The sequence below is a fragment of the Ascaphus truei genome, chromosome 1 (genome assembly GCF_040206685.1).
Source record: "Ascaphus truei isolate aAscTru1 chromosome 1, aAscTru1.hap1, whole genome shotgun sequence".
Lineage (NCBI taxonomy): Eukaryota > Metazoa > Chordata > Amphibia > Anura > Ascaphidae > Ascaphus > Ascaphus truei.
Window position 1 is genome coordinate 383270968 of NC_134483.1, and position 138341 is coordinate 383409308.

The following is a 138341-nucleotide window of genomic DNA, read 5'->3' on the forward strand; positions in this document are numbered from 1 at the left end:
GTATTTACCTTCATTATAGACTTTGCCAAACAGGTGGTGATGAGCCACTGTCACTCCTGTAGTCTTCATTATACACGTAGTTGACAGGTGACAGCGGGCCTGCTACACCTGTAGGTGACAGCTGATGAAGCTGGAAATCTTTTTGGTACATGCAAGCTTGCTGGTATCTGTACGTAAAATCAGGCTCAGGCTGGAAGTTTTGCAGGTATCCTGGCGGGGACAGATAGCAAGGGTTGCTGGTCACCAGGGTTTCACTGACGGTCGGACCGTTATTGTAAGCCGGTGCTGGCGCCGGTGCAGACACTGTTACATTGCTGGCCTGGGATTGGGATTGACGAATTTTATTTGGATTAAACCTGACCTTTCTCCTTTTGAAGTCTCCATGATCAAATATACTGGAAAAATATGGCATCATACACCAATACCATCCTCTAACTCCGTGTGCAGGGGCAATACAGAAAAAAAACACAGATCGCTACTTAACTTTTTTCCTTTTTGCACGCTTCCACCCACAAGCATCAGGTGAAAATTTGTAAAAGTCATACTTTGCGATGAAATATTCATAGATTTCAGCAACTGTGGACATTTTATCATCTGCTGCATTAATTGCAGAACATAATGTATTAAAAATGCATAAGTACAGTCAGGTCTTTTGCACACGTACTGCTGTGTACTCATTGCGTCGGTCGGCAATTGTGCAAAAAAGACATAGAGCATTGAGTTTTTATTATGAAACGCCTAAATTGATACAGTAACTTCTTAAGTACCAAGGTCAATTCCCAATGGATCACTGTGGTAGACTTGTTTTTTTTTAAACACCTGCAAGTCGACACATTATTGAAGCACAAGTAGTGTACACATTAGAATTCAATATAATTCATGAATATCTGCCACCTGGCGGATACGCGAAGAATTTCCCCCAATTAAATCCGAAACCATTATAATTAAACAGATCAACCGCGGATCAACCGTGGGTGCTGGGCGGCGCGAATGCGGCATGAACACGGGGATGCAAAATTTATAGTGCGTGGAATACAGGAGATGCAACAACAATGGCTCAGAGAAGTTTTAGAGTAAAGGCTGGTGCAGCAGTAAGCCCTCATCCCTCTTTTCCAGAGCTCTTATATCCAGTCAGAGGATAACGCATCTAGTTCTATCATAGCAGCACTGTGGTGATATTCAATCCCGGGTTGTCTATTTGAGCCAGCCATGGTAGCCAGACTTTCAGAACTTTATTGCCAGTGTCATTAACCAGACTTGTCAATTTTTTCATCTGCACACAAACCAAATTCTGTTCCTAATTTTGACCAATGGAGAAATCTCCTTTTGTTTCCATAATGGTGCGATCTCGCACCTCGTTGCCGTTACGAAGTGGGCAACTAGTTTGTTTTCCACTCTGGCTAATCCCTGTTTTGGCCTATTTAACAGAAATAGCCAGAGAGCCAAAGGAATATCGAGGCCCAAAATCCTCTGTAGCCAATCTTTAATTTGTTCCCATAGAAGGTAACACCCGAGGGCAGTACCACAGCATATGCAACAAGTCCGCTGGCTCTCCGCACTGTTTGGAGCACAATGGGGAGTAACCTGGAACAAATTTTGCTAACTTTAGTGGAGTGAGATACCACCTTATAAGGACATTATATGCGTTCTCCTTTAATGTCGTGCAAATTGAGCTCTTTGCCGCTGCCATGAAGATCCCTTCCCACTCCTCCTCTTCTAGCACCTCTCCTAGATCTGCTTCCCATTGAGCCATATATTGCATTTTATGAGAGTAGTCTATGCCAGAACATTGTCACTTCCTGGTACATTTGAGAGGTTAGTCCTCTGGTGTCTGTTTCTAAAATACAGAGCTTTTCAAAATTAGTCAATGGGGTACGGGGTATGAATTTATTAAAAAATGCTCGTGTTTGGAGGTATCTAGAAAATTCAGAGTTGGGGATGTCTTTGTCTGACTTAATCTGTTCAAAGGTTTTAATATTATTCCTACCCTCGAGATCCTTAAGTCTACAGAACCCTTTCTGGTTCCAAACTACAAAATCCTTGTTATTCAGGCCCGGAGCAAAGTCAGGATTAGCAAATAGTGGGGTCATGTCACGGTAGTGCTGCCCACAGACCAGACCCGTCCCTGTACTGAGGTGGGACGTTAGTAACACGCACCTGCAGCAGAGGAAGCGTGTCTGGAGTGTGGTATGCGTGGACCGGCCAGGAGACTTAGTATGGTATAGTGGTACCTGTCGTATCCGGAGTGAGAGTATTCGTAGTGGGTGCCAATGCCGAGGGTCGAGGAGAGGTCCGGATAGTATAAGGCCAAGCCGAGGTCGAGGGCGGAGAGAAACAGCACAGTGATGAGGATGCCGGGGTCGAGAGCCAGGAGAGGAGTCGTAAGCCAAGCCGGGTCAAAACCTAAGAATCAAAAACACAAGCCAGAGAGAGAATCAACACCAGGTAATCTGAGGCTATGCAGAGCAATGACTCCAGGAAAGGACTGGGGTAATAAAGGTGGGAGAGCCAATCAGAGAGGTAGGTGGAGCAAAGGTGTGCCATGGAGCATGAGCTGATAGGTGCACGCTGAGATGTTGAAGCGGCATCAGCTGGGAAGCAGGGGGGCATACAGGGGCGGCCGAGCTGAGTCTTCAGCGGCCGCCACCGCAATGCGCGGTCACGCGAGCCAGGGTGCGTGTGCGCGTGGCGCGCGTGCCCAGGGTTCCCCGAAGGTGGTGGTGGGGTAAGGGGGGATGTGGGAAGCAGAGGGGGACCCGGAGAAGCAGGGCAGAGCAGAGGCAGAGGTCGCGAGGGGAGGGGAACGAGGGGAAGGATGCGGGGAAGATGCGGCTGGCGCGCGGCCAAGTTGGGCGCCAGCCCGAAAACAGCCGTGGGACAAGACGGGTAAGTGTGAGACTGAAGCTGGCCGTAGCAGTAAGTATGGCTGGAGCGAGTGCCGGGGGCATGGCTGAACTGCCTGTGCAGTGAATAAATTATGGCCGGGAGCACGCGCAGTGTAAGACCATCCCGTGCGCGTCCCGACCAAGATTGCGGCCGCGTGTGAGAACTTTGGCTGACACGGAGCCCGGCAGCGGAGAGGGTAACGCTGAGAGGAGGAAGGGGGAGCAGGAGCAGTCCCCGACACAGGTAAGGAGTGGGTGAGAGAACCCTGCTTCCTTACAGGTCATTAATGAGTGTTAAGTGGTCAAAGAGAATCTAAATTTAGAAGCCTCCCATACTGCTAGCGAGTCTGTCATTGAGGAGAGCAGTTCACGAATGGACTTAAGAACCCTTTTAGGAACCCACATTAAAGTGTGTAGTTTTCAAAGGCTCACAGATCCCTCCCTCCAACTCTACCCACCTCTTATAACTAGGGTCCATGTGCCACTGCAAAATTTGATATATTTGGGCTGCCTTGTAAGATGGCAACAACAAGGTACCGCCAAGCCCCCCCCCCCTCTAGTGTTGGTCTTCTCATGAACCTACTCTTGACTCTCAGCCTTTAATATTTCCATATACATTTTGAAATCAGAGACTGAAGAGAGCAAAATGTCCTTAATCACTGGTAGAGTTTGAAAAATATACAGAATTCGAAGGAGCAAGTTCATTTTAATACAGTATATCTTGCCAAGCCAAGAAATGCCATAGGAAGCCATTTTCTAATATCTCCTCTCAGGGCTTGCAATAGTTTAGGATAATTTACAGTGTCATATAGTCATTCATAATCTGTACTCCTAGATATTTGATGGCCGAGGGTTGTCAATTAAAATTAAAGTTGATAGCTATCAATTTTTCCATTTCCTTGGGTAGATTGATGTTTAAAGCCTCAGATTTTGTTTGATTGATCTTAAATCCTGAGATTTTATTAAAATTCACTAAGAGACTGAATAAATTGGGCTGAGAGGTGAGAGGTCCCGACAGCATCAACATGACGTCATCTGCATAAAGAGCCACTTTGTGTGCTTGATTGTTAATTTGGATTCCTGAAATATTCGGATTATTCCATATCTGCGCTGCTAGTTGCTCCATGCATAAGGCAAATCAGTATGGTGAAAGCAGACAACCCTGTTGTGTGCCACTCTTAATTTGGAAAAGATCTGAGGGGAAGCCCTGATGTGTTACTCTCGTCGCCGAATTTGAATACAGTGCTGTGATTGCTTGTAAAATTCTACCCCCCAAACCAAACGCTCCAAGCGTAGCTCTTAAAAAAGGCAAAGCTATTCAATCAAATGCTTTCTCGGTGTCCAAACTTAACGCCATTACTTGAATCTGTTTTATGTTGGCCACTTCTATTAAATCCACGATTCCTCTGGTATTGTCCGCAATCTGCCTATCCTTAATAAATCCCACTTGATCCGGATAAATTAATCTAGGCCGGATATGACTCAATCTGTTAGCTAACATTTTAGAATACATTTTGATATCTGAGTTTATTAAAGATATTAGTTTATACCTTTTGCAATTTTACAGATCTTTTCCTGGTTTGTAAATCAGGGAAATAGATACCTGGAGCATATGCTGAGGGGATTGTGCTCCTGCCAGCACTGCATTGAACATGCAGAGAAGATGGGGGCTAACAGTTTGGCAATTTTTTTATAGTAAAGATTGGAGAATTGATCAGGGCCTGGTGCTTTAGAGGTAGGGTGACCATTCGTACCGGTTTTACCGGTACAGTCCCGTTTTTTTGAGGCCTGTACCGGTTTAAGTCTGTCCCGGTTTTTGTACCGGTTTTTGTCCCTGGTCCCGGTATTGTCCCTGGTCCCGGCAGCGGCGGTGAGGAGAATGCGGCGGCCGGTAAGTTTTTTGTGTATGTGTGTGTGTGAATGCTGCCGGGGGGACTGAGTGATGGAGAATGCCGGGGGCAGGACTTAGAATGCCGGCCGGCCCGCAAGGGATTGGTCACACCGTCGCAGGCATGTCAGAGGAAGCCGGGGGCGGGGCTTCCGCTTTGTGAAGCGCACACGTGACTGACTGCCTTCCCGCTCCCGGCTTCACTGTGTGCCGTGAGTGTCCCCCTTCTGTCCCGGGTCCCGGGTCCCAGCCAGGGGGGGTGCGCAATAGGAGGTGGTAGCGGGGGTGCGCCTGCCCTTGCCCCCCGGCGCGCGCGCCTGCCTTTGCCCCTCGGCGCGCGCGCCTGCCTTTGCCCCCCGGCGCGCGCGCCTGCCTTTTCCCCCCGGCGCGCGCGCCTGCCTTTGCCCCCCGGCGCTCACTTCCCCCCGTCCACTTGGTGTGGGAGATAGGCTCGGGGGCGGGCAGTGGTGGCTGCGCATTGTGCGGGCGGTGTAGGGGCTGGCGGGTTGTGTGTGTGGGTATCAGTGTGTGTGTGAGTATCAGTGTGTGTGTGTGTGTGTGTGTGTGTGTGTGTGTGTATATCAGTGGGTGTGTGTGTATCAGTGGGTGTATGTGTATCAGTGGGTGTGTGTGTATCAGTGGGTGTGTGTGTATCAGTGGGTGTATGTGTATCAGTGGGTGTGTGTGTATCAGTGGGTGTGTGTGTATCAGTGGGTGTGTGTGTGTGGGTGTATCAGTGTGTGTGTATATCAGTGCGTGTGTGTGTATCAGTGCGTGTGTGTGTGTGTATCGGTGGGTGTGTGGGTGTGTATCGGTGGGTGTGGGTATCGGTGGGTGTGGGTATCGGTGGGTGTGGGTATCGGTGGGTGTGGGTATCGGTGGGTGTGGGTATCGGTGGGTGTGTGCGGGGGGTGCGCAATAGGAGGTGGTAGCGGGAATGCGCCTGCCCTTGCCCCCCGGCGCGCGTGCCTGCCCTTGCCCCCCGGTGCGCTCCCACCTTTGCCCCCCGGCGCGCTCTCACCTTTGCCCCCCGGCGCTCACTTCCCCCCCGTCCACTTGGTGTTGGAGATAGGCTCGGGGGCGGGCAGTGGTGGCTGCGCGTTGTGCGGGCGGTGCAGGGGCTGGCGGGGTGTATGTGGGTGTGTGTGTATCAGTGGGTGTGTGTGTATCAGTGGGTGTGTGTGTATCAGTGGGTGTGTGTCAGTGTGTGTGTCAGTGTGTGTGTGTGTGTGTGTGTGTGTGTGTGTGTTTATCAGTGGGTGTGTGTGTATCAGTGGGTGTGTGTGTATCAGTGGGTGGGTGTGAGTATGAGTGGGTGGGTGTGGGTATCAGTGGTTGGGGGTGTGTGTGTGTATCAGTGGGTTGGGTGGGTGTGTCAGTGTGTGTGTGTGTGTGTGTGTGTGTGTGTGTGTGTGTGTGTGTGTGTGTGTGTGTGTGTGTGTGTGTGTGTGTGTGTGTGTGTGTGTGTGTGTGTGTGTGTGTATCAGTGGGTGGGTGTCTCCCTCACCCTCTGTCTCTCCCCCTCCCTTTCTCTCCCCTCCCTTTCTCTCCCCTCCCTTTCTCTCCCCTCCCTTTCTCTCCCCTCCCTTTCTCTCACCCTCCCTGTCACTCCCTCCCTGTCTCACCCTCCCTCCCTGTCACTCCCTGTCACTCCCTGTCTCTCCCTCCCTCTCCCTCCCTCCCTCCCTGTCTCTCCCTCCCTCCCTCTCCCTCCCTCCCTGTCTCTCCCTCCCTCCCTGTCTCTCCCTCCCTCCCTGTCTCTCCCTCCCTCCCTCCCTGTCTCTCTCTCCCTCCCTCCCTGTCTCTCCCTCCCTCCCTCCCTGTCTCTCCCTCTCTCCCTCCCTCCCTGTCTCTCCCTCCCTCCCTGTCTCTCCCTCTCTCCCTCCCTCCCTCCCTCCCTGTCTCTCCCTCTCTCCCTCCCTCCCTGTCTCTCACTCTCTCCCTCCCTCCCTGTCTCTCCCTCTCTCCCTCCCTCCCTGTCTCTCCCTCTCTCCCTCCCTCCCTGTCTCTCCCTCTCTCCCTCCCTCCCTGTCTCTCCCTCCCTCCCTGTCTCTCCCTCTCTCCCTTGCTCCCTGTCTCTCCCTCCCTCCCTCCCTGTCTCTCCCTCCCTCCCTCCCTCCCTGTCTCTCCCTCCCTCCCTGTCTCTCCCTCCCTCCCTCCCTCCCTGTCTCTCCCTCTCCCTCCCTGTCTCTCCCTCTCCCTCCCGCCCTGTCTCTCCCTCTCCCTCCCGCCCTGTCTCTCCCTCTCCCTCCCGCCCTGTCTCTCCCTCTCCCTCCCGCCCTGTCTCTCCCTCTCCCTCCCTCTCCCTCCCTGTCTCTCCCTCTCTCCCTCCCTGTCTCTCCCCCACTGTCTCTCCCCCCCTGTCTCTCCCTCTCCCCCTGTCTCTCCCCCCCTGTCTCTCCCTCTCCCCCTGTCTCCCCGTCTCTCTCTCCCCCTGTCTCCCTCTCTCTCTCTCTCTCTGTCTCTCTGTCTCCCTCTCTCTCTCTCCCCCTGTCTCCCTCTCTCTCTCTCTCCCTGTCTCCCTCTCTCCCCCTCTCCCCTTGTCTCCCCCTCTCTCTCCCCCTCCCCCTGTCTCCCTCTCTCCCCCTCCCCTTGTCTCCCTCTCTCCCCCTGTCTCCCTGTCTCCCCCTGTCTCCCTCTCTCCCCCTGTCTCCCTCTCTCCCCCTGTCTCCCTCTCTCCCCCTGTCTCCCTCTCTCCCTCCCTGTCTCTCTCTCTCCCTCCCTGTCTCTCTCTCTCTCTCCCTCCCTGCCTCTCTCTCTCTCCCTCCCTGTCTCTCTCTCTCTCCCTCCCTGTCTCTCTCTCTTTCCCTCCCTGTCTCTCTCTCTCTCTCCCTCCCTCTCTCTCTCTCTCTCTCTCTCTCTCTCTCCCTCTCTCCCTCTCTCCCTCTCTCTCTCCCTCCCTGTCTCTCCCTCTCTCTCTCTCTCTCTCTCTCTCTCTCCCTCTCTCTCTCTCTCTCTCTCTCTCTCCCCCTGTCTCTCTCCGTCTCTCCCTCTCTCTCTCTCCCCCTGTCTCTCCCCCTGACTCTCCCTCTCTCTCTCTCCCTCTCTCTCTCCCTCTCTCTCTCTCCCCGTCTCTCCCTTTCTCTCTCTCCCCCTGTCTCTCTCCCTGTCTCTCCCTCTCTCTCTCCCCCTGTCTCTCCCCCTGTCTCTCCCCCTGACTCTCCCTCTCTCTCCCTCTCTCTCTCTCCCTCTCTCTCTCTCTCCCTCTCTCTCCCTCCCTCTCTCTCCCCCTGTCTCTCCCCCTCTCTCCCCCTGTCTCTCCCTCTCTCTCTCCCCCTGTCTCTCCCTCTCTCTCTCCCCCTGTCTCTCCCTCTCTCTCCCTCTCTCTCTCCCCCTGTCTCTCCCTCTCTCTCTCCTCTCTCTCCCCCTGTCTCTCCCCCTGTCTCCCTCTCTCTCTCCCTCTCTCTCTCCCCGTCTCTCCCCCTCTCTCTCTCCCCCTGTCTCTCTCCCTGTCTCTCCCTCTCTCTCTCTCCCCCTGTCTCTCCCCATGACTCTCCCTCTCTCTCTCCCTGACTCTCCCTCTCTCTCTCTCCCTCTCTCTCTCCCTCTCTCTCTCTCTCTCCCTCTCTCTCTCCCTCCCTGTCTCTGTCTCATCTTAACTGCCGTATACCTACACCGAAGTAACTTACCCTGCTTTCTTCCAGATCTGACTCAAGTTTCACGTGGGAGACATCGGAAGACAGGTAGGGAACACCTCCCCTCCAGTATAGTACCTTGAGGGACTGCGGATCAGGTAAGATCCCAGGCGGGATTGCTGCTTTAGAAATTGTGAAGAGGGGGCGTCCTGACAATGGTTAAGGGGTACAGAAGTCATTCACATCTGGCTTTTTTTTTGTTCGATTAGTGAGGCCATCCGAGACACACACACACACACACACACCACACACACACCACACACACGTAACTAGGACTAATGGTAGTAAAGTATAAGTGTAATACAATATATAAACTGTTAATGTAAAAAAAAAAATTGTGTCCCGGTTTTTCATTTTCAAAATCTGGTCACCCTATTTAGAGGGTTTCAACTGTTCAATAACTTGTAGTAATTCTTCAATAGTAAAGTCCTTCTGTAGCTCCTCTCTCTCTCCCCTGCTCAATCTGGGAAGGTCTGACTCTACGAGAAAGTCCTTCAGTGCCTGACTCGTGTTTATGTTATGTGTGACCTTTTCTCCGTTATAAAGATTTTCATAATACTTCTTAAATTCTTCTACAATCATTTTAGGATTGGAGGTCACCGTCCCTGTCTTCAAACGTATTGCTTGTATATTATAATTAGCCTGTCTATTCATAATCTTGTTTGCAAGCATGGTATCTGGCTTGTTTGCTTTTTCAAAAAAACTTCTTCCTTGACCAACTCAGTGACATCTCAGCCTGGGAGGTAAGAAGCAGATTCAATTCCATTCTGACATCTTTTAGCTCTTTTTATGTGTCAGGACTCCCATTGCATTCGTGCAGGGCAGAAAGCTTGTTCAATTTAGCATGTAGTTTTATTATTTTTGCCTCCCTCTCCTTCTTTCGCCCTGCCGCAATATTGATAAGAGAACCTCTGATTGTCGCCTTATGGGTTTCCCATAGTTATATGGGACTTCACACTACCTGTGTTTATTCTGAAGAATTGATCAATCTCTGTGTTAACAGTCTGCAGCACCTCCAGGATTTTTATAATTGACTCATTTAATTTCCAGTTTGCTCCTGGTCTGTCTAGATTAATTTGAGATCACCGTAATTCTATTGGTGCATGATCAGACCATGAAATATCATGGATCCTGGCAACGGAGATCTTTGGGACCAGTTTGTTTGAAAGAAAGAAGTAATCTATCCTGCTATAGCTAGAATGTGGATGAGAAAAGAAAGTGAACCCTTTATCTCTGGGATGGAGCTCCCTCCAAATATCTGTCACCTGGTTATCCCTCAGCCCTCCTAAGAGCATATCAGAACTCTTCTTCTTGGTCCTTTTAGTTTGGCCAGACTTGTCCAGTATAGGATCTAGCAGTGTGTTAAAGTCACCCCCTACGATTACACAGCCTTTAGATATTTTATTCAGGGTGGTAAAAAACGGTGAGAAAAATTGCGGATCATACTCTCAAGGGGCATAGACATTGGCTATAGTTAGATCCTGACCTTGAATTTTGCCCACTATCATTAGGAATCTGCCCTTTATATCTTTTTTTATGTGGTCGACTGCAAAAGGGAACCTATTGTGTGGTAGTATGGCCACTCCTCTCTTCTTGGAGGTGGCCAAGGAGAGATAGCACTGCCTAAAATGCTTGTCAAAAAATGTCGGAAAACTTTTTTTTTGCTGAAATGAGTTTCTTGTAACAGAATAACTTCAGCTTTTTTTCTCTTATAATCTTAGCTAGAATATTGAGGCCTTTGACATTATGTGAGATAATATTTACCGACACTTAACATGTGAAGGGTGTTTGCTTACCAATGCTGACATACCACGTAGACCGCACAGGAGTCTCCGCAACCGACAAAGATGTCTAGACCACTTACGGAGCCTTCTGACCTTCAGGACAAACATTTAGGGAAGACCAAACGGATGGGTAAGACAAATTAAAAAAAAAAAAAGATTCTGGACGAGTCATTTATGGTCCTATTCAACCCTGACTCTTCTGCCCTTGGGTAATCAAATTCCACTGAACCCTGAAAAAAAAGGGGGGCCCAGTGCTCCGAGCACAGAAAATGCTCAGAGTCCCAAGGGACTTGACTGGTGTTCTGGGAAAATCCCATTTCAGCTAGGAACTGGGAAGTGGGTGCAGCCTGGGTAGTGAAGCACCCCCACCAACCCCTTCATTACGGCAAAAATACAATACATAATCAAACAAGTGATCAAACTAACAAAACTCTAATAACAGGCAAGAAAATAATTTAACCATCCTGTAGCCCTCTGCAGAGACCAACATAAGTACTATTGCAGCAGATATAACTCATTCATACACACCTTAATGACGAATATGCTTTACCCCTATTGTTCAAATATTGTATGGTTTTATACCTGCATATTAGTTTTCTATTCCTGCAGAGATGGCCCGACCCTCAAAAATTGACTTTAAACTTAACCCTCAACAGCAATAATATTCAGTGAATGTCACAGGGTACCACAGGGTGATGTACGACCTTCCTGGAACTCTCTTTCTCCTCTTGCTACACTATCCCAGGCTATAGCCCCTTACATCCCCACCTAACTTAACCTCAAACTTGCCTCCTAAATTACTATTATCCCCTTTTCTCCTTCACCCCCCACCATTAGGCCGCGGGGGACCGCCTGAATGTCTAATGTTTAAACTAGTGAGGTCAGTGTAGTGTGGCTTTAAGGGACAACTGGGTATGTCAGGTTATGCAATGTTGTTTCTTTACTGCCTCAACTGCTCCTATTTGGCCATCCTGTCCTTTCTCCCTTGTGTTGCTTTCATCTTTTCTCTCCAAGACAGCTCCGGTATGGCCGTATCCTCCTCTCCGTAAGTAAAATCTGATTTTATCCCAATTTTTTTTTTTAGGAAATCTTCACCTTCCACGAGGGATCGCATGGAAAAGGCCTTTCCATTTTTGATAACTAGAAGTCCAAATGGAAGCACCCACCTGTACCTGACGCCATTTTCTCTTAGGAGTCCGGAAACAGGTTGCAGCTTGAGACGCCTGTGTAGTGTAGTAGGGGATAAGTCCTGGAAGACTTGTATGTTAATCCCTTCTAAGGTATTTGTTGTCGCTGCATTTCTTGTAATCTGACAAAGGGCTTCTTTAATTTTATAATGCTTTAGTATTTAATTCTTTATTCCGCAGGGTATTGGCGGGGGCTTCTAGTCTAAGCTTCCATACTGGAAGCCGCCACGCATGCGCCCAGTTTGAACATTTTTAATTAAATAAAGTCCACATCTTAGATTCTGGTCCTTTATTTTGCTGATTTTTCATCTTCCTCTATTTATACTTGGCATCGGTACCGGTTATTTTCTTTTTAACTGCGCTGAGGCTTGTGGGGCTTTTGAATTTTCCATAGGATTTCAATGAGGCTTCCCCCCCCCCTTTCTTCAGTGTGTCTGTAACATCCGCCGCAACTCCTGCCGGAAACCGCCCGGCTGACGCATCACACGGCAGACCCACGCGACCCGCGCACTGCCAAGCCGGTACGCGCACGCTCTGAAGGGAGCTGTCAGCGCCTCCCACAGGGAGGAATCTCGGCCGCACGTCCACGTGATGTCAGCGCTCCGCGCCGCGCATCGCGCATGTGCGCGGGTTGCCCGGCAACCAAAGTAATCACCAGGGAAGCCTGACCTGCAGGCTGTTTCAGATTAGTACCTTCCTGACACCATTGGAGGACCGGATTACACCCCTGCAAGGTAATTGGATCCTTCCTACTTCTATACCTGCTCTGGTCTGTCAGTCCTTGTTGAGCATAAACCCCTGTTTATGCATTGTGCTCACTGCTGCTGTTTCGTTGTGTCTTGATCCCTGCTTGGCCTTACCTGTCTGTTCTCTCCTGTCCTGATCCTGGCTGTTCTTCTGATTCCTACACTCTCCTGCGCTTTGACCCCGGCTTCATCCCTTGACCATTCTACCTTCTAATACCCTGGACCTTGGCTACGGAAATCTACCATCCTCCACTCTCCAACCCTGAATTATGGCAAGTATCCTGACAACCCTGACCTCCCCAACCCTACGACGCTGTACGACTTGGACTACGCATTCCGGACAGGACTGTGTGGTTGTGGGTCGGTGTCTTTCCATCCCCACCTCAGCCCCGCGGTCTTCAGTCCTGTTTGTGGTTAGTGCAGCGTGACAGTATCTGAGTTCTAAGTGTAGCTGTAAGGTTCACACTCCTCCCTCCTCTTTTTTTCCCAGCAGGTTTCCCCCACTGCATATAAGGGATTCCCCAGTGTTAAGTTTTCTGCCCCTTGGGTATTACTATGGAGCCAAAAGCTTTGCACAGCTTTTAATGGGGACATTTGTGGCAGATCTATTAAGAAGATTTTATTGTCTTTGGCTTTTTTTGGGAAAGCATTGCACTGGTTGGTGCAGTCCTGCATGCGGTGACGGCGGCCTCCCAGAGCTGACTACGGGCCGCTCCTGCCCCCAGTGAGTGTGGCCCTCTCCTCTCCCACCAGCCTGGCTGATCCCCTGTCGGTCTCTGCTTCCACCCTGAAGGTATCCGTGAGCCCCGCTCCACCATGACCCCCCTGCGGCCTCACCTGCTCGCACTTCCTGCTCCCTCACCTGCCGCTCTGTGTGTTCTTGTGCCCCCCCCCTGGAAGGATCTCCCTCTGTGGCCACTGTAGATGTCCCAGAGGGGGGTTCTCTGCAAGTGCCTCTCAGGCGCGCTGGGACACTCTCAGTTTTGAGGGCAGACTCTGCCTTGCTCATCTGCCCTACAGGCCCACGGCAGCCATTTTGTGCTGCTAATGCCAGTGGAAGCCCCAGGTTCCACTCAGACTATGTTCTCTCTTCCACCACCACCACCCTTGTCCAGGAAGCCAGTCCGCGAGGGGCTGGAGGGGGGAGAGGCAGGCCCGCCTCGTGACCAGGGGGAAACCGTTGCTGCGCCTCTCCTCTGGTCTTCTCCCTGCTGCTTCACAGATCCCAAGATCATTTACAGCTCTATTATGATATTCCCATGTAAAATTACATATTTGAGAGGAACTAACAGGACTTTGTGCTAAATGGCTTTTTTGGCACAGGGAAATCTTATTTTAAATTGCTCTTGTGTACACCTATGGACTAAACTGAAATTCCCCACTCTACACCAGCAGCATCAACAATTATTATTTTTTTGCACACAGAAATGGACTACGCAAGGCATATAGATGTTAGTGGTATAGTAGGTATTAAAAGATGTTTCTGTGAGTCAAAGAAAGTGCATAAATACAACACACATTTTATGTGGATTGTGTTACATTTTAGCACTGACATTTTGCACAGAAAACATTTCATATATATTCTTAGTAAATAGGCCTCTAAATACTTGGCAAGATAATATACAGGTCTAATCTTTTCTCTATTTGCCAAGAATTAGTATATTTATCTTGGCCTCTTGACAAGGGTTTTCATTAATTTACTTGGGCCAAGACTCAATTGCCTTTGAATCCTTTCAGTGCCGGAGACCCTCTGGTACTAGCGATCATGTGACCGCTCCCTTGTTGCTTATTTGAATAGTGCTGCACTATAAAATAAGGAATTCAAAAAATGTATATATTTTATCCTTATGTAGCTGCCAAAAGAAATTAAAACCAGCATTTTGGTGCAGAAATTCCAAGATATTAAAGACTTCCCCATGGTCACAAAGAGTTGACATTATGATTGGAACCGGGTTACCACAGTAATTTTAAGCAGACTATTCCTTCTTCTCTTGACTGTCGAATGGCTTCATTACCTTGCTAAAAGGCCGTCCCATCTAAAAGTAAATAAAACTGACATCAATTTTGGATGAAAACGCCATAGCATTTACTAACATATAAAACACACATTCCTTGCCAGCCAATAAACATATTTAACATATATCAACCTTATGCCAGCCACTCAAATTAGAACAAGACTTACCAAGAGACAAAAGTTGGCAAAATAAATTTTACTCACACACAATTAATTCACAGTCTTATTTATAACAACATATACAAAATCAAGATATAACAACAGAAACTGAAAATAACATTCAGCGCATCTTCTTGGCAGGTGCACTGCCACACTCACAAGGTCCCCTAGAACAAGGTCTGCCATGCCTCAATGTCTGCATGCACAGTGTTGATGGCGTGGGCAACTCATACGATTTGGGTGGAGGTGGCGTTTCCACCATTAATGACACACCAGATGTGGGCAGGGTCTCTCTGGAAGCACCAGGTGTTGTGAGCATGCTGAGGTGAGGGTGCTAGGATGCTCTCTAGGTCCTGAAAAGGGCTATCTGGGCCATGCTATGAATCATAGAACTGCTGCTGAGATCCATGGTGTGGATGGTGATGCAGTGGTAGCAGTGGGCTGCTTGCTCCCTGCGGTGGGAGCTCACCTCAATGAACCATGCTGTGGCCTCAATATGGCCAAACTGGGCCATGAGATTCCGGACTCCACTGCGCTATATTTCCATCAGGTCCACCTAATGGGTCAAAGGGCTAGCCCCAGACAAGGCTGGTGTAAAGGTGTGGTACTTCGGTGCAGCAGGAGTATCTTCATGGCCAGGTAGTGGTGCTGCTAGAGCAGCAGAAGCAGTGTTGTGTGCAGCTGGAGGTGCAGCTGGGGAGTGCAGCTAAGGGTTGCAGATTGGAAAGCTGGGGGCAGCTAGATAAACGCCTGAGGCTTCCTCTTTAGTAACCTCTGTAAGGAAGACGGTCTCGGTCCCATATTCCTCCTTCAAGGGCCCAGCAGCCTCGTCCACAGGCTGTGCAGCCTCACACACTGGCTGTTTACGTTATGGTCCTGATAAAGAAATACCATATCAAGTCATCAAATAAATTCATACAGAACGTGGGTACATGTAAGCACATTTTAATATATCTGCTAAGCGAAACCATGCATTTTTTAATGTCTCTTTATTTATAGAACACTATAGTTTGTCACCCATTTGTAGAACAATGACATACATTATAAACTGACCTCTCATTTTCAAGAATGTCCTAGGCACGTTAAGTTCTTTAATTGAAAAGTGACTGTCACGGGAGACCAGGACATTAAACACCTTTTAACCGGGAACATTCAATAAGCAAATCAAAGTAGTGGAATAAAATTAGGTTTATTCGGGTAAACCCGTGCACACACAGTGAAATACAAAATACAGACAGAATACACACTTACTGGGGGTCTGGGAGTGAAAACTAGCCTCAGGTGCAGGGCGCCTGCTTCGGAAGGCTTACCCTGACCGGAAAATCTTCCCCGGCTTCTAGGTTCTCTTTTCGGCTAAAAACCTTAGACGCGACCACTACGTTCTATTTTCAGAACTTGGACTTTGTGTCTGACTTCTCTTTCCTAGCTTCAGAAATGAAGCCGGCTGCTCTGCAATTCGTAACAGAGCAACTTTGAAAAGTCCACCCTTGCTTCACCGATTCAAGTCACAGGATGGTCTGGTTCTCTGCCTCGGCCGTCTCCTTACATACCCTTCGCTATTCTATCTTCAACATGGAAGTAGGAGGAGCGACCAATCATAGCATGGGAATTCCCTCCCACTAGAAAATAGAAACAGGGGTTCATCTCTGGGCTGACATTCGAGGAGGAGGCGTGCCAAGTCGGCTCGAAAAGCTGGGTGAGCAGGAAATATGAATTAGCCAATGGGAAATATGCCTACAAGCGGCATCTTCCCCCAGCTAACCCATTGCCACCCGCTGGGCAGGTCCACCAGGAGTGGCAGTCCAAAAGGTGTATCCACAGGGTGCCCTTTGTTCTCTGGACCTGGAAAATTGCACTTCGCTCTCACCAAATGGTTTTGTTACCTCTGGACATCCTCCCTCCTTTGAACTCTGATGTCTATGCAGACATCCCGGCACTTATATAGATTTCCGGGCTTACTGTATAGACATTAAAACAGTATGCCCAAAAGATCATAAAACATGTTTTAATAAAGTATATGTCTTGGGGAACCTTATACCTGTGAGGTAAATGGGTCTGGGATACTTCGACTCAAAAAACATGATTCAGGGGGCCAATGTGTAGCCCCGGTGTAATTCACCTTGTGCACCCTCAAATCATGCCTGCACGTTGTGGAGAACTACGGGACTACCGGTAAATTTGTCCCCCGAACGTCTGCAAACAAGTTAAATGCATTTCGTCCCGAATATCCCACCTAAAACTTACATTCCCGAAGTTTTATGTTTCTGTGGCAAGGGGAACTCGTAAAGCCCAAAACAGGTCAGGTGTTTTCTATACTTTAAATGGGATTTCCATACACATACCCCATCTTCATCTGCATACGCGATTTGCGGGTAAAATACCAGTACTACCGGTAACACCAGTCAGTAACATTTTACACAGATTTTAAGTCAAGTTTCCCCCCAATATCAACCCTTAAAGTCCCGTTCCCAAAATCCATGTTCTGCAGCGCTCTCCTACTAGGTTACATAACCACATATGGCATGTCTAGTGTATGAGCGTACAGGGGACAGTAAAATGGGAGCATATTTATAGGGAAACATATCAAGGTGCATAACTAGAACCAAGAGCTTACACTTTCAGCCCTTGGCACACGGATTTTAGGGGCAGCCAACCTTTATTATGAAGGCCAGCTACCCCCTACCGTCTAACATGTTTGCCATGCCTAACATGTGAAGTCTGGAATGCATTTAAACAGGAAGATGATTTGAGGGACACAGGTAAATAGCTAAAGCAGTGGAGTAATTGTTAAGAGAAGGAAGAGCAACAAGATTATTCAGTGAACGTTAAGACCAGAAGCGGATTGCTGATGTTGAATCTTAGGAGATAAGTGCTGGGTACAATGGGTACATAGTTACATAATTACATAGTAGATGAGGTTGAAAAAAAGACATACGTCCATCTAGTTCAACCTATGCTAAATATAGATGACAGATAATTTGTCCTATATTTGTACTTACAGTATATTGATACAGAGGAAGGCAAACAAAAAAATCCAGTGAAATATCATCTAATGATATCTCATAAGGGGAAAAATGTATTTCTTCGTGACTCCAAATAATGGCAATCAGATTACTCCATGGATCAACATCCTTCCCATGTTTACTTATTTGGTATATTCCTGTATTCCTTTCCTTTCTAAAAAGATGTCAAACTTTAATTTTTTTTGAAGATATCTACACTATTGTATCTGCCATCAGTCTCCATAAGACAATTAATCAGGTTTTACATGAACATTTTGAGACACTGAAACTCTCAAGTGTTGATTGAACTAGTGTTTTCTTGAGATTAGTGAGCAGTTATATGGTAAATAGGCAAATAATTACTACACAGATTGATCCTTTACTGCAATGTTTAAAGCATTGCCTAGTGTTTTCTAATATTATGGGTCACACATGTAAGCATACCACATGTTATTTAGTACTCCTCACCTATATGTGTGAGTACACTGCAAATTAGACAGTAATCTTAGTTCTGATGTTCAAGGTTGTGTATAAACTGACATGTATACATGAGATTAATATCTAGTGTATTATATATGTACTGTTTTTCACTTACCAGATCTCACAACATCCTCCATGTCCACAGGGCCTGGAAGTCCCACTACCTGTGAGGTAGCAATCACTGAGCTCATCCGCTCCTCTATAGGGGTCAGATGCTAGGGAGCAGATGGTCCCCCTCCTGTCTTCCTCTCTTGGTCAGCATGGTCAGCCAGCTTACACTGCGCTTTCTCATAATGGCTGTCCAGCGCTTCTTCAGCATATCAATGCTGCAGACAGCGTTCCCAAGGGTATTTATGTGTGCAGTATGCCCCCTGAAATTCGCTCTCTCAGCGGTGCTGGTCCCGGAGAATAGATACCTCAACAACTTGGAGTGGTTGTCAACTTCTCCATTTATTAGAATCTTTAGCTATTCGTCTGTGAACTTGAGGCTGAGTCCTCACAGCCTCAGAAACAGGAGCAGTCCTAGCAGAAGAGGTGGATGCCTGCTCAGCCATTTCAACTGTTTAGCGGGTATGGCAGAGTTATTCAATTTATGTGTATTTATTTGAAATTTCTACATACTCATGGGCGTTTGGTTAGGTAACGCACATGCATAACGCGTCACTAACTGAAGTGCGCAAATAACACTTTTTTCCAATGCACACATGCAGTGTATTGTTTAATACGTCTCAGCGCTACGATAATTCCCGTTCATACAGGTAACGTTACGATACTAGTTTTACTAATGGAGGATTTTTTTGCATCTCATTAGCTTTGAGGATACCCGTTAAAATGAAGAAAAATAATGTCCCTTCCCGATTTCAGGAACGATCATTATTAGTGCAAAAGTGACGGCCTTCTATTGATCTACCCCAGTGTGTAAAAAAAAGGGGGAGAAGTGTGAACAGCGCTATTGCTAGAATTGAAAAAAGTAATAATATTATTATTACAGTGATTACTAAGGAAACTTCACTTGGAATGTGAGGCTGCCTAGGCAAAATAGTGATCAACACAAATCAACAAAAACCAAACAGTAAAAACAGAAAGCCGGGCCACCTCCAATAATATTAAGTTAGTGAATTCTGACCAAATAGAGTCCAATCGGGGATAGCAAGCAATCCTGAGAGAATCTTCAATGAAGTCTCACGAGCATGACAAACACACATAAACAACAAAAAAGACAAAGGAAAAAATCATAGTGTAACTCTAAAAAACCAAACACATGAGAAGAATAACAAAAAGATTATTACAATTTTAATAAAAATGCAATTACTAAATGTAAAACAACAAACAAATGTCCGTTGGGCTAAAGACACAGATGAGGCAGTACCTTCCAGTAGGAGTAAAATTGAAGTCCTACTTACAGCAAGGCTGAGAAAATTAGACCCATAGAGTAGCTGTCCTTTCTCCCCAGACCAGGAAACCTCTGCACAGGATGAAGTAGCGTGTCCTCCGCAGCTCCACGCTAACAGAACCACCACCGCTGCCGCACTCACAAGCCCGCACGGTCTCCGGGGGGTGCCACACAGATGATCCGGAGCTCCACGCTGCTAAATATACCTTATATACCTAAATATACCTTATGATTCAATAGCTTGTAGAACCACCTTTAGCAGCAATAACTTGAAGTAATCATGACACAGTGTAATATGTAATGTATTGTGGTTCATCTGAGGTTGTATTTACCTAATCTTTAGACCTGCTAAGGAACAGATGATTGTTATGTCCTGATATGTAAAACCATAGAATTCAAAGAGGGTGTACTTTCTTTTTCACACCAGTGTGTGTGTGTATATGCTGCTGCGGCCCCTCCTATCCTCCGACTTACACGGACAAATGCGGGGATGTTTTAAAATGTTTTATAATTCTTGTGCAGCTAGTCTTGGCTGTTTTGGAGGGTGGCAACCTCCTATCCAATTGAAGCTCACTCCCTCCCACATTTAAATGGTTAAAAGCTCACTCCATGGCATCTCCCACTATCAGGGGAACTTGCCTGCATGCAGTGTGATTGTGACAAATCTATTACAGAGTGCTTTTCCTGGTAATGTACAGGTTAATAAAAGCTTCAATCAGACTTAGAACTTTTGCAACTTATATTGACAGATTTATTATAAATCATTCTTCCTGGCAATGCACAGGTTATTAAGAATTTATATTAGTGTAGGGACCCTTGAAACGTGGTCTGCCGTGAAGTTTGGCTCAAGGGCTTACAACAATTTGGCCAAAATGTTAAACTAAAAGACCATTTTATTTATTAGTTATTTATACATGTATATTTAGGCACTGTACCCTATATAAGTTTTTCTGGATGTGCACTGAGCTTTGTCTGTGTTTTATGTTATGTCTCTGGTTTTAAATACATATTGCCATGCTCAGTAGCACTCCTCTGTGAAACTTATATGCTTATATATATGTTGTGGGTATTTTGGGGGTTCCATTTGAGCTTGTAGGTGTTCTGTATGAGATATATATATATATATATATATATATATATATATATATATATATATATATATATATATATATATATATATAATCACTTACTAAAACAAAGTTGTCAACAGCAATCCCAGGTTATAAAACTACAAAATACTTTTGACCATTTTAATACAAAAGGTTAATAAATTGGCAATGTTTCAGGACAAAATTGGTCCTTTATCAAGTCCCTAATGCAGTTTCACATAACACTGCTTTATATAGTGAAGTACAGGACCTAATGACCCACATTGTTTGGTGCCAAAACCCACTGCCCTGTTAAAAATATAGACACAGAGCAACAAAATTCATTAGATGGCACTAACAATTATACAAAGAAAGTGGCCATAAGTCGAAGACTATACCGGAAAGTAACACTGAATGGGAACCTTTTGAATTAAATTAATAAGAGAATGAAGATGGTATGGAGCACATTTGGAAGAAACAAGAATCTTTCAAGGTAACCTTCCACTGTACCTCAAGAGGAAAGTGCTTAACCAGTGAATTCAGCTGTGCTCACATATGGATGTGAAACGTGAACCTTACATGCAAAGATAATTCAGCAGCTCAAATAAGTTTGGAGAGATGCTGGATATTACACAAAGAGGCAGGAAAAAGAAATAATTTATTTTTTAACGTAAAAACACATTTAATGTGGGAGTTTACAAATCATTGCTTCTCATCCTCTGCATTTCCAAGCATTACCGTAGAGCAGCACAGTGACACTCACTGGCATGCTACTTAATAAGTGGTGAGTGGCTATACAGATGTGTAATTTAACGAAGAATAAAATGATGTGCAGAGATAAAGGCTTCTATTTAATACACTGTGAAATCATCCCCAGCATAGGGAAAACAACTTTACACCATACTGGATAAGAGCCATGGGGTCGTCAGAAACCTCAGAATTTAGTATTACAAATTGCTGCTATGTTGATTCCTCAGCTGGATTACTTATACTACATTTCGTTGCAGTCTCCCTTTGACAGCACCGTCTCAATGAAGGGTGTTTCAGTCCAATTTCCATCAAGTACTGGAGGCCAGACTTTGACAAGTGGAAATGTAGGAAAGAGGCCCCTATAAGTGAAACTGCTGCTCTCAAGTTTTTATGGATTCCTTTTTTTTAATTTTTACTGTGGGATTAGTATAAAAGAGACAAAGGGTTAGAGGCATAGTTCGACAAATTCTTTCTAGATGTATGCACTAAATACATAACGGCACATTTTAGCGCATTTATAACCAATTTAAGATTATATTAGAATTAATATGCATATGTTTTAACTTGCTTCTTGTTATAAAATGGTAGACTTGTTTTTGTCTCAGTTTGGAATGCACGGTACCTATTTGAAATGTTAACCAAATCATTGAAACATATGGACAAGATGAGAACATAACAGATTCACAGTATATTTCATTATTTCTTAAACAAAACCAAGGTTTGAAATGTGTTAAAGCTGCATAGAAGTCTCACTTTTTTTCATTACCTATTCCTCAACAGCACAGATGGCGAGATGTGATAGTACAGATTGAATTGAAGATGTTTTTATTTCCAGTAGCATGCAAATTATGATCTAAAAATGTAACTATTACATAACACAAGATAACAAATGGAAATAATGTTTCGAATTGCGTATTTTTTAAATTTAATAAATCAGTTCTGTACTATGAGAAAATAATTGTAGCATTTAAAAAAAAAATGTTTTAAAGACATTTTTAATGTTTCTAATATAACGAAGCATTTCCAAAGTGACAGCCACTTCCCCTTCTGATAGGCTCTGGCTCTTGAGCCCCGCCCTCTCTCTAGCAGTGCACCAATTGTATCTAGTAACTGCCCAGTCACATAATATTGCTGGACTAAATTGCCCACAATGCTGTGCAAGAACTGAATTAAATGACCCGAGCAAGAGATCGATTACAGGAAAACAGATCGATCTGCAACTTAGCTATTCACTTGTCAGTCTGCAGATTGTATTGATGCACATATTAAATGCGGAAAAAAAACATTATAATATATATATATATATATATATATATATATATACATTTATTTTTTTAAACGCCAGCCTGAACTGCAGCTTTAAGCAGCAATTTGGGGTTCACAAAGTGCACACCCACATTTTCGAATTGTTTAATAAAATATATTTATTTGTAACACAAAAATATCAAATGGTAACATTTGCTCTAACAATCAAAACATCATTACTTTGTATTTCCAAAATGTATTTTCGCTCTTGTGGATTACAAAGACAATGTCAAACTATGATGAACTGTTTGAAAATTTCAGAAGATTTGAGGTTTCTTCCATCCTAAAAAGAAAAAACAAAAAAAACAATATTAGTGCAAAAAATAAATACACTGAAAACTTCAGAAATTGTTGAAATGCAGTGGATGTGGATAGTCATGGAAAATGTATACATTACCACTTAACAGCTTCATAAAGGGTCATCCCTACTACCTATACATAGGTTTTGATTATTTTTCCAACAAGCATTTTTGTGCTTTATTGAGTCACGTCACACATTAATGAAATAGTAAATAAAGATATTTTCTTTATCTTTGAGTCTAACTGATGTCCTATACCCATGAACTCTGTTTAAATTCTAAAACCTTTTTATTTATTTTTTAATTCAGATCAATACTTAAGAGTCTGCCTGCTAAATACATTTTGCAAGAGGAAAACAAAATATATTTATGGTACAGCTATGCATTTTAATATGATCATATTGTTGACCCTTTCATCTGCTGACCGTATTCTTGCTAGTTTATGTTGTCTCAAAATAAGTTTGCATAACCATATATTTAATTTAAAAAAAAATGCTTTTTCATACAAGATTTTTATTGAGTGACTTTTTGTGATATGTCATCTATATAACTAGCGAGAGATAGATAGAGATTGCTATATAGATAGAGATTGATATATAGAGATTGATATATATATATATATATATATATATATATATATATATATATATATATATATATATATATATATATACTATGTATTCTCTCTCTCTCTCTCTCTCTCTCTCTCTCTCTCTATATATATATATAAATCTCTATCTATATATCTCTATATCTATCTCTATCTCTCTCTGTCCATCTATTAATCTCTATCTATATATCAATCTATACACACAATCAATATATACACACACACACACACACACACACACAGAGAGACAGAGAAATATAGATATATAGAGATTGATATATAGATAGAGATTGATATATAGATAGAGATTGATATATAGATAGAGATTGATATGTAGATAGATTGATATGTAGATAGGTAGAGATATTGATATATAGAGATTGATATCCATCTATATAGCAAATGAAATATTACTGTATGCTCATTTGCATGTCTTAGACAGGTCTGCAACCCCGCCTTTCACCATTATCACCCAGCACACAGCACTTCCACTGCAGCAAGGGATTCTGGGAAATGACATGCAACTATGCATCTTAACCCTGGCTGTGCTCAAAGCTGTGACCATGCAGCAAGCTTACGCCTATAGGGAACCATTTAAAAATGGTTTTGAAGCAAAAGGTGGCACTGTGTGCTCATTTGCATGTCATTTCCCAGAATCCCTTGCTGCGGTGGAAGTGCTGTATGATAATGGTGAAAGGCAGGGTTGCAAACATGTCTAAGACATGCAAATGAGCATACAGTAATATTTCCATTTGCTATATGCTTTGCTGTGGAGGGTTTTTGTCACTTTTTTTACCCACCATTTTATCTCTCTCTCTCTTTATCTCTCTCTCTCTCTCTCTCTCTCTCTCTCTCTTTATCTCTCTCTCTCTCTCTCTCTCTCTCTCTCTCTCTTTATCTCCCTCTCTCTCTCTTTATCTCCCTCTCTCTCTCTTTATCTATCTCTCTCTCTCTCTCTTTATCTCTCTCTCTTTATCTCTCTCTCTCTCTCTTTATCTCTCTCTCTCTCTCTTTATCTCTCTCTCTTTATCTCTCTTTATCTCTCTCTCTCTTTATCTCTCTCTCTCTTTATCTCTCTCTCTCTCTCTCTTTATCTCTCTCTCTCTCTCTCTCTTTATCTCTCTCTCTCTTTATGTATAGATAGATAGGAGTGAAACCTGGGTTTCAAGTGCAATTTGTATGGGAGCTATATGGTTCCATGCTCGAAGGTGATCTTTATACTGTACATCTTGATTTGTATGCATATATATGTATATTTGCTTATAAGACTATTGGAGTTCTTTCATGGATTTGTCACCTTCTGACATTTTAGCAGGAATTTAAACCAGAGATTTGATACTGAAATACAATTGTGAGTTTCATATGGTACTATGTGATATTGGAATTGGTGGCTGATAGAGGTGACTGATTTTAAGTAATAATTTGCAATTGTTATTATTGTGTGATTTTCTTTGTGTGTTATAATACATTTGTTTATATTGGTACAACTTTGGATTCCCTTAACTATCATAATTCCAAACCCATATAAAATGTACTTCAAGATTGAGGTGGTAATTGGAGCAACAGTACATATTTTAGTTATGAATTTACATACAAGATACAACAGTAACGTTTAAAAAAAGGACTATTTAAAATTCATTAGGTAATGCTATGGTCATGTCTTAGTAAGTTACTTGATAGAATGTAAACAATGACTCCAAAAACAAAAACGACAACTAAGTGGATTTATTACTTAGCAGGGTCATAAGGAAACTCAACACACCTGTCAGGAAGACGTTTGAGATTTGGGACCTACAGGCACTCCACGAGAACCTCATGCTATCTTAAATCCCTAAGGAAAAATTAAGTCCTGATTAGATCACTTACATTTTAGTTATTCTTTCCATTCTTTGCCTTGTTGTCTCCTGCAATCAGATATGTACAGTAAATGTTAGTTCTTCAAAGCACACCTTTTAATATATTGTAGTTACATTTTCAGATAGACTAAGCTAGCAGACTACTTGCAAACCAGCAAAGCTTACCAAACTTATTTAATACGAATGCTTACTTGTTCTTTTGACCTCAGAATGGAATTCACTAAATCATTTTCTAGTTTTACTTACCTTTGAATCTTCTGTCAAGGCACTATAATTAATGTTAATAGCTATGGGAGATATGTCTGCAGATAGCAGAGAACTGTATCCAGACGACTGATGATGACTCTCTGGAATATCTGCCTTTGTCTTCAAATCTGTGAAGAAATGTAAATTTGTAGGTAACCTTTGCCTTTTTACAGGTTCAACTGTCAAACAACATTATTTACTATGCATAGCATGAGCATACATTTACAAACAAAAAACTACTATTCCTGGTCCAATTGGAGTATTTTTTAGTTCGGTACGGACAGAGTGCAATATAAAGTGACCCAGACTAAAAGAAATCCCAACCACAAATCAGAAGAATGTTGTGTTGATCAAAGATAAACAAAACACTTATACAATTAATAGTTTGAATGATATTTGATTCAAGCTATGACATACCCTTCTTATAGTAGTTTTAAACATGTCAATGAGACATTCGGTTAAAACAAATGTGCGAAAAAAAATATGAATTAGTTTCTAAGCAATCTCCATATGTATTTTTATTCAATTTCGACTACTACTTGTGTATAGCTTCAAACCACCAGATGGCAGTGGAACCATATGTTGGAGTGCCATGGGATGGTGAATGGTGTGACGATAGAAAGTTCATGAAGAGAAACCACAAACAGAAATTACAGTGTATTATTGTTGATATTTTATTTGTATGGCACCAGCATATTCCGCAGCGCAGTACAATGTGGGAGGGAGGACAACAACATTGTATAACAAATACATATAAGCCAAGACAGACAATAGGAAAGAGGTCCCTGTTCCAAGAAGTTTACCAACTAAAAGGAACATGTGATTCTAGGATGAAAAGCAAATGGACAGAAAGGAGATTGTTGGAGATGCCGCCTTAAAAAAAGTTTGTTGCTAAGGAACTATTAAATCAATGTATGCTAGGGCAGAATCTGATTGTACATAAATTACCATTAGAGAAACGATTAAAAAAAAAACTACAAATCAAAACGCTTTATTAAAAAGGTAGCATCAACAAAAACAAATATTTAAAAAAAAAAAAAAAGACAAGTGTTTCTTTAAAGTGGCAATCAAGAATGCATGATTGAAAAAGCATTGGCCCTTGTGACATACTAGGTATGTCATGCCTAGGTTGCTCATCTTTTAGGGTGGGGCATGTGCAGCGCTCTTGAACGTGATGGAAGTGGAAGGCACTCCACATTGACTTCCAGCATCAAAAAGGTTTAAGGATAAAATCTATTAGCACAATGTAGAAACTCACCTGGAGAAACCGCATTTGTTATTCTACTGGAGATACCGTCTGCGCTCATAGACGTGAACTCTGGTAGCAAATCTCTCTGTGAGTAGAACAAAGATTGCTTTTTAAAAACAATGACATTTGTAACAAATAAAAAATGCAAATTCACCAACACAAGTACTGGGAATTTCGGTATAATTATTTTTCGTATGGACAATTCTAAATATTTAAGATCAAATCAGGTTAGAGTGTTCATGTTATGCGGTCTGTGTGTGAATTAAAACTGTTGGCATTGCATGAAGTAGTGGGTTAACAAGGGAATGTATGCGCATGCTTAACAGAAGTGAAAGCATTTGTGTTCTGCTGCAAAGAAGTATTCAAACACTGCAGTTAAGCACCATGAATGTACTGTACTAGCACATCACTCATGAGCAACTCAAGGAGTAAATACTCCGATACTTCACCCAGACACTGCAGAAGAGAAAGTTTGTGTTGCAGTGAGGCACTGCAAAAATGAATGGCTAAAGGAGTCTCAAGAAGGCAAAAAAATTATTTACAAAAAATACCATACTAAGCCTTTTCTTTTACCTTAGGAAGGTTGTAACGAAAGAGTTTGAATATGAATCAAACAAAACATATTGTTCTTTATTAAAACAACCGAAAACGTAACCTTTTTCGATTGCAACAAACGGTCTGTTTCCAGGAGAAGGACACGACTAAGAAGGTTATTCCAGTCTCTTTCATCAATAATTATTTTTCCTCTCATACTGCTTTCTAATGTGTGTAGCTTCTCTTCCATCCAATCTAGTCTTTGTAGTTTTTCTTGGCATTCAGCAAGCTGAATTTTGAGCAACTCAACTTGTGCCAAGTCATATTTTTTAACCTGCAATAAAATGAATGCATCACAATACACAGCAAAAATAAATTGTAGCACAATCTATAAAAGTGAGATGCCATAATATCAAAATTCCACATCACCATATTACCAGGCTGGTCCCCCCCCCCCCCCCCTCTTTGAGCCTCCACATCCTTTTCACTAAATTCTCTTCTCATCAATTGGTTGATGAAATAAGAAGAGCTTACACAACCTCATGTGAACTTGCTTTTGTAATCCTTTCATATAATAAGAAACACTGTTGATAATTATTTCAAATTATAACATATGAACATAATTGTATGGAGCAAGTGGCAAATATTGCATAAAACAATTATATCCATGGAGGAGGGGGGGGGTAAAATTGGGTATGTGAAATCAGAATATACTGTACCAGAACCTTACATTCCGAAACGAAATCTAAAAAGGAAAAAAATCCTTAAGGGTTTTTAGAACCAAAACCAAAAAAATATTAAGAACCAAGACAAGTAGCCCAAGGCCAGGTGCCCATCCCCACAATAGAATTTTCGTTGTTTTTTTTTTTTGTTATATTATTTTAGCATTTCCTCATGCTTTATTCTATTTTAAAGTTATTTCTGTAATTTCTTAAAAATACCAAAAAAATTGTTATCGCAAACCTGGAACATAAATGTTTTAGAACAAAAAGCATGTCCAAAACACAAAAAGCTCATAGAAGCAAAATGCGAGTTAAATCCTTACTAATAGAAGAAAAAAAAATTAAAAAAAATTAACAATGAGCATCTCAACTCAGACTGAAAGTTCAACTTACCACAGGTTCACATCTAACTTCAATGTCCGTGTCTGATGCAGAACCTTCTTCCTCTCTCTCTACATCTAACGGAGAAGCTGTACCACATGAAGACATCAGTTGAAGATTGCTACCTGTGTGACGCTCCACAAGAGGCTTCTTCTGCATTACAAATTAAATCACACGTATTAATAAGAAACAGATTTTCGAGTAGTCTGGATATAACATACAATGAATCCTAAGGGTAAATCATCGGTTTACAGGACTATGTTTTCCAAGGCTCTAGCCATAAGGCACCTTACAGTGTTGGAAGACATTATACAGATAATTCAAGTAAATAGGTAGAAAGGCATCTTCCAGCTCCAGAAGGTGCGTAATGGCAGAAGACTCCTTAATAAATATTGGCCTAAATTTATAACTCTGTATATACCAAAGAAACCAGTGGCAAAAGTACCTAAAAAAATGGAACTTGAACTACATTTTACTGAAACAGGAAGTAGTTCAAAGGCAACCTGAAAAAGAAAAACAATTAAATAAAAAAATTGCCAGGATGGAATTTACCTGGCAGTTCTTAAGCAGCACAACATGATCATAACTAACCCTTTATATGTAATATTTAAGGATTCAATTTCTACAAGTTCATTAGCACAAGACTGAAGTAAAGTAGACTAGTTTTATTTCTAAAGAGGGGAGGGGCTAAATTGCAATTAGGGACTTATAGCTCTATATCAATAGTGGGGATGCTACTTAAATTTACCAAGTGATAATGTATAGGCAAAATAATGCAAGTGAAAAACAAACTTATCAATAGTGGTGCTCAAATTATCAATGTGCAACAAACAATTTAGTGCAATAGTAATCAACAGTGATACAAATACAAACACATTCGATGGATGCAGCTGTGACCCAGTGTGGGATTGCTCTCTCAATCCCGTGTCACATAGATGAAGACTTGCTCGTCGGGAAGCGCAAACATGTGGAAACAGAAAAAATATCCTGATGGTGCAATACTGTTGTAATAAAGTGAATTTTATAAAAGGTAAGTAAAATGCAATGCACATACATGGTACAAGATAATATCAAGCGTTTAGATCTCACAAATAGGATCTCGGCAGCAGGATCAAAAGTCTCTCTGCTTCCCCTGTGGGATGGCGTGCGTCTCACGGATGCGTGTCAGCGAAACCGGAAATGACGTCATCCAACTTCAGAGGTTGTCTTCCGTGGGGTTGGTAGATCAGCGCCACTCTACGCGTTTCACCGTCCTTGGTTTCATCAGGAGTGACTCTGACTCGATCTTGGGAACTTATATACTCTAACCTTACATTTCATAGGTTAAAGACTAATTGGGTAATGGTGAGTATATTTAATACAATGAGGGAGATAATTGGCCTAATGCCGATCAAGATTTAGAATATTCTCTACATCAACACATATGTAGAGCTCAAATATAAGCAATTACATTTTATTAAAACAAAGTATCATATTTAGAATAATAAGACACAATCAATTTAAAAAGATATAATAAAATATCGGTAGGCAAAATTACATGGGAGGTGTATGCCTAATTTAGCACTACATTCTAATACACATAGTAATATATCATGGGCAACATCTAAGAGAAGGACAAGAAAAGATATATGTGAGGTTATGCAATCAACAGGAAGCATTACAGGAACGGCTTAATGTCAAATTCTAAATTTAAGCCGGATGGGGAAATAGTTTGGAGTTCGTACATCCAAAATGATTCTATCTTAATTAGAGCTAAATTCCTATTGCCCCCTCTCCAGTGAGGCATAATCTGTTCAATCGCCTTGAATGTAAGACCTCTGGGATTGGCATTATGAACTAATAAAAAATGATTTGAAACACTGTGTGTGGTAAGTTTTCTTTTAATGTTACCCAGATGTTCCAGTATACGTGTTCTGAGTGCACGTATCGTTTTACCTATGTATTGTAAACCGCAGTCGCATTCTAAAAGATAGATTACAAAATTGGATCTGCAATTCAGATGCTGTTTAACATTATAGGATTTTTTTGTGGTATTGGACTGAAAACTATTACCTATTTTTGAACTATATTGGCATGCTGTGCACATTTTGCAATGAAAGAAACCTTTTGGGGGGTCTAACCAGGTAGAGTGAGTAGTAGAGATATGTGATCTCAAAGCGCTAGGGACCAATTTATTTTTAATATTTGGCGCTTTTTTATATATCATTTTTACTCTATCAGGTAGGTGTTCACCCAAAATGGGATCATTTTTTAGTATATGCCAATGTGCATTTAAAATGTTGTTAATTCTATTCGCATCCTTATTATACTGTGTAATGAAAGGCACTTGTATCATTGAGTTTTGTGGTTTTTTGATGGGAATCAACATTGATTCTCTAGGTGTATCATTAGTTTTTGCTAATGCTTGTTTTGTAACAGTATCATTATATTGTCTCTCCATAAATTTCCTGGATAGAATTACAGATTGTTCTTCAAAAATATGATTGTCGGTGCAATTACGTTTTAATCTACGGTATTGTCCGTAGGGGATGTTTGCAATCCATTTGTTTAGATGACAACTAGTCTGTAAAATAAAATTATTGGCATCTACATCCTTAAAGAAATTTTTAGTTTTAATCAGATTATTTTCTATGTAGATTGTAAAATCCAGGAAATTTAATGTAGAGTCACTAATGGAGGATGTGAATTTGAGATTCAATTCGTTAGCATCTAAATATGTAAGAAATGTATTCAAATCTTCTGATGTGCCTTTCCAAACAAAAATAATATCATCTATATATCTCCGCCATGTGACCAAATTCGCGTCCAGTCCTGGCCAAGACCATATGTACAGATCTTCCCACATGGCCATTAATAAATTGGCGTAACTGGGCGCGAATTTGGTCCCCATGGCGGTTCCACACAGTTGTAAGTAAAATTCGTCATTGAACCAAAAGAAATTTTTACTAAGAATAAATTCTATACATTTAATTAAAAAATCTATTTGTGTCTTTGGGAATTTCCTATCTCTTTCCAAAAAGGACCTAACGGCTCTGCACCCATCCTCATGTTTTATGGATGTATACAGGGCCGTTACATCTGTGGTCACTAGTAGATAGTTCTCCTGCCATTGGATTTCTCTCAATAGCAAAATTACATCACTTGTATCCTTTAAATAGGATTTTTGTTTTTTAACCATTTCTTGCAGATGACTATCAATAAACTCTGATAGATTAGCCGTTAGTGACCCTATTTCGGATATTATAGGCCTTCCGGGAGGATGTGTAATGTTCTTATGTATTTTAGGTTGGAAATAGAAAATAGGGAATATGGGATTTTCTACATTTAGAAATTGGAATTCATGTTCTTCCAAGATTCCCTCTTTTCTTCCATCCTCTAATAGGGTCTGTAGTTCTCCTCTAATTTGGTCTTTATGTAGATGCACATACATTTTTGAGATCCTTGACCCTTAAGAGATTTTTCATTAATAAAGAAGCAGAAACTAGAAATTGGACTAATTCACAAACCAATACTAATAGTATAGATTGTCCAACAACTTCCACAACAGAACCATCAGATTATATTCATTCTAGATTTAAGCCTAAATCCCAATTCTTTCCTAAATTTGCAAAAGGAAATCACTTGGAGGTTTTTTTCCAACTAATCACTAAAGATTTAGAAGCTCTATCTGTTAAAAAGAGCAAATATACTAATCAAGCCAGAGATGAACAAATAGCCTTAGAAGAACTCTCAAAAGATCAAAGTATTGTAATTAAACCAGCAGACAAGGGAGGGGGAGTGGTAATTATGGACCACAGTTATTATATGCTTGAAGCAAATAGAATTCTGGGAGATACTAAGACCTACCAGAAATTAAAATCAAATCCCTCTACCCTATACAAAAGAGAACTACAGACCCTATTAGAGGATGGAAGAAAAGAGGGAATCTTGGAAGAACATGAATTCCAATTTCTAAATGTAGAAAATCCTATATTCCCTATTTTCTATTTCCAACCTAAAATACATAAGAACATTACACATCCTCCCGGAAGGCCTATAATATCCGGAATAGGGTCACTAACGGCTAATCTATCAGAGTTTATCGATAGTCATCTGCAAGAAATGGTTAAAAAACAAAAATCCTATTTAAAGGATACAAGTGATGTAATTTTGCTATTGAGAGAAATCCAATGGCAGGAGAACTATCTACTAGTGACCACAGATGTAACGGCCCTGTATACATCCATAAAACATGAGGATGGGTGCAGAGCCGTTAGGTCCTTTTTGGAAAGAGATAGGAAATTCCCAAAGACACAAATAGATTTTTTAATTAAATGTATAGAATTTATTCTTAGTAAAAATTTATTTTGGTTCAATGACGAATTTTACTTACAACTGTGTGGAACCGCCATGGGGACCAAATTCGCGCCCAGTTACGCCAATTTATTAATGGCCATGTGGGAAGATCTGTACATATGGTCTTGGCCAGGACTGGACGCGAATTTGGTCACATGGCGGAGATATATAGATGATATTATTTTTGTTTGGAAAGGCACATCAGAAGATTTGAATACATTTCTTACCTATTTAGATGCTAACGAATTGAATCTCAAATTCACATCCTCCATTAGTGACTCTACATAAAATTTCCTGGATTTTACAATCTACATAGAAAATAATCTGATTAAAACTAAAAATTTCTTTAAGGACGTAGATGCCAATAATTTTATTTTACAGACTAGTTGTCATCTAAACAAATGGATTGCAAACATCCCCTACGGACAATACCGTAGATTAAAACGTAATTGCACTGACAATCATATTTTTGAAGAACAATCTGTAATTCTATCCAGGAAATTTATGGAGAGACAATATAATGATACTGTTACAAAACAAGCATTAGCAAAAACTAATGATACACCTAGAGAATCAATGTTGATTCCCATCAAAAAACCACAAAACTCAATGATACAAGTGCCTTTCATTACACAGTATAATAAGGATGCGAATAGAATTAACAACATTTTAAATGCACATTGGCATATACTAAAAAATGATCCCATTTTGGGTGAACACCTACCTGATAGAGTAAAAATGATATATAAAAAAGCGCCAAATATTAAAAATAAATTGGTCCCTAGCGCTTTGAGATCACATATCTCTACTACTCACTCTACCTGGTTAGACCCCCCAAAAGGTTTCTTTCATTGCAAAATGTGCACAGCATGCCAATATAGTTCAAAAATAGGTAATAGTTTTCAGTCCAATACCACAAAAAAATCCTATAATGTTAAACAGCATCTGAATTGCAGATCCAATTTTGTAATCTATCTTTTAGAATGCGACTGCGGTTTACAATACATAGGTAAAACGATACGTGCACTCAGAACACGTATACTGGAACATCTGGGTAACATTAAAAGAAAACTTACCACACACAGTGTTTCAAATCATTTTTTATTAGTTCATAATGCCAATCCCAGAGGTCTTACATTCAAGGTGATTGAACAGATTATGCCTCACTGGAGAGGGGGCAATAGGAATTTAGCTCTAATTAAGATAGAATCATTTTGGATGTACGAACTCCAAACTATTTCCCCATCCGGCTTAAATTTAGAATTTGACATTAAGCCGTTCCTGTAATGCTTCCTGTTGATCGCATAACCTCACATATATCTTTTCTTGTCCTTCTCTTAGATGTTGCCCATGATATATTACTATGTGTATTAGAATGTAGTGCTAAATTAGGCATACACCTCCCATGTAATTTTGCCTACCGATATTTTATTATATCTTTTTAAATTGATTGTGTCTTATTATTCTAAATATGATACTTTGTTTTAATAAAATGTAATTGCTTATATTTGAGCTCTACATATGTGTTGATGTAGAGAATATTCTAAATCTTGATCGGCATTAGGCCAATTATCTCCCTCATTGTATTAAATATACTCACCATTACCCAATTAGTCTTTAACCTATGAAATCTAAGGTTAGAGTATATAAGTTCCCAAGATCGAGTCAGAGTCACTCCTGATGAAACCAAGGATGGTGAAACGCGTAGAGTGACGCTGATCTACCAACCCCACGGCAGACCGGAACCTCTGAAGTTGGATGACGTCATTTCCGGTTTCACTGACACGCATCCGTGAGACGCACACCATCCCACAGGGGAAGCAGAGAGACTTCTGATCCTGCTGCCGAGATCCTATTTGTGAGATCTAAACGCTTGATATTATCTTGTACCATGTAAGTGCATTGCATTTTACTTACCTTTTATAAAATTCGCATACAGTCTGCGCTATGTTTGGCTCTTTTGTCTAATACTAAGGTTACCAGAGTGTGCACCCGCACTAAGAATCTATCCAGTTAAACAACAATTGGCGGATCATCATACAAAGATACCATTATGTGTACATATCTCCTCTCACATTTGTGAGTATTCTGCACATCGATTCTAGAACAAACGTATTCACTTTATTACAACAATATTGCACCATCAGGATATTTTTTCTGTTTCCACATGTTTGCGCTTCCGACGAGCAAGTCTTCATAGGCAAAATAATGCATTGCCCAAATACATTTATGTAGGAGCTGCAGCTTACATACTGGTTCTATGGACTACTACTTATTTCCTCCTGCTTTTACAAAATACATGCAAAGATTTAGCTTAATTTAAATATGTATCAGCTCCCTGATTGCATAGACTTAAACCTGGTAAAGCGTACACACAAAAATACTTAAATTTAGTTTGTTTGTCAAGCAGGAGTCTAAATATTTAGTTATTCGTCCTCTGTGCTTGCATGGACTATGAAGCAAGTATGCACAGACTCTCGCAGACTTCTTTCACTACAAATTTATGCTATCCTGTTTCAACTCTGCCCTCTCGCAAGCTAAACAAGCCTACTTTTCTTCACTAATCAACATGCACAAGTCTAACCCACGCCGACTGTTCTGTCTTCGATACTCTACTCAAACCACCCTCAGCGGCCTCTCTTTCCTCCATCTCCGCTCAGGACTTTGCTGACTATTTTAAGGAAAAGGTGGAATCCATACTTCAGAACATCCCCTTTGTTTCTTCCTCCCATCCTACACTACTTCCTAACTCTCCTCCTGCCTTCCTTGACTCTTTTTCCACTGTCTCAGAGGAGGATGTGTCGCTGTTGATCGCCACTTCTCCCTCTACCACTTGCCCTCTTGACCCCATTCCCTCCCATCTCCTAAAACCTCTTGCTCCTACTATAATCCCTACGCTCTCACACATTTTTAACTCCTCCCTCTGCTCTGGAACCTTTCCATCCTCCTTCAAACATGCAACAGTCATACCATTACTCAAAAACAGCAAGCTTGACCCTACCTGTCTTTCTAACTATCGACCTGTCTCCCTCCTGCCTTTTGCCTCTAAACTCCTTGAACGTCTTGTATTCTCTCGCTTGCTCCATTTTCTCAACACCTATTCTCTCCTAGACCCTCTACAATCTGGCTTCCGCACTGCTCACTCCACGGAAACAGCCCTCACTAAAATAACTGACGACCTCCATGCTGCCAAAGACAGAGGTCATTACACTCTGCTCATATTACTCGACCTCTCTGCAGCATTTGACACCGTGGACCACCCTCTTCTCCTTCACATTCTCCATACTCTTGGTATTCGGAACAAAGCTCTATCCTGGATCTCATCCTACCTCTCCCATCGTACTTTCAGTGTCTCTTCTGCTAACACCTCCTCCTCCTCTATTGATCTCTCTGTGGGGGTACCCCAGGGCTCTGTCCTGGGACCTCTTCTCTTTTCTCTGTACACACTCTCTCTAGGTGACCTAATAACATCTTTTGGGTTTAAATATCACCTCTATGCTGACGACACACAAATATACTTTTCAACACCTGACCTTACACCTGCTATACAGACCAAAGTTTCTGAATGTCTCTCTGCTATATCATCCTGGATGGCCCTCCGTCGCCTTAAACTCAACATGGCTAAAACAGAGCTCCTCATACTTCCTCCCAAACCTGGCCCTACTACCTCCTTCCACATTACTGTTGGAACTACGATCATCCACCCAGTAGCCCAAGCACGCTGCCTAGGGGTCACACTCGACTCCTCTCTCACATTCCCCCCTCACATTCAAAACATTTCTAAAACTTGTCGCTTTTTCCTCCGCAATATAACAAAGATACGCCCTTTCCTCTGTTGCTCGACTGCTAAAACTCTGACTCAGGCCCTCATTCTCTCCCGTCTTGATTACTGTAACCTCCTGCTGTCCGGCCTTCCTGCCTCTCACCTGTCTCCCCTACAATCTATCCTAAATGCTGCTGCCAGAATCACTCTACTTTTTCCTAGATCTGTCTCAGCATCTCCCCTCATGAAATCCCTCTCCTGGCTTCCGATCAAATCCCGCATCTCACACTCCATTCTTCTCCTCACATTTAAAGCTTTACACTCTTCTGCCCCTCTTTACACCTCTGCCCTAATTTCTCGTTATGCACCATCCAGACTCTTGCGTTCTTCTCAAGGATGTCTTCTTTCTACCCCCTTTGTATCTAAAGCCCTCTCCCGCCTTAAACCTTTTTCACTGACTGCCCCACACCTCTGGAATGCCCTTCCCCTCAGTACCCGACTAGCACCCTCTCTATCCACCTTTAAGACCCACCTTAAGACACACTTGCTTAAAGAAGCATATGAATAGCACTGTGGCTATTCTGAACACATGATACATAAAGCTTGGCCCCCTGCAGACGCACTTACCAGAACTCCCTCCTACTGTCTCTGTACGTTCTCCCTACCTACCAATTAGACTGTAAGCTCCTCGGAGCAGGGACTCCTCTTCCTTAATGTATAAAGCACTTATTCCCATGATCTGTTATTTATATTATCTGTTATTTATTTGATTACCCCATGTATTACTGCTGTGAAGCGCTATGTACATTAATGGTGCTATATAAATAAAGACATACAATACAATACAATACAGACCTTGCATAAAGTCTGCACAGGTTCCAAAGGAGGAGTGGGAGCAATGTAAAAGACCATATCTCACTTTATCAATTCCTGTTGTTTCTAAGGCTGTGTCCATAGTGCAGGAGACGTCGCGAGCTACGTAGCACGCGCCGAAAACAAACACTAGGACGCCAATACATTTGCGTATAGAGCGCGTACGATGGGGAGACCGGCGCTTCGTGCAACAAACAAGTTTGCATTTCCCGTGATCGGATCGCCCAATAAGGGTGAACCAGCTCCGTGATGTCATGGTCGCGCCCCCAACATGCCTCCCTATTGCCTTTGTCTGCTGGACAGGAAATATCTCCTGCAGCAAGCAAGCGTGCACGGAAGCAGGCGCGTTCCACTATAGCGGAGGCCAAAACGTACGAATGCTGCAAATATGGATACATCTTGTTGGGTGGGATAAATTAGGAATTGTGAGAACAGGGAGGACTATGGATGCTGGAACCAGGACCAAGGCCAGACAATCAGAATGACAGGTTTTAGAAAGTGAGCTAGTCAAGATGTGTATTGGGAATCAGGGGTGAATCAAATTATATTTTTAAACATAACGAAGATAATATGTAGCTTTAGGAATCAAATATAACATGTAATCTGTTTATTAATTCTATTATTTGTATTATAACTGAAGTTAGTTAACAGTCTAATTAAGGTTAACATCATTATTATTACGTGAGAGAAGAGAGGAAAACTACTAAAGTCAATTTCAATACCAGTAGCATTGCTTTTTAGTGGCAGAAAAGCTCACACTCATAGCCAATTATCATGGGCACTATTACACAATCTTTACAAGTGGAAAGTTAAACAAAAGTGAGTTGAGAATCACAATGTAAATGTTTTGGGTATATCACACAAAATTTAAAACCACCATTTAGTGTCTAGAAGAAGAAACACTAACACACCAAAGAACTATTATCTATTAGGGAGAAATGACAATGAGAAGTTGTTGGGACACAGCTGTTAGAATATATTATGAAAATAAAATTGATTACATTGCTATTTGTATTAACACTGTATACGTTTAGCCTTTTTATATATTACGAAAAAATTTCATTACCAAATTCATAATTGCGGAATTAATATGTTGCTGGCAAATTATAAAAGTAGGCGAAAGTTGAACATTCCATTCCGCACTGCGTTACCAGGAACAGGATATGAAAGACAGTATATGGTGATAATTGTATTTGTAGGTCGCCTGACATGCTTTGCATTTGCCTATAAATATACGCCGTTTTGATTATCTGGTGTGGCACTTCTCATGTGAGGCAAATGTCACCCATAGTTTTGATTATCTGGTGTGGCACTTTTCATGTGAGGCAAATGTCACCCATAGCCCTGCAATCAATAAAATCATCTGCTGCTTCAACTTCCGGGTCGGAGTAGTGAGAATTATTTGTCTCCAAACAACCTACTTTAATATTGGTCAGGTTGTCCTTAAGAAGAGTGTCTCATTGCTCAGGATTGAAGCTGCTGCACTTAATCTTGTGCTTTAATTAAAAAAAATTGAATTTAAAAAATGCCTTTGTACAAGGACATTAAAACAGAGGGCATCTCTGCTGATACCATTAAACAATGTAGGGTTGTAAAGGGATAAAGGAACATAATCGTTAATTTCGTTTAACGCCTCCCTGGAAAGTCAACCCTGTTGAATATATTTGTATTGCCTACAAAAAGGCACCCTTTACCTTCCAGACCTTCTGTTATGTCACTAAAAGATAGTTATATCTACAGCTCCACCATGATCTTGAAAAAGAAAAAATTGAAGGGGGTGGGGAGGGAATCTGCTTCGGTTGACAATCTCCCCCCTGTAAATGAATGCTACTTGTAAGTTGCTAGACTTTAGTTATTGAACCATTATTTCTTTAATAAGTGTTTGAGTAAATAAACAGGGAAGGAGAAAGCTCTTTCTACAGTCTTATATAGTATGTTGTTGAATTGGTGCTAGGGGCAGAAAAATCTATAGAGTGGAAAAATACTTGCTAGAGCAAGAAAAGAGCCCCTATAGAACAGTACTCAAAACAAATAGCATGTGAAATAAAGTTTTTGTTAAAATATTACCTTTAATGGAAATAAACATTATATATATATATATATATACACACAGACGTGTTGACAACACAAAACTAGAAACTGAATAAAGCTCATAACCCAGCTTAGAATGAGGTGGAGGCAAACACCTATGTACAATTAAAGATGTATCTATATGGGGTCTATTGGAATAATCCCATTTGTATTCATCTTCGATTAGCCAGAATTACTAGTCACTTAAGAAACACAACCCTTCTATAAAACATGGAGAGTAAGCGTGCAGTCAGTGAACAGGACTGGTTTGCAGAACCATGGTATACCACAGCTTAATAGATACAGCAAAGAAAAATAAAAAAAATATTCAGGGAGCTCAGCCCTTTTGTCAGGTACTGCAATTGCGTGTATCGCTGGGGACATAAAAAAAGGGGAGGGGGGGGGGTGCCCTGCTCAGGTACGGACTGATTTATTTGGCTCCTGATAGCCTATGTTCAGAAGTTAAATTGGTGAACAGGTCTGGTTTACAGACATCAGATGAAGTCTAGTGTTGGTTAGGTATTCTATAAATAAATAAATGGCCCCTGTGATATAACCTTGCCTATATTGGCTAATTGAAGCGACACCCACTCAGCTGTTAAGATTAGCTCATTCTCTGATAGTATATGGCCAAACCTTAAAACAGACAACACTGCCATAAAACCAGTTTACATTAGTCTGATCAAAGGTTTATGTAAGTCAGTGACTTCTTGTAAAAAAAACATTAAAAAAAACCCCTATCTTTTTGCAGCCTATGGCTGCGTCCATACTCTAGCCTCGCGTGCTGAGACGCGCTCACGCTGTGCCTCGCCAGAACCAGCAGAAGCTTTTGTCTGGCCTGGTCAGCAAGGCAGTGAACGCGCTTGCGAGGCGGACTGCGGTACCTTGGCCCATCTACCCACCCCCCCCTCACCCTTCCTCAGGGGGGAGGACCTTCCTCAGGGGGGTGCCTGCCAAGGACTGAAACGTTGGGTTCATAGTGTGCTGTTTTATAACTGCTAATATATGTCTTTTTGCTTTATCTGAGTGTTGCTGCTTTTGTGCCTTCTCTCATGGGAAGACAGGGTTTCTATATTGATTTCTATAGAGCATGCACCTTGACTTTACATTTGTTGCTTGGAGTGCTGGCTGCTGCTTTTTGTTATATATATATAGATAGCGATTGATATATAGATAGAGATTGATATATAGATAGAGATTGATATATAGATAGATATATAGATATATATAGATATTGATATATAGATATTGATATATAGATAGATATAGATATTGATATATAGATATTGATAGTGATAGATTTGTCCTTTCAGCCACGAAAAAAATGACAACCATGACTGTTTTCAAGCGATTCAAAAAGCATGAAGTTAATCTACAATGCAATGTCACTTAATATGCCAATTTTCTAAATTCTCTAAAATAATATAAATGATTAACGTTGAGGCTTTAAATAGGGCACAGACATTTTGCTCACTGTCCACCATTTCGCAAGATTTCAACAAAACATCCCCCAAATCAGTCTAATTTTGTGACAATAGCCATTTGAGCAAAACTTTGATACAAATCTAAATTGAAAAAAAAAAAAAAATTGACATTTTTGAGACAGTGGTCATTTAAAGGAGCAGTCCCCTCCTAGAACTAGTGAACTAATTCCAGTGACCGGTTTAAGGTGTTCCATCTACAGTAGATAATTAGATAATTTATACTTTTTTTTTTTTTTTTTTTTAAATTTCAGAATCGGGCACGTGTAATAATTTTTTATTTTATTTTCTTAAGTTACAATTGGAAGGGGTTTGGTTGCCTTTTGTCACTGTTTCTTTGATAAGAACAGGGTGGGACAAGAAGAAAACCCTTTATTAATAACTACTTCCCCATTCAGAGGCCCCTAAGAAATTCAACTGGCCCACTACAGGTTATGTGGGATTGCACCTTTAAATTGCGGTTAACGTATAGAAATTGGGGTTGCACATTCGGTTTGCAGCAATAAGCTGGTTATATGCAAACTTAATGAGAAAAGTAAATATTTGGTGGAGAAGCAGTTAGGAATGACTGCTTAGAATATATTGCAGGCTTAGAATGAGTGAGGGGAAAAAAGAAAACAGCGCAAAACCTCAGTGTAGTATATAAAAAGTATATTAACTTACAGGATCAGCAGCTGAATATTGCACGTAAATCAATTGAGATAAAAAAAAAAATTTAAAAGAAGAAGAAAAGAGCATGACATGTTAGGGATATGTTACCACATAAGACATCCCGCGCACTACACCGGATCACACAGATGGAGCCTGCTGGGACGTCTAAGGATCCTTATCGTCGGGACACCTGCTCCTGCTGGTACCCTCGGTCCATGTCCGCTCGGCTTACTCCGTCTCGGTGGGCTGCTGGGGGTTTCCCCGTCTGGGTAGAGAATTGGATAGTCCCTCTGGTGTTGCTGGAACGCTGATTACACGCTAACTCCCTGTGGCAGTCTCCACGGAGACTGCTGATGACGTCAGATGTGCTCTGTCGCGTTGAATTGCGACTTTTAAACTCAAAGCGACCTTAAAAGTCTGACGAGCGGGTGTCCCGACGATAAGGATCCTTAGACGTCCCAGCAAGCTCCATCTGTGTGATCTGGGGGATGTCGTTTGTGGTAACATATCCCTTACACGTCATGCTCTTTCTTTTAAATCTCAATTGATGTACGTGCAATACTCACCTGCTGATCCTGTAATTTAATATACTTTTTATATACTACACTATTAGGTTTAGCGCTGTTTTCTTTTTGAAGTGAAACTTCTTTAGTGGCACCTAGTCAATTTTGATGGAACAAAACTCCTTCATGGAGACGAAAATGTGAAACGGAAATGACACCACGTAACGGCCGCCGCTCCCTCCATACGCTCGCTGTCACATGCGGCGGCGGCGATAGCCGCCGGCGCCGCTCCTAACGGCCGCCGCTCCCCCCACACGCCTGCTGACGTGAAACTTCCTTAGTGAAACGGATGTGACGTGCAAGTGACGTCAGTGCTGGCAGATGAGGCCAACACTTACCTCCATGCCCACATTCGGGAGTGGGGTGGGAAGATATAGGAAGAGCGCGTTACCGTGCGCGTGCACACACGCGCTTTACCGTGCCCTGTCGCCTCCTGCTCTGGACCGGTAACGGGGGGGGCACGAGTGTGCTGCGTCCCCCGCAGCACAACCAGAGGGGGGGAGGAAGAGTGCTGAGCGCGCGCACACACACATGTGCGTTACCGTGGCCCCATACCTCCAGGGGGCTGGCTGCAGCAGGACAAACAGCCGTGTCCGCAGCTCTGCCGGGGGGAGAGACTGGGGGCTGCTCTGGCCATGTACCTTCACGGGGGGGGGGGGCTGCTCAGGAGACTCAGACAGAGCTCAGTAATATCACTATCTGGTGCGCGTGTTCTCTTCACTTTTTTTTTTTTATCACTTAGCAGGAGTGCTCCAGTGTCACGTATCAGCAGCAAAGTTTCCCAGGATACTTGCATAAAATGGGGTACAGGCCCTATACAAATCTCTAGTTAAAATCATAGCTCAGACATGGAATGTAGTTTTGGGCAAATTACTATAACAAAACGGTTTTTAAAATATTGTGTGATAACTGGAGAACGTGCAAAAGAGGGGCCACCAAATTGCTAAAGGGGATGAAAAGTCTCAATTATGAGGAAAGACTATCAAAATTAGGATTGCTCCGTTTAGAGAACAGCTGACTAATCTTGGTAGTCACAACATACAAATATACATAGGCTCAAGATATAAATCACGCAAGGGAGTTTAATCACCTCAGGCCTGTACAATTAAAAGGCTCCACCACTAACTCACAGGTTAGATATAAAGGTCATACCAGAAACAAAATTGAAGTATTAATTTTTTTACAGTAGAGATTGAACATTTAGAATGTACGATCCCGGTAAATGGAGGTCAGATACTGTACATATTTAAGAAAATATTGGATATCAGCTTAGACAGAAAAAAATGGCATGTGCCAAAATATAAATCGTAGGAAGAGTACTGATCCAGATAGCATATATAATTGGCATTTACTCTAGTCTGGGAGAAATCTTTCCCCGCTGCTTGAGACAAAATGCAAATGTTGTACAGGATTTGTTAGCCTTCCTCTTAATGGTAATATATAATATACAGAAATTGGAAAATTCACTGACATTTCCCTAACCAGGAAAATATTCTACAACAAAATATTTTAAACATACTACTACACATCCATATTATTGGTATCCATTATGGTCAGATGAATTACATTGAAAGTGACAATCTAGAATGTTCTCTTCCATTTGCCCCATTCAGTCTTTGACTGAGCCACTTGTGCTGAAGCTTGGATATCCTTAAAACCTGGCTTGTTGGGGTGTCATGAGAACTGGAGTTGAGCACCCCCAGTTTAAGACATACACCAGTCCGATAAATATTCTGTCAAATGTTATGCCCTTATTTCATCATATACATGGAAACAACGATGGGAAACAGATTAGGTCATTGGTTAGCCCCATTGTCATCAGTATTACAAAGCAATATACAAAAAAAAAAGTGCATTACTTCTACAGCAGCTCACAGAAATAAAGCCCCCAAAAAGCTGGATAGGAAATTCATCTGTGTATAAAATATATGGATTTTACAGGGCGATAAGAGAGATCATCATCTATTTAGAATGTTCCAACATATTCTGGAGGAGTGGCTTAATGAGTAGACACCGATTGTCAACAATGACACAGCTTGAATGAGGGGAACCTTGTCCAATTCCCAGAGTCAGCTCCTTTTAACCTTAGGCAAATCAGTTTATCTCCCTGTGCCTCGTGCACTAAAATCATAGATTGTAAACTCAGCTGGGCAGGGACTGTGTGTCGGTATAATTCCTATGCGCTGTGTACCGTGCACTATACTATAATTGTGAAGTGCTTTGATTCACATTGGAAGAAAAGCGCTATGAACTAAAGTTGTTGTGGTTATTCTTCAACTCTGTACAGTGCGGGAAAAGTAGTTTAATTAAGAATGACAATAAGGAGAAAGGGACACAAAAAGGTAATGAGGGCCCTGCTCAAATAAACTATAAGGAGTTTATACATCTAGGAGAAAAAAAAGGGGACTCACTTAAAAAAAAAAAAAAGTAGTCTGTATGGAAAGCCACAATGCAAACGGCCATTAAAATAATTTCAGAAGAGGGGAAACAGGAAAGTAAAAGAGGAAGAGAAGACAAAATGGTTACTTTTAGATTGAAACGGGGTATGCATATTTATTTTTTTAATTAAAAAAAGGGGCAGTCCCATCTATACCAAAGTGGACAAATTTCAGTGGCATATACTGTAGGTCTTTTAATACAAAACAAAGTGGTTTTTTTTTGTTTTTTTACACCTTTTACTGTCTCGATCGTAACCAAATTATTTGCTGTATTTACACATTCTTTAACTAGTCTTTGGTGACAACAGTCTAAATAATTATATAGTAAGTATATGCCACCATTTCCCCTTTCATGTTTTGTTTGGGGAAAAATGACAGCATAATTTGTTAAAACAATAATTAGCAGATAACATTCTGAATTAAGCAAACGTGAAGAAAATAGAAACACTAAGTTTAATTTTTTTTTTTCATATTTGGGTCACACAAGTTAAAAAAGTTTGAAAAACAAATTACCAAGGAGAAAAAAAAAAAAGCCTGCCACATTTTAGAAAACAAATTCTAAAGCGACATTTTCAGTTTAAAATTTTCAAACTTTTAGCAATTTTTCAACCTTTCTGGGTAAAAAAATAAAAATACGAACTGAATTTTGGTAAGTATATACATTGCACAAGGACAACTGAAGGCAAAGGTTGCAGAGTGAAGAAAGAAGTGGATCTACAATATATCCATGCGTGACTCACCAACAGTGAATCCTAAGAGTTAAAAGGAAAAGCAATGGAGCAAGAAACACAAAATACATACATATGTTTGTATATAGAGATGATCATCAAGTAACTAGCAGTGTGGATATGGAGAAAAGGTCAAGTAACATGAAAAGGAATGAATGTGAATGATGGTGATCGAAAAGAATAAAAATAAGTAATGCGAGAAGGACAGTCTCAGTGGAGCAAGAAAGACGAAAGCCAGATTTAAATTGGTCAAGAAAGTACAGAGTGTGCAGGAAATGTGTAATCTGTGGGTTAATTAAGGGTTTAATAACTGGACAGGAAAGGAAGAGCAAAATAGAATGGTAGTTGGAGATCAGGGTTAAATTAAGATTTAATTTTTTTTTGCAGGATTTGAAAAACAGTAGTTTTGCCTCATCTTTATTAAATGTGTAAAACACAATTTGTGAATGCAAAATGTAAAAAAAAAATGTTTTAAACAAAAAGGGGAGAATGTGGATAGTGGAAGATGAATAAACATTGTAGAAACCAGTAATAGATAGGGGTGGAAGAAAAATACCGATAAGCAAAAACATCTAATAAATTAAGTTAACAACAAGTACACCAAGTATGTCACCTGCATCTTCCATCCGGGTTGTTGGGCTAACTTGTATTTTCTTTTTTTAATATTTTTGGGGGAATGTAAACCCCCAATGCAATTTCAGGAAAATAAAAATTATTTGCTAAAATGGAATAACGGAAAAACCACTTTCACAGTCAAACAGTCACGAACTAAGCGATCAGTTATTGTAGTGGTTGTACGATAACCGTATACGTCAGAGAATACTGTTACCGTGCAAGATGAGGAAGATTTGAGTCTAGCGAACATATCATGGAAGAGAACTGTAAGTAGGAATTTGCCGATACATTACATTTTAATCATTGGAAACATCCCTCATTTAACAAAGATAATTTGTGGAAACTTAATGGCTTCCATGATTTTATGGATTTACTTTAGTTTCTATGTTTGCCAATGTTTGATGCTCTTTCAACCTCTTTTCTCCGTGTATATCTTGACCAAACTGATTTAATTCTAAATTGTGTGGTTTGTAAGAGCTTTTTTTAACAACTCATGTATTGCTGTTGAACATGTTAAACTTCATTGTTCTTCCCTCCACAAAAAGGAGTGATTGACTGTCAAAGATTCAACAATGAAGTTAGACAGGTATACTTAATCAACCAAACTCCTCCCCAGTGACCCAACAATTAAGAAAATAATCCAACCGATTATGTATGGTGCAAAACACAAGTATGAAAATAAGATTAATTACACAAGAGGTTGCTGTTTTCCAGCTTTTAGGCAGAATCATACAGGTGTCAAAACCCAGGTAATACTATGTTAAAAGTGGAATCTGCTAATTTGATCAGATACGGATTTATACTGATACTGTATGTTTAAAAAAAAAAAAAACCTAGGATTTGGGACAGTTGCTTCACGGATTAAATTAATCGGATGACAACACCACCCAGGGACATTCCTGTTCTTGTTAATGGGGAATAACGCGTATGCTGCATTCCTCCACTCGTTCCTCCGAACGCCTCTGGAGGACATCTCATACTCTCACAGACTTCCTTCACTACAAATTTATGCTATCCTGTTTCAACTCTGCCCTCTCGCAAGCTAAACAAACCTAATTTTCTTCACTAATCAACATGCACAAGTCTAACCCACGCCGACTGTTCTCTGTCTTTGATACTCTACTCAAACCACCCTCAGCTGCCTCTCCTTCCTCCATCTCCGCTCAGGACTTTGCTGACTATTTTAAGGAAAAGGTGGAATCCATACGGCAGAACATCCCCTCTGTTTCTCCCTCCCATCCTACACTACTTCCTAACTCTTCTCCTGTCTTCCTTGACTCTTTTTCCACTGTCTCAGAGGAGGATGTGTCACTGTTGATCTCCTCTTCTCCCTCTACCACTTGCCCTCTTGACCCCAATGCCTCCCATCTCCTAAAACCTCTTGCTCCTACTATAATCCCTACGCTCACACACCTTTTTAACTCCTCCCTCTGCTCTGGAACCTTTCCATCCTCCTTCAAACATGCAACAGTCATACCATTACTCAAAAACAGCAAGCTTGACCCTACCTGTCTTTCTAACTATCGACCGGTCTCCCTCCTGCCTTTTGCCTCTAAACTCCTTGAACGTCTTGTATTCTCTCGCTTGCTCCATTTTCTCAACACCTATTCTCTAATAGACCCTCTACAATCTGGCTTCCGCACTGCTCATTCCACGGAAACAGCCCTCACAAAAATAACTGACGACCTCCATGCTGCCAAAGACAGAGGTCATTACACTCTGCTCATATTACTCGACCTCTCTGCAGCATTTGACACCGTGGACCACCCTCTTCTTCATATTCTCCATACTCTTGGTATTCGGAACAAAGCTCTATCCTGGATCTCATCCTACCTCTCCCATCGTACTTTCAGTGTCTCTTCTGCTAACACCTCCTCCTCCTCAATCGATCTCTCTGTGGGGGTACCCCAGGGCTCTGTCCTGGGACCTCTTCTCTTTTTTCTGTACACACTCTCTCTAGGTGACCTAATAACATATTTTGGGTTTAATTATCACCTCTATGCTGACGACACACAAATATACTTTTCAACACCTGACCTTACACCTGCTGTACAAACCAAAGTTTCTGAATGTCTCTCTGCTATATCATCCTGGATGGCCCTCCGTCGCCTTAAACTCAACAAGGCTAAAACAGAGCTCCTCATACTTCCTCCCAAACCTTGCCCTACTACCTTCTTCCACATTACTGTTGGAACTACCATCATTCACCCAGTAGCCCAAGCACGCTGCCTAGGGGTCACACTCTACTCCTCTCTCACATTCGCCCATCACATTCAAAACATTTCTAAAACCTGTTGCTTTTTCCTCCGCAATATAACGAAGATACACCCTTTCCTCTTTTGCTCGACTGCTAAAACTCTGACTCAGGCCCTCATTCTCTCCCGTCTTGATTACTGTAACCTCCTGCTGTCCGGCCTTCCTGCCTCTCACCTGTCTCCCCTACAATCTATCCTAAACGCTGCTGCCAGAATCACTCTACTCTTTCCGAGATCTGTCTCAGCATCTCCCCTCATGAAATCCCTCTCCTGGCTTCCGATCAAATCCCGCATCTCGCACTCCATTCTTCTCCTCACTTTTAAAGCTTTACACTCTTCTGCCCCTCCTTACATCTCTGCCCTAATCTCGCGTTATGCACCATCCAGACTCTTGCGTTCTTCTCAAGGATGTCTTCTTTTTACCCCCTTTGTATCTAAAGCCCTCTCCCCCTTAAACCTTTTTCACTGACTGCCCCACACCTCTGGAATGCCCTTCCCCTCAGTACCCGACTTGCACCCTCTCTATCCACCTTTAAGACCCACCTTAAGACACACTTGCTTAAAGAAGCATATGAATAGCACTGTGGATATTCTGAACACATGATACATAAGCATGGCCCCCTGGAGACGCACTTACCAGAACGCTCTCCTACTGTCTCTGTACGTTCTCCCTACCTACCAATTACACTGTAAGCTCCTCGGGGCAGGGACTCCTCTTCCTTAATGTTACTTTTATGTCTAAAGCGCTTATTCCCATGATCTGTTATTTATATTATCTGTTATTTGAGTACCCCATGTATTACTACTGTGAAGCGCTATGTACATTAATGGCGCTATATAAATAAAGACATACCATACAATACAATAATGAACAAGCAGAATGGAAACTCCTGTTAGAAATATCATTTAAAAAGACCATCTTTAGTTGCTCAATGAACAATGATCCACATTTTTACATTTTAATTGAGACTCTAAATGGTTAAGAAATTTAATTTATGGTGAAAGGAGGAGCAGTGCTGGATCGGATTTCCTTACTTACTAAAAAAATATTGGGGTCCGAATATAAAATTGGAGGAATTTTTATCGCTTGCATTTCCATTTATAATAGCATAATGTGGTTTTTCACATATTTCAAACCTAAAATGTTATTAGATTTGAATCTAAGCCCCATTAATAGATAAAGGTAACCGGATCAAATGAAACAAAACTATAATACTTCAACATTTACAGTATTTATCCACAAACGATTCAAGATTCAATATCCATGTGTGAAAAAAAAAATGGGAACGTTTAACCGTGTGTACCTAGTGGCACCCACTTGAGAAGCAATGACTTCAACTAAGCCTTTCCTGTAACTGCTGGTTAGTCTCTTTCACCGGTTTTGAGGAAATGTGTCCCATTCCTCCTTACAGAACAATTTCAACTCCGTGACATTTGAGGGCTTTCTTGCATGGATAGCTCTATGGGAATTAGGTCCGGACTTTGACTAGGCCAATCTAAAACATGGAATTTCTTCTTCTGCAACCATTCTTTTGTATGTTTAGAATCATTGTCTTGCTGCATGACCCACTCTCGGTTCTGCTGCAGCTCACAGATGGATGGCCTGACATTCTCCTCTAGAATATGCAGAATTCATAATTATGTCAATGATGGCAAGCCATCCAGGTCTTGAGGTAGCAAACCAGCCCCAAACAATCACACTCCATTCACAATGCTTGATGGTTGGGATAAGGTTCTTCTGTTAGAATGCAGTGTTTGGTTGTAACCAAACATAACGTTTCTCATTGAGGCCAAAAAGTTCTACCTTTGACTCGTCTGTCTAGAGAACATTGTACCAGAAGTGTTGTCAATCATCTATGTGCTGTTTGGTGAACCTCAAATGGGCAGCAATGTTCTTCTTAGAGAGCAGTGATTTCTTCCTGGCTATCCTTCCATGAGCACCATTCTTGAGGTTTTTTCTGATAGTTGAGTCATGAACCTTACAATTTGCCCTGACAAAAGTGGCCTGCGGATCCTTGGATGTTACTCTGGGGTTCTTTGTGACTTCGTGGATGATTTGGCGGTTTGTTCTTGCAGAGATATTGGTAGGCTGACAGTTCCTAGGTAGAGCGACTGTGGTCTTGAACTTTCTCCATTTGTAAACTATCTTACATTGGATTGGTGGACACCCAAATTCTTAGAAATGGTTTTGTAAATCTTTCTAGACTGATGAGCATCAATAACTGCTTTTCTGAGGTCCTCAGATTTCTTTTGGATTGTGGCATGACATGTTTCCATATACTTGTATGGTGAAGACCAAACTCACAATGTTTCTGATCTTTATGTAGGGTGGGGCCTCCCAAACTCATACCTGAAGATTTACCTATGTATTTAAACATCTGATTCTAATTACCCCTTTACATTTAGCTGATAAAACCAGGGTTTCACTTACTTTTGCACATATCCTGACTCTCTTAATTACTCATTGTTTGTCTAATTCATACACCATTTTGTTTCAAAAGACATGGAATTTGTTAATATAAACCCTATAGAATATTTAAGGAAAAAAATACTGTTTTTATTCAAGAAGGTTATCATGGAAAAACTATGGAATTTCCCTAATAATCATTGGTGATAAAAAAAAAAAAAAACCCCTCTCGTCTCTGTATATATTTTACCAAGCAGGATAAGAGGGCATAGTTTTCGTAATCAGGAGGCTAACCAATATATAATTCTGATACATTTGTAATTATGTTTAAAATGTTTCTTCAAATCTCTGTTAGCTAAAAGATCTGCCCCTTATAATAACGGACATGCTGAAATCTATTCTGCATTACAGATTTCACTTTTGCACAAAACATGGCAGGAGTGTTAGCTGGTCACCTACAAATTGTACTAAATATAACAAATATAAGAATTATTTGTGCAGTTTCAGTACTTTTTTTTATATATTTTTGTACCTTTAGTTACACAAACTGAGCAGAGCATGAAGTAAATATACATCCTTAAACATACTTTATTGCTTACCTGGATTAGCTTTTCCGTTTCTATTTTTATTAATGGCTGTATAGAAGTCTCTTCAGGATAAAATGGCTCACATTTATCTTTAACAGAAACCATTTTCTTAATTGGCTGGGACTTAACCTTTTAAAACAAGAGAGTGGAATGTCAAAAGTAATTTAGCTTGCAAAACAAATAAAACACAGCACCTATAGGGCAGACAATAATTATTAACCTTCAATTCAGAAAGAAAATACATTTTGCAAAAGTTACGGTAAGTTATGCATTTTTGAAAGCCAATTCAAATTGTCTTATGACCAATTATCATGGCATTCCAAACACTAAATAACCTGTAAAAGTAAAATTTTCTTCAGTAATGAAACATCTACAGTAAATATGAAATGACATTACAGTATATAGGAATTAAATAGTCAGCCATGCTTAAAATATAGCCCAGATGAAGGATAGGCTTAGTAATCTTCAGAGTTGAATTAACACAGAAGCCATTTTTTTAAATAACATTTTTATTTCCATTTACTTTTTTTCCTTTGATTTTTATTACGCTTGTACCCAAAGGGTTTTTTTTTTTTGTTTGTTTTTTTAAAATAAAAGATTTACACATTTTGTGTTCTGCGATGTGGATCATGTAAAAATCTTAAACATTAAAGCAGCAGTCAATATTTATTTTTTACTCCTCATATTATACCTGGAGTCCCCACAGAGCTGACCCATAGCCTCATGTCCTCCAGGGATTTTAGTGTATTGCATATACACTATAATAGTATATCTACATATACATAAAGTATATCTAGCTCTCAGAGATCCAAAAGAAATGAATGAGGCATCCCTAATAACAGCACGGGCTGTCCATACAGCCTGGCCCAAATATACGATTGGGGAAATTAAAGGTTAGCTAATAATATCAGCGAAATTCGCTTTAAAGTATTTATTTATTTTTTAAACAGGGTGGGTCCCAGAGGTCTCCCTAAGCAACATTCCATTTCTTTTCAGCTCTGGGAACCCTTGGTTCCCGAGATACTTAGCAGTGAAGTTACCTCAGGGGAAACAAAATGACAAATATCAAGCCGCTGGGGGATCCCACAGCTGAAAATAGTGCAGTTCAGTTCTGCAGGACCCCCTGGTTCCAATTCTGTATAACAACTGGAGGTTGGCTGTGGTGGATTGCTCCTTTAATTTGCATTTATTTTTACTTGCTGGAGGAATCCAGCAGGAGTCGGAATCTTTCTCAGGCTTCCCCACTCTTGCCTGAATTTTTGCAGCTTTCTATTTTCACCAACAAATTAAAAAAGGTTTAGCGGAGGAGCCGGCTTCAATTTTCCCTTCTACCTAAAGACTATGAATTTGTTGTCAAATTTAAGACAGCAAATTCAATAATGCTTTAAAGCTAAGGCAGGATCAGCCCAGTGGGCTGATATGGCTTTTAAGGTTTAGTTTAACTGCACTCCTGGGGTCAATCCTCACTAGAGCATCTTTGAATTTGTGGTCCTGTTTCAGGTGGGAAATTCAAATGTTGCTATAGAAAGCTAGCTGTAGATGCAAAACTGCTTTCCAGACTAAATTAAATTAAATAAAATAGGGAGAAACCTGCTATTGGCCCCCACAGCTTGTGGTTTGCAACAACAGCTTTCCCAAGCATTGGCCGGTCAGAGAGATTGTGAGAAGAGTTCTAAATACGTTTTAGGTCAGGGGTGGCCAACTTCAGTCCTTAAGGGCCATCAACAGGTTAGATTTGAAGGATTTCCCTGCTTCAGCACAGGTGGCTCAATCTGTCAGAATGACAGCCACCTGTGCTGAAGCAGGGAAATCCTAAAAATATGACAACCTGTTGGTGGCCCTTAAGGACTGGCATTGGCCACCACTGTTCTAGGCATGTCTAGGCCGTTAACGTCCACAATTTAAACTAATCATAAGCTATTTTTGTGCATCGTTTAAATATACCGCCATACGTATGAGGCTTACATTTTCCTAGTGATTGAACAATATTGGTTACATATTTTACAATTCCAAATCATTTACAGTAAAAGCTTTACTTTAGCAAAACCTAATAAAATTGGTCACAATTGGTCAACCCTAAATAGTTGTTTCAACACCTGTCAAATAAACAGTGATATGCTGCACACCATGGCCATTTACACATACCATTTAAACATTACTGGTGCTGCTGATTCAAAGGGATACCTGTCACAAACATAAAAGCTTGTACAGTGGCGGCCGCCTTTAGCCTCCTTTGGCCGTTTCAGCGCGAATTTTAAAACCGCGGGCAGATGCAGTGTTTGATGCGGCATGTTCCAGCATTTAAAGCCGCGGCCGCGTGCATTGTACAGTATTAGCGCTGTGCTTATATAATTGTAGGTACACAAGCAAGCTATTTACACAAGGTATTTAATTGTAGGTTTAGAGGTACTGCAAGCTACTGTAACATTATGAGCGGCGTGCGTGCAACTTTATGGGCGGCGTGCTGTATACAAACTTTCACTGTACTATTGGCGCTGTCTCGGCATGAATGCGGCATGAACACGGTGACGTGCGTGGCATTCGAAATAAAATACCCAAACAAACCCGAGATGTTGGAGAATAAAAGGGGCCGTGACAGTACTATGAAAAGGAAGGATCCAGCGCTCCACGGTTTTGCAAAAAAGAATCAAATTTATTGCGCCATACACAACGACCGTTTCGACCTTAGTAGGTCTTTTTCAAGTGAAAGAAAAAGACCTACTAAGGTCAAAACGGTCGTTGTTTTTTGCACAATAAATTTGATACTTTTTTGCAAATCCGTGGAGCGCTGGCTGGATCCTTCCTTTTCATGTTTCAACACCTGAACATGAAAATAATCGAATAATGTGTACAACAGTAAAAAGCATGTAAGCAATAAAATATTGCTTTACGAAAAGGTAATGTCTAAATGTATCCATTCTTAGACTTTTTACATTGTGAATAATTAAGTTGTCATTAGAAAAAAGTACTTAATTTTTAAAGGTTTGAGAAAAGTAGACTATATTAGATCTTTCAAGACCTTAATTCATTATAAATTGTAGCATGTTAATAGCATATAACATACACATTTTAAACCTCTCTTTTATCCCTCTACTTCCAAACAGAATTGTGTTGATATTTACTTTACTCTTGTTAGATATTTAAAATAATCTTCATGTGACCACTTTGTTCCAGACAAAAATAATATCTTTGGATGTAATGAGTGGTTCTCAATATGTATCCATGTCTCCTCTTGGGCAATGATACTAGAACATAATGTGCGTTCTTTTATAAACATTTAATTGGGATATCAAGCTATGAGTTATTATATCCCTACTTTAACTAAACAGAACTTTCCATATCCGAGTTCAAAGTAGAGATGTTTTGGACAGTAATAAATGACTGTTACAAAAATATAGTACTCAACAGTGTTAAGATATCATCAGTGCTGACCTAACAAGCTCAGTAAGCGGCAGCAAGTAAAAAGACAAGTTCATTAGTATTACACCTATGCAAACAACTCATTTCTCAAAAGGTCAATGTATTAAAGCAGCATATCATGAAAAAGTTTTTTTTTTTTTTTTAATAATAAATCAGTTGTGCAGTACTGAATTAATAGTGCCTTTCTTTACACTCTATGCCCCCTTTTAATAATATTGAATGTATTAAGCTGCCTTTGGTTGCTATAAAAAACTATTTAGGATGCTGCACTACTTCTTCGTTTGAAATCGGCAGCCATATTAGGCCCTGGAAAGCAGGACCTTCACTGATCGATATCGGGAGAACGGATCTATTGGCAACTTAGATAATTGCATTGTCGTAAAAGGGTAGGAACTGCTGCATTTAAAAAAATAAAACGGCCAGGAGGAAGTGCTCCTTTAAGCTGACCAAGTCTGATATTTCTGATGGTATGTACTGTAAAACTAGCGAAGGGGAAAAGTGAGCCTTCAGCACATACCTCACCATACTGCTTTCTTCTGCGCTCTCCAATTCTCTTTACAAATCATTTATCAGGCAAGGTCAAAAATGTAAACAAATCCAATTCAATATTTCCAGAGAAGTTGGCAAAATAACGAAGGGTAAACCAATCACGATTCCCAATAAAAACAATTCATGTGGGTTTTTCCAGAAAATGTAAATTGTAGAATTGGGTACTAAAGAGATTAGGACAACGTAGAAAATGAGGTTTAGAACCAGACCCAACAATGTTCATTTGGGTGTAAACAGAAAAATTAAATCTCATCACTTTGTGAATATTGCATGCAACATTAATCTCCCAAAATATTAGTTGAAAAATGGAATCCATACATTTCAAAATGTCTTATTTATGTCATTTTTAAAATACTGTATTTTAAATATATTGCAATTTATAATACAACATTCTTTAAAAAAATCAGTTTAAAAAAGGACTAAAAATGTTTTTTTACTTCTAATATTTCCATTGCAATCAAACGCTTTGGAGGATACATATGTTATATGTTGTCTTTTGTATGAAGACTATAGATTTTATAAGTGCCAACTGCCTTTTTTCTTTTCACTCTTGTAAAATAATTATGCCATCATTAACCAAAGATACAAGTATAGAGAAGTGGTTTTCAACCTTTTTTCTGGTTAAGGAACCCTATATTTATATTGTGAAATTCTGCAGAACCCCAACCCTCTCAAATACCATGTCTGAGATCAGATGCATTGTAAATTCATCTGTATTTGGTACAGTTTTCAAATGACCCGAAAATTGCCGGGAATCTGTTGATAAAAACACTTGTATAGGGCATTAAGTATACTGTAAGAACGAATTGCAGAGGCCAGAAAAAGAAATACTAAGTTACCAACACCACAAAATAGATAAATGTTTCACTTCAAGAATGATGGAATCTTTCTAAAGAGGATTATTATATTGATACATTTTTGTGTTCACCTACATAGACCTGCACCTTTAAGAGAAGTGGCGCAGAAATAGTCTGTTCAGGTCTTATATATCTGTTTTGAATTTCTTCCCAGTTATTCAATTCAAATAGTATTGAATCAATTTGTGTGCAAAAGAAAAACTACTTCATAAAAACGTACACAAGCTTCAAAGCAAATTTGGAAGACAAAAAGTTGAGACGTGACACGAAAAACAGATAAGATGTTCTCTGTGTGGATGAAATCTTAACATCATTGTGATTGTATTGCCATAGTTATGGGTCAACTATCTGTTTTATATTAAACCACTATTTCCACAAGTGTGCAACTTTTGACTTCGATGTGGTCTGGTTCTGACTGGGAAGAATGGTAGACTATTGGCATAAAATACTAACTTTTTAATGCACGATTGGCAAAAAAACCCAGAAGAATCAATATTAAACATTGACCGGGTTAGTATGTTGCTCTTTTGTGCCTTTTCTAAAAGCAAACAAACAAACAGAAAAGCTTCCTGACTTACCAATTTTGGAATCTTTATAAAGAATATGAGAGCTTAGGCTAAAAGAGATTAAATTAACGTAGTTGCAAGATCAAATAAGACCCCATATACAGTAAGATATAAGTGCGCTTTAAAACAGAAAAAAATTTGAGAGAATTACTAAAAAAAAGAGGAATTTAACCATTAACAAGAGCATTAAAATGTTCGTCATGTATACCCTTGATACATGTTAGTGTTAGTATTTACTTTGATAGTGAAAGTATTTTTTCCTTACATGTTATAAGCTGGTTAAAGCGTATTTCATATATGTTATTAATTTCTTTTGGTAGGTCATGAAATAATTAAATTAAAGTTCTTAAGGTTAATAAGAAAACAAGTACGCTTCAAAAACTATCAAACAGATGAGGTTCAAAACTCCATGAATGTGAGCCATTTTCTACTGGGATGTAATTATAAATTGTGTTAGCTTTGAAGTTTTAAAACAAAGACGAACTTTTGTACCTTGTTTTGATTGGTGAATTCTTTGTGCTTTTGCACCACACAATCAACAATGTCACAAATGATCTGGATCTTCCTTTCTGAAAATCCACACTGAAGAAACTGCTGCTTTGTCAATATAGGTTTGTAATTAAACAGATCTCGAAGAACCTGGGGGGGGAGAAAAGAAGAAGAAAAAAAACTTGGCTGCTTTTAAAATGTCTAAAGACCAGTTTTCAAATGAACACTTCTCGTATTTTTATTTATTTTTTTTATAAACGTTGATATACATTTATACTAGAAGTGTTATGAGAAGCAGATGCCTCGGGATGCAAATTCACAGATCTTACAGAAATTTATTTTCAGGCGTATCGATAAGCTTGTATGAAATGTCACAAAACTTTAAGATTAGCATTTTTCACTGCAGCATAAAGCAAGTAATTTATTTATTTATAAAATATTTTACCAGGAAGTAATACATTGAGAGTTACCTCTCGTTTTCAAGTATGTCCTGGGCACAGAGTAAAACAAATAATACATGGTTACAAAATACAGTTACATAATGAGCAGGGTATACATTATATACAAGACATTGCGTGCACAGTTAAAGAAAATATATATTATGAGCGTATGAAACAGTTACAGACCAGGTTAAAATGTGAGACAGCCTTAGATTTGAAAGAACTTAAACTGGTGGTGGATGTGAGAGTCTCTGGTAGGTTGTTCCAGTTTTGGGGTGCACGGAAGGAGAAGGAGGAACGTCCGGATACTTTGTTGAGCCTTGGGACCATGAACAGTCTTTTGGAGTCTGATCTCAGGTGATAAGTGCTGCAGGTGGTAGAGGTGAGGAGCTTGTTCAGGTAGCTGGGTAGCTTGCCCATGAAGAATTTAAAGGCAAGACAGGAAAGGTGAACTTTGCGCCTAGACTCGAGTGATGACCAATCTAGTTCTTTGAGCATTTCGCAGTGATGTGTGTTGTAGTTGCATTGGAGAACAAAACGACAAATTGAATTGTAGAGGGTGTCAAGTTTGCTAAGGTGGGTTTGAGGAGCCGAGCCATATACTATGTCTCCATAGTCAATAATTGGCATTAGCATCTGCTGTGCGATACGCTTTCTGACCAGGAGACTTAGGGAGGATTTGTAAAGTACCCCTAGTTTGGCATAGGTCTTGGTTGTCAGGGTATCAATGTGCATCCCGAATGTTAAGTGGGAGTCAAACCATATGCCCAGGTATTTAAAACTAGTGACAGGTGTTAGGGTGGTGTTAGCGTTGGTTCTAATCAGGAGCTCAGTCACTGGAAGCTTTACAAATTTAGTCTTAGTCCCAAATACCATTGTTACAGTATTGTCAGTGTTTAAAAACAGTTTGTTTTGGGAAATCCAGTTTTCGAGTCTCAAAAAGTCAGACTGAAGTATGTGTTGAAGGTCAGAGAGGCTATGGCTGTGTGCATATAGGATTGTGTCATCTGCATACATTTGAAAAAGTCCATAGCCTGGACGAAACATGTTAGAGTGGTTGCCTGATGTTTGCTGCTAGTGATCAATAAAGTTTTTTTAGACATCCATGCGTTGGCTGCTGAAGTTGCTGTGAACCACGGACCATCCTACCCCCTTCTACATGTGTATTGAGGCTTCCTTACAAGCTGTGGGAAGATCATTAATGAACACTGAGAAGAGTAGGGGCCCCAGAACAGAGCCTTGCGGGACACCACAGGTGATATCCAGGGGGTTGGAGTTAGAGCCTGAGATGGACACATGTTGGGATCTTCCTGATAGGTAGGACTGAAACCAGTTTAAAGCATGCTTCCCTATTCCAGAGCTCTGGAGTTTGTTAAGCAGGATAGCATGATTTATTATTCACACTAAAATAAAATATAGCCACAATAATGTTGAATCGTTTAAAGCCACGTGTTGTATATTTAACCAATGTCAAAAGGAAACAGAAAAATGTGCAACAAAGCTCAGTGAATATTACAACCAGAGATATCATCCAAAAATAAAATATAGCCCGATTACAAATATTACAATAATATTAGGAATTGGGTGGAAACAATTAATAATTTATTTCCCAAGAAATAAGTATTATGTACCTACTGTATATTTGCAAACATTTATAAAATGTTACATTTGCTACATATTGCCAAGCACTAGAAATAGTGTGAACACAATGTAAAGATTTAAAATGTCAAATTCTGCATAACTTCTAAATACAGTATCTGTACACACACACACACACACACACACACACACACACGCACACGCACACGCACACGCACACGCACACGCACACGCACACGCACACGCACACGCACTTTGTGCTTTCACAAATTCCATCAGCACTGAATAACTGCCCCAGATGCCACAATATAATTTACTCTCCAACCTGCATGATCAGTCTGTTCATTCCTCAATTTAAGGTAAAAAATAAAAAAAGACTGGGTCATTGTTAAGTATTGCGACATTTTTCAAATCACAGATATTGCTATATCATGATGTTTCAATATCGCAATATTACCATCATGCTGCTATTTTGTCCATCCTTACAGCATGTATTTGTTCAGCTGAAGGAGCACCTCGGTGGTAGTGTCCCTGCCCTTGGAGCAGGTGAACCCATATACAAGCTCTACAAGGCAGGGACTAATTGCAACTACAACATTCTATTTACAGTGATGCATCAAATGTCAGGATTACATCAGAAAAAATTAACATTTTTGTAACCCCTCTTTCCGTTTCCTTTGACTGACTTCTATTCGCTAAGGTTCGCCCCCCCCCCCCCCCCCCCACAAGTCCTACTCCCCGTAGTAACAGGGTGTCTCTCTGCCTCTGCATGCTTTGCTCTACCTCGTATCTAAAGCCCTCTCACACCTTAAACCTTTCTCACTGACTACCCCACACCTCTGGAATGCCCTTCCCCTTAATATCTGACTAGCACCGTCTCTACCCACATTTAAAAAAAAAAACATCTCAAAAACACACCTCCTTAACGAAGCATACGAGTAGTTCCGTGGCTGATACTTTCACGCCATACATCAACCTTGGCTCCTTGCAGACGCACTTACCAGAACACCCTACTGCTGTCTTCCTACTTACCCATTAGATTGTGAGCTCTTCAGGGCAGGGACTCCTTTTCCTAAATGTTACTTTTATGTCTGAAAGCACTTCTTCCCATTATGTGTTATTTGTATTATTTGTTATGTATATGATTGTCACATGTATTACTGCTGTGAAGTGCCATTTACATTAATGACACTATATAAATAAAGATATATATACATACATCCTCCTGTCTCGGAAGTGTCACCCTGCTGCAGCACAGCAAGCTGGGAGTTGTAGTTTCCTATTCTAGCCAATGAGGTGTGGGTGGGTGTTGTCAGTACTTACCCTAGAAGGGGGATACATTTGTATGGTAAACTGGCTGCCATTTCTTCGTAGGGAAATAATTGCTTTGCTACCTTATGACTATGTGTACAAAAATATTTCTAAAAAAACCAAAAAAAACAGGGTACTGAATATGATTCCACGTTTGCTTTTCTGTCTTGCTAAAACCAGAAAAGATATACAGGCATACCCCGGTTTAAGGACACTCACTTTAAGTACACTCGCGAGTAAGGACATATCGCTCAATAGGAAAACGCCGGCTCACGCATGCGCCTGTCAGCATGTCCTGAACAGCAATACCGTCTCCCTACCTGTACCGAAGCTGTGCGCAAGCGGGGAGACTATAGAGCCTGTTACACATGCGTTATTTACATTAGTTATGCATGTATAGGACGATTGCCGTACAGTTCATGCATCGATAAGTAGGAAAAAGGTAGTGCTTCACTTTAAGTACATTTTCGCTTTACATACATACTCCGGTCCCATTGCGTACGTTAATGGGGGTATGCCTGTATGTATATTGTTCTTTCATCTCACCTGAACAGAGAGGGAGAGCTGGAGCAGTACCAATGCCTCTACATCTCTGGAGTTCCATTGATTTGACAGAAATAGAGTGTATGCAAATCACCGCAATCAAATAATGATGGAATCGAGCTACATCAGAAAAGGCCATTTTGATTTTTCTTAGCACTACAAAACCATAAAATACATTACTACTCAACTGACAGGCTCCCTGTTGGCACACATCTGTTATTTTGCACCTATTGACTCCCCCTGATTTAAGTAAGATATGGTGGGGGGAAGAAAATGGAAGAATTACTTTTAACAATATTGGTAGACATTTTACTATTTTAATTGGCCAATCAATTCAAAGATGAAAGTATGATAACAGTCACTTTACCTTGTAGACTGCTTCAATAAATCTCAAGTCACTCTTGGCTGTGAGCTCTATGTCCAAGGATACCAGAATCTCTGCAATGTACGTAGAGTAACAGGTGAAAGTGTAACTGATGATGGGCAAAGATGCAGCAGGATCTCCCTTTACCAACCTTTGGAGAAAACCAAACAGCTCATTAAACAAAGAACTTTAAACCAGCAATTTAGCTGTATAATTTTTCCTGTCATTTATTTACTTTAATGTGATACAATAGGGTTGGAAGAATGGAAAAATGGTTCTCCTGGAGCTGGACCGACAACAGTCTTGCCATAAGGAATCCAGATGACCAGTATATTCATCTTCAACATAAGCATGTTTTACTCCTAAATGTAAACTCTTGCCACTAGGTATCTATATATGTGTGCATAATCTGTAACATTTAACTGTGACATTAATGTCTCTGACTGGACCACAGACAAAAAGATACCCAGCAGATTTATCAGGTCTCCAAATATAATAATAGGTGAATAGTAAGGGGATTGCTGCTTTCAAATTAAAAATGTATGAAATATATAGATATATCTGTATCTCATATTCAGCCCTTGTCGATCCACTGTTGCATGAAGGCCTCCCCAAGGATCTTCCAGGTACTGCGGTTGTAAGCCTCCACTCCACATTGCTCACACAAATGTTCTTTTGATCGTCACCTTGGTCTCTCAATTTACCTTGGAATCAACTTGAAGTACCATCTTTGTCCAATGATGGCCATTTCTTCTTGTGATATGTTCAGCCCACTGTCTTTTTTTAATTTCTTCCCCCTTGTGATGTCACAGACTTGTTTGGTTTCGAACCCATTCATTTGTTTCTCTTTCTCTTCAGGTAAAACCCTGCATACATCCAGTTGCCCAAAGTTTCTGAATTATTTTCAAAATTTACAGTCCAAGTTCCACATTCCTACATGAACAAGGGCAGAACACACTGGTCGAAACATGCCTCAAAGCATAGTGGAAGGTTCCCTTGAAAGATTGTATTTTTTCTTCCAAATGTGCACACATCTCCTGTTGATTTCTCTCAAAAAGGTTCCCATCCATTGTTACTTGCTGGCCAAGGTAGACCATCTTCAACTTCCAGTTCTATTCCATTTATTGTGATCTATTGAGCAGAGTTGACACATTTGTTGATCACTTTGGCCTTGGTGAGACTTATGCAGAAGCCTACTTTCTTACTTGCTTTGGTTGGTTCACGATTAGTAGCTGGAGGTCTTCTGGACTTGTGAAAAAAAATGTCATTTGCAAATCGTAGATGACAAGCATCCACAGTTCATTTTGACTATTTTTTCTTCTACATGCAAGGTCTTAAACAACTAAAGTGTTGCGGTGAAAAGTTTGTGTGACATTGTGTCTCCTTGCAGCACTTCCTTGCTGATCCTTATCTTGCTTGTATCTTCGTGTAATCTAATGGTTGATGTGGCATGCTCGTAATTGTTCTTTGCAATATCAATGTACGCTTCATCAATGCATTTAGAACTGCTGAGGTGGTGACAGAACCAAATGCTTTTTCATAATCTACACTAAGCAGAGTGGTAGATCATAGTCATTATTTCGGGAAATCACTTTGATGTGGGCCATTGTGATGTATCCACATATTCAATTCTGGTTCTTGTTTTGGGATTCCTTCATTTTTTGTTGTCCCATCAAATATTTTCTTATCCAGTTTATTAGCGATTCCACCAGTTTTTTCTGCACTTGCAACTACAATTATCACAAGTTCATTATTATGGTTTGTTCTAGTGGCCTCACGCATTTTGAGCAACCTGAAGGCTTTCATTTCTAGTTGAAATTCTCTGCTGCTGTTCTTGAGGTTATTGTTGTTGATTGGTTTGGTCTTTTTAAATCAGTTTTCTTCTTTCCATCTTCGGATTCAGAAGTAAATTTGCAGCGAATCAATCGGTGATCCCTTCTTGTGTCAAATCGGTTAAGTATTGTGCAGTCTTCAATCACGTTTCTTAGCAAGGATATAGTCCATTTAATTCTTGATCCCATTGGTTCCATTCCATGTCCATTTGGATTCTTCTTAAACAATAAATTCATGATGTAGAATTTTTCACATTCTGCAAATTCCAATCTGTCTACATGTTACCATAACCGTACTCGCCAACTAATGCTTCATCTTTATGCTGGGCACCAATCTTTGCATTGAAGTCTCCCATAACGATCGAGGTGACAATTGCCTGTTAATTTGGTTAATTTCATGGTGGAATTCTTCCACTTCATTGTCTGTGTGACTTAATGATGACTTGATGTTGGGGCATACATTTGCAATATTTGAAGCCAGTATCTCGGTCAACTGACTGGCTGCTCTTTCAGATCAGCTTTCATACACCACTAGGTGATTTCTCCATCTCTTGTTAACAATGAAGCCTACTCCACTGATGCCTCCATTTTTTGTTCCCCCACTATATAACAGATTTACCTGTTATGGCATGTTCACAACAAAACATGCCAAACATATATCAGATACACACTGCTCTAGTTCAGTGGCTCCCAACCTTTTTTACATTGTGCATCACCTGCTACAAAAAACCTGTTCCACGAACCCCTGATTAATAAAACGTATTGCCTACTTAGACTATTGCCAACACAATACTGTCGTTTGAACGATCCCAAGCAGTATAGTGTATCCTGAGCTTGTGAGGGGAACCCAGGCTTAATAAAGAAACAAACTGCACCTCAGTGTGTATTTCCAAAGTCTCGCCCCACAATGCCCTGCCGCTGTGGATGACAAGCATTGTGGTGAGCAACATCAGACACTCCTGCTATAATTGACAGAATGCCCACCTAAGGTGAAATTTGGACCTCGGTAAGTGTGCGGTTCCCACACGGGTACAATAAACACTATAAACTGCTGGGGAGATCCACTATTACATATTTTGGGGGGTGAACCTCATAGATACATCTCACAAATCCCCACTCTAGTTTATTATGTTCAGTATTTCATGCTATTTAGGGAGAAGGAGCGGCTCAGTGAGTAAAGACACTGACTGGCACTGAGTTTGAAGTAGAGGAATCTAGTTCAATTCCGGTGTCACCTCCTTGTGACCTTGGGCAAGTCACTTTATCTCCCTGTGCCCCAGGCTCCAAAAGCAGATTGTAAGCTCTATGAGGCAGGGACTGTGTCTGCAAAATGTCTCTGTAAAGCGCTATGGAAAATTGCAGCACTATACAAGAACTATTATTATTATTATTACTTACAATAAAAGCAAGGTACTATTCAATTGAAACTTGTAATTGTAGACAGGTTACATTGTGACTTAAGGTTTAAATATTAGAAACAAATAGACTAAAATAGACTTTACACTCATTCCATTAATTACACTTTTCATCCACTTTGATTTATAAAGGTGGGCTAATGTACTCATGATTATTCACAAAGACAAAACAACTTATTTTTCAATAAATGTTCTACATCTTCCTCTTGTCTCGGAACAATTTTCATAAACAGATACAAATTAAAAAACTGCATTAGTCGCATGCTATATTTAGACAAAAACACTAACTGAACTTTTCCACTTTTAGCCAAACGAGATGCATCAGTTAGAAACCACTTGAGATATGTGTATTCAGTGCAGAGCAAATGCAGTCTGAAAGATGATATATGTCACCCAGAAAATTATATTTCATAAAGAATGCAAGTAGAGTTCAATATGGGAATATCCCCTATTACTATCCCCTTATTTTCTTATTATTAATACATATAAACACAAAGCTTATGATAATCATGTTGTACCAATACTGCTTTGTTTATATAGAAACTCATTTAACCAGTACAGAATGCCTACACTAATTCTAAACTAGTTTTTTTTATAGTATTTATTTAGTGGTTTAAGACCGCCATACCCACTTTGCTCAAATATTTTTATTACCAAGTGTGCATTGTTTTGCTGTCTTGGCAATTACTGTATGCCCATTTTAGGGAAAAAGAGGTTACCATGGTAATGTTGGATGCCAGCAAAATAAAGACGTGGTGTAAACACAGCAAAAATAAAATTTTATAAAACAAGGAGGGGTCCCAGAGAACGTGTGACCACCTCCAAAAAATTTTTTGTATGTCTCCCTACCCTGCACTTCTGATGCCTGCTACCCCAGTCCCACCCAAACCCCAACTTACTGCAGTGTCACATGAACTTGGAGTGCCAAACCCCCATGACCTCACTCAGCACCAATCAATGTTCAAACAGCAGAGGAATACTGGAAACAGCTGGCACAGAATGCATTTCACAAGGATTGATATAAATTCACATTTCTGTGACCACATAGTGCAGATAAAGGTTTGCTGTACTGTACTTTTTGGCATCCAACAATGAATGAATTCCTGGATAAATAGTTCAGTTTTACTGTTACAAGAGATGGGTATGGAGCAGTTGTTTTTTTGGCTGTTCAAAGTTCTATACAAGGCTGCCAACATGCCCCAAATTCTATCAATGCTCCTTTGTTTACACTGGACCTCATTTGCACAGTATGTCTACATCAATTTTAAAGCAGCAATGCACTAGCTTTCATGTTCTATTTTAGAGGGGGGAAAACAAACATACTGTTACTTGAATGATTGAGGAGAGGAAAGCAAAGCAAGGAGAGATTTATTTTAACTCTTATACTAGATGCACCTCTATTAACAAATGTAATATGCTTTATAGATGGACTTAAAGTAAGAAACAAGTCTATTTTTAAGAAACCTCATCTTCTGCACGAGTGCTGGTGCCGATTAATACAATTGAGTCCCTTTCCTGCACAGACTTAACACTGTAATATTTAGACATTTCAAAGGCCCCCTCATTTACCCACAAAAAGGACTCTGCAAGCTACATGCCTCTGATTGATATCTTGCTCTACAGACTATCTAACCACTTGTCCTCAAATCAGTCATGTCCATAACAATTCCTTCCACCACGCCCAAAAGTAACTTCCAGGTCCATACAAATCTCTTGAACCCCATAATCAAACTCGACCAGTCAAATCTTGATTTCAATTATTTGGAGTCTGTTTCACTGGACTTATCAGTCATCAGCGAGGGCAGCATAATGGGATACTTGTGGGACCATTTACACCCTTATGAACTGAATGAAGAGATCTGAGGGATCTAAACCAAACATTATTATAAAAAAAATCTTAAAAAAAACACTTTTAAAATAATGTTTGGTCCAGATTCCTATGTAAAAATCACAAAAAAAAAAAAAATTAAATCTATACCGCTTAGACTCTCACTAAAATGGCAATACAGCAATTGCAAAGTCTGATTGATTGTCATATCTCAAATCCCTATCTCACTGCCTCAAACTTTCGGAAAGGTACTGTACCAACAAGTGTTGTATAATGTGAAACTTGTGATGGTAGGTTTATCCATACTATGAAAGAATGAACAATATAACCGGCTACGGTGAGAAAGATACTTGCCACCATGCAAATGACGCCGGCATGGCAAGTAAGGCCTCAACTCCCAAATATGAAACACCGAAAAACAATAGCGCTCATTCTCCTGAAGCTGAATTGTTACTGGGCTTGACTGCATTCACGAATACCAAAAGCAAGATAGGAGGATGAAAGCAAAAAACATTTGTTAAAGCAACATGGAGAAGAGAGGCTTGAAACCGCAGTACCTGGATCAGCACATAGATCAAGGCTTTCAACCAGCATTCGCTCGACAAGGACTGAAGATAATATAAAAATATATATTCAATTGGGGAGGGGGGGGGGGGGGAACTTTGTTGAAGTGTAGTTAAGGTTTGTAAGTAAACCGTTTTGCAGATGACATGATCCATCACATCAGAGAATCTGGAATGCAGCCCGCAAAAACAAGGCTTCTCTGGTCCATTTATCCCCCATGCCACTCCTCAAACTTTTCTGGACCCTTCTTCCCCACATCCCCAAGCATCACACACCTTTGATCCCTGTCTCCTTCTCCCCAGAAACATGAAGACAGGAGACCCTGTGTAACTCGTAACATCAACAGAAGAATATTACGTTTTTACACTCCCCAGTTTTGGGTGAACACGTGGATGGTACATTCTGTTGCCATGACTACAGGAGTGTTATATACAGGTCTGTGTGTTATCTTTGTAACTATAATTCTAAAACACCTTATCTTTTTAAAACCCAACTACTCAAAAAGGCACTTCCACCCCCTAAGCCACGAACTCCATGCCAAATACATTCCTCTGAGTTACAGGGGCCTAAATCTTCTCATGTTACATTATAAGCTACAAACTTTTACCACATCCAATTTTGTCGCCCCTGTAACTCAAAAATAACTCAACAGATTGTGCTCCAACTTTCGACAAACATTCACCTTGCCAATCAGATGGATTGGTGAATTTCTGAGAAAATTATGAGCAACTTAAAAAGGGGGGTTATAATGGAAGTCTCGATCAAACCTTGGATGTACGTACTACTTGGCATCCATAATATATATTTGGTTTACGGCAGTTTCGGTTTTTTTTTGTCAGCTGCTTGTCTGTGTTTAGAGCAGAGAATTGATCCTATTGGTCAAAATATCAAACATTTAACTATTTTACTCACTTGAGCAAATAAACCTTACCCTGAATAGTCCACATCTCTAGGATAATTGAGCAGTCGCAGTCTTTGTTCCAACTTTCTGAGACATCCTTTCACATCACCTGTTGCCATGTTTTTTTCTTACGTTTTTCCCTCAAAAGGATCAAGTCTATCTAAAATAAATAAATATTACAAAAAGTTAAAAAAAGAAGGACTTCACACATTTATGAACATAGATAAGTAAATTTCACGTGTGTGTTTATTTTATGTTTCTGGAAACACATATACACTGGCGACACACTTTATTCGAGCTCGGCTAGTCCCACGAATTCGGGTATACCCGGGTGTATTGAGGTTTGTGACTGTTTTCTGCCCGAGTGCATTGGGTTATTTTCCAGACAGGGATTGAAGCATTTTATTCCCGCTGGCTGCAATACTGCACAGTATATATATATATACTGCATTACAATTCATGAATTTATGCCATCTGGTAGACACGCGAAGCATTGCAGCCTATTAAATCCTAATCATTATCATTTAACAGATCAGCCGCCTGTCAGCCAGGCATGAACCCAGGCTGGGAAGGCAAATGCAACGGGGCTTGTCAGAGGTGAGGAGCGGCGCATTCCAGGTATCTGCCAGGTACATACTGGGTATTTGCTCGAATAAAGTGTGTCGGTGCAGTATATATATTTAAAAAAAACAACTAAAATGGCAAAGAACACCTGTTTTACCAAAACAAAAAAAGTGGAATGGCTGGGACTTACAAAACTTAGATAGAACGCTTATTTTCGGACTACCTTTTCTATTTTCTTAGTGAATAGAATAAAGGGCCTATTTACCTTACAGAGACCTGTCACTGTTTCATTTCATTGGCATAGCCATTAAAAACACTATGGAAACCACTGCCAGTCTTTACACGGGAAGTCCTTGCAGCTGTTGAAAAAATTTAGGTATTAGGCCAAACTGTTGCAATTCACCTGCACATTTCAAGTGTCCCATAATTAAAGGCAGATTAAATAAAAAACAGGTAGGCATGTAAAAACGACATATTATTATGTAACCGCTTGTCCATTTGAATAAAACATTGCCGATACAGGTATAAAACAAATTGCATACTTTCAATGTCTACAGGGCTGAAATCTTTGTTATTTACAATTTTATATACAGTACATGCCAATTGGTTTCCTTTAGTCTAAAATGGTTAGGGGCCCGCGATTAGAAAAGCAGCATTAGCTAAAAGAAAATGAAAACATCAGTTTGTGTTCAAGAGAAAAAGAGTTTCACTCTTATTCCTAAATATGAAGAGGATGCACTATATAATGATGAAAAGTAGGACTATACACGTTGAACCCCCCAAAACATCATAGAGAAGAGGGAGCTTAAATGAAATGCAACACAGCTAAACCCTTTGGGTGTCCCAGGATTTCACTACGTCACAGGGACTGCCACTCCGGGGGAACCATGACATAGTGCAGTGTTTCCCAACCAGGGTTCTGTGAGATGATCAAAAAGGGTGCTGCAGGATTTCCTTATCTCACAGAGCAGGGAGAAAGCAGGGTAGTTGCTAGGAGGCAGGGCAGTTTCCTCCACACTGATTGGCTGTATTACACAGCAGCAACCAATCAAGAGGTGGTGTCAGGAGCATGGGGGGTGTGGCCAAGCAGGAGGAGGAGGAAGTAGCAGCAGCATGAGCAGGAGAGAGGTGAGGCTGTGTGTCTGTAGTGTGTGCATTTGTTTTGACCTGTGGTCTGTCTCTGCCCCCTCTCTCCTATGAATGTCCTGTTGTGGGGGTGCCTAAGCAACTGAGCACCATGATTAGGGATGCTCAGAAAAAAAGAAAAAAAAGTTTAAAACCTTTACATATCATCCTGTGTTCCCATTAAACACAGAATGCGATCTGCCCAGTAGTACCCCAAGCTATAAAAAAAAAAAATTCAGCTCTGAGGAACACCTCGTTTCCCATCCTGTAAAAATAAATGGCGGAATGCAATACATTTTTAATGAATGCCAAATTAATTTTGTATGGTGCTTGCACATGCTACATAAAACCCCAAAGCAAAAACCCTCCAAAAGTCAGGTCAGATGATATGATTATTTCATTCTTCAGTTGGAAGTCTCTGATCAAGTCTTATTTATTTTATTATCCTTTTTTATTAAGAAGCCCTACAATTCCCTGGCAAGGCTAAACTCTTCGCTATGTCTGGACAGTAAAGACAGACCACCAGGGGGAATAGCAAACCCAATAATTAAGAATTCACTGGCACTATGGATGGGCTTAAATATAAATACAGATTTACTAATAAAAATTCTAGTGTGACCCTGCTTTTCTATAACCCTCAGTTTGCCCCAGAAATGGTGGAAGGCAGATTTGCATCTTGGATGAGAGGAGGGATAACGCGGATCAGACATATGCTATCCAATAAAGAGATTAAGGATTTTCCTGAGCTTCAAGAGAAGGCTGATCTACGGCCTGGAGAGGTGTTTAGATATCTCCAGTTAAAACATTTTATTATGACAAAGCATACAAGCACATCTCCGGCGGTTACTGGGTATCAGTGTCCGGATACATATGTTCTACTCATGTAAATGTATCACATCAGGTACCTTATACTGTTAACCATTTCTTGTCATCAGATATGAAAGGTGCAAAAGGATTTTCAAGTTTCAAGCATCTCCCTATTGTGGATCACTGCATAGGTCCCTTTAGAGCCTGTCCAGACTTCGTAACCAGTTTATGCCTCACACTCATATTGTAACTAAACACTGACACTGTGTTGTGACATAATATTCTATTTGCGCAACAATGTACCTCTTATATAAATACTCCTTAAGTATTTAGGTTACACTATCCTAAATCAGGGATACTTTGTGACTATGCTGTTTCTATTTACATGTGATCCGGCTAATTGAGAGACTAGCCTCTCGCTATCCACTCCTCCCCCTGGATAGGGTACAACAGTCGCACAGACGTCTATCATATGTAGCTCCTCCCCCTGAAGAAGTGTCTCGCGACACAAAACATACGTCAGGGTGTTGTGACGTCACGGCCGTGGCGTCCGCAAGCGGGACGGTGCAAGGAGTTGTAACGCCTTAGCTCCAGCAGAAGATATGGTTATATACTTTGCACGGCACTCTGTACAGCTGTATGTTATGTGCTGTGCCGTCTAAGCTGCGTGACGACTTTGTTATTCATACACAGGCATACGCTGACTTTGTATGCATGCTTTACTATACTTTGCTTATTAGCCGCACTTTGCTATCTGCTGGTTTGGGTGTGCTGCGTGGTTGCTCCTTCATTAGCACACAGATACACGCCGATACTTTATATATACTATATCCTGATGGATTAAAAGTGTGTTTCCCAGCAGTTTCATTCTAATAGGGTAATACCTGGGTGTTTTGAGTTTGTGGTATCACCTTTAACACTAGGAGCTCTACATCAGACCATCAGGTCATTTGGTAGCCATACTTAGGGATTACACTATGTTTAGCATTTATACCACATTAGTGTTTGCCGTATGGTCACCATTATCCCTACTACCGATTTTCTCTGAAGCACCATCCCCACCTGGGGATTCATTTTTATTCCTATTTTTAAAATCGATTACACATACGGTCACTTGTTGTTTTGGCGTTGTTGATTCATTTATTAAAAATGTATTATTTTCTGTTTTTAGCTGGCAAGACATTTTGTTACTATTGTTCGCCCTTTTTCATCTATGGTTGAGTGGGATACTAGAGACTTCTCTGGGGATATTTACATCCCAACATTACTTACTATTGCACCTCGAGTTCGTGCTAAAAGAGACTTGTGTGACTCCGGTTACTGTCTTGATTAAATTGGAGAGGAGGCAAGGCTGAGTCCATGGTGACTCCAGCCGTGCGGAGGCGCGCTGAGGGAAAGCGGGTGCTTTCCCTGGCCTTAGTTCACGCGCCTTCCGGGGGCGTGTCGGGGGCGGGCCAGTGACGTCACGGAGCTGGTTAGCCCTCATTGGGCGAACTGCTCACGTGACCGGCCCTGCGCTCCCGTGAGCGCTCAAACTAGAAATTTGGTAAGACCTACGCCTCCGCACGCCTGCGCGAGCCCCTGCTAAAGCCGCTCTCATTGCGGCTGCAGGGGCTCCCTGACAAGCGTTAGCGCGCCTCAGCGCCCAAGCGCTGACCCTGGATTCAGCCTAATAAATCCTTCTCTCTATCTCAGAAGGAAACTCTCTGGATTTACAAACTAAAAACCATTGGGATTAAACATTGATTTTGAGTTAAATTCATTTTTAAGTTGTCATTGTTTATTTAATGCTAATGTATCTTATTGTCCTTTTTTAATGCAATTGGGTTCTATAATCTTTTTAATTGTAATTCCATTGTTTTATATATTATATACTGTACCTCCCTATCTTATTCCAAATTGATATTTTTAACCAGAACGTTACTAATTTCTGTAATTTATATGTATTACTATATCTGAGTCCAAATGTTTTCTAAGTGTTTAAGATTATTTGAAGAGAGTTTTTTAAAAGATATTTTTTAAATAGTTTTAATAGTTTAATGTAGAGATAGATAGACAGTGTTCGACAAATCCGGTCGGCCGCACGCCCCTGGCGACTGAATTTGACTCTGTGGCGACCTCTCATGGCCGCCCAAGCAGCGCACGCAATTTTCGCGCTTCTAGGGGCATATTTTCCTCCTTCAACTGCAATGGCCGCGCGGCGTCAGACGCCACGTTGCCATGCCAACATGACGCTCGTGATGTCATGACGTCACGCAGCTTCAAGGAGCTGAGGCAGACTGCTGAGGCACCTATTGGAGCCTGCGCCCGCTCACACCTCCCGCCCCGCTTCAAATCCCGCTGCCCGACCTCCCGCCTTGCGTCACATCCTCCCGCCCAGCTGCTTGACCACCCCGCCCGGCATCACACCCTCCCGCCCGCCCGACACCCCCGCCCGGCGTCACATCCTCCCGCCCGGCTGCCCGACCCCACCGCCCGGCTGCCTGACCGCCCTACTGCCCCGGGGGGGGGGGGGGGTACGACCGCCCAGGGACAGGGGGGGGATACCTCCCTGGGCGCTTCTCATCCTCACCCTGCGGCCCACGTACACTGCGCATCCTCCACCCGCCTGGAGCACCGGGGGGGGGGGGGGGAGGAGGAGCGCAGGGGACCAAGCGCCCAGGGACAGAGGTGGGGAAACCAGCGCCCGGGGAAAGGGGGGGGGACTGCTGTTAGGTGCAGGGGGGGAGAGTGATGTGATGTGAAGGGGGGGAGAGAGTGATGTGAGGTGCAGGGGGGGGAAGTGAGTGAAGTGAGATGCAGGGGGGGAAGTGAGTGATGTGAGGTGCAGGGGGGGAAGAGAGTGATGTGAGGTGCAGGGAGGGGAAGAGTGAGGTGCAGGGGGGGGGGGAGTGAGTGATGTGAGGTGCAGGGGGGGGAAGTGAGTGATGTGAGGTGCAGGGGGGGGAAGAGAGTGATGTGAGGTGCAGGGGGGGGAGAGAGTGATGTGGGGTGCAGGGAGGGGGAGACAGTGATGTGAGGTGCAGGGGGGAAGAGAGTGATGTGAGGTGCAGGGGGGGAGAGAGTGATGTGAGGTGCAGGGGGGGAGTAATGTGGGGTTCAGGGGGAGGGGGAAGAGTGATGTGTGGAGCTGTGAAGGGGGTGGGAGCGGAGCCAGAGGTGGAGCGGGAACATTTAATCCCGGGCAACGCCGGGTATCTCAGCTTGTTATCTATAAGGTCACTACATTTACCGGTTATCCATTAATTTCATTATTATATGTTATTGACCACTGTCTCTTGTTTTAGTATAATCCATTCATTTGGATAAAAGCATCTCAAAGTAAAATGTAAAAAAATAATAATAATTTGAATTTCTGTGTTAAGTTATTTTCTATCTTTTAGTATATTATGAAATAAATTGTGTGCAATTAGTATTAAACTTAATGCTGCTATGATATCCTATCACGTGACCAATCAACTGATATCTTTCATATTTGCGTAATTGGACTGAGACCTTTAAATAGACTGAGGATCACCACATTGAAACCACTGAGAAAGCCATTTTTGAAAAGTCAAAGGCGAAATGAGTATGGATTTTGATCCATTGTGGACACCGTAGGAATCCCCTTGAACCCAGCAGAATAGCGTAGACGTGCGCGAGCACACATGCGGAAGTCTCCGGCGCCAACAACAGAGACAGTCTGCGGCTGACGGAGGTCTTGTACCAAATCGCGAGGAGAGGTCACCGGGCACCCCCAGATTGGAGTGTGCCTAAATACACTTACTGCCCATAGGAACCCGTTGAATATCACTGCTCTAACCATGCTCATAGCCACTTTTTTCGAGATGGAGCTGCATGTAAATTTTTCTGAAGAAGTTGTTATAGGCACCTTCAAATAATAGTTGGATTTGTAGTATACAGTGCCTTCGAAATCTCAGAGGTCTCTTCCTCAGTGCACGTGAATAAGGCCTCAGCCAGGGTGAAGGCTCGCGCTTGATGCATTGCGTCAGCGTGAGACAATGAGAGCAGCTGTAGTGAGCGCGTATGCACGTGAGTTCAGAGGAGCGCTGCTTGAGAAGAAAAATCAATTTGTGTTTGTTGTGTGATGGCAAGGTCATGTGAGGGCTAACCAGCTTTGTGACATCACAGACACGCCCCCGACATCCTCCCCCCCCCCCCACTCCGCCGCACATGCTACAGTCCATTTTCAAATGGCCAGGAATCACTCCAGCTTGCTTAGCGCTCGAGCGAGAAGTTACCCTGAACGAGTCCTAAGGCTGCGTCCCCCATGCCTTGGACCGCGCTCATGTTTGCGAGTGGTGACGTCACCAACTCTCCAAGCATGAGCGCTGGAATGTAATGCAAATTTTCTGGCAAGCGCAAGTGGGGGGGGCGTGGCCTAAACAGTGACTGGCGCTGATAGGCTGGAGGTGGTCATGTGACCCCTCAGTACGCCTAAAAGTCAATGTAATATCTCAGCAAGCGCCCAGCGCCCACGAGTGTACGTGCACGCTCACGGGCGTGCCACATGAGCATGGCCAGACAGATTTAAATTGATTGCGCTTGGCGCTCTGCGCAGTCAGCACAGTCAGCGGCAGCATGGACGCAGCCAAAAGCTGCGGCCAGGGTGGGAGAGCACTCACTAGCGCTCGAGCACCGTGACGTCAGGTGCTGGGCGTTTAATGGCCAGCCAGTTGCACGCTTGAGGGGGCTTGTCAGGGAGGGGCAGTCTTTACATCATTGGGCGAACCGCTCGCTCACGTGACACGTCAGTGAGCAGTCAAATCAAATGTGGTCTCGTCAAGCAGGTAAGCGTCGTGCATGTGCAGGTGCTTGCATCAATGTGTTTCATCGCGGCCAGCGTGAGCGCACCCGCCCGCTCAGCAGCACCCTGGCTGAGGCCTAAGAAACAGCAGGTTTAATAATCTGTCAAGAGCTCTTTCTGGTCTGTATACAGGTGTCGGACTGTACAACAAACTTACACTTCAAGTAAGAATAAATATACCTGAAATTACGGTATATACAGCTTATTCTAGCTTTCCCAAAACATAACATTGTAACTGGGAAATAAACAGATTGCAGTGATTTGTCAGTGAGGATTATCGCCATATATACCACCTCATCACTAGCTGGATTGTGACCAACGTGCACAAACATGAAGAGGTTTAGATCATTTGTACAAAATACAGCACTCTATTCAATTGACATTAGCAGTGAGCGATACTGCTCCTTTCCCTGACAGAAAACCCAGTGTTAATGAATCACTCTGATGGGTCTCTTGTTATTTTCAACCATTCATGGTAAAGGCATTTTGTGTAAATGCTGCCATTGCTCATTAGTGTAACTACACTTGGCCTTACTTTGGTATTTTTGCAGCTTTTAGCCAAATGAAATATTTGTATTACTTTTTGGTTGATGAATGACATATTGAAATGGAGTATATGTATCACTGCTAAAGCAAAGCACAGGAAGGGATCCAACAACATGCTGAACATTTTCCATCAGGCTTATTGTTGGTGCAGGTTTCCATGTCACTTGTTCACTCAGTAGAAATTACACTAATACACCACATCCTATTTAAAATTATGTCTGACTAACAAATAAAAAAAATACAATTTATCTAAATACATACTATATATTAATAAACTGTTATAATATTTTATTCATTTGGACATTTGCGCTCAATTTGTTTACTTTAGTGTTGATTTGGAAAATCTTTTGTTTGATCTGCATATTTCCTTAGTCTCTGCTTTGCATTTACTTCACCTTCATACACTTTGCTCAGTTCAATTCACTATTCTAAATAAAGCGCTGCTTCATATATATATATATATATATATATATATATATATATATATACAGATTTTTTTTAAATATATATATATATAGATAGATAGAGATAGATAGATAGATAGATAGATCACACACACACACAAAACAGAACCCACCAGTAAGTGCTGTTGAATAAATGAACATGTGATATCTCTATCTTCATAAAGCGCAGTATTATTTTCACAAGTAAAACATTCTTACCACCTGAAACCGAGCAGCAGGATACAACTAATCACTACACTCAGCATACAGTACCTCCGGACACCCAGCTCCTTCTGAAACACACCGGCGGCCCTGTCTGTTACATATATTGCCCAGTCCCCTCTACAACACGGAATTAGTTCAGTCTCCCCTCATCTACTCCCCTTTTCATGAACCAGACGCCACTGATCAACAACAAAACAAACATCCCGCCTTCCTGACCTGATAAACCGCGCTGACATGAACTGAGCGCCGGGCGCGTGCACACACACGGGCGCGCGCACGGTGGCCGTTGTCATTTACAGTACTGTACATGCCATTTCCCGTCCAAAGATAAGCGCGCGCTCTCCTCGCGCTGACCTGGAGTTGCCTGTCATGCGCGCTCCCGTGGTGTTGTCTGACCAGTTGCCGAAGAGCAGCAAACGCGTCAGAGGCGCGAGGAACAACATGTTTGTTGCTTGTCACTAAGTTCATGCCCCAACTGCTGGTACCAATGGTAAATAGTGACACATGAAGTAGGAAAGGCAGCAGCAACCAATAAAACACGGTGACACCAGGAGGGAGGGGGTTTGGAAGCTCAGGAAAACAAGCCAATGATTTATTGGGATATATTGAGATAAAGAAAGTAATTACATAATCTGTCTCTCCATGTTGTGCTGAGTTAGGCCGTGATTATTGTATGTCTTTATTTATATAGCGCCATTAATGTACATAGCGCTTCACAGCAGTAATACACAGGTTGAATCAAATAAATGACAGATAATATAAATTGCAGGTCATGGGAATAAGTGCTTCAGACATAAAAGTAACATTAAGGAAGAGGAGTCCCTGCTCCGAGGAGCTTACAATCTAATTGTAATTGTATACCAGATGTCGCCGCGCTGCTGGAAAACAAACAGCTGAAATCCGCTGATGATTTACATACCAGCGCACCGCGTGGAGCTGCAAGGCGGCGGTCTCCTAAGGAGATTTGCAAAATTGTTTTCTTGCCACGACGACCGCGTCACTTAAGCGGTTTAGCCAATGAGGCGAACCGCTCACGGCCATGCTACCTCCAAGACTCCTCTGCTCACCCTCCCCGGTATAATCAAGGTGCCGCTCGGCGGCAGCGCTGGGTGACGTCACATAATAATAGCACATTTTGTGCCTGCTGCCGCCCTGCAACACTGGTATGATTGAGCCCTTAGGCTGCGGCCACAGTCCATGAGCATGCGTTAGCCTTATTTCTAACTATTTTTTTTTTTCAGAATCTTGTTTTTTTGCTGAGTTTTTACCTGTTTATTCGCTGCTGTAACCATGGCAAATGTTTGTCGTAATAGGTATGAATGGCAGTGGCCAATATAACCTCCCAGGCAAGAAAATGTGCACCAACTGACATTTCCAGCTTTAAACTATAGAAAGTAAGTAGGATGGGATTCTTATCCATCCTGATAATGAATGCAGCTCTGCCATAAGGTAGCTTGCTGCCTAGAGCCCATCATCTTTAAATGGCCCACACAGGCTCCCATGAGATGAAACAGGAGACAGACAGACATCAGTGGGACAAAGGAGAAAGCACCAGAGGCATGCAAGAAATAGGCCTCGTCCAGGGTGGCAGTGCACTCGAGCGCCAATGATGTCAGGCGCTGGGCGGTTCCTGGCCAGCTAGTTTCGCGCTTGTGGGGGGGCATGGCCATGACATCATGTGAGCGGTTCGCCCTCATTGGCTGAACTGCGCATGTGACCAGGGCAAGCGCGACAAATACAAAAATATTTGTCTCGCCAAGCATCACGCCTCTGCACTCTCACGTTCACGTGCGCAGCTAGGACACAACAATTTACTTTAATTGTTTTGATCGCGAATGTGCGAGCAAGCTCTCCGCCGGGACGTGACCATACAAGGAGGGGAGGAGGTGAAAATGCAATGGAGATAAGGGGGAACAAGTGTATGATATAGGGTTGCTAGGTGTTCGGTATTGAACAGGACTGTTCTGTATTTGGACATTGTCCAGTAAAAAAATGAGAGGTACTAGAATCCCAGACATGTATGTGTCTGGTGTTACCTCTGGACAAAGTGACCTGATTGGAGTCTCGGGATGAGCAGGGATCGAGCAGGTCTCTTGCTAGTGGGCTGCCTATGTCATGATTGGCTGCATTACCCAGGAGCAGCCAATCAGGATGAGGTGTCAGGAGCCCGTGGGTGAGGCCAAGGAAATGAGGAAACAGCATGGAGCGAAGAGAGGTGAGACAGGTATGTGTGTCCTGTGTGTGTATTTATTTATAAAATGTTTTACGAGGAAGTAATACATTGAGAGTTGCCTCTCATTTTCAAGTATGTCCTGGGCCCAGAGTTATGATAACAATACATAGTTACATTAAAAAACCAGAAGTAATACATTCAATTTGGACATTTGCGCTCTGTCTGCCTGTCCTGTTGTTATGGTTGCCAGGTGGTTTCTCCACAAATACTGGACACAATGGTGACAATGCGCTCCAGACCTGCACACCTCGCTGTCTGCTCCATGCTGTTTCCTCCTCTCCTTGGCCCCACCCTCAGGCTCCTGACACCTTCTCCTGACCGGCTGCTGGATAATGCAGCCAATCAGGATGGAGGGGAGCTGTCCAGCCCCCTGGCAATAGCCCTGCTCTCTCCCTGCTCGGGGAAATCCTGCGGCCCCGCAAGCCGGTCAGGTGACTATGTCCAGAGAAGAAATACTGGACACATACATGTTCAGTATTGCATCTAATTTTTACTGGACAGAGGGTCCAAATACACGTGTCACGGGAGACCAGGTTATTTACAGCTTTTTACCAGTATCATTCATTGAGCAAAACAAGGTAATAAAATAAATTGTAATTTATTCGGCATAAATTCGCTTACACACAATGGAACACAAAATTCAGACAAAAAGACACACTTTGGGACTGGTGTCGAAAACTAGACTTTCCTACTGTATGGGAGAGTTTTACCTTGAATTTTAGCCCAGAATCTCCTGGAACCCAAATGGGCATAAAATTCCATACGCCACCGCTACGTTCTCTTCTGTGAACTTGGTCCCTCCTGACCGCGAGTTAGTCCAAATCTCCTGGAACTCAAATTGGCATAAAATCCCAGCCGCAACCGCTACGTTCATTTCTGAGAACTTGGTCCCAAAAAGCTGGACTTAGACTCTGGCAGGCAGGCTTTTAAGGCTCAAAATCAAAGCCGGTTGCTCTGCTATTCACACAGAAGCAACTTTGATAAGGAGCATTAAGATCAGTATTGCTCGCCATGTATAACTGCAGCTTTGTTATTTAGAAATGATCTGACCATTACATGATTTTTTCTAAATTTCACTCCAAGTCTGCACTAATCTGCATCATTTCATATTTTTTTAGTAAAAAAAAATCTGGGGAGGGTGTTCCGTAATCAAGCCCATCCCCAAGCCCATCCCCAGAGTTTTTTTTAAAGAAATAGAATGTGAAATGGTGAAATTTCGTTATACTTGGAGTGAAATTTAGAAAAAAATAAGTAACGGTCAGATAATTTAAAAATAACATACCTCCCCACCAACGTTTCTTTAGCGTGTCGCACCTTTCACCATTGTCCAGTATTTTTTGAGAAGCCACCTGGCAACCCAAGACATCATTGTCAGCTAGCACAGAAGGAGATAAAATATAAAGGTTGAAATCAAATGTACAGTAGGGCCCCGCTTCTCAGCCCTGCTTCTCGGCAATACGCCAAAACGACTGTTTCCTGACTGCAGTAATTTTTTTCTGCGCATGCACAGCAGGGAACACCGAGTCCACGCATGCGCAGGATACTGCATTCGGACGGCGCAGGAGGGAGGAGAGACGGGAAATCGCCGGTGGACATGGCATTTGTGCGCTCTGCACAAAAAAAGCTATGTTCTGCTTGACGAAATAATATTGCTGAAATGAAGATACTGTTGATATATTATTGAAATGGACTGGGGGGGTCTCTGGAGAAGGATTGAAAGTGATGTTCAGTTTCCATTTTGTAAAAACTGTTGTTTTCAGTATCCATTTTGTGAGTAAGAATGTGTATGTGGTGTGTAGATGGGAGGTTTCGCTTCTAAGTAGATTTACGACTGTGACTAAAGTAACGTCCACATTCTAGTGATAGTGAGTACCAAGGCACCTATTCATGGCTGTTTGAGGCCTGTTCAAACCAAGTTTAATGAGCTGTAAGATGAATGGTTTAAGAATTAAGGAGTGGTTAGTATAATCTGCCTAGCAACACATTTTGAACAAAGGAAATTAAATTTATAAAGGTTGCTGCCTGGACACTCCCTGGCAGAGAGAGTCTTGTCGACTTTTGAATGAGTATGATCATACTATGTATTAAATAAACTACTTATTATCAAATAAACCCCGTTTGTCCATTTGGAACATTGACATGCTTTTCTGCGATTTCTGCTTTTCAACGGGGCCAGGAACCAAACTTGCCGAATATGTGGGGCCCTACTGTACAGCAAAGAAGCGGAGATAAGTGTTGAAATAATTTAAAAGATTTTGAATTTGCAAATAGCAACATCAAGTTTTCTTACCAACTGCAAGGCTTAACTAACTTACCCTAGAGGCATGGCAATAAAAAGATTTTGCCGCAATTCTGAGGATGACGCAGCCACGTATAACCATGTATTTCCTGCAATTTTCAGGTTCTTGCTTTCCTGCCAAACGGTTGCCGTGGGGAAAGTAGGGCACATTTGTACATTGTATACCATACTTCTTCTTTACAGTGGCCTATGACATATATAACTCACATTATCATGTACAGATGTAACCAGATATATTGTGGAATAATAATAATTGTGACTAATTGCCCGTCAGGATTAACACAGCATGGGTCTTTGCCACTGAATGGGACTCTCATTGCCTTAATCCTACCGGGCTGCACCAGTCTGGAAGAGCTGCGCAGTGAGAGCAGACATAATCGGTCCCTCTCTCTACACATTTCTAACAGGCGATCGCAATGTTTTTATTTTATTTTAATGGCATAGTATTGAAGCAGGGGATCTCCGGAGCTGAACCGCATTCATTGCAGAACCGGGGACCTCCTGCTTTCCGAGTTACAGGCCCCAGTATGGGGTGCCGGTATCTCCTGCAAGTTTAATTCTCCCACATCACGTGATCGGGAGATTTAAACTGGTATGAGATACTGGAACCCCATACCTGGGCCTTTAACTCGTAAAGCAAGGGGAACCTGGTTCTGAAATTAATGCGGTTCAGCTTTGGAGACACCCTTCATCATTATTATGTAATTAAAGTAATAATAAAAGCAGTGCGATCGCCTGCTAGAGATAGATAGATGGACTGCTTCTGTCTGCTCTCACTGTACAGGTCTTCAAGACTGGTGTGGCCCGGTAGGATTAATGCAGTAGGAATCACATTCAGAAATAGGGATCCCCACTGTGTTAATCCTGATCGGCAATTCGCCCCTTCTCTGCACTTTTCTGTGATCACACCACGTTTGGTCCGCGGTTCACCAGTATATGTTGCAGGGCAGGGTGGAGGTACAGCTGGCTGCATCTGTATTAAGCAACATCAAATAATAAAAGGCAAGTATACAAAAAATTGTTACAAAAAACCCAGTAAAATATTGGGGCCCATTGCCGCACAAGACCTAGAACCGCTACTGGCAACATACTAAACATTAAAAAACATCTAAATGATGGTAGGGAAAGCAAAGCCCGGGAAAGATGAACAAAGTAAGAAAAGGTTTGGTGATTAAGCAAACAGAAAACTAACCTTAGTTAGGGGAACACTGCTGCACTCCACAGTACCTGAATCTCCTGCTGACCCCCCTGTTATGGCAACACTCGCCTACAATACTGTACCCACATCAGACTTTTTTTTATTATCTATGATGCATACGGTTGTCATTATTATTTGTGGAAGAGAGTGCTGTTTTTTTGGGGGGGGTGGGGGTTGGGGAACGATGTGCTGTATCTAGGATTCGCTATAGTTATAAATTCTAATTTCTGCCTGGAATAAAAGGGGATTAGGCAAAGCAAAACCTGGGCAGGAGCAGGTCAGGTTGACTTTTCTGTGTAACTGTTTTCCGGTTACTCTTGTAATGTTGCATGTTAACCCACCAATCAGGGGCTGGGTCATATTGAAGGTACCTGGTGTGACAAACGCCCCTCTTTTGTAGCGCTGACGTCTGTCTGGGTTCTTCCCGACACAGTCTTCTAGGGTTAATTATACAACAAACAGGACCATGCAAAGTATTACGTTGCTTAACTCAGGCTTTTGTCTGCTTTATTTTCATCCAAATAAGGGACTGCAGCTTTAACATGTGCAGGCAGGAGGCACTCAGACATTAACCTTCAGCGGTTTACTCATATCAGTGTTATAGCATTTCACACAGTGTCATTTTTAAGAACCAAACCAAATCAAATAAACAAAATCCTATCCCATTCAGGGATCTAACTACACAGCAGAATCAGCTTCTCTAACTGCTGCTGGGCCAACTAACCTGGTTCCCCAGTTTAAAACAATGCCCTCTCATTTAGGATCACTAGGTAAAGCATACAGTCTTTTGATACGGCAATAAACATGTGTTTGTCTTATCTGTTCGTGGTGGGAACTCGATCCCAAGTGTCCAGGCAAATCCTCTGGTACTGTGTTACTCGAAGGGGCCGTCCACCCCGAACTGGATGCAGGGGAGCAGCGACACCCCCAGCCCCCAGGCTCTAAGAAGAGAGACTGAAATGCAAACCTCTCTGCTCTAAATACCTGTGCTAGTGATTAGGAGAGCAGGTGAGGGAGAACTAGACACATTGTAATCTGTGGTCTGGATTTTCCATTTACCACCCTGAGTTAATGTGAAGCTGTGGAATGGATCATTTTGCACAATTCCTGCACTTTCTGACCTAAAACGGGGCAGAAAGCTGCATAACATCTTTGGACTATGTCACACTGGACTATGTCACACTGGCCATATCTCTCCCCTATTATTTACAGACATGTGGCACCGCCATGGGTACTAAGTTCGCTCCTAGTTACGCTAATTTATTCATGGGCGGCTGGGAAAAAAAGTACATTTGGTCCGGCTGTCTCTATGGAGCGAGCTTGGTCCTATGGCGGTGCTACATCGACGATATTTTCTTTATTTGGTCAGGTACGCACACGGAATTAACATTATTTCAAGATTACATGAATAACAATCCGTTTAATCTTAAATTCACTTTCACATCCAGTAGCACTTACATTGAATTTTTGGATTTATGTATATACACAAAAGATAACATTCTGCACACTAAAACTTTTTTAAAACCGTCCAGGCCAATAATTATTTACATGCCAGCAGCCATCACAACCCTGCGTGGATCAAGAACATACCAAAGGGACAGTTTATTAGATTAAAGCGTAATAGCTCAACAGTAAACACTTTTTACACACAAGCACAAGACTTAAAAAATAAATTTATTGACAGGAATTATGAAGCAAACGATCTAGATAGGATTATATCCGAGGTCGAATCAATAGATAGGAGCACCCTTCTTCAATACAAGAATAGGACAAAAACATCAACGAACATACCATTTACAACACAATATAACGCCATGGCCCCTAACATCAAAAAGATTTTGTACAAGCACTGGCCTATTCTTAAAAAGGATAAAGATATAGCTAGTACATTACCAGATAGACCGAATGTAATATTTACAAAAGCACCAAATATTGGACAGAAATTAGCTCCCAGCTGTCCTCTAATGCGGAAAAAAACGCAAAACATTTTTGGACTTAAGGGCTATTTCATCTGCAATACATGTACAGCCTGTAAATACAGTACAAAAAAAACTACATTCACTTCATCAGTTACCTCTAAGATCTAAGACATCAAACAACATATCACATGCAATAGTACAAAATGTTATTTATCTTTTGGAATGTCCCTGCAGTCTGCAATATGTGGGAATGACCACAAGGTCCATTAAACGACGCTTGTATGAGCACATCTACAATAGTACCAAGGGCTTGGTCACACACAGTGTGTCTAATCACTTTCTTCAGGTGCATGCAAAGGACCCTAGAGGACTCAAATGTCTGGCCATAGAGGCACTTACGCCAAATTGGAGAGGAGGCAATATTAATAGCCTCCTGGGCAAAAAGGAGTCTTTCTGGATATACGAGCTCCAGACTCTCATGCCACTTGGCCTAAACATTGAGTTCGACCTTAAGGCCTTTCTTATTAAGTAATTGACATTTAGTGTTTCATTATATATGGCATTCACTATGCAAGTTTGTATCACATATTATATCACTATTTATCACTATTTAGTATATTTGTATCATGTATATATTTATGCACATGTTCATATATTTGGGCACAGATGTGCATATGTATTAGTTCGCATTACGCATTTTTTCACAATTTGGTACATTTGTATCATGTATATATTTATATACATGTACATGTATTTGGGCACAGACATGCATGTGTACTGGTTAATGTACATGTAGTTATATATCCCTTAGCTTTAGGATACTTTTTCTTTATATTCATTAATTGATTACTTGTTATTAATAGCATTTCATCACTATTACACCACCTTTATTTTAATGTGAGTTATGGAGGTTATTGCACTGGGTGCTGGACATTTTGCCACATGCTATGTTGTGGGCGTTGTTTATATTAACGGCTCCCTGGGTCTAAGCTCCTTCTAGGATGCTGTCCATCTTACACTTGTCTATGCAATATTGTGTTTAAATTGTGTTTATATATGGATTGTATATTGGCTTTTTTCTTATGTATATCATCATGATTAGCATACCTCCTTGAATGAGAATGGTTTTAAGGGTTAATATGGATCACTCAAGCTAAAAAGCTAGCATGTATTATGTATCAATTTATTCAGATTCCCTCCTCCATTTGGTAGTTGGGGGTCTACATGAAATATGACGTGATTCTTTTGCAGATATGTTTTTTTATAAGTGTTATGATTTATTCATTTGTCTTTTATGTGGTCTGTTATAGGTTATATGGTTATGTATGTTGTTGTTATATGCTGAGATACCAGTCATTGGTGTCAGTGCGCATGTCCATTTTTAAATTGGCCACTGTGTCTTTAAATCGGGACTATATATATGCAGACAATCAGAGACTGAGGCACTACTTTTTTACCCCTGAGGAAGGAAGCGCAGTCTTCCGAAACGCGTAGGGTGGTCCCTGTTATCACTGAACGCTACATGCTACGTTTCTGAGCCCCACAGGCCAAGCTGAGCAGCTCCTTCACTGGAGCACTTTTGAATTTGCCGCCAAGAGCTTTCCCCTTCACTGCGAGGAGCTGGGGTTGCGGTGGTGTATGCCCTGCGACGCCGAGCGCTTCTGCGCATGCCCACATCTCGGAGGACAGAGAGAGGAAGTGTGGATGGATGATCTTGCCCTGGCGAAGCTGAGACAGCTGCTACATCCACCCCCTCCACGCCAGCCGGACATTAGCACGAGGCAGACACCCAGGAGACGTGCAGGAGCCAAACCGGTTTCGTAAGAGAGGGGATACTCTCAGATTATCCACTGCCTGATACCAGCTGGGCTCCGGTAGCTAGCTAAAGGATATTAGGGACTTCTCACATTGTGTGATTTTAGTTGTACTGCACGATCAGTTATTATATTAAATGTTTTTTACTTTTCAGCCCATTGTGTGTCTCAACATATGTTAGTTTCAGTGTCTGTTAGTGGTGTTATTTGTGTTATGTTGTACTGTATCACACTATGTTTGTTTTTTAATCTCTTTTGTCTGCATGATCTGACCGCCTACACGAGGAGGGCTCTAGTGGACATCTACCTCCATCAGGCTGCTACATATCCTTTTATTGGTGATCCTTTATTTGTTGTCACTTGGGGCCCAGCGCCACTGATATAACATGTTTTGCATGTTGTGGCATGGGGTATGAAAGGTGGAGAGGGAGGTCCCTAGTTAGTTCTAGTGGGAGTTCCAACCAGAGCCAGCGGCAGCTATAGGTTCCAGAGTTCTGGGTTCCTGCTGTGTCAGTTGGGTTCTCTGATAGCAATGCCTGCTGAACACTGTGTAGGAGCAGAACAGGAAAAAATCTCTTCATAGAGGTCCCTGCACCCAGGCCTGTGCGGTATTCTCCAGTTACCCAGTTGGGAGTGTATGTTGTATGTTCCAAACAGTTGTGGTTATCTTTTACTAATAAATTCACTTTGATTAACTCTGTAATTCTGTCTGGCAAGTTGATCCTTGGTGTGTTAGTCCTGGTCTCCCGTGACACCCTGTTGGTAGGAAGCACACACAACAACTCATACAGCGATGATGACTTTGTGGCTATGAGCCCCCATGCTACTGGAACCGACCTGCAAGAAAGTGGCATCCCTGAGCTGTTATCTCGGCCTCTTTGCTAAAGCACACCTGCTGTGCTACGTGGCATAGACACACCGGTATCTCTGCCCATGTGGATCCAGTAGATGACACCCCACGTTCAATAATCCCAGGGGAATCTTTGAAAAGCTATTTATTACACAGCAGGGGACAGCTGAGTCTATTTCTCAAACTAATCTACCAACACCGTATGACTTTTGAAAGTTGTGCCGAGTGGACCAGACGTGAAATTTGGCAGTTCCAGGGGTATCAAGGCTATTCCTAACAATTTGAGGAGAGCTATTTTAGATGCAGAATTCAAGTCAGTGAAAAACACAATCCATGGACTTTTACGGCATCAGAGAACTGTGGGCTGGAGTAATCAGTTAAACGAAGGACAAAATAAATACATTTTTGAATACATATAGTTTTGAATACATCAATTTATTTTTGTAATACTTAATCATTTTTGTACAATTGTTAGGGGGCTGCAAATGTTTTGTCAGTGTTTATTCCTTGTTTTCATCCTTTTTATGGAGATTCGGTAGGTTGATCAACTTCAACTCGTTTTTCATGTACGAAACACATCCAACGATTAATGTATAATTAAGGTAATGTGTGCGTTCCATTTAATTTGCAATACCTGTACCGAGCATGTGCACAAAGTCAATTAAACGCATATGCGTTCCATACAGTTCACATAGAACGTGCATGCACACTGACACAGCAGCACATTGTAATTAATGCATCTATTTCTTCTCATTTATTTTACAGGTGAAACCGTACAAGAGACAGCTAGAAGAAGACGTCGGTGTAAGAAGATTGTATTATTGTAAGAAGATTGTATTATTTTCCAAAATCTTTGTTATTTATCTCTAAGCTCTAATTTACTGTCATTTGCTTAAGTAAAAATGTCATACTTTTAAAAAACTTTTTAGTTATCTGAAATTTATATATGGGATTAAGGGGTGTGTTTCATTGCATTTTGATTAAAGACACACTAGCACCACATATCATTACCGCAGAGTACTATGGCAGCCGCAAAACTCTATTATGCGCGGTCACAAACACAGTAATGAAACACAGCACTGTCCTGTGCTCTCTCGACTGAGGTAATGTAGAAAGGATCAGGGGGAGAATGATTGGAGGTCTGTCGGGGAGCCATTTAAGGTCCTGGAAGGATACTATTGCAATAAATCTTCTTACCTCCTAGTGCAGACCTATTTCAAAGCTGTTAGTCCCGCTGGCTAAGGAAATCCAGACCGCTCAAATGTAGTGATAAGGGATTCTCCTCCCTCCTCCCCCCCCCCCCTATGTGTGCTGCCGAATCCAGGAGGTCACAGTAAAACTGCAGCAGGAGATTCAAAGCACAAATGTAAAATCCAAAATCACAGAAACAGGGAACCCAGGTAATGAAAAAATATGCAAGGCTTTATTGAGACATTAAAAAGGTGGCAGTCTCAGAGCAGAGTTTCAAGCCGTAGTGGCTCTTTACCTAGGCCACTATTTTACCTGGGTTCCCTGTTTCTGTGATTCTGGATTTTACATTGGTGCTTTGAATCTCCTGCTGCAGTTTCACAAATACAGTAAGTCTGGCTACATCTATAATATGGTATTTAAACGCTAATTATATGCAAAAACAATGTCCAAATTGAATCTCATTCGCATAGGCTTAACGCCACGCTATTGTAGCATAATGTTGCATTTCTTTTCAATAATGTGACATTAAGTCCGTGTTGGTATTACTCCTACCCATATGACAAAATAGTTATTTTTCCGAACTGGAGAGAGAGCAGAGGAGATTTTAAATAACATAAAGAAATAATACATTTTTTTAAATCATGCCTAAGTGTGGGGTCACAGCCATCCCTATTTCAGGGTTTGTACCATGTGGGGTTGCGCTATGTGATATTGGCCTTCATTCAGTAAACTGCGACAGCTCCAATTCAGCACTAGCATATGGACAGCCCGATTCAAATAAAAGCCTAAGGGCCTTATTCTATATCAGCCGAATCAGCCAATTGGGCTGTTTTCGACCGAAATTCCCTATTGAAGTCAATGGGGAATTTTATCCGAAGATGGCCCAATGGCTTCGGCCATTATGGAACAAGCCCCTAAATCTGATTCATTAAACCTCTCCACATTGTGGAACCACTTTATCTTGAATTCATTTCTCTTTACCACTGCAATATATTTGCAGCCCTGGATTTTCTCAATATATGGAAGGGTCTTAGGGCATTAGGATAGCAGTTGTAATTATTAAAGAGCTCTAAGAATGATATCTGTCATTATCTTTTTTTAGTAGAAATTTCAGGCCTGGAGAAATGCCGTTTTTGCTCACCAGAGTACTAGTGCAAGGGGACCTCAGCCACGTCTGGAAAAACCTCTCAGCTGGGAGAGTCTATGAATCACAGAGACCATACTTTAAGACTCCTTTTCTGCTGTAGTTACCCATGCTTCTCAATTCACCATGGTAATCTTCCAGTTCCACAGGACTTGCTGTTGCCCATTTTCAGCACATCACATGCTGTTCTTCAGCCTTTATGAATGCATTTCATTCTTACGCTTGTGAACAGCATAAGACCAGGATAGGGAGGGTGTGGGCTGAGTGGTATTTACAAACTCACGTGGGAAGAAGTAGTGGCAGCAACTCTGTTGAATAATTTTGTCCTGCTGAACTTGTGATTGTTTGTTGTTTTGTTTTTTACAGAAATTAATGGGGTATTTTCAGTGTACTGTATACAAAAAAAGTGGTGACAATGGAGACTGTGGAAAGAAGGGAAGGAGAGCATGGAGAAAGAAAGAGAGCAGTTGGGTGAATGAAAGAATAAAGAACATGATTAACTAAAACCTGTGTTGCAGGCAGTAGTCTAAGTGTGATGGTATGAGGGTTGCAGGGGTACCAATATATTTTGATCTACAAATCCAGGGTGCCAATATTTTTTTTTACACATTTACAACTCCATCCTCTAAAATATTTGTTTCTCTTTAAAAAGAAAGCATCTCTCTACAGTTCTGTTATTTTTAGCATAAATATAGAAAAAATATTTAAAATACAATACAGTCCAGGAGCTTCCTCTCCATGTTTAATTAATATATGTTTTTGGTTTCTTTTTAAAGAAGCCAGGTCAACTACTACAGCAGGATTATGGGAGAAGGGTGTGGAAAGAGATAAAGATAGGAGAGAGGGAAATCGAGAGAAAGAGAAGGGCTACATAAGAATGCATGCACACCACATCCACTGAAAAAGCACAATTATTCACATCCCTAGTAGATAGCCAAATCAAAGGAATATGAAAAGTTGAAGTATGTGTTGATGTCATTTTAATCAATTTAAGTAATACTTGTAAATTTGGGGTTGACATTTGTCTCACTGGTATGTATTGGAGCTGGCAAGTGTCCAGTCAGTGTATTTTTCCAGCACAATGGAGCACTTAATAACTCTTTATATTTCGTTATATTGTTTTTGAAAAGTATTCTGGTCATGAAGTGTTGCTTTTACTGTGAACAGAAACAGGAGTACAAAAGTTACACACAGTTACCTGTCAAAAAGTAATGATGACAGTCCATTGATGGTAAAATATGTCCATAGTTAGCAAAACAACTAGTGAAATATATTTTAGAATGTTGGTGTTTTAAGTGGAAACTCTACAGCTACCTCTGATCCTTTCCAGACCCACATATTCTCTTAGTTCACATCATCCCATCAATGTTCACTCCAATACACAGCAAGATGATAACCAAAGCAAACATGTGTTTTGATGTAGAGAAGGCCATCATCGCTGCAGTCATCTGAAATGTGGCATTTCATGCACATTTTATTTCCTCTAAGCAGTTTCGGTGCTTTTACTATAAATAGATACAACAATGAAGGATATTTGTTTTGATAATGTATTTGTTATGTGCGGAAATAATAGACGGCAGGCTTCTGACCAAAATGAATCCAAATCTAGCCAAAAGCATACAGATGTGTAACTATATTACTAGCTAGTTGTCTCCTATGTTAATGCGGATATTGTGCTCTCAGAAAATGCAATGCAGTCGGTGACAGGGTGGATTCCCTATCTGATTGGTATGCATGGGAGACCTAGGTTTAAAAGTTGAGCACAGCACTGAGCAGGTTAAATCTCAGCCTGAGAACAGGCTGACTTGATTAGCCTGCTCACGTGGCTCGTTAGTGTCTTTAAATTCTGTAGCTCTCGGTGCTCTGGGGTTCTGTCTGTATCAGAGACCTATGCTGAAGCTCTGTAGGGAGAGAAGACTGCACCAAAGGTCAGTTTATAATGGAATTCTTGCTATTTTGCATCCTGGACTTGAACTATCCATGTTGGGAAAACAATATAACAAAGACAGATAAAGTGCGCAAATTATTATTTCTATTAATTGAACCCTTCACCACCGTTGTGTTAATTATATAACAAAATACAACCTCTAAGTCGATGGGTGACCTGCAGCTATGTGAACAGGGGTAAACCCCTAGGCAACTGAAACACAAAAAAGACAAAAGCGCAAACGCACATAGTGAAGTTTGTAAAAATGGGTGAATATAATTTTAGGGTATAATATCTGCGTACATCAGATTAATGGGTATAAAGCATTTCATGTGCAATACATGAGTTTACCAAACGCCGCACTGCCGCCTCCAGGCCTCAGGAATTCTCTCTCACAGCATCCAGGACAAGCTGTCTCAGTCGTGGTATGGAATCTCCACTGCGGTGCTGTATCCTGATCAATCTCCTTCCCCAATCGCTGCCGTCACTGAATTCCTGAAGAAGAAGCTTATGCTTCGAAATGCGTTGGATAAAGATTTTATAAGTCCTAGAACTGTATCTCCACACTCTGTGTGGCATATCTGCATTGGACTGATTTCTCACACAAAAAACTGCATTCGGCAAACTGCAGTAAAGCTACGATCACGCTTTACGTCCCAACCTCCCTTTGCGGCCGGTCGCAAAACCCCGCGGGACACGTGACCTACCATCAAAGTGTTCCGAGACGCAGTGGCAGTCAGAAATAGACCCAAGGAGTGAGCGGCAGTGACGGCAGCGATTGGGGAAGGAGATTGATCAGGATACAGCACCGCAGTGGAGGTTCCATACCACGACTGAGACAGCTTGTCCTGGATGCTGTGAGAGAGAATTCCTGAGGCCTGGAGGCGGCAGTGCGGCGTTTGGTAAACTCATGTATTGCACATGAAATGCTTTATACCCATTAATCTGATGTACGCAGATATTATACCCTAAAATTATATTCACCCATTTTTACAAACTTCACTATGTGCGTTTGCGCTTTTGTCTTTTTTGTGTTCCATGTTGGGAAAAGCCTGTATTATGGACTTATGTTTTTGTTAACCATTTATATGCTGAAGGTAAGCTCTATTTTATTCCACCTTTTTTGAGGCTAAATAAAAAGCCTATATTTAGACAAACCCACGTATCATTGCATTGTCCCTGCAACACAGTCCCTTTCAAGTTTTTTTTAAAGAACAAATATGACTCTAAAGAAAGAAATATGGCAAATAACAGTATTTCCTTTCCATCCATGTGGCAACAACATGGGTAATAGACTCCTTCTCCTGATGTAGGACAGGAAGAAGCTTACACCTGCCCTATATTGGGCACCCAGCACCATTTACCTGTGCAGTGTTTTTTCCTGGGCTACCTGGTGGTAGCAGCGCGTGCTAGGATTCTAGTTTTATTATTTTTATGAGGCTCCCTCAGGGGGTCTTAGGCCAACAGGTAACACCCAAAGGGTGGGTTATATGGGGAGAAAGGAGTCAAGGACATCCTATCTTGGGCAAAAAAGCATCAGGATGGGACAACATCATAAGTGAGGCTGGTTCCCCTATACAAAGGCGGCAGAATTGCTTAAATCTATTGGGGCTAGTACAGTGATGTCAGCCAGCGTCCTCAGGACTCCCCACAGCACTGTGGAGATGCAGCGACTGTGAGTGCTGCAAATGGCCATCGGATGGAGGAGGGTATCGGTCCAACATCACATCCCAAGCAGGCACAGCCTGGCAGAGTCAGCCGAAGTCACCCTGGTGGTGTTGGCTGTAATTGACGTCACTTCCGGCTGTCACATAGGACGTTGTCGGCGGCATTTTAAAAAGAGGGATCAGCTGGCAAACAAGGGATGTGAGAGGAGACAGACGCTGGGACTACGGAGAGTGAAGCCTGCCATGGGAGACCAGGCATTTACACCATTTATACCGGGATCATAACACTGAGCAAAACAAGATGGTAAAACAAATGATCATTTATTCACTTAAAATAGGCTAACACACAGTGAAACACAAAATACATGAGAGACACACTTACTGGGGGACTGGGGCAAAAAAATAGCCTTTCCAGGTTGAAATAAGCAAAGAAACAAAGTTTTTAGTTGAAAAAAAAGAAAATGAGAAAGAAAAAAAAAAAAAGAAAATGAGACAAAAAATACACAAAAGTGAAACACAAAATACATGAGAGACACACTTACTGGGGGACTGGGGCAAAAAAAATAGCCTCTCCAGGTTGAAATAAGCAAAGAAACAAAGTTTTTAGTTGACCCGGACTTGACCCGAAATGTCCTGGAACTCAAATCGGCATGAAGTTCCTGAAGCCTCCGGAGGTGCTGAAATCCCTTGACCGGGAGAATGTCCCAAACGTTGTGGAACTATTTTTGGCCTGCAATCCTAGCCACGACCGCTACGTTCAATTCTCAGAACTTGGTCCCGAAAAGAGGGACTTACAAAATTTTCTGCCTTGAAATTTCTGAAGCCGGCTCGCTGCTATTTCTCCAAGAGCATCTTTTGGTCATTTCAAATGAGTTTCTTTGCAAGAACAAGGGCATTACCTCCGAGCTCACTGAAAACAATGAAACATAGAGTCTGACCATTTCCCACGCTATAGGAAAGCCTCAGACCCTATTTCATCCTTGGTAAATTGGAGCACCAGTTACTTTCATATACACTCTCACCCATGTGGATATCTCGATCACCTGCTCACTAGTTGGATATCTCTCTTGTGATTGTTTCTATTCTTTCTCCTGGGCCATATACACCAAGCTCCAATAGATCAAGGCAAATAACGCTAGGTTACGTAAATTAGTAACAGACGTTTCTTTTTCATAAGTATAACACATATCTACAGAGGTAATTACATTATATTGCATTATATGCAAAAACAGCGTCCATTGTTTAACTCATTAGCATAGGCTTAACATCAGGTTCAATTAGCACTGCCTTGCGTTTGTTTCAAATAACATGGCTCGCTTAATGCCTGTTTTACCTAAAGGTAGTGTTATTCTCATCCAGATAAGAGAGTAAAATAGACTGTCACTTTGTTATGGTTATCAGTTTTCTCTACCCTATAACAGTAACCAGCGGCCTATCTTGTCATCCTGGCACATTGGACATGAAAACAGGTGACATGTGGAAGTGCAAGGTGGAGAATATCACCACTATGTCACTTCCAGCAACAACACTACTACTAAAGTCGCCATTGTTAAACGTCAAGCCGGGGTCAGCCAGAGCTGTGCAGGGGGAGGGGAGACAGTGGGATAGTAATAGGGCAGACAAAAATAGGACAATTTGGGGGCTGGTGAGGCATTGGGTGTAGCGAAGTGAAAATTAGCCAATCAGATCGGAGCTAGAGTTTAGGATGCAATAAGCAAATAGCATGGAGGGTATGTGTAGGACGGAGCTTAAGGAGTAATATGGAGTCAAGGTGATGAGGAAATGTTTATGGCTATGATAAAGTTAAGATACCTGGCAACCAGCTTCACATAAGTCATAATAGTTTAATTCAGTCCTGTTTACGGACTCCTACCCATAAAACATTTTTAATACTTGCCTAGGAATCTGTATGCTAAATTTCTGTGCTCTGATAAACATATTTTTGTTAAATATGAAAGTGCAATATACTGACAATTCTGATGAGGTAAAACACAGAAGTCTAAAAAAAAAAATATGACTGCACAGCATTGTCTTAAAAAGGAGGAGTTAGTTGGACAGGTATCACTCATCAGGACTGGAGCCCTTAGCTTTAGGGGCTTATTCTGTATCAGCTGAATCGGCCGATCGGGAACTTTTTCGGATGATATTCCCCATTGACGTCAGTGGAGCATTTAATCTGAAAACTGCGTGATCTGCCTCTACCGCTGATATAGAGTAAACCCAATAAAGTGTTATCCTTTTTGGGACCTGAACAAACTAATAGCACTGATATAATCAATAGTTTAAAGCTATACCGTAAAAAAAAAAGAGAAAATGAGACAAAAATAAGTATGTTTTTGTAAACATTATGTAGTGCCCCTCTGGGGACTACTAATTAGTGTAAGAGGGTTAACAGGGTGGGATCACACTGGTATTGCCCCTCCCCACTATGTGATCAGTTATGTCACCATGAAGAGATAGAAGGGTATATATTGCTCTACCCAATGTTCTACAGTAGAAGCAGGTTTATTGGAATTTCAGTTAGAGGGCCTCACTATTAGTCATGTATATATGTTTAAGTGTATAGTTATGTGTTTTAAGGACGTCCTGTCATTATCTATTGTATTTAGTTAAGGAACGTGCTCTATTATTTATAAAATGTTTTACCAGAAAGTAATACATTGGGAGTTACCTCTTGTTTTCAAGCATGTCCTAGTTAGTTAGTGCCCATCGTAATTGCCCAAGATTGTAAGAACAAACTATAATTATTATTAGAAAGAGAAGTAAGCAAGTGCTCAGCAGGAGTTTTTAGAGTAGCAGCACCGAAGCCTAATCGGAGGGTCCTTTGTAAACTCCTAATCTGATATGTATGGACGAAGAATAGTGTACAGCAAGCATGTCAAACTCGCGGCCCGCGGGCCGCATGCGGCCCACAACGAATATCTTTGCGGCCCAGCCAATATGACCCGGTTACGGTGGCGGTGAGGAGGATGCGGCAGCTGGTAAGTATTCTCTATGTTCAGTAGAATGAGTGAATGCTGCCGGGGGGATTGGATGAAGGGCCGCATGGGATTGAATGAAGGAGGCGGGGCTTAGAATGCCGGCCGGGATGCAGGGGATTGGTCGCAGGCAGGCCAGAAGAAGCCGGCGGCGGGGCTTCCGCTTCGTGCAGAGCACACGGTGAGTGTGTGTGTCTGTCTTCCCGCTCCTGGCTCCTTTGTCTGCTGCGCGGTGTCCCCCGCCGGGCGGGCATACACAGGGACCCGGGGCAGAGGGGGGGTTGCCCCCTTGGCGCTCCCCCCCTTGTCCCCCCTCTGGCACTCCCTTTGCCCCCCCTGATGCTCTCTTTGCCCCCCCTGGTGCTCCCTTTGCCCCCCCTGGCGCTCCCTTTACCCCCCCTGGTGCTCCCTTTGCCCCCGGTCCCCTTGGTGCGGGGGATGGGCTTGGGGGCGGGCAGTGGTGGTGCGTGATCGCTGGCGGGCGGTGGGTGCAGCGGGAGGCGGGTAGCCGCCTGCTCAGATCGCAGGCCTTTTCTCTATCCCCCCCCCCCTCCAGTCACTCACATCCGTCGCCGTTGAGAGAATGGGGGTGGGGAGGGAAGGGAGAGAGAATGGGGAGGGTGAGAGAAAATGGGGGGGAAGTAGAGAAAGAATAGAGGGGTGTAACAGGGGACTTACCCTGTTCAGAAAACTTGCTTCTAATCCAGCAGTGTGCTGGTTAATTGACCAGCACCTGGCTGATTAGAGGTGTCAGAAAAAGCCTGCCTTTGAGACAGGAAGTAAGACTCCTTAGCTCACACCGGAGCTGAACTAGGAGACAGAGCAGAGATTCCTGAGTCGCACAATTGGGGAGACTGACCAGAGGAACTGCTGTCTTGAGCTGCAGAAGGACTGGACTGTATGCTGATAGCAAGACAAGGGGACCAGACCTCAAAACATGGACAGACATTGCTGTAGCACACAAGGGTGCTTACACAGGAGAGCAGAGAGGACTTCCCCTACAGCTTCAGGAGAACAGATAAGACTTTCTTTTGGAACTGTAATATATCTGTATATATGTTTATATGTTGGGGCTGGTAAATAGCTTAGCTAACCAACCCAGTCAGAGAGGGCTGAGCTACATGTGTAGATAGTCTCCAAAGCAGAGATAGGTTTTTTGTTTGGCTTATTTTCATATATTTTTGCTGTGTTTAAAGCGACAGGCACAATAAAGCCTTGTTTTAATTTCACCTTTAATCAGTCTCCATTGTGTACCTCTGCACATGTCCTCCTACAAGGGGATTGAGCGAATGCAGGTGGGGAAGGGAGAGAGAATAGGGGGAGAAAATGGGGGGGGGGGGAAGTAGAGAGAGAATGAGGGATAAGGCCGCCAACAGGGGGGTCTGCCGGGGTTGGCGTCCCAGGCCCGGTGAGTCAGTCAACCACCCTCTCTCTCTCTCCCATCCTCCCTGTCTCTCTCACTCTCCCTGTCTCTTTCTCACTCTCCCTCAGTCTCTCTCACTCACTCTCCCACCATCTCTCACTCTCCCACCCTCTCTCACTCTCCCACCCTCTCTCACTCTCCCTCCCTCTCTCACTCTCCCACCCTCTCTCTCTCCCTCTCCCTCCCTCTCTCGCTCTCCCTCCCTTTCTCACTCTCCCTCCCTCTCTGTCTGTCTCCCTCTCTCTTGTTAACAGGGGGCATCCTGACACTGGTTAATGGGTTCAGAATCATTCACATCTGGCTATTTTTTTTGTTCGGTTAGTGAGGTCATCCGACACACACACACACACACACACACTGTACTTTTCGAAATAAACCTACGTTTCTATGAAAATTGGAGTTTTTGTTTTTTTGCGGCCCACATAAACTTACACCTTGTTTATTTGGCCCGTGTTAGCCTTTGAGTTTGACATGCTTGGTGTACAGTAATGGAATAATGATCCCAGAGTGGTGTTCCCCCCAATATAGGTCCACCCGAAATAGGAAATGAGGGGGTAGGTAGATCAAAGGTAATGCCACTCCGAGGGGGGGAAAAAAAAAAATCGTGAAACACATTAGAAAAGTTAATTAAAATCAATTTATTAAACTACTTTTTAAAAAAAACTGCCCTCCTAGAGCTCCTATTCGGTTCTTTCCCTGGCACACCTGAGATACTGTAGGGCATTATAGACACTAAACAGGAGATTGCTAATCTAACTAATGGAAACAAGCATAAGTACCTCCCCAGCATAGGAGTGAGAGCTACCAGGGGAAGAAGCACATAGTAACTTTATGATTTGCCACCAGTTAATATATCTAACGTGTTTTTGTGTGGTGAGCCTTATCAACGGATGTGAATAAATCTTGTTTGTACTATAAAAGTTCCTGGTGCCCATCCTTATGCTATCTGCATATCCACGCCCAACCTGCACCGACCCAGCACCCTGAACAGGTATGAGAGACTGAGCAAAGCCATGTATATACAAAAACAAATATGTACAGTATACAGTCCATCTGATATAAACTCCTTTTAAAGCTGGGCAAGGAAGGTTACAATTGTATCCTGATGTTTGGATTGGGGTTGATGGCCTTTCACTGCATGAAAAGTTACTTACTTACTTACTTTCCGCCTCTTCACCCACGGATGGGTATAGGCGACTTCCACAGAAAACTTCAGCATGAAAAGTTAGGTTTTATTCATTCTGTAAATATAAAGTATACTATGAAACCTTAACTTTACTAAATTTGCAGAGGTTGTAAACTGTATTGCAAACATGCTGTTTACAACTACAGTATATTGCAGACTTTGTACTGTAGATCAAAATGTACTTTAAGATCAACAGTACAGTTTGCAATATAATTATAAATTCTCTGGAAACAGCATGTTTGCAATACATTTGATTCTTAAAATGTAAATCTGCTATACTATTTAATAATCTTTAATAATGTAGAAAAATACAATTAATATGTAGTACTATTGCGGGTACTGTATACTGAAATGAATTATGCAAGTACAGTATACATAGGTACATTTTAAAAAGTATGTTTACTGGAAAAAAGTATTTACTCATTAGACATAAATACTGATTACATTAAATGTTTTGGTTTATTTCAAATATATTTAACTCAACATATTGAATATAAATAATTGCAGCTTTATATTTATATATATACTTGTACGTTTTTTTTTATTTCTCCACAAATGCTTGATCTTAGTATTAAATGATTTAAAGTTGTACAAAAGCAGCTATTTTTTTAGCAAAATAACTATTAATTGATACTATGTATAATCAATTCACTTGAAAAGCAAAATACTTCATAAAAGGCTAATTGCTTTTAAATCCGTCAAAGAATGTGCTGACTGCAAGTCAACATTTGTAAGATTTTAAAGATATAACATTTATATTTTGTGTACCAGGGGTGAGCAAACTGGGGGGGCACAAGTTTTTTGGGGGGGCGTAGCGGTTACAGAGGTCCCACGCTTTCAGCGCGAGGTCTCAGTAAACTCACTTACCAGGCTTCGGTCCACGCGTCTCCATGGCGACGGGCGGCAAATGACGCCGTGGGGTCCAGCTCTGTGACGTCATGACCGCGCCCCCGCACGCGTACCTAGCTGTCCACAAATCTCCCGACCGAGCAGAGCGTGTGACGTCACCACGCATGAGCACCAGGCACTTGCTCACGCTGGCCACACACATTGCCTCAATATGTTTCATCGCGGCCAGCGTGAGCGCACGCTCAGCGCCACCCTGGCCGAGGCCTAATGCCTCAGTCATTAAGCAAAATAAACAGAAATAACAACAATGGTGATTGCCTCAGTGATTCAGTTCCTCCTAAGCGTACAATCTTATAGCATGACATATTATGTTGCCCAAAATAGTGAAAACAATACCCTTTGCAGGGTATAAAGGAAATTGAGAATATATCAATAAATGAGCATTTACTATCACTAGATTGAACTTCTCCCCCTTCTTAGAACCATGGACTGTATTGAAAACGGTTTGTTTAAAGGCAACACAATTACATACAGCAATAGGAGCACATAGACTTAAAATAGAGACGCCCTCCTGAAATCTAGCTAATGTCCATATCTGCGTCTGCGGCGGAGGAGGTTGGAGCAATTGATCTCCGCTTGTTGCCATAGCAACACCGGTAGCGTCTCTTCCCCTAGGAGGCAATGCCCTGTGTCAGCAGCAGTGAAACACGTTCTGCAGTGTGAGTAAGTTTGTCCCAGCCACCTCCTTGTAGCCCGGTGACATCACAGAGTCACGTGATTGGACCAGACCGGAGCCACTGGCTGTACAGGAACCTGACAGTGCACAAGGAGGGGGAGCGAGAAGGGACAGGCAGAGCGGAGGGCGTTTGCCTGACATGATCCAAACTTCACAAGCTGTGTGAGTGTCTCTCTCTCTCTTTCTTCCACTTTTCTGCTCGGTAATAAAGTATTGCCCCGTTGGGAAGGTCTCTGGCGGTGTTGTTTGAGGAATGTATTGTCTTCTATGCTATGCATCTTCTTCTGGTGTAAACACACAATGGCTGAGCATGACCTCTCTTCCCAAACAAGTGCTGCTGGTTTTGTAAGTGGGGAGCAGCCGTCCCAGCCACTCGCAGAAAACCCGCTCCCCACAGGTGAGCGCACACTGTGCCAACTTTCATGTGAAGCAGAGCAGGGGAAAGGCAGAGACACGCTCATAACGTACAGTAGTATACTATAGATAAGTCAAAGCATTGACACAACTCCAAAGACGCATGTCCCAATGCAAGTTTTTCCTTCCTTTCCAGGGGGAAGCACAAACTACAATTACCCACTCCTCTAACAGTATTAAGCAAACATGCAGTGAAGGAGAAAGTAACATGAAAGAGGCAGCAAAAAGCAATTTGTTCATCACTATTAACAAGGAAGCTTATGGTTCTCTTTAAAGTTTAGTATCTAATTTAGTAATCAATTTTGTTTTAGTTTGTAACAACCTGCCTACCTCAAGCGCTCTTTGCCCCACCACCCGTGTTCAGTATATTGTGATTTTAGTCTCATCTGTTTGAATAGCCCTGAGAGAAGAGATTTGTTTCATTTAAATGAACAGGGGCTAGAATCACAACATTACATTGTACCTAATGATGAACATCTATACACTATGAATCTCACAAAGCTTTCCATTGTTAAAGAAAATCTATATTTATAGTAGCGAAAATCTGTATAACATCCAGTGTGTTAAATCTTTATTTGACTGTCTATGCATCCTACTAATAACCACTAGGGAATGCTTCTTTATGGTACTCTAGATGTATAGATGTATAGAGGATTTGAGCTCTGATTATTTAGTGTGTATGACTTTTAGATGTCTTTGATCTGTACACATTTGAACTTTTGAAAATATGTCTCAAAGGTCAGCTTCATTGTTTGAAAGCGACAATAATATTTTTTTGTTTTGTTTTAAGTCGTCAAGTCTCAATTCTCATGCATAGGAGAAACTGGATGTTGACATCACTTATGCATGGTGAGACTACAGATTGTTAGTAAATGGTCTGATCCCAACCCCTATTTTTGTCTAACCAGGTTTTCACAGGTGGGAACTGCACAGACCTATAGCAACGAGATCTTCAAAACCAGGTCAGAGTATTACTCATCTTATCCTTAATACTTTCCTGTATATATCATCTGCATCATTCTGTCCTTCTCCATTAAATAGACATTGTGTATATGTAATTACAATTTGGGGTGTGTCTGTTGTTTATTATATTGTGTTGGAAGTTTTAGACGGCCTAATAATTTGCACACAAGACAGTCTGTACATTATTAATATGGTATAATTAGGTTATATGATCCCAGCTATGCCTTTTGACAGTTATTGCACAATATTTAAAATATTGGGAATAGTATAGCTAATGTTAAGGATATTGATATTTAAAAAGATTGCCCATATCTGCCCTCAGCCCAAAAAATCCAATAAAGCAGACAGTCTTCAAATCATTTTGGTTTTAATTGGTGTTAATACACCTGGGTTATATATCAGAGATCTGACAGATATGACTGAGAACCAAAAACTATGTGGTCACAACAAAATGTATAAAAACATTTTAACATTTGAAAAAAATAACATTTTATTAACCAAATAAACTCTCTAAGTGCAACATACTGTATATATACATGCAGTGCCAATTGTTAAAAATCCCCGGTGGTGGGATTCAAAGGTCCTGTATATTGAAACAATGTCAGTATACAGATAGAGATAGTGAAATCATCTGTTTTGTAACAATATCCCATGAGAGCAATTGTCACAAACTGTTTGTTTGGTTTGTATGAAGGTAAGTAGATAAATAATCTCATGTATCCAAATGATGTCAGTATGGATGTCTCACATAGTGTAAAATTTTCTGTCATAGCGGTGATTTAGTAGCATATTCGGTGTTCACTGAATCATAGAAGAGGTACCATTTAGTATTGGGAATGTATCCTTATGGCCCTGGTTATTATGATGAGCCCCCATCGGTAACAGAGTGAAGTGATTCATTCAGCTACTGTATGTCAGCATACATCTCTAAGGCCAGGTCCCCAGTGGCTGCTGTGGCGTGTGCTACCGCGTGCGTGCCATACACCACAGCACAGCCCTCTATGGGGCAGGCACCAGTGTGTGTGTGTGTGTGTGTGTGTGTGTGTGTGTGTGTGTGTGTGCGCGCGCGCGCGTGCTGTGATGCGTACGCTGGCAGGGGAGACAAGAATTTTGTCTTCCCGGCCGCGACGTGGTCACGTGGCGGCGCACAGCCAATGGCAGTGCATATATGACCCTTCATGGCTGTGCCCCCTGTCATGGCCACGCCCCCTGCGCTCCCCTAGGGATCCCCTACAGACTTCCGATCACGGCTGTAGTCTGTGCACACGCCACCATGCCGCCAGGCGCACGTGCAGCAGGGAGGCCTGGGGCCGTAGCCTAACACAGCAGATCCATACAATATGGTGTAATTCCAAACTCTTTTTACACCCTAGGTGTTCTCTATATTCAGCAAGTGTAATAATTGATCAGTCAGAAGATACAATATAACCATAGACGTAGCTAAAGCCTGGGGGCCCGCACTCTTGGGGGGCCCGCTCTCTCACCCTCCCCTTTGTAGAGTCAGACGGGGGAGATGGTATGCGGCGGCGGGCCCCCAGTGTTACAGGAAAAGCAAGCCGGGAGAGGAATCGGCAAGGCAGGGGAGGTGTGCTCTCTAGCAGTCTGACCCTGAAGTCTTTATTACTTCTGGTGTCTGCTGCCACAGCGCAACTCCTAACTCCTCTACCGACTGCTCTTCTGAACATCTCCTCCCGCCAAAGGTAGGCATGGGGAGAGAGCTGAGGGGAAGAGAGAGAGAGCTAGCTGAAGGGAAGAGAGAGATCGAGGGGGAGAGAGATCGAGAGAGATCTGAGGGGAAGGGAGAGAGCTGATGATGATGAGGGGGGAGAACTGGTGAGGGGGAGCTGAAGATGATGGTGGTGGAAAGCTGATGAGGGTGAGAATTGGGTAAGGGGAGCTGATGATGAGGGGGGAGGGCTCAGGTGATTAGAGAGAGGATGGGGGGAGGGATTAAAAAATTACAGTCACTATTAATATTAATGGGGCCCTGAAATTTTGTTTGCCCGGGGCCCGCCCATATCTAGGTACACCACTGAATGCAACCCATGAAAAATCCCCTGTATTTATTAAAACGGGTAAAGCGTAAGTACTTGGATATATTTTCAATTGCATAGTACTTGCGCACATATTTTGCACTTCCAGAGAAAGCCTATTTAAGCTGTACGGTGATTACATACATATGCTGCATTGCTGTGGATCTCCGTGTAAGTATCCAGTCAGTCTTTGGCCTCGGACATGGTCAAAAAGACTGTGCTGAGGCGAAACATTGTCCCTATCAGCGCGGCTTTAGACGGCGCTTCCGCAGGCGTGCGGAGGCGTGTGGAATTTCAGCCGACAGACCAATTTTAGATTTCCCGCTGAGGGAAGCGAAGGGCCGGTCACGTGACTGCCAGAAGCCAATGGCAGTCCGTGACGTCGGCGCCGTGATGTGGCACACTAGCCCCGCCTCCCGCTCCGCCTCCCGCCCTGCACACAAGCGCGCTCCCTGGCACTCATGCAGGGACAAGAAAAATCTCCTGCTTGAGCAGGAGAGCATGAGCGTCAGCGCTGCCCAGCGCTCCTCTCTGCACCATGTCCCAGGCCTTAGCTACATACCCTTCATAGAGACAAAGTAACATCTACATTGTACTTTTTGATTGATCAGTCACTACACTTGCTGAATATAGAGAACACCTAGGGAGTAAAAAGTGTAAAAAGAGTTTGGAATTACACCATATTGTATGGATCTGCTCTACTGTGTTAGAGATGTATGCTGGCATAGCTGAATGAATCGCTTCACTCTTATGATTAACCCCTTTCGGTAACAACCAGGGACATAAGGATACATTTCCAATACTAAATGGTGAATACTGAATATGCTACTAATCACCACTATGACAGAATATTTTACACTATTTGAGACATGCATACTGACATCATTTGGATTCATCAGATTATTTATCTACTTACCTTCACACAAACCAAACAGTTTGTGACAATTGCTCTCAGGGAATATTGTTACAAAACAGATGATTTTCCTATATCTATCTGTATACTGACATTGTTTCAATATACAGGACCTTTGTACCCCACCACCGGGGATTTTTAACAATTGACACTGCGTGTATATATGTTGCACTTACAGAGTTTATTTGGTTAATAAAATTGTATTTTTAAAAAAAATGTTTTTATACATTTTTTTTGTGACCACATAGTTTTTTGTTTTCCGTCAAATCTGACACATCTCTGATATATAACCCAGGTGTATTAACACCAATTAAAACCAACATTATTTGAAAACTGTCTGTCTGCTTTATTGTATTAGGAATTGTATGGCCGAGTGCAGATATGGGTAATCTTTTTTTTTTATCCCTCTTGGATTACCTTGTAAATATAAGTATTCTATTACCCCATGCACCCCATAGATCTAGATACTTAACTGTTACTTGTTTATTAAGGTTGAGCGGTTAGTCTTTTTCTGTGTTTTATAATTTGAAGAATATCCTTCCATAAAAATTAAAAAAAAAACTGAATAAGATTATCATCATGGGTGGCAATCTGAGGAATATAAAGCTAAGAGTCAAAAATGTAATTGATATTTTCTCCTACGTCCGTCATGGCAGCATCTAACATGTGGGTAACGCTCCTATCAGCTGAGGGTAGGACAGACAATTACTGATCAGGTATAATAGGGGACAATTCCCTCCTTCGTCAGTATTTCCTGGCCTACGACAACTAAGGTTAAGAACTGGAGCATTCCCTGTAGCTTTATTTTTTTTTTGTTTCTATGGAAGCCACCTTTGGAACACTATACAGGCTTATGCAGCCTTATGCCCCCTGCTTTTCTGAAGGATGTCTAGGAAGGATATAGCCAGTCCTCTGTGGTTGTTCAAATTCGTAGGGGTTGTGCTGAACCTGTTTTATTGCCTCTCCAGTCAATTGCTGGTGTCTTGCGATCATGAGCAAAGGGGAACGTCTACTTCAGTGGTGGAGCTAGGCCCGAAAAGACGTTGTTCCAACGTAGGTGTTTCAGCAGGCAAACAGATGCTGATCTTTTTCGTCTGTGCATGTACAGTAGTAACTCTGGCTGTCTGTGCACTAAAGGGAACCTGGATAAGACTAAAAACCTTTTATCCAAAAGCAAGCACTTGACCTGCGCAGATTGGAGGCGATGTTGCCCCACTGGCTATACCAAAAAGTTATCTGCAGACTGCATAAAGAAATTGGTCTTGGAAGAAGTGCTTTTTAATGTGTCTTATGTTTTCTCCTGGATAAAATTAGTTATTATGGATCAATTTGAAATGGTGAAGTCTAAACACTCTAGGCCTCAAGAACCAAAGAGATCTTGCTTTCAAAACTTTTTTAATAAGCACGAGGACATTTTAACTTTTGAAGAAGGGCAGAAATCCTTGTTGACCAAGGGGCATCTAAAGACGCAATCCAAGCAGGCGATTTTATTTATTTATTTTCATTGCTAATTTTAAAAAAAATAAAAAAAATCTAAGGGGATCTCTGGAGCTGAACCCCATTGATTTCAGCTCTGTGGACCCCCTGCTTTCGGAGATACTTGCCTCCATAAGGGGTGCCAGTTTCTGCTAGCTGGGTTGACGTAATGGTGGAGTTTCAAAGCTCGTGCGCCCTGCGGGCCAATAGGAAGCCGTGACATGGTCAGGTTCAGTTTCCTATTGGCCCGCGTGACGCGGGAGCTTTAAACTTTGCGGAGATACCGGCACTCCCTTTGAAGATCTGTATCTGTTGAATTTGTTTACGTATTATTACTCTTAAATTATTTACCTGCCCAGCTTTCCAAACAAACTAAGGATGTGGCTAATTTAAAATATAAAATCATGCCTTTTGCAGGCTTTAGGAGGTCTTTCGGTTGTGTGAATTATTTGACAATAAGAATACCCCAGTAATGTATCAATGACCAGTTTAAAAAGGAAGAAGAATTTCATATTGAGGGTTAGCCAGCAGGGGATTTAGCTCCCATTGATGGAATGTGTCTTGTCTGTAGCATAAACAAGGCGAAGTTTTGTTGAAGTTACCACCTTACACTTGGTTTCTTGTTCTAGTCAGAAAAGAAAGTGTTTACTATGCTATTGTATTACTTCCAAAGGACAAGATCCACAAGCTTCCCCCTGCATAATATGTGATAATTAGCTTATTCTGAGGGGCCATAAGCTTTTGGACTGGGCGGAACAGCTACTTCTGCTTTTGTGGAATTTCCGTTGAATGTTTTGAATATTTATGGGAATGTTCTCTTTACTGCTATTTGCAGATTTTCATAACAGATTGACAGATTTACTGTTGGATAAACATAAAGCGCCATGGAAAATCCTCGTTTTGGCTATATAAACTGCAGATATTTTTTGTCTTATCTAATTTTTTTTCCCGCAGCCCATGAAGAAATCTGTTTCTTCCTTCTATATCATGCTGCAGTTATTTATTTTTCACCATTTTTAGATAAATTCTGCAAAACAAAACCCAAAAAACAAATGCCCACGATTTTAAATCGAAAGCTGTTTAAATGGATTCTGTGTGTGTGTGTGTGTGTGTGTGTGTGCACACGTGTGCACACACACTAAAAATATATATATATGTATATATCAACTGTAAATATTCCTGTATGTTCATTTGCATGTCTTAGACAGGTCTGCAACCCTGTCTTTCACCATTATCACCCAGCATACCCACTGCAGCAAGGGATTCTGGGAAATGACATGCAAATGAGCACACAGTGCCACCTTTTATCTCAAGCTCCTATTCTATTACAGAGCAACCCTTAAGCCAATGTATGCTGCTTTAAACACAGCTTTTACGCAAAGGCTGGGGAAAGATGGAAAGCCAGTAAGCCCACTCACAGACATGTTTCAACCTTGATGGGTATCATCAGTGTGATTTTGGTTGCTGGCTATGCTGGTTTGAGATTAAGAGTAGGTATTCACCACACTTATTAAGGTTATGGTGGGTAAAAAAAGTGACAAAAACCCTTCACAGTAAAGCATATAGCAAACTGTAAATGTTACTGTATGTTCATTTGCATGCCTTAGACAGGTCTGCAACTTGTCTTTCACCATTATCACCCAGCACTTCCACTGCAGCAAGGGATTCTGGGAAATGACATGCAAATGAGCACATATATGTGTATGTATGTATATATATATGTATGTGTGTGTATATATATATATATATATAATGTGTGTATATATATGTGTATATATATTAGAAGTGTTGAAAGTGTGGAAAAATATATATTATTAATAATAATTTAAATATGTTTCTAAATAGGCAAAAACACTAAAAATCATAAATGTGTACACTACAATTTAGAATAAAAATATATATAATAAAAATATATATATAACATATATTATGTGCTCCTATTTCGTGAAATATAATTTAAGACAACACTCCAAAAACATGTGATAACATAAAATACAAGCAAAAAGAATTATTGATATAAAAACCAGTCATTAAGTGAAAGTCCTTAAATTGGAAGAATAGTCCTGGTATGAGGGGATCTCCGCAGCTCTCAAATAGGATGAACCACATCCAGATGATACCTATTAGAAAAGAAAAAAGAGAGAGCGCACGCCCCATAGCGTAATACAGTACATTTATTTGGGGAAGGGGGGGGGGGGTTAGAAAATCCACTCACAAGGGTAAGTTAAAATCAAGCAGTGTGTGAAATATATCACAGCCATCTCTGGTCACTCAGCCTCCAGACCCTGCAGTCCAACTCTCACTTGAAGCTGCTGGTAGATGTTCTCTGGTGCGTGAGTAGAAAGGCTCCTTAAAATCAATGATGCAGTCTTTGAGTTTTAGGAAAATCTCCAATCTCTGCTGGCCGCAATGTGTATCAGCGCTCGATACGCCCCGTCATGCGCTTGCGTTATGATGCAGTTCCGTTCCCTGGCGCGTTTCGTCACGTGCTGTGACTTTCTCAAAGGGTTGCTGGTGATTCCTGCCCTCACTAAGGATTTATAGCAGCCGGTTGCTAGGTAGCTAGATCGTGTCCTTCAATAGGTTCAGAGTTGAAATGGATAAGCCTATTATATCTGGGTTGGAGTCAATGACGTCGAGCCTATCCCAATATGTGGATTATTATCTGCAACCCTTCCTAGCTCAGGTCGCATGTTCGGGATACGCTCCACGTCATTGACTTCATCTCCAGTGTTAAATGGAAATCTACTTATCTATGGGCCACATGTGATGTGGCCTCTCTCTACACTTGCATAGATCATGCCAGGGGGATTGAGGCAATACATTTTTGGCTGAACAGAGACCAATCTATTCCTGAAAAGCACAAAAAATTTATTTTGGTTAGTGTTAGGTTTATTTTAAACCACAATTATTTTTTGTTTGAGGGTGTATATTATTTACAGATCTGTGGAACGGCCATGGGCCAAGGTTCACCCCCAGCTATGCAAATCTCTTCATGGGATTTTGGGAGGAGAGATTTGTGTGGCATAATGACTATCTTGGGGCGGGCCTCGTGTACTATGGCCGTTTCATCGACGACATTATTATTATTTGGGATCGGGACAAAACTGATTTACACAACATCTTAAGTTCCTTCGATAACGACCCTTTGGGATTAAAATTCACATTTAATATTGATGCTGCATCTGTGGTCTTTCTGGACCTAGTACTTAGTGTGGACTTAGAGTCTAACATTACTACTATGACTCATTTCAAATCTGTGTCAGTAAACAACTTTGTTCACGCAACAAGTAATCATCACCAACAGTGGGTCAACAATATTCCTCCGGGGCAGTTTCACCGACTTAAAAAAAACTGCACCAGAGAGAATGATTTTCTCTCAGTCAGATACACTTAGCAAAAAATTTATGGATAAGGGTTATGATAAAAAATTGTTAACAGACTCTTTCGGCAAAGTTAAAGCTATGGATAGAACAGTAATGCTTAACAAATCAAAGGCTAAGAGGGCTTCGCATTTGAGTTATGATGCTCCAATTGAAATTAATAATACGGATTCCTCTTTTGTGAGGTTCATTACTACCTATAATCAGGCTTATAAAAATATTAATCATATTTTAAATACTCATTGGAGCATCCTCAGATGCGATCCCCATCTGAAAACTATTTTGCCGGAGAGAGGATCCATTGTATACAGAAAGGCTAGAAACATTAAAAGCATTCTGGCTCCTTCCAAATTAAAATCCATTGATCCGGCTGTTTCGTCCATAGATGTGGGTCCTAAGGGCAACCACAGATGTGGACGCAGCCGTTGCATCACTTGCAAACATCTGTTACTTCAAACGCAATTCAATTCCTACAATAAGGACAGGGTCTATTATATTAACATATGAACAAAGATAATGCTGTACACCACTGTATAAGTATAAATACAAAGGATACTTGCTTTTTACCGGTGCACCTGGAAAAGGAGAGTTCCTGGCAGTGACAAACTCCAATGCAGACAAATAAAGGAAGTTCCAGGGCACTACGGATTTTCAAAAAAGGATTTAATAGAAGAGGCACAACGTTTCAACCACCACACGTAGTCTTTCTCAAGTGAAAGACCACATGTGGTGGTTGAAACGTTGTGCCTCTTCTATTAAATCCTTTTTTGAAAATCCGTAGTGCCCTGGAACTTCCTTTATTTGTCTATTATATTAACACACACATCAGTTGCCTAAGTTCCTTTGTCATTTACTTGATCCAATGCGGCTGTGGCCAACAATATGTTCCCCGTCATTTTAAAACGGCACATAACCAGGATCCTAAATCCATGACAATTATGGGTCTAGAGTCCATTTCTCCTTGTGCTCTGGGGGGTGATCGTTTTAAAATTTTGTGCCGCCAGGAGACGTTCTGGATCCACCAGTTGGGCACCCTTGACCGTGGTGGACTAAATGAATGTCTAGATGCATGTACTTTGGTGTAGCTCTGATCCTCCTCTGCTCCTACCATTTAAGATCTTGATTATATTGTTATACTCTGTATTCCTCTGCTCCTGTCTTTCAATAGATATAATACAATGTATGTCTTTATATGTTCATGTTCTCTCAGGACAAAATGTTTATATGCATCAGGACAAAATGTTTATATACATAAGGTGGCTTACTCCTATTTCCGTGTATGGTTATACCATCTATATTACCTACATACTATATGTATATATGTATATATATATATATATATATATATATATATATATATTATATTTGTGTGTATATACACACACACACACACACACACACACTGGTTGACAAATCACCAAAAAATCTACTCGCCACACAAAAAAATCTACTCGCCACCTAGTACCAAACGTGTGCTGCTTGGGCCAATATTTACTCGCCCGGGGGTTAAATCCACTCGCCCGGGGCGAGCAAATGTATAGGTTTGTCGAACACTGTGTATATATATATATATATATATATATATATATATAATGTGTTTGTGTGTGTATATATATATGGGTATATATATATGTGTGTGTGTGTATATATATATATATATATATGTATATATATATATATATATATATATATATGTATATATATATATATATATATATATACACACATATATTTTTATATATATACAGTATATATATATATATATATATATATCTATATATATCTCTCTCCCCCATTGATTGCTATCCAAAAGGGGAAAGCGCAGGGATTCACTTTCTGTCTTGTATACAGTGTCTGTGTATAATGATAGTGATAAATACTTTGTAAAATCAAAAGTGCTGGATAGAAAACAAAAGGAGTATATTGAACCTGTGTAATTCTGACATGAGCAGCTGCAGCTGTTTACATAGGATGACTCGGCGACCTATAGCACTAGTAGCAAAGAAAAAATAAAAACACGCAAAATCTCATAGTGAAGTATGTATAAAAATGTATTGAAATATTCAGTCAGCTGGTGAGTATTGCACGTACATCAGGATAAGGCTAAAAGAGCATGACATGTTGCTACAACAGCATCCCCCATATCGACCGTCCGATCCCACAGGCTGTACCAGATGAAGTGTCCAGGATCTCCTCTCCACGAAACACCAACTCCTGCTGGAAAAAGGTCTCTGTCCTGGTTTGCTAGGCTTCCCACATTGTGAGCACTGTTGCGTGGTCCCTCCACACTGTCGGAATATGCTGATTGGACGTGACAGGGTTTCGGCGGCTGCCGATGACATCACAGGTTCCGTTGCTGCTTATTGGGACCCCCTGGATGAAAAAAAAAAAAACACGTCCTGTATAGCCATACACGCTGAGTGCAACAACAGTGTTTTCCTGGTGTGTCCATTAATTACAACGCATGCACAATATTGCTACAATTCCTACACATTTTGTAGTTAACTATTTCTTCAGGGAAGAGACCTTTTTCCAGCAGGCGTTTGTGTTTTGTGGAGAGGAGATCCTGGTCACTTCATCTGGTACAGCCCATGGGATCGGACGATCGATATGGGGGATTTTGTTGTGGTAACATGTCCCTGACATGTCATGCTCTTTTAGCCTTATCCTGATGTACGTGCAATAGTCAACTGCTGACTGAATATTTCAATACATTTTTATACATGCTTCTCTATGAGATTTTGCTCTGTTTTCTTTTTTCTATATGTTGTACCAGCAAGTAGTGTCATAACCATATCAGTCCAGGATATTGATTATACTGTAGATGGCCTTCCAGGGTGTACAGTATTACCAATCTGACTACGGTTTACATTTTACACACTTTTTTTTCAGAACATTTTTATAAAGAAATAGCATTATGGTATGTTTCACATTAATATGCAACTATTATTGGGAGCTTTGTGTGATAATGTATCTTTTTTTTTTTTTTTTGTGTAATTCACTTTTTGTAATTGTCTTAAAAACCCTAAGTTTGGCTTTTGCTGTTATATACATATCCAAGGTGGCCATATCACTTATCTAGAGTAAAAGCGAAAAAAAATTGCAAAACTTTAATGATTCATTCCAATTTGTATGCTAATGACCTAACATTATCTACATACTAATTTACATTTAGCGCAAACGAAAGAAGAAATGGCTGTGGAAGACCACAACAAGGCTTTTGCAATCAAACTAATTGTTAGACGTGCTTATGGAAGAAGCGATTTTTCTCAAAAACCAACTGATTATAGTTCAGTAAATAAGCCCCAGAGATCACTTCTTGTACTGTTTGTATTTTTAATTAATGTATGCATAGTTGGTCAAGCTTGAGCATCGTGTCTATTCTCCCATTTATTGCATTTCTCTCTGACACTGATAATACTTCCATTGTTGTTTGAAAAATGTTTTTTTTGAACAAGTAATAATTATCTTGAGGTTTTTTTGTCTATACAAATTTCAGAAAAAAGCTTGACATTTTTTTTTTTTTTTGTATTCCTGTATGAATTACTTTATTCAATTTTGTTAATTAAATATGTTTATTTTTTTTCCTCTAGGGAGTGGAATGAAAGAATTCATGACTGGTCAATGCTAGACCACCAGAGGAGTATGAGCAAACGTTGAGTAGCTGCAGAGCTGCTTTATTGCTTCCCATTTGAAGTAAGTCAACTGTCCATTTTATCTGGCAACATAGCTACCAAACAGCTGGAATCATTTCATTTTCTTAGATCATTTAAGTGGATTAGACAGAAATTTGTTAAGGGAAATTTCCATTGCCATATTGGCCAGGCTTATTCCTTTTATTTATTTTCTTCATTAAACTGTTTAAATTTTAAAACTAAAAGTCAAATGCATACATGTATAATTTGAGATTGTACATGTTGTAAAGAAACAAATACGTGGATACTGTATAATATGAGGAGAAAAAATATACACCAGGAATAAAACGTTCTATAAATTATTTAGTATATAGACTCTTAGAGGTTGGAGAATAATCTGGAAAGGATCTTAACTAGGGCTCCTACACCCTTATCCAAGTTAGTGCTTAAAAAATGCAGTTCTCTATTCCAGGGGAGCGCATACTTTTTTCCCTGTGCCCCCCTGCCGGCAGTTCCCCTCTCTCCGCGACCCCTTCTTACTTCGGCTCCAGCGTCGGTCATGACATCACATTGCCATGGCAACGTCACATCACCTCACTGAGTCATTTGACGACGCGTTGCCATGGCGATGCGTCTAAGAAGCCTCCGGAGCCAAGGTAAGTGCAGTTTACAGAGGCCTTCCCCGGCACTTAATTTAAGTGCCTTCGGGAAGCGCGCGGGGCCTCCGTAAACCCAGCGCACCCCGCAGACAATCTTGCGCACCCCAGTTTGCGCACCGCTGATCTATTCCATAGCCATTATATACCAGATCTTGGTTAATGCTAGATCTAGTAAAGCTTGGGAAATTTGTTTCCAACACTGCCCTATGTAACACCGGGCCGCACAGAGATTACGGGAAGCCAGCTTGTTTTGTTTGTTGGGAGCATTGGGGATTTATTTTCTCTGCAATATAATTCCTGGATCAAGTTGAGTGGAATATCTAGTAACTGTTCATTATTATCCCTGATCTGGGACAACAAGCGAGATATCACAGGACTGACCAACCAAGTATTGAAAAAGGTCCCCTTTGCCCACATCCTCTACAATAAATACTTGTAACCCCTCTTTATATCTCTGACTGATAGCCCAAGTCCTACACTCCTATGTGAACAATATTCTAGGGCGCTAGCAGAGAGCTTGGTGTAGGTCTGACAATACAGTATGTCACCACACGTATCTTAGAATAGCAGGGGGGTGTATTTATAGATACTCTGAGACACATATGGGATCTTCTATCGGGAGGATCATCTACTTTTCATATAGCACAGCTTATACAATCATATACCAACATGTGTTGCTGCGCGTTTGTTTTTAAATGCCTCATCCTAAGTCCCAATGACCCCGTATTACCAAGAGGTGCTTTGTGGGGATGTCACAATGGTGGCGCTCTTAGTGTCTTGAGGTAATGTTACAGGTAATGTTTCTTCGCAAATACTTTGGAGCAGAAACCGGTATGTGCAATCCACAGTACTATAGTGTATGCAAGGGGGGATTCCCTAGGGGTTACTCACGACTCCCGGAACATGAGCTGCTGTTGCTTGAGGTGGACCTGGACTGTCCTGTCTGTGTACATTCCGAGTCAGCGGCACTGGAATAGTTCTGATTGAAAGCTGATTCTTGCCGCCAGTCCATGTCTCGGCAGTTTCTTAACTCTTCTCTTTCTGCATTACTCTTGGTGCACAGCCCCCTGATCCTTTGCATTGATAGGCTCGCATGACATGACAGCCAATCTCAGCAGCAGGGGCTTCTGCAGCTGCTGCTTAACACCTTCTACCCTTCTGTAAGCTCCATCATTGGTTCAAGAGCCTGCCCATCAATGCTTGACTGCTTACAAGTATCACACACACACACCAGAGAAGAGCTAGCACGGTGCACCATGCATACTTAACTGTATCCTATGAAGGGGGTTACATACTCAACGCCTCTGGGTATAAATTATCTAATCGAATGCATTCTAAAAACAACTTAGTAAGTGTTCTCTTTGATAGCAGTACAGATAGCTGATCAAGCTGCATTTTTCCAAGATCTCAGACGACGTTTCCTCTTAAGTTCTTTGCTCAGTCAGCCTTTCAGGGACTAATATAGTTGTGTTTAGGTAAATGGCCTCATGGAATCAGAATGTTATTCTTTATCAAGATCAGACCTTTCTGATCTTGTTGGGTATGACAGTGAGTCAAATCCTTTGAGGAGAAAATTATAAGAGGTGTTTTTTTTTAAATGTCGAATTTGTACATATCTGAAAAATTCTGAAGTGGGTCGAAGGTGTTCTGAGCATAACCTCTAAAAAGGTATATCATGTTGCTGTTTACGATCATGTCTCTCACCCACAATATTTATATTGTTATTCAAGGGTTATTAATGATCAGTTTCAAACCTGAATCAAAATCTCGGTTACCCCAAAGTGGGAACATTAGTGAGGTGGAAGCTGTTGTTTAGACGCCCAGATATCTCAGACTGACACACACATGATTTATTTGCTTAGGCCTTCATTCCAGATGAAAGAATCTAAGGGCAGAGGGGAAATCTCTAAAGCTTTGATATCTACCCATTTTAGTGTACTTGAAGTTAAATGCCAGGCCAGAAGATGGCTCACCTGGGACACGTAATCGTATTTGAGGAAACAAGGAAGCGCAGATTCTCCACCAAAGAGATTAAAAAAGAATGAGTGAAAAAATATCAGTTTTCATTTGCCAGACTGAAACTCTTTTAGAGAGACTCGGGTCAGGAAAGCGAGGTATTTATTTAAAGGATGTTTATTTTTACAGTACAGATTTCTTCTTATTCATAAAATACTATATATGTTCTATTTATCCATATCTTTTTTTAAGAGACACAAGTAAGTCTAGGTAGTTAGCTCAGTAAAGACTACAATAGTGAGCTATATGAGGTGCCTCTAAATATTTAATAGACCTACCGCTCCGCTTAAAATTGTAGTTCAATTTAAGCAGCTTCAGTATGTTACTATCCAAACCAAGATCCAATGCCTCTGACATACTGTAACTATTTGAATTGGTCTAATTCGCTAAAAATATTTGGAAGTGAAATCATAATTTAGAGAAAGTAAGGTAAATATTGTCGGCATATAGGGCTACTATAAATGAAAGTGGGCGTATCGCCTATCAAGAGCTATATTTATTTGATCTGATTTTTGCAGCTAATGACTCCAGACAAAACACAAATAAAAGAGGGGGGAGGGGGGGAGAATTCACAATACTGCCTTGTCACATCTTCAATAGATATTAAATCTTCTGGTTTGGGAAGAACTGTTTGTCCAAAGCAAAGATCTTCCAACGCTAAGATCTTCCAACAACTGGTCTCCTTTAACAGTTTTTATAGAGGTCAGAATACCATTTTGCCCTATCACAAGCCCCACATATTTCATTTGATGCTCCCAAAGGCTTTTGGTGATAACCAAAGGAAATTGTGAGAGTTTTGTTTTCTGGGTTGGGTTCACCATGACTATATATGAAGACCTTCCCCGAGTAAAAAAAAATAATTTTGAAGGAGAGTCTGTAATGCATAAAATTAAGCAAAGGGATATTGGGCTCGGTGGAGCTAATAGATGTTCAATGAGCACTGCAAATGCACCCCATTAACCCTCCAGAGTAGGGGACTTCTATTATGGTGCCAGGGCAGTAACGACATCCATAGAAGAGCTCCACTGGTCCCCTGGGGGAAAAATGCACTAACTGCAATTTACAGACAAAAATCTAAGCCCAAATAACCACCAAATAATGAAGACAACCAAGCATTATCAGTTTATGGTGAAATATTTCTGAATTTCACTTATATGGCTTCAAAGCAGCAACAGTTGGAGAAGGGAGTGTGGAAGAGAGACTTACAAGATGACCGATGGCCATGAGGTCCCGAGCAGATAATGGGAAGATAATGTAGCAGAAACCAGCCCACAGGCAACAAGACCAAACCACGATATTATAGCCAAAGCATTTGCCAGAGAACTTCTCCCGGAACTCAACGAAAACACTGATAAAATAAAGAAATGAATTGATAATCTGAAAAATGGATTTACCGCACATACCTCCAGAGTCGAGGAGCCAGAGGCTAGAAGCGGCACTATAGAAGATCTGATAGACACCCAGCAATCCGTGCAGGAGCTGCAAAAGAAAAACAGGATCTTAGAGGAAAAACTTGATGATCTAGAAAACTGATCCAGGCGCAACATCATAAGGATCATAGGGGCCCCAGAATCGCCTAAACTAAATCGGCTAATAGGCCCAACTGCTCTGGGAGCTATCTACAGATGAGCACCCGATTTAAAAATTGAGAGCACATCAGATGTGTCCAGTAAGACAAAACAAGGAGAATAACCCAAAACCCATAATTACAAAAATCCTGAACTTAAATGACAAACTAAAACTACTGAGAGCCTTTAAGGAATCAGACCAACTGATATATGAGGAAAAGCGGATCATATCCTTCCAAGATTACTCACGATATTCCAGAAAATAAGGAAAGGTATGTACTACAAGCAAAAAAGGAAATTTGCCCTGATCTACCCTGTAACCCTGAAAATCTTCACAGAAATGGGCAGAAAAATGTTCACATTTCACAACCAAGCAGAGATGTTTGTGGTGAGGAGGAGCAGAGGGGACATAGGAACCCAGCATAAAAAAAACAGCACAGGGAGAACACTAATGGAACCAGGACTATTATTCAATCACAGAGACTGCAAGTATTATCTCATCGCCATAATAGAGATGCTTTAACATAGCAATAGTTTGTTGACCATCTTGCCCCATATGGGATGACTGTCTCTCAGGTCCTTTGCTTCTATGCTTATGTGTATCTCACAACTGACCCATCCGTCCCTGTGTCTCTCACCTTACATATGTCTTTCCAATGTAAATACCTGTCCGGGGACAAGGATTGCTTTTTCTCTCCATGCAGGAAGAGGTTAAACGATAGCCGTAATGTGACACACAGAATTTGCATAGAATACCATGTGTTTAAAACAGTTTTATTTATTTGTTTTGTGGTCTACTTTTGTCTCTGCTATCCAATATATATATATTGTCAGAAACATGGCTATGCATCCTCCAAATAACAAACGGCGGCGCCCTTGCACACATTACTGTAACCACTAAGAAACTGGAGAGGAGAGACTCGTTCCGGGGAAAGGAGGCAGTGACATGAGGTGAAGGACCTATCATCTTCAATACACCAAGGAAAAAGCAAAGGATAGCGGACACCCAGGACCCGTTATTAAGGAGATTTAGAGGGAGTCGGGGAACCATCCGGGAGGGTAGGGGAAGGGGCAATAAGAGTGACTAACAACCGCAGTCAATAATTCTACCGAGACTTTTGCTCAACCTTAGAAATATTCACAGAAATCCCACTACAGCGATAGAAGCGGTTTAGCATTGCAATAGTTTGTTGACCCACTCACCCATGTGAGATGCCTGTCTTACATGGGTATAAAAAATATATGTATATTAAAAAACAAAATTGATAATGATTATGCAAAGCATTGGGGGAAAAAAAGACAAATGGAGGAGACTTTTTAAGGGGAGAGAGAACCAAACCTGGGAAGATGCACTAAATCAAGAACAAAAAACTAATGCAAAGAGACTTTAGTCCATGGGGTTCTTCCCGGCAGCTAATTATGACGGGGTAACATTTTAAATAAAGTGGTAAGGTACAATACGTCCTCTAAACATAACAGCTGTATAACGAATCATACAAAAACCATGGGATACCTGGCGCTTAATACAGTAGAAAGTGTCCATACAGTGCAGTCCTTTAAATGTCCAAATGATGTTCCCAACCAAAGTGACGATTGCAGTTGGATTCGTTAGTCCCCCCTAATAAAGGGTTAAAGAAAAAACACAAATTGTGCAGTACAGGCATACCCCACATTAACGTACGCAATGGGACCGGAGCATGTATGTAAAGCGAAAATGTACTTAAAGTGAAGCACTACCTTTTCTCCACTTATCTATGCTTGTATTGTACTGCAATAGTCATATACGTGCATAACTGATGTAAATAACGCATGTGTAACAGGCTCTATAGTCACCCCGCTTGCGCACAGCTTCGGTACAGGTAGGGAGCTGGTATTGCTGTTCAGGATGTGCTGACTGGCGCATGCGTGAGCTGCCGTTTGCCTATTGAGCGAGATGTACTTACTCGCGAGTGTACTTAAAGTGAGTGTACTTAAACCGGGGTATGCCTGTATATCTGGACAGGTGCATACAGGACAGTACGACCACAGTGAACTACTTACAAGATAAATCTTGCAACTTTCAGTTGAGAGGATCTGTGCTTTAACCTCTTCCTTGCTGTGATCACGAATCCCACGTGAATCTTCTCAATCCTCCTCTTCTTTAGCTTCTCCCAAGTAGATATTCGGAAGGCATGATAAGGAGAGAATACAGCAAGATAGTGTGGAAAGTACAAAACAATTTATTAAAATATATAAAAACAGCCAAATGTAAACTCACATATGGATGCAGTAACTCGTGCAATACTAGGATGCCGTCCGCGGCTTGCTAAGGTGTCCCTTTTGCTTGTTACAAATCAAGTACAGCTTGATTTATTTGTAAATATATAAAAAATATATGTGTGTCTGTATGTTATAACGACGAGAACAGTAAAATAAATAACAAATAGAGAAAGGCGTGTGTGCTATTTGGGAACTGAAATAATTCAATTAATCTTCTATGTCCCTTTATTATAGTATATATTTGGGTAAAGTCAATAGAAGTAGATTCGGTATCCCATGATAAACATTGTAGCTGAATATATGTATCTAATGTTCATGTGATCCTGTTGATCGCAGTGTAGCTTATGTAAGTATACTTAACACAGGTAACGTTGTTTTATATGCTTAATATATACACTAAACAATAGTGTCAGCCTGGCCTCATCTGAATAGATATGAGACCAGTTAAGCTGATGTCACCTCCCAAGGGGCGTTGGCTTATCGGAGAGGTGAGGGTTGCGATCCAAGTCAGAGCGTTTAGGAGACTGCACCGTGGGCAGCAACAACGCTCTGACCCTTTCTCTATATAATTAAACATGTTCTATGTTCAAATACTCTGGCGCAAACCTGCGAATCTAATTACATTACTAGCAAGTATTCTGCTCACTGTAACCTAAATATTAGTGCACGCTTACAGCTAAAGCGTCCACCAAGTATAGCACAGCAGATCAATTATATACTCCGTGTTAGGGGGCATTTAACACCGCTGTGGCTATATATAACCATACTAGGTGGAACTACACTGCTGGAGCAAAGACAACACCGTGCAGTGTATATCGCATATAGCTTAACTGGTCTTATATCTATTCAGATGAGGCCAGGCTGACACTATTGTTTGGTGTATATATTAAGCATATAAAACAACCTTACCTGTGTTAAGTATACTTACATAAGCTACACTGCGATCAACAGGATCACGTGAACATTAGATACATGTATTCAGCTACAATGTTTAGCAATATACTGTATAGAAGAGTACACATGGGATACTGAATCTACTTCTATTGACTTTACCCAAATATATACAGTAATAAAGGGACATAGAAGATTAATTCAATTATTTCAGTTCCCAAATTTCACGCACGCCTTTCTCCATTTTTAATTTATTTTATTGTTATCGTCGTTATAACATACAGACCCACATGTATATTTTTTATATATATTTACAAATAAAATTATTTTACACTGCTTAGGGTGTACTCTAGTGCAGCAACAACGGGATTCTCTCTCCCAAGTAAATGCAATTTAACCTATTCCCGGCCCTGCACCACCCTTACATCTGAGTCTACACGTATCACATACCTTTTACCCTCTGCGGCGTAGTGCAGAGTTTGCTCCTTACTCCTAGTGGGTCTATTTTCATTCTTATCATTATACTTGATTTTGCATGATTTTAAACTTTTTCTTATCTGTCATCTCGCTTCATTAAATCGTGCGAAACGTGTTATTTAGGTTGCGAGTTAGTTGTTTGTTTGTTTTTTAAATTCCATTTGATATGCAAATATATAGCGCAAAATAGTAAATCTTGCAAAATGAAGTATCTGTGGGCCAGATTGGAAGTCGCGAGATTGATCATTGGGGTATGGGAATGTGCTATTGATACTGATTCAATTCTAGCAGACAAATAGTTAAGGTAAGAAATGTTGGGCTACTTATTGTGCACTAGGGAAATGTTGATATATCACTTTATAGCATGCATTGCAGGTTGTGATACCACTATTGAGCCAACATGAACGATTTAGGTGAATCTGAACAGACTCTCGTTAATTATAAAAAGCCTGTACCACAAGTATGAGAATTTATATGATGAGGAAGGAATGATAAGTAACCTGCAAAATATTTAGCTCTTATTAAAAATCAAATATTCAATTGTTTTCATATTTACAACATATGTTGATAGGTAAGGAAGCTCTGGGTGCACTGTATAGTCAAGTGAGAGATTTAAACACTGATCCTAACTCCTCATAGATGAGTTCCGTTTGTTCCCTTTATATTTAAAATTGGGCTGTATTTACTAAGCAGTGCTATGTCATGAGATACCTGACAGCTCATTCTAGTAACACCTAGCGGCAGAAGGTGTCATATGACATAGGACCTATTAGTAAATACGACCCCTCGTGTTCTTTGACCTGAAAATGTGCTGATTGCATCAGCTCAGACAGGAGAGCCAACCCATATCAACATAAACCAAGTGATCTCGTGCAGCCAAAATGTATTGAATTCAGTTGCAACTAAAAAAAAAAAAAAATACAGGAAGCTGTGAAGAAAGTTTATCAAACTGTAATGGGCAGTACTGGACATGTATATTAGGACTTCTATAATGCCAATATTCAATTTTTTTTTTTTTTAATTTGTTTTTTTTTTTTTTTATAAGAATTTTGCTTTAGTGCAAAACTTTCAAATACTGTTGCATTTCCACGGCATACACAATTATTACAATGGGTTCTTAGTCTACATTTGTCTTTATTCGCCATGGTAAGACAAATCTCTTTACTTCCCCCCTACCATCTAAATACCATACTCTTCTCATTGCCCAAATCTAAACAATCTCTACCTCATTTCACCTCGCTCAGCTGTCACACATGTATCGGATAGTGAGGCCTGCACAGTGTCTACTTCATTCATTGCAGGATCACAGTGTTAATGGCTTGTGCACGTTCTTTTTAGGTCAGTTTGACTAGAGAAGTACTCAAAATAGAAAATAGACAAACTGTGTCTAACATTACATACATATCTGATCATCTGAAAGAGTAATGCAATGCCGTTATATACAGCCTTTGTAGCTAAGAGTTTAATGAGATTTGGGGCTTTGATGACTTGTGTGAATTTGTGTGTGTGTGTGTGTGTATATATGTGTGTGTGTGTGTGTGTGTGTGTGTGTGTGTGTGTGTGTGTGTATATATATATATATATATATATATATATATATATATATATATATATATATATATATATATATATGTGTGTATATATATATGTATGTGTATATATATATATATATATATATATATATATATATATATATATATATATATATATATATATATATATAGTATATATGTCGACAAATCACCAAAAAATCTACTCGCCACATAGTACCAAACGTGTGCTGCTTAGGCCAATAGGAGCTCGCCACGATGTTAAATCCACTCGCCCGGGCGTGCAAATGTATAGGTTTGTCGAACACTGTATATATATATATCTCTCTATATCTATATCAAAAAATAAATAGACGATACCGTTCTGTGGCTAACGAAATGCTTTTATTTGTGCGAGCTTTCGAGATACACTGATCTCTTCTTCCGGCGATGTTACAATGAATGAAGCAAGAAAAGGGTATACTTAAAAACAGTGTCTCTTGGAATGTTATCTGTCATATGATCTGCCCTGATGAAGTCATTTTGATGACGAAACGCGTAGGGCGTTTGCTCACACTCCCTTAGTGGATACCATAGTGGTTGTGTATGAGCTCCTGAGTCTTCCCACGATTCAGATTGAACACATTTACATTGGCTTGTATGGACTCTTGAATCACTTGTATCCGGAGGAACATCTTTGCCGGGTGCTCAAGGGAGAAGGTTCCGCCTCGGGTACAAGTGGAGGAGTGATGCAGGAGAACGCCGGGATCTCGTGGTGTGCTGAGAGGACTGCGTTGTTGGTGATTAGATCTCAATCTCATACACGCTTGTTTTTATATTACCTTTGTGAGTGGGCATTTGAATGAGTTAAATGTTCCTTAAAATACATTTTTTTATACGTTAATACACTAGGTGTGCGCCTGTTTGTTTTCTTTTCTCTCTCTATATATCTATATTTTACACTATACGTAAACATGTATGTATGCGTATGTTATAATATATATAGATATACACACAAACTCACCCATGCCAGTCTCTAAGGAGGTGTATTATTATTATCTATTGGGGTGTGTGTGTATAGTTTCTATCTATTTATCCACACACACACCACATGGTGAGAGCACAGCTAGGGAGCATAAAGCAAGGCCAATGTTGGCAGGTACATGCGTCATATAGGGAATATAGAACGTATACTCTACCGGGAGAGGAATAGTAAAAACACACACAGGTTAAAAAATGTAAATACATGTAAGGTGCAAACATTAGAATCTTTTCACCTTAAATGTATTTATATTTTTCTAACCTGTGTCCTGTTGTCTTCTTCCTTGCTCCTTGGAACCTGGTGGAAAATTCTTTATTTTTTTTTTCTTCTTCCTCCCTCTCCCCCTGTCACCCTGTCTCTGTCCTATTATACACAGTAGATACACCTGTGTTTTTCAACAGGGGTTCCAAGGAACCCTTGACATCCCTAAAAGGTTCCCTGCAATTTTCAGGTCATTTGAAAATGGTACCAAATACAGAAGAATTTGCAATACATCTGATCTCAGACACGCTATTAGAGAGATTTGGGGTTCCGCAGAATTTCACATAGGGTTCCTTAGCCAAAAAAAGGTTGGAAACCACTGAGATACACACTTGCACACCTACACACATATATCCTATATTGTGGAGGGTTTTGTGACGAGCCCAAAAGGATGAATGTCTGCTTGTTCTGTACTTCCTTAATGCAAGATTGGTTGTACAAGCTGTGAATTTAAATAGCTAAAGCTTATCGTGCTTGTTGTTTCAAGTCAACTATGCTCATTTGCATGTCCATGGCTAGAAATTGAGAATCTGCTATTTAAAGCAGCATTGCCCTCTTTCCTGGTTTTTGTTTTGTTTTAATATATGCAGCAGTTCCTTACAGTACATTTACAGCAATGCAATTATCTAAGCTGTCGATAGATTCGTTCTCCCAAGATCGATCGGTCAAGATCCTGCTTCACTGGGCCCAATATGGCTGCCTATTTCAAACGAGGAAGTTGTGACTTCTTACAGTAAATAGTTGCTGGGAAGCTGAATACATTAAAAATGGCCTAAGGAGTGAAACATTTTTTTGAATGCAGTATGTATGATCTAATACTACACAACAGATTTATTAAAAACCACATATACGAATTTGAAAGAAATGCTGCTTTAAACACTGTTTTTAGAGACTAGAACAACTTTGGAAATGAGTGCGTGGTACTTAAATATGTTTTTTTTCTTTAATATTTGGTTGGAAAATGTGTTATACAGCTCAACCCCATTATAGCGCGGTCCTCGGGGGCCACCCGATCCGACCGCGCTAGAACCGGGGTCGCGCTAATTTTTAAAAAAAATGGCCGCCGTGCGCTTGATCGGGAGATAGGGAGGAAGGAGGTGGCCGGAAGCCCTACACGTCCCCCAGCAGCCACCAGGCCCGCCAACAGCGGCCCTCCGAGTCCAGCCGCAGCCTGCTCCTTACCTCCCCCCCCCCATCACCGGCATCCATCCCCCTCCACCGGCACCCACCTCCTCCCCACCCCCGAGGCCCCCACACCTACCGGCCCGTCGCCCGGCATCCAGAGACCCTCCGCTCCCGCCCTCAGTCTGTGTGTCTCTGACACACCACTCCTACGCGGCACAACCAGTTTTGGGCCTAGCCCACGCGGCCCTCCGAGCCCCAGCCTGCTCCTCACTCACCCCCCCTACCGGCATCCACTCCACCCCCCCCCCTTACCGACACCCCCCTCCTCCTCCTCCCGATGCCAGCTCTGCTCCAATCTTAGCAGCCGACACCAAAGGTAGGGAGGGGGAGTGGGAGGGAGTGTGTCAGTGCGGTGTGCTGTGAGTGCCGTGTGCTGTGAGAGTGTGCTGTGTGCTGTGAAAGTGCTGTGTGCTGTGTGCTGTGAGAGTGTGCAGTGAGTGCTGGTAGTGTGTGTAGTGGGCTGTGCAGTGTAGTGGGGTGTGCAGTGTGCAAAAAAAAATTGGGGTCCATGCTCAAACCGCGTTATAAGTGGATCCGCGTTATAGCAGATTGCGCTATAACTGGGTTGAGCTGTTGTTCTGTGTGTATGTCTCTCACTCACATCAAGCAATACTGATTTAGAAAGATTCTGTGAGTTAAACACAGATGTTCTATATATATATATATATATATATATATATATATATATATATATATATATATATATATATATATATATATATATATATTAAAAAAGCAAGCAAAAAATTGAAGTAGCGCTGCTAAATTACCCAATTGATATATATATAAGGATATTATTTAGAGAGACAGTAGCTATAAATGGATATGCTTAGAGGGGCGGCTAAAGTTGGGCTAGTACACTGAGATAAAACCTTAAAATAATACAATGTAAATGCGATCTCTTGACAATTGAACCCTAAAAAATGTATAAAAAATCTAAAAAATATATTTAATATGTAAAAAACATAGAAAAAATTGCCAAAAAATGAATAAAGATAAAAAACCTTCAATACATAAAGTCCTGTTCCAATGGCAATGTCTTTGGTTTCCTGCAGCCCGTTTCAAAGGGATCACCAGTCCCTAGTGATATCTAGAAAAAAGGAAAGAGAAAGAAATAGGCGCACACCTAGTGCATTACCACAATAAAAATGTATTAAAGGAACATAAAATCTAACAAATGCCCACTCACAAAGGTATAGCAAATATAAGCGTGTATGAGATAGGCTCTCATGTGCCAAACAGCTCGATCACCAGCGTCCGGCTGCAGTCAATGGCGTCGTCACGTGAGTCTCCTCCGTGGAACCGGAAGAGGGGTCCTTCGCCCTTGGTGTTCAATAGGACAGGTCCCTCCAGGAAACGAAAGCCTCCAATGACTAATGTGATAAGTATTTGGCCGTGAGAGCCGCACACGAGAGCCAAAGTTCTATGATCAAGTAGCAGCAGTGTTCGTGGGCAAATGGCGGCCGAGATCCCCTAAAGAAGTCGTCATTTGATGACGAAACGCGTAGGGCGTGGCTAGATTCCGGCCGCCAGGAGACTCACGTGACGACGCCATTGACTGCAGCCGGACGCTGGTGATCGAGCTGTTTGGCACATGAGAGCCTATCTCATACACGCTTATATTTGCTGTACCTTTGTGAGTGGACATTTGTTAGATTTTATCTTCCTTTAATACATTTTTTTGTGGTAATGCACTAGGTGTGCGCCTATTTATTTCTCTTTCCTTTTTTATATATATATATGACACTGTGTGCTCATTTGCATGTCATTTCCCAGAATCCCTTGCTGCAGTGTAAGTGCTGTATGCTGGGTGATAATGGGGAAAGGCGGGGTTGCAGACCTGCCTAAGACATGCAGATGAGCATACAGCTATATTTGCATATATATATATATATATATATATATATATATATATATATATATATATATATATATATATATATATATATATATATATATATATATATATATATATATTAAAAAAAAAAAAGATAAACTGAGACAGAGTGGAGAATTCATGTGAAGGAGATGCATTTCTATATGTTAACCGTAAAAATTAGAAAAAAGTCGAAGAAATTCACCACAAAAGATCTAATTACCTTTTATGGGTGCCCTAATAATGGCTATTCTTTATTTGTGCTTGTTTCTAAGGAAAATGGGAGTTGTAAAAAAATTGGAACTGAAGAGGAAAACTTCCTCTTCCATTACAGACAGGGGCAGATCGCTACACACGTAATTATACGGCTCCAGTTCTGGATGGTCCTTGGCATTCAGGCGCAGCAGGCAATCTGGCATCACAACAGTTAAAGTAACAACATAGGTCTTTTGCAAATGAGAACACATTTGGAAGTGTAAAGTTATGTTCATTTTCCAACCCAGAGGACTCTTCAAAGATTTCTTTTTGAACAGAGTACTCTTCTAAGTTTACTCTTTGAAAAGCATGTTTTAAATATTTATACTTGCATCAACCATTTCCCGCCGGATGAACTCCTTGAAGACAGTTTCAAGGAAAGTATACTGATGAAGCAATCATTTATATTTAGTAGGATTGATTTATTTTTGATACCCTGTGACTTTTGTACATAGTAACAGATAATGCTAATGCTCTTATGTGAATGTTATGGTTAAGTACCTATGCATTTTATTCTGTACTCAAAGTACTCGGGGATCAAAGTCACCATTTTCTGAAAATAGCACGAGGACAGACATGCACACAGTATATGTGTGTGTGTATATATGTGTGTGTATATATATATATATATATGTGTGTGTGTGTGTGTGTGTGTGTATATATATATATATATATATATATATATATATATATAATCAGCACAAAAATTAAGTAGCGCTAAAGAGGATGTGAAATAATAATAAATGATAAATTATAATATATTTAAAATATTAAAATAAATTAAAATTACCACAATTTAACCTAATAATATCTACAAACCATAACGTGATAGTGAAAAAAAAGGAAAATCCAAATTGAATGTTCCACTCAAACAAAAAACCCAGAGAGAAATATAGTCCCAATACAAGATCCAGGGAGCGTCTTTGCAGCTTTAAGGGGAGTGGTATAGCCAACCACTTTTGGAATCTATGAACAAAAAACAAACAAAAGCGCAAGCTCCATAGCACGTAACAGAGTAAAAAATAAGGTACATTTATTTAAAAAATCAGCAACCCATAAGAATGTGCACTTACAGGATTTCAAACAGAACCATTCGTGGGAGAGAAATCTCTATTGTGGTCATCTGCAGTGGTAGGGTGAGTCCTATATATACTCTTTGACAAAGGGCCTAACCCGAAACGCATCAGAGTGGGTGGTTGCTATGCTGTTGGTGTCTCACCTAGTTGATCAATAAACCCGTTTTTTTAGTATTGGTGTGCCGGTTCCTGCATTTTGTCCCTGCGCAGTGCTCCACTTTCCTCCCTAGAGGTTTTTCCTGCTGTTGATCTTCTATCAAGATGAATGCACACTTTGACGGAGTTCCTGCTGTTCACCTTCACTTCCTACAATAGTGTGTACTCTGGTGTTGTCCTGCTGCATACTGTTAGTGTTACCTACTGTCGCGGCCGAGTTTATTCTAACATTTACCCAGTCTCGGCCGCGACAGATACCGGGCGCGCGCCGCATTCTCCCGCGCACGCGCCGGAGCCTCGGAAGATCTGTCCTCTGATCAGGCTTCCCCCTCTCCGGGTCCGCCGGGTCTCCCGGAGCCCCCCACCGCCATCCCCCACATCGCGGGACACCAGGGCTCCCTTCGGGGAGCCCATAGCATGCACGCCTTGCGCGCACGCTCCCGATGAAGCGTGACCGCGCATCGGTGACGCGCGGCACGCCGAGGGGATTCAACACGAAAGCTGGGAAATCTCGCGGCTTGCGGCTCTAGCCGTGTTCGAATAAAGTGTGCCGCCTCTGTATATGCTGTGTGGCTTTATCTGAGTGTGGTTGGTTAAAAGGTGACACTCTACCTTGGTAATTGTGTCTCCCCAGTACCCTATAAATCCCACTTTATGATTTAAGCCGGTTAAGATGGCAGCCACTTATTCATGAGCTATCGGACTCAACTACACTGTATATCAGTATTCTCATTATGTACATTTGAGCAGCTATATAAGGATTTATATACCCAGGATCAAGATTGTTGTTATCCAGTCTATATAGGATCTATTGGATGAACTATTATGTGACTGTGATTTGTTTCTGCTGCACTGTGGATGGACTTTATGTCCTTTGTTTCTCTAATGTGTACAGTACTGTGCTACTGTGTCAATTTCATGTTTTTAATAGCCAGAACACTAAAATTCGTTTTTCTGCACTCGCCGCGCTCGCATCTTAGTGCGGGGAGGCTGGAATTCATCCCGCAGTTTCAAATGGGGATTCCAATGTACATGACGCGTGAAGTGTTCAAATAACGGCCGCTCCATCAGTAGAGCTTCACAGCTGTAAAACATGTGACAATATTATAACACATACTGGGAATAAGCTCTTCAGGCATGAAAGTAACAATAGGAAAAGCAGTCCCTGCCAGAAGTGCTTACAATCTAAGTGGTACAGTGTCCCGGTAGACCAGCACTTTTAACACCTTAATACCCGGATCCTTTGAGCAAAGCGAAGAGGTAAAATAAATTGTGATTTATTTACAGAATGAACACACTCAAGTTAGTTCACAAAAACACTTGAAATACACTTACTTGGACGGGTAAAACGAAATCTTCTATTCCCAAAATGAAATCTTTTGAAATAGACTCTCTAGGCACAATTTCTCAGGAGCGGGACTTGTGCGCAAACCAAGCCGAAAACAGTCTTTGGACATTGGCGCCTCTCGCAACCGCTGTTTCTCCGCCGGGGCTGCTTTCTTTCTTCTACCGCCGTAGAATTGGTTCTGGAATCCTTAGTTCTTACGAACTCTTGACTTGGGTTACGATGGTAAAAAAGTTTAATGTCAAGCTTAGATGGAACTGCCTCCAGATCGGCTGCAGGGATTCTTATGCAGTAAAAAAAACCATATTTATCCTCTGCAGCCAATCTCTCTGTGGGAACAGATATTCCCACCTCTCCCAGCATTGCCCATACCTGGCAAAACATGGCAGAGGGCTTCTTAGTTTGCTATGGGCATGCACAAACCTCGCACCGTTGCCGCTTAGCATACCAGACCCATCCCCCTTACCTGGCAATATTTTGTCTGAGCAGGCCGGATTTTCCCGGACATTTGCTTAGATTGGGATACTTGCATTACCCCTCCCCACTTAAAACCTTTGTCGGCCGAAGCCTTTTAACTCCAGACTTTTTCAGACATCTTGGCTGTAAGTCAGCGGAGTGTCTTAGAAGTCCGGGCTAAATATGCGTCGTTTACCTCGCAGGAATTTCCTGCTATGCATTTCTAAAGTACAGTGATTACAAATAAAGGGTTTCCTCTGTTCCGGCCGTCTGAATGAAAATCCCCTTATGCCTATACTGTTGGAACAATTAAAATAGGGGGACTTTCATTCATCAATTTTTAGATAACTTTATAAAAATGGCGCTATAAACTTTTCCATGATTTTACCCAACCAGCACTCACAGCAAATCTCAGCGCGCTAGGAGCTTCCTTGCAGAAGTTAGCTACATGCCGCTTGCTAGCTGCGAGCTCCTGGGTTTTAAAACCATTTTTCCTTTGCGCGGTTTACAGGGAAACACTACTACGGTTATACATTACATTTAGACATGACATTATTCTCGCCACTTTATACCTGGTGGGAGACACACAGACATTTTTATTAAAATCGCAGTGTTGCTGCCATTACTGGTTTGCAGAGCTGGCAATCTACAATTCCCCAATATGGCTCAGGGGCACCCAGCCGGGCATAATACCTTTTATTATTGGCCTGGGTACCCCTTCACCGCTATATACAGTAAGGAGGAATAACTTACAGAGATAGTAGGAGCATTTTATGGTAAGTGCGTCTACTAGGGACCAGGGTCAGTGCATATGAAATGTATAGTATTATCCAGAGGTGGATCCTCTTTAAGGAGGTGTGTTTTAAGAAGGTGTGGGGCATTGAGTGAGAGGGGCTTTAGATTAGAAATGGGTAGACAGGAGACATCCTTTAGCAGAACACAAGAGTCAGGCAGGTGTATAGCGAGAAATTAGGGCTGAGCTGTTAGGAGGGGCAGAAAAATGTATAGACTTAAAAGATAGGAGAAGTTTGTGACACAGAGTTGAATAGGAAGCCAGGAGAGGGATTTCAGCAGGAGAGATGCTGAGACATATTTAAGAGAGAGTAAAGTGGTTCTAGCAGCAGTGTTTAGGATAGAAGGGGAGACGGGTAACACGTAGGAAGACCGAACAGTAGGTTACAGTAGTCGAGATGGGAGAAAATGAGGGCCTGCGTTAAAGTTTTAGCAGTAAAGCGACCGAGGAAAGAGCATATTTTTGCACTGTTACGGAGGAAAAAAATTATAGGTTTTTGCTACATTGTGAATGTGAGAGGAGAATGGGTGAGAGGAGTTAAATGTGACCTAGGCAGCATGCTTTTGATACTGGGTGTATGAAAGTGCTACCAACAGTAATGTAGAATGGGCTAGGCGTGGGAGGAAGTATGATGAGCTCCATCTTTGACATATTAAGTTGGCAGACGGCCATCCAGGATGATATAGCGGAGAGATATTCAGATACTTTGGTCTGTACAGCAGGTCAGCTAGAGAGTGTGTGTAAATGTGAAGAGTTCCAGGACTGACCCCTGGGGTACGCGCACAGAGATATCGACAGAGGAGTAGTTGTTGGCAAACGAGACACAAAGTACGATATAAGAGGAAATCCAGGATAGAGCTGTTACGGATACCAAGAGTGTGGAGAAGAAGGTGGTCCACAGTATCAAAGTCTGCAGAGGGGTCGAGTAACATTAGCAAAGTGTAATGACCTTAGTTTTTTGCATCATGGAGGTAATTAGTTATTTTGGTTATGGCTATTTCAGTGGAGGTAACAGTGCGGATGCCAGATTGTAGATGATCTAGGAGAGAATAAGTGTTGAGAAAATTGAGTAAGCGAGATAATACAAGGCGTTCAAGATGTTTCGTAGCAGGAGGGAGACAGCGAAAATTAGAGACAGGTAGGGTCAAGAGTTCAGAGGAGCGAGTGTAGATGCAGAGCATGCGTTTGACAGTTAAGCCATGGTCTGAGGTTAGTGAGCACAGGATAGGAAAAGAAGGGCATCCAAATCCAGGAGAGGAGGATAGGGCAGATGTCTAGATCCTGACCTAGTTGTGGCAGAGCAGGTGGAACAGAGGAAGGAGCGCAAAGTAGAATCAAGAGCTTGTAGGTTAATGAAACACAGGTCTCTGCAGAAACCTGGGGTAGATGGAGTTGGACATGGTGTTGAGAGAGAGAAAATGACATAATGGTCAGAGAGAGGAAAGGGAGAAATGAAGAATTCAGGGAACAAAAAGTTTAGTGAAAACCAGGTCCAGGTAGTGGCCGTCCTTGTGGGTGCTGGCTGCATTCCTTCTGTGAAGGCCAAAAGAAGAGGTTCGAGAGAGGAAGTGGGAAGCGCAAGTGAGAGTGGGGTCATCAATATGGCAGTTGAAGTCTCCAAAGAGAAGAACAGGGGTGTCAGAGGAGAGAAAGGAGAGCCAGGATTCAAAGAGAGAGAGAAAGAAACGTGATGAGTAGAGGTAGGTGGGCAATAGATGACCTCAACCTGGAGAACGAGAGGAGGAACTGAACAATGTGAGCCGGATGGGAAATAGAGAGAGGGATTGGAAGTGGCCAGCCCATTCAAATGAAGTACTACCTAAAACAAAGTAAATTAAAGGTAGTGCCATGTCTAATCTATAAAATGTAGGTGATTCATATCTTTTAAAAAATTGATAAAACATAATTATTCTGTTTTACCTTTTCATTGAAAACAATGCTAATAATTATAATCAGTATTGCCCTGTGTGGTAACTCCCCTTTACATTCAAATCCTAGATTTCACAATGGTCCTCAATGACACATGATGGAAAAAGGGGGACTGAGTGCTGCTGAGTAAGGGAGAGACAAAGGTTTAGTGAGGGGAATAGAATGGTGTACTTAGTATGGGGGAGAGAAGAATTCTGAAACCATCACAGTAAGGACATTTTAATTTTCTTACTATATATGTATACAGATTGAAGAGAATGGCAGAAATAATGCAGGAGCAAATATCCTACTAACAAACAACACTAACAAAATCCCGTGGCAAACAATCTGAAGGTTAGCTGTATTTTTGGCAAACATTAGTCATTACACATTATGCACAGGTTGCATTTTATTGATTTACGTCTCTAGATTATGTTTAACATTTCTATGCTTGTTAACAATAATAGATACTGCAAATGTTCTACTTTTATTGTTGAAAGGGGGACAGTCATGTGACATTGCACTGTATGAAAAGGGAAAGTAGGCAGGTTTATAGCACAGCAAAAAAATAACATAATACATGTATCAGAATCATTATTCTAATAAAGGTAGAGCCATGAATCAATTGTCAAATGATTGCTTAATTAACATAATTTAAAATAAGCTGATATGTCTGGTTTAATCCTTCTTTATTTATTTATTTTCAATCTCTTGTGGCAGCCACTTACAGGTGTTTCTTTTTTTTTTTTAAACTATGTGTATGTGTGTATATATGTATATGTGTATGTGTATATGTATGTATGTATATGTGTATGTGTATATGTATGTATGTATATGTATATATGTATATATAAAAACACAGAAAAAGAAAAAGAAACCTCACAAAAAGCACTCAGACTAATATTGCAAAGAATAATAATAATTTATTGAATCAAAATACAGCTGAACCCCGTTATAACACGGTCCTTGGGGTCCACAACCCCAAGACCGCGTTAAAATTTCACCGGCATCAGCTCTCGAGCCTCCTCATTACAGATTTAACACTCCATTTTGCCGCCTTACCGGTGCTCTCCTCTTCCTGCTGTCCACGTGCTCATATCTCTCTGCTCTGCTCTGCTCATCTCTCTTGCCGTCGCGTGCCATTGTTTTTTTTTTTCAAATATTTAATTCAATGCTTTATTGACTACCAGACACAGACACAATTAAACATTAATACATTTTGTACAAAACACATGCAGGGATTGAACTCGGGACCTTCTGATACCAATGCCTTGCCTCTTACCTCTACACCATAGGCTTGGTGTGACAAGACAGAACCTATAAATATATTTATCCTCTACAACACATTGCCACAGGGTACATGTTAATGTTAAATCTTGACAACGCGTTTCGCCCCCACGGGCTTCTTCTAAGGTGGTAATTGAGCAATTGAGCAAATCCGGTTTAAAAAGACATAACGTGATGACGTCATTTTCACTCCAAAAATTTCTCATCCAAACGTAATGGGAATCCGATTCCCGCGCATGCGCACAGCAGGCATCCACGCCGAGTAATAATAATAGCATGTTCTTGTATAGCGCTGCTAATTGTACGCAGCACTTTACAGAGACATTTTGCAGGCACAGGTCGCTGCCCCGTAGAGCTTACAATCTATGTTTTGGGTGCCTGAGGCACAGGGAGATAAAGTGACTTGCCCAAGGTCACAAGGAGCCGACACCGGGAATTGAACCAGGCTCCCCTGCAGCAATCTCAGTGTCAGTCAGTGTCTTTACTCACCGAGCCACTCCTTCTCCATATACCAGTACCCAGATAGATAGTGCTGTAGCCAGGCAGCTTCTGCTTTCCATAGCAGGCAAAATCGAAGTGCCAGAAGTGACGTAATGATGTAATTTTCACGCCGTAGAGGGAGTCCAATTCCCACACATGCGCACAGCAAGCTTCCACACCGAGTACCCAGATAGGTAGTGCTGTGACCAGGCAGCTCCTGTTTTCCATAGCAGACAAGATAGAGGTGCCGATATTCTGTCATGTGCAGTGACAGGCTTCACAGCCATAGTGGACAGACATTTTAAAGCGAAAGTGTCCTTTATTATGGCTGTACTGTTAATGCACCTTGCCAGCAGATAATTTTCACTTGTTAACTGCATTAAAGATAACAATATGATGGCAGAATCACTGCAGGAGATCTTATGGGTGTCAGCCATTATTCAGTGGAAAAGAATAGAGTATATATATAATATATATACATACACATTTTTTTTTAAAGAATATATATATATATATATATATATATATATATATATATATATGTATGTGTGTAAAATAATTTCACTATCTTTTTAATTTTGTGTAGTTGTGCTTTGTCATTGTGGTGTCAAAAGGGTATAATTTGCAACCTTGTTAATTGCGTTCGGCCAGAAGATGGTAGTGTTTCATAGGATTCAAACATTTGCAGTGTCGTCCATATGCATTTTTGTTATAATATTTAGTTTTCTTTCATTGCCCCATTAATTGCCCACGGACCTGCAGGGCATTGATAATCAGGGTTGTCTGCATAAACCAGTTCAGTAACAAGAAGGTACAGTGCAATACTCTATTCTCTGTTCAGCATCAGCTCTTTTGCTCATAAATTGGCTTACGCAAAACAAAATTAAAAAATTTCTGGGGGGCACTGTCAAGATACCAAAAAAAGAAAAAAAAACATCTTTAAATGAAGAAATAAGTCAACTTGTGTGTATACATATATATATATATATATATGTAGATAAAGATACTTATCATGTTACCAAATAATTTTAATCTTGACCCTTTTTTTATTATTATTAAAAAAGGCCTTTACTGCTGTTTAAAAAAAAACGAGTAAAATGTAAGTTACAAAAATGTTTTTCAAATAATTACCAAAATAATGTCCATTATTTTTTTAAATTTTTTTTTTGTATTTATCAGGCTCACCGATGGGTCAAGGACTTTGGAGAGTGGCAAGAAACCATCAGTTTCAACAGGCATATAGCGAGCACAGCTACCTTGCCACAGATAATGGCAGAAGGATAATAGTTAATGATTCCAACCTTAACCACCGGAGGCACACACAAGGTGGCATGGACCTCTACCAACTGTTGAAAGCAAGGAAAGGGAAGGATGAACAAGGATTTATCAATCTTGAAAGGCTGCCACCAGAGCTAAGCCTTACCATTTTATCGTACCTCAATGCAACTGACCTCTGTTTGGCATCATGTGTTTGGCAAGATCTTGCTAACGATGACCTGCTTTGGCAAGGGTAAGTTAAAAAATCACTTGACCCAATTTGTAGCCACTTCTGCGATGGTAATTTCCTAGCTCTGTTGACGGGACCTGAAATGAAACACGTTGGATTTCTCTGCAATGAATGTCAGCCCCTTTTAAGCAGCAAAGGTATGCAATAAAGGGTAACATCGGCACAGAAATGCTGACTATGTTTTACTGACAAAAATATTACTGTTTTGAAACAGTGTCAAACATCATACAATTTGGCAGTTGACGCAGTTGGGGAATAACGTAGCAAGGACTGCAGCTTATTCATTGAAATGTAGAAGGAAAATGACAGCATTTACATGCAAAAAGGTGCCTCACTAATATACAGTTGTAGCAAAGGTTCTTGCAAACCCACGGCTCGCTACAGCAGAACATACACATCACAGCAGTGGGAGAAGTAGCCATTGTTTTGAATCAGCTGCGTGCAAGGGAGCGGGGCTATTGCGTTATTTTACCCATGTCCGCGCGCCACGGGCTGCAATAACATTGGCTATATCTGTATACTGTGAGTGGCAGAGAGCCAGTAAAGTTATTTCAGAACTTGATTATGGGGGATTTTTTTGGTCTGGCAAGTACAGAGTCAATATTGTCAATTTTAGGGATCAGAGACGGTATTACAAATGTATGATATGCAGCTTGGAAAATATAATACAGATTTAGAAAAATGTGTCTAGGCCAGGGGTGCTCAAGACCCCCCCAACAGCTCAGGTTTCAGGATAGCCCAGCTTCAGCATGGGTATCCTGAAAACCTGACCTGTTGGTGGCCCTAGAGGACTGGAGTTAACACTTCCACTTGAGTAGAACACATCTACAAAGGTAATTATATGCACTAATCAGCGGCCATTGTTCAACTCATTAGCATAGGCTTAACATCAGGTTACATTAGCACTGCCTTGCGTTGGCTTCAAATAACATGGCTCGCTTAATGCCTGTCATACCTAAAGGTGGTGGTAGTCCCATCCAGATAAGAGAGAGAAAGTAAAATAGACTCTCACCTGAATGGCTTTTAGTAGATATACATTGTTAGGGAGGGGGGGGGGGGGGGGGATTGGGGACATCCTTTTTTTTGCATATTATTAGCATTTATGGACTGAAAAAACTTAACCACGAGCTATTTTACTAAGTAAAACTGGGATAACGTTAGGTTATTCTCTTTAGTGGATAGGTGTTACTATTAACGTAATGTTTAGGTTAAATAGCCTACGGCAAGGGTTCTCAACTCCAGTCCTCAACAAGTTTTCAGGATATCCCTGCTTCAGCACAGGTGACTCAATCAGTGACTCCCTGCTTCAGCACACATGGCTCAATTAGTGGCTTCCTGCTTCAGCAAAGGCAGCTGAATCAGGGACTCATTAAAAGCTTGAGCCACCTGTGCTGAAGCTGGGATATCCTTAAAACCTGACCTGTTGGGGGGGGGGGGGAGGAGGGGGCGGGGGGGTCTTGAGGACTGCAGTTAACACCACCGGTATAGGCTATAAACTAATGAGGGTAATGTAATATTAAATTAATTAAAACGAGATCTGCATGCTTTTTTTAACTAAAAAAGTGATTCCGTCTCAACATTTAGTTAAGGTAAGAATGCAATTCTTTACCTAGAGTAACATCTTCACAGAATAATGCTTTATAAACTAGGTAACATTAGTATTGGTGTGGCAGCCAGAGATAAATTCATATTGAAATGTATTGTATGCAGAAGGGAATACAATGAATGCAAGTGATATGGTTAAAATGAATGAAATATTGGTTTCGGAAGTTCTGTGCTAACATTGTAAGTTAAACAGTTCTTACAGCACAAGCTCTAAAAAAAGGGAGTGCGACGACAGGGGAGGGAGGATCTGGGCGATATAAGAGATAGCTAGTGAATAGCACCGCAATCTTAATACATACTATAACTGCATAAAGGCAGAGAGTTTGCCCTCCCCCCTCCTCCCCACCCCCCCCTCCTACCCCAATACCTTCCTGTCTTCCCTCCCCCATGTCTGTATGAATGGTGTATGTCCCACGGAACGCTTTTTACGGCACTCATGTGACAACTGTATGTTATATTCTGAAAAACTAATAAACAGATTGTTGAAAAAAAAAAAAATAGCTTAAAGAGGCCATCAAAGCATGTGAGTTCTTTTGGCAATTTTGTTTTTTTTTTTAAATATAGGATGGAAGCAGGGAGGATCCAAAGCTGTGACCATTAATTTCAGGTCGGGGGACCCCCAGCTTCCGGAGATACTTACCTCTGTAGTAGGTACCGGTAGCTACTTGGCTAGCTTGGTTGACGTAATGGCGTAGTGTCAAAGCTCCTGCGTTTTTGTGGGCCAATAGGAAGACGTGATGTCATCCGGTTCGGCTTCCTATTGGCCCACGTGACACGGGAGCTTTAAACTTTGCCGAGATACCGGCACTTCCTTTGGAGACCTGTATCTTGGGAAGCAGGGGGTCCCCAGAGTTGGCATTCATGGAGTTCAACTATGGAGGACCCCTGCTTCGAACCGATGTTAGAAAATTATAAAGGAGCAATTCATGCCTTTTTTCTTCAAGTCATTATGAATAAAATAGGTTAACTCATTGTACAGTATATATTTGAAATGGTATTATTTTGAGTAAAGTTTCAGTATACAGCCAGAGACTGCTGCTTTAAAGAGGACAAGAATGTTATCATTGCTTTCAGTGAAGTTACATAATTCATTGCACTAACTATTGCAGTGGTGTGAACTGTATCTTTTATTTCCATAATAAAGTAATTCAGTTGATTCAGAGTGACAAAGCAAAAATAAGTCATAACAGTTGTCCAGAAATACCTAAACCTTATATTATGTATTACTTCCAATATCGTGCCTTATCTATGGTTGGGCTGGATGCCAACTCTTTTAAATATGTGTAGGTAATGCCACTAGTTATC

At 41.2% G+C, this 138341-nt stretch overlaps 1 protein-coding gene and 2 long non-coding RNA genes across 12 annotated transcripts; 2 read left to right on the top strand and 1 right to left on the bottom strand.

Annotated features, from left to right (window-relative positions):
* Window positions 1-20902: 20902 nt before the first annotated feature.
* Window positions 20903-76548, bottom strand: CEP44 (centrosomal protein 44). Of its 8 annotated transcripts, none has more exons than XM_075611201.1 (12): window positions 76391-76519; window positions 68487-68580; window positions 67688-67817; window positions 61121-61268; window positions 56864-57010; window positions 50992-51108; window positions 28226-28366; window positions 27232-27444; window positions 26586-26661; window positions 25328-25455; window positions 25092-25129; window positions 20903-22599 (listed from the first exon to the last, which is right to left on the bottom strand). In XM_075611201.1, exons 3-12 carry the CDS (start codon window positions 67774-67776, stop codon window positions 22551-22553), a joined length of 1146 nt encoding a protein of 381 aa, XP_075467316.1. In that variant the 5' UTR covers window positions 67777-67817; window positions 68487-68580; window positions 76391-76519; the 3' UTR covers window positions 20903-22550. The 8 variants fall into 8 exon arrangements, with proteins under 8 accessions (XP_075467316.1, XP_075467305.1, XP_075467325.1 ...); XM_075611190.1 differs by lacking the exon at window positions 76391-76519 and adding an exon at window positions 76223-76378; XM_075611210.1 differs by lacking the exon at window positions 76391-76519 and adding an exon at window positions 76169-76378.
* A 28-nt stretch (window positions 76549-76576) lies between these two features.
* Window positions 76577-89305, top strand: LOC142501391 (uncharacterized). 3 transcript variants are annotated; one of them, XR_012803489.1, is made up of 5 exons: window positions 76577-76793; window positions 77488-77568; window positions 87253-87310; window positions 88781-88951; window positions 89189-89305. It is a non-coding gene; the product is annotated as an uncharacterized LOC142501391 (long non-coding RNA). The 3 variants fall into 3 exon arrangements; XR_012803487.1 differs by having other exon boundaries at window positions 88781-89305; XR_012803488.1 differs by having other exon boundaries at window positions 76592-76664; window positions 88781-89305.
* A 10310-nt stretch (window positions 89306-99615) lies between these two features.
* LOC142501402 (uncharacterized) lies at window positions 99616-115106 on the top strand. The gene is made up of 4 exons (XR_012803491.1): window positions 99616-99750; window positions 100911-100964; window positions 112364-112466; window positions 114999-115106. It is a non-coding gene; the product is annotated as an uncharacterized LOC142501402 (long non-coding RNA).
* Window positions 115107-138341: the final 23235 nt, after the last annotated feature.

Bases quoted from the DNA above. Each gene is read 5' to 3' on its own strand.
- CEP44 (XM_075611250.1), bottom strand. From the start codon at position 67,776: ATGGCAACAGGTGATGTGAAAGGATGTCTCAGAAAGTTGGAACAAAGA. The intron at 57,011-61,120 runs GTAAAGTGACTG...CTCCCCCCCCAG, and splicing joins TTATTGAAGCAGTCTACAAG to GTTCTTCGAGATCTGTTTAA. The intron at 26,662-27,231 runs GTTACGTTTTCG...TTCTACTCACAG, and splicing joins GTTTGTTGCAATCGAAAAAG to AGAGATTTGCTACCAGAGTT.